General features: G+C 49.6%; 3 protein-coding genes, 1 long non-coding RNA gene and 1 other non-coding gene across 16 annotated transcripts; 3 read left to right on the top strand and 2 right to left on the bottom strand.

Annotated features, from left to right (window-relative positions):
- Window positions 1-22481: 22481 nt before the first annotated feature.
- Window positions 22482-24332, bottom strand: CEBPB (CCAAT enhancer binding protein beta). The gene has a single exon (XM_003732845.5). It carries the CDS (start codon window positions 24129-24131, stop codon window positions 23097-23099), a length of 1035 nt encoding a protein of 344 aa, XP_003732893.2. The 5' UTR covers window positions 24132-24332; the 3' UTR covers window positions 22482-23096.
- Window positions 24333-36415: 12083 nt separating this feature from the next.
- On the bottom strand, window positions 36416-55135 carry LOC118153630 (uncharacterized). The gene is made up of 7 exons (XR_004742985.3): window positions 54601-55135; window positions 54338-54467; window positions 50564-53153; window positions 39342-39910; window positions 38707-38800; window positions 38416-38515; window positions 36416-36860 (listed from the first exon to the last, which is right to left on the bottom strand). It is a non-coding gene; the product is annotated as an uncharacterized LOC118153630 (long non-coding RNA).
- A 73-nt stretch (window positions 55136-55208) lies between these two features.
- On the top strand, window positions 55209-85013 carry PEDS1 (plasmanylethanolamine desaturase 1). Of its 2 annotated transcripts, none has more exon segments than NM_001205088.2 (6): window positions 55209-55486; window positions 65983-66102; window positions 78282-78373; window positions 79527-79671; window positions 80960-81175; window positions 83575-85013. In NM_001205088.2, coding segments are annotated over 6 exon segments (816 nt in total). In that variant the 5' UTR covers window positions 55209-55365; the 3' UTR covers window positions 83697-85013.
- On the top strand, window positions 83617-125772 carry UBE2V1 (ubiquitin conjugating enzyme E2 V1). Of its 11 annotated transcripts, none has more exons than XM_078370933.1 (5): window positions 83617-85297; window positions 92501-92636; window positions 110246-110394; window positions 122925-123050; window positions 124232-125772. In XM_078370933.1, exons 2-5 carry the CDS (start codon window positions 92591-92593, stop codon window positions 124376-124378), a joined length of 468 nt encoding a protein of 155 aa, XP_078227059.1. In that variant the 5' UTR covers window positions 83617-85297; window positions 92501-92590; the 3' UTR covers window positions 124379-125772.
- A 9467-nt stretch (window positions 125773-135239) lies between these two features.
- LOC118154262 (U6 spliceosomal RNA) lies at window positions 135240-135345 on the top strand. The gene has a single exon (XR_004744145.1). It is a non-coding gene; the product is annotated as a U6 spliceosomal RNA (small nuclear RNA).
- The last annotated feature ends 6687 nt before the right edge of the window (window positions 135346-142032 follow it).

Genomic DNA, 142032 nt, shown 5'->3' with positions numbered 1-142032 from the left:
ATGGGTTCCCATCCCAGGAATTCAACACCAAAGGGAGAGACAGACCATAGATTGTAATCACACACAAACAGAGCCCAAATGGGGGTCCTGCCTGTGAACCATGCACAGGGATTCGGGGGAGCTTTGGGGGAGTCCAGAAAGACCTGCCCTCCCAGTTGGGACACTGTGTCCCTGTCCCCAACCAGTTCCTCCTCCCTCTCACCTGCCCACCCTGCCCCACTGCAGGGGGCCTCCACCTCCCCAACTCCAGCCTATCTGGGGTCACTGAGCCCTTCACTGGGGGGGGTTTCATGTAAACAGATCCCCTCAGGTATCACCCAACCTACCAGGATCCCCATTAGAACTTAGCAGGCCACTCCAGCCAGGTGTGGTGGCTCCTACCTATAACCCCAGCACTTTCGGAGGCTGAGGCAGGAGGATCACTTGAGCCCAGGAGGTAGAGGCCTCAATGCACTATGATTGTGCCTCTGCACTCCAGCCTAAGCAAGAGAGCAAGACCCTGTCTAAAAGAAAAAAAGCTTAGCAGGTCACTTATCCAAAACCCACAAGTACTCTCTGCTGTTCATTGAGTGCCTACTGTGTACCAGACCACAGGCAGAGTACTTTCCAGTAACCCTAGGAAGAGGAAGTCAGGTCAGATCCCTGCCCTGCTCAGAACCCACCCACTACTGCTACATACACATACCACTCCCAGCTCCTTTCCTACTTCTCTTGCCATCACTCCCAACAGCCCCTCCCCTACTAGCCTCCTTGAGGTCCCTTGAACATAGATAGTATGGTCCCATCTCAGGTCTGTGAGCTCGCCATGTCATCCCCTCTTTCCCCAGAGACCTCATGGCTCCCCTGCCCAAGAGCACCCTCCCTCAGCCAGGCCTTCCTTGAGCTCTGTGGTTAAATGAAACATCCTTCTCTTTCTCACACTTCCACACTTTCTGACTCTCTCATGCACGCGCGCACGCGCGCGCACACACACACACACACACACTCCTTCTCTCCCCTCCACCCCACTTTTTTTCCTTTTTTTTCAAGGTGGAGTCTGACTTTATCGCTCAGTCTGGAGTACAATGGCGAGATCTCGGCTCACCACAAGCTCTACCTCCCAGGTTCAATCAATTCTCCTGCCTCAGCCTCCCAAGTAGCTGAGATTATAGGTGCCCACCAACACGCCCAGCTAATTTTTGTATTTTTAGTAGAGATGAGGTTTCACCATGTTGGCTGGACTGGTCTTCAACTCCTGACCTCAGGTGATCCACCCACCTTGGCCTCCCAAAGTTCTGGGATTACAGGCATGAGCCGCAGTGCCCGGCTCTCCCTCCCCATCTTTATTTTCCTCCCTAACACTCATCATTGGATCATCTGTATCCCCCACCCCAATAATGGACCCGCCATGAAGATTGGACTTGTATCAGGAAAATATCCAAGGCCTGAGGGGTAGCCGATCCCACTGGCCAGCTAGATCCTCCCTACATTCGTCTAACGACACAGTGTGATTATTCTCCGGAAAGTGCTGGGCTCAGTGCGGATTGCTACCTTACGGTTGACTGTCCACACTTTTACAGGTTTCACAAGCAAACTCCAATTGACCAGAAGTCCCCTCAATGAAACCCCCCAATTAACCAAACTGGGGTTTGTGGGAGGAGTAGTTTTTTTGTTTTTCTTCTCTTCTGCTTCCATTAGTCCATTTACCAGCCATTTATTTACCAGGTACCAAGTGTGTGGATATCATGGAGTCCCCACTTACAGAAAGGACTCAGAGTCAAGGTGAGAGATAGACTGGAAATACGAGGCAGAGGTGAAGTCACAGGAGACATGCTCATCAAGTGGGAAGATTTTGCCACCTTCCAAAGCAGAAAACTAGGAAATGCACCATGTGGACGGCTCTCAAGAACATCATGGCCAAGGCAGACGGATCATGAGGTCAGGAGTTCGAAACCAGCTGGCCAACACAATGAAACCTTGTCTCTACTAAAAATACAAAAATTAGCTGGGTGTGGTGGTGGACACCTGTAATCCCAGTTACTCAGGAGGCTGAGTCAGGAGAATTGCTTGAACCTGGGAAGCACAGGTTGCAGTGAGCCAAGATCATGTCATGGCACTCTAGCCTGGACGACACAGTGAGACTCCATCTCAAAAAAAATAAAAAAGCGAAGCATTATGGAAGGACAGGAACAAGTCCCAGTGAGATGGCTGCTGTGAGTGTGAGATCACCAAGGCGTTAAAAAGAACAGTGGTCCGGAAATGCAGATGAAATCACAGTGAGATATTACTACACACATGCCCAAATAGCTTGTAATCAGAAGACTGACCATTCCAGGCATACTCAAAATCAAGGAGAGAGATGAGGCCAGGCATGGTGGCTCATGCCTATAATCCCAGCACTTTGGGAAGCCAAGGCGGGCAGATTACTTGAGGTCAGGAGTTCGAGACCAGCCTGGCTACCAAGGCAAAACCCCACCTCTACTAAAAATACAAAAAAAAAAAAAAAAATAGCCAGGCATGGTGGCACATATCTGTAGTCCCAGGTACTCAGGATGCTGAGGCAGGAGAATTGCTTGAACCTGGAAGGTGGATGTTGCAGTGAGCTGAGATTCCACCACTGCACTGCAGCCTGGGGAACAGAGTAAGACTCCATCTCAAAAAAAAAAGGAGAGATGGGCCGGAAATATGGAGGACAGGAGTGAAATGCTTTGGAAACTGGAACTATGGGAAAGCTCAACACACATGAATGCTGTGTCCAGTGATGATGCTCCCAGTATAGACTCGACAGAAATGAGAGCTGGCATCCACCAAAAGACACAAACAAGAGCCAGGTGCAGTGGCTCACACCCGCGATCCCAGCTACTCCGGAGGCTGAGACGAGAGGATCACTTGAGCCCAGGAGTTCAAGGCTGCATTGAGCTGTGATAGCAACACTGCACTCTCGCCTGGGCAACAAAGCAGGACCCCATCTGGTAAAAAGAAAAAGAAAAAAGACACACACAAGAATGTCCATGACAGCTTTATTCACAACAACCAAAACCTTGAAACAACCCACTGTCCACCAACAGTAGACTGGACTGCGGTATATTCACACAGCGGAACACAACACAGTGGTAAGAATGCAGCTGTGCAGTACAGCACAAAGGAACCTCAAACATTTAGCTGAGCAAAAGAAGCCAGGCATAAAAGCAGGTGCTCTGAATGATTCCATTGATAGGAACTTGTAGAGCAGGCAAAACAATCTAATCTGTTAGAAGTCAGGAGAGCAGTTGTCCTAGACAGAAAGATTTTTCGGTGATTAGAAATGTTCTGTTTCAGGCTGGGCATGGTGGCTCACACCTATAATCCCAACACTTTGGGAGGCTAAGGCGGGTGGATCATCTGAAGTCAGGAGTTCAAGACCAGCCTGACCAACATGATGAAACCCCGTCTCTCCTGAAAATACGAAAATTAGCCAGGTGGTAGTGCTGCAAATCCCAGCTACTCAGGAGGCTGAGGCAGGAGAATTGATTGAGCCTTTGAGGCAGAGGTAGCGGTGCTGAGATCGCACCACTGCACTCCAGTCTGCGGTGACAGAATGAGACCCTGACTCAAAAAAAGAAAAAAACGTGTTCTGTTTCTTGATCCAAATGCTGCTCATGCTGGTATGTTTGAGTGATGAATATGTATCTTCTGTACCCCGCCCATACTTCTGCAAAAAGTTCACATTTTAAAAGGTATAACAGAAAGAAAGGAAGGAAGGAAAAGCCACATTCACACAGAGATGAAAGAAATGGATGCACAAAGATCTGGAAGTTCAAACCCCAAAATTACAAAACCATCCTGACAGGGTGAAAGGAGCCGGCGCCGGGCGGGCGGTCCAGAACAGACTTCAGCTTGATTGGAAATGTTATCATGTCTTAAGAGAATGGATGCCTGTATGACTATTATCAATTTAAATCAAAATTTCGTAGTGAAAATGCAAAAAGACCGCCAGCTACAGTGGTTCACACCTGTAATCCCAGCACTTTGAGATCAAACAGGAAGATCACTTGAACCCAGGAGTCTGAGGCTGCAAAGATCTATGATTATACCACTGTACTCCATCCTGGGCAACGTAAAAGACTGTGTCTCCTTATTTATTTATTTTGTAAGTTCCAGGGTACACGTGCAGGACGTGCAGGACTGTTACATAGGTAAACTTGTGCCACGGTGGTTTGCTGCACCTATCAACCCATCATCTAGGTATTAAGCCCAGCATGCATTATTAGCTCTTTTCCCTAATGCTCTGTCTCCCTGTCCCTTAAAAAAAATTAATAATAATTTAAAAAGTGGCCGGGCATGATGTCTCACTTTGGAATCCCAGCACTTTGAAAAGTCAAGGCAGGTGGGTCATGAGGTCAAGAGTTCAAGACCAGCCTGGCCAACACGGTGAAACCCAGTCTCCACTAAAAATACAAAAATTAGCTGGGCGTCTTGGTACATGTCTGTAATCCCAGCTACTCAGGAGGCTGAGGCAGGAGAATTGCTTGAATCCAGGAGGCAGAGGTTGCAGGGAGCTGAGATTGAGATCGAACCACTGCACTCCAGCCTGGGCGACAAAGCAAGACTACCTCTCAAAAAAAAAAAAAAAAATTAAGGCAAAAAGAGGCCAGCCAGGGAATCAAAGAGCAAGTTGTATCTATTGATAACCTACTGTGTGCTCCAGGGGCACATACCTAGGCACGCCAAGCCCTTATTTGCCCAAGTTTCCCACTAATAGAATCTGAGAGCCAGAAGATCAATGCTCAACCCTTGTTTCTCTGTGGCCTGGCGCAATGCACTTCCTCCCATTTCCCAGGTGAGGAAACTGAGGTCAGTGAGGTTAGCGATGGGGATTCCTGAACATTCAGGAGACAACTCAGGTGAAAGTGCTGGGTGACCATGCCAAACGCAACAGTCCTGCCCCGGACTGGCCACATCAAGAGGCAGGGCCCTCGTTCTCAAATCATTAAGAATTTCAAGGCCAGCTGTGGCAGCTCATGCCTGTACTACTAACACTGTGGGACAGCAAGGCAGGAGGATTGTTTGAGCCCAAGAGTTTGAGACCAGCCTGCACAACACTAGTGCGACCCCCCCAACTCTACAAAAATAAAATTTTAAAAATTGCCAGAGCCAGGCACAATGGCTTATCCCTCTAATCCTAGCACTTTGGGAGGCCAAGGTGGGTGGATTGCCTGAGGTGAGGAGTTTGAGACCAGCCTGGCCAACATGGTGAAACCCCATCTCTAATAAAATCACAAAAAATTAGCCAGGTGTGGTGGCAGGCACATGTACATAATCTCAGCTACTTGGGAGGCTGAGGCAGGAGAATCGCTTGAACCTGGGAGGCGGAGGTTGCAGTGAGCCGAGACCCTGTGTCATTGCACTCCAGCCTGGGCAAGAAGAACAAAACTCTGTCTCTAAATAAATAAATAAAAATAAAAATTGCCGGGCACAGTGGCTCATGCCTGTAATTCCAGCACTTTGGGAGGCCGAGGTGTATGGATCATTTGAGGTCAGGAGTTCAAGACCAAGCCTGGCCAAGCTGGTGAAACCCCATCCATACTAAAAATATAAAAATTAAGCTGGATGCGGTGGTTGGCGCCTGTAATCCCAGTTACTTGGGAGGATGAGGCAAGAGAATCACTTGAGCCCAGGAGGCAGAGGTTGCAGTGAGCAGAGATCATCCCACTGCACTCCAGCCTGGGCGACAGAGCAAGATTCCATCTCAAAATAAATAAATTAATTAAAGTAATTAAAAATTATCTGGGCATGGTGGCATGTGCATGCAATCCTAGATAATCAAGAGGCTGAGACAGGAGGATCACTTGAGCTTGGGAGGTTGAGGCTGTAGTTAGCCATGATCGCACCACTGCACTCCAGCCTGGACAGCAGAGCAAGACCCTATCTCAAAACAACGACAAAAACTGAATTTCAAGATGACAACAGCAGACCAATAAACCGAGTGGGGGCCCTTCTGAACAAGGAGCTCAATGAAATTGCCCAGATGGTACTCCCATGAGGCCACCCTCATTCTACCCTAGCTTACCAAGAGCTTTCACAAAAACCAGCAAAGAAAGGAAGTTTTCTTTTTTTTTTTTTTTGAGATGGAGTTTCGCTCTTGTTGCCCGGGCTGGAGTGTAATAGCATGATCTCAGCTCACCGCAACCTCCGCCTCCCAGGTTCAAGTGATTCTTCTGCCTCCAGCCTACAGAGTAGCTAGTATTACAGGCACCTGCCACCATGCCCGGCTAATTTTTGTATTTTTAGTAAAGATGTGGTTTCTCCATGTTGGTCAAGGTGGTCTTGAACTCCTGACCTCAGGTGATCCACCCGCCTCGGCCTCCTAAAGTGCTGGGATTACAGGCAGGAGCCACCACGCCTGGCCCGAAAGTAAGTTTTCTGATAACCTTCAGATAGACATAAAGCACCTTTCTCTAGAACTTTCCACTTCATGCCAGCTGTTTTCACATGCTGGTGTTTGTCAGGCCTTAGGGCAACAGGGGCTCCCCTCTCCCAAGTAGCAATAACATCAAGGACAGCAACAGCAGCTGCCATTATTGGACAATCAGGACATACAGGCATGGGTGTTGAGTTCTGCACACACTTGACTCCTCAGTTCTGCTCACTAGTGCTATTAGGTAAGTGCTGTCAGAGGCAGGCTCTGGAAATGGAAACTGAGGTATAAAGTGGGCCACTTGCCCCAGGTTGCAGAGCCAGAAAGAAGCAGAACTGGGATTCACACCCAACCCTGCAGGGCTCCAGAGCCTACACACTGGCCCAGGAAGGAAGGCAAAGGCTGGCGGGAGGTGAACGGAGGGTGGCAGAGCCACCCCAGGCAGGGAGGAAAGCTCCAGGGATGGGAGCCACCCTTTGCTCCACTGACTCCCCTCCCAACTTGGAGCTGTGAGCTCTGGGCTGCAATGGTGTCTGCCAAGCAGTGGTTTCGTCATCCCCTGCCAGGCCCTAGGGAGCCTCTGGGAGCATAGCAGAGCTGTCCAGCCTGGAGAGTCCAGGCCAGAGCACTGGGTAACGAGCACACACTGCGGTTCCTCAGACCCAGGTTCAAATCCTGCCTCTGCCACCCACCAGCTGTGTGACCTCAGGCAAGGTACACTCCCCCTCTATACTCTTGGGTATTTTTTGACTTTTCTTTTTGAGCCTCAGGTGTCCAGGGTGAAGTTATCCAATGCCTCAGTTCACAATATGTTCTCATGATTGCCCACACAGGCTGCCCTCTGGCTGTATTGATTTATTCCCTCTCACCTCACTCCCTGCCCACCTGACTCTCCTACGTTCAATGTATAGCTTCAGTTCATTGATTTTAGGTTTCTGCTTTGACGCTGACGTTTAACGTATGTACAGTAAAGTCCATAAATACACAACTCAATGGACTCTTTGCTGTTGTTGCAGAGACAGGGTCTCACTCCGCCACCAAGGCTGGAGTGCAGCAGCACAACCATGGCTCACTGCAGCCTCGACTTCTTGGGTTCAAGCGATTCTCCCACCTCAGCCTCCCGAGTAACTGGGTACTACAGGCCTACACTATCATATCTAGCTAATATTTTTTATTCTTTGTAGAGACTGTGTCTTCCTACATTGCCCAGGCTGGTCTGGAACTCCTGGGCTCAAGTAATCCTCCCACCTTGGCCTCCCAAAGTGCTGGGGTTACAGGTGTGAGGCACTATGCCCGGCCTGAATTCTTATATGTGAATAAATTTGTGGAACTACCACCGGGGCAAGACATAGGAATTTTGCAGAGCCCAGAATTCTTCTTCATGCCCCACTGCAGGTAATGGAGGAGGCAATGACTTCTCTACCCCACAGAAGGAACCACTGCTGCGCCTTCTAGATTCATCTTGCCTCTTCTTGAACTTTGTATCAGAGGAATCTCAAAGAGAGTCATCTTTTGTGTCTGGCTTCTTTCTCTCAACATAATGCTTTCAACATTAACCTACAGCGTGCATGGGTTGGGCGCAGTGGCTCCCGCCTGGAGGGTTTAGGGATAGAGTGACATCACACTACAGCTAGCTGCCTCTCAAATGATTCAGACAAAAGAAAAAAATATAAATGAGGGGAATGACAAAGTGGGGCAAAATATAAACAAGATATCCTGACGTTTCTTTTTCTTTTTCTTTTTCTTTTTCTTTTTTGAGACAGAGTCTTGCTCTGTTGCCCAGGTTGAAGTTCAATGGTGCGATCTTGGCTCATGCAACCTCTGCCTCCTGAGTTCAAGTGAGTCTTCTACCTCAGCCTTCTGAGTAGCACAGGCATGTGCCATCTCACCCAGCTAATTTTTGTAGAGACAGGGTTTCACCATGTTGGCCAGGCTGGTCTTGAACTCCTGACCTCCAGTGATCCACCCACCTCAGCCTCCCAAAGTGCTGGGATTGCAGGTATGAGCCACCATGCCTGGTCCAGCTGCCAGTTTTTACCAGGGTCTAACAGGCTGCAAAGAAAAGGCAGACTCAGAATCTGGGCATCACCCAGGACTTGAGGAAGGGAGTCCACATTGCACAAATGGGGTTTGGCCACCCAAGTCTTGTTTATTTCTGAGTTCACAAGGGTTCAAATCAGTGCCATTGAAGAGGGTTTGAGGCTGTCACAACATCTGAGGAACTGAGGTGTGGGCACTCACAGGGGTGTCAGGAGGCCTTGTTCTCGACTTGTAGGGGACGTGGGATCTTAAACCATCAATGGCAGCCAGATTGCTGGTCAGGGTAGTGACACCCCATGATCCTGTCATCTTTGCTAGGCTCTGATTTTATGGAATCTAAAGTTTCCTGTGGTTCTAGTTCTAGATGGAGAATGACAACTAACCCTGGCAAGTTGCAGATTTGCAGTAAGTGATTTGTTGAAGAAACTCCTTGTGATGATAATTGATACTTATTAAGCATTTACTATCTGCCAGGCACTATTCTAAGCACTTTGCACACATCATCTCCTTTACACCTCTCCACACGCTATGAGATAGGTACTATTATTACCATCTTTATTTTGTAAAAGGGAAACTGTAGAACCGAGAAATGAAGCCACATGCCCAAAGTTACAAGCTGTTAAGAGGAACATGAATGGATGGATGGATGGATGGATGGATGGATGGATGGATGGCAGTCCCCATCTAGATTAGCACTTTTCTTTTAAACATCGCTGAAGCAAAAGTCCAGTTGCAATTCTTCTTGGGGAATAACAATCCCAGCCCAGCTCCCTGTTCTCTCCGAGTCAGCCTGTCTCCTCATTGCTTAAGGGGAACTGTCCCCAGTCCTGGGCCTTAGGTAGCCCAAGCTCCAGCCTTAGGAACACAAAGACCCGGGGACCCTCATGTGATGGGGACCCTATCATGTCCCAAGATCGCATGTAGCTTCCTTCAGTTGTATATAGGCTCTTTCACCCTGAAACAGTTCCTTCCTCAGTCTTTCCTTGACCCCCATGACCTTGACATATTCAAGGATCCAGGCCTGCTATTTTATAGCGTGTTCCTCACTTTAGATCTCCCGGGTGTTTCCCATGATTAGATCCAGGCTCTATGTCTGATATATCTTTACTGGGACAGAGCAGAAGTGACGCTGTATTCCTGGTACATGGTTTCTCATGTATTGAGGGCTTACTCTCCACCAAGACCCACAATGCACAAAAGGCAAGGGTGTGACAAGATCTGTTGCATAGATGAGGAAACTGAGACTCAGAAAGAAGAGCTTACTAACTCCAGGTCGAACATCTAAGTGACAAAGCTGAGATGTGGACTCACATCCATCCCACTCATGAGCCCTGTAGGGAGATCATGAAGGCAGGAGGGACAATGAGAAGGAATTGTCTGGGATAGGTCAGGGGCCTTAGGGAGTCAGCCTCAGTTCACCCCTTCATCCCTATCTCACTACCTCAAAAATGCAGATCTCTGATCCTTGTGGGGTGGCTGAGACCCAGGATATCTGGCTCTATCAGTGATATTAAGACCCTGCAATCCCGCTCCTGGGTGAACACCCCAGAGGCACTCTGAGAAGACCATTAGGGGGCTGATAAACACAAAGACATGCCACCTAGGTCTCCTTTGGGGAGACCCAGATGCAGGGTGTATGATGAGGTGATGGCCTCCAGCCACCAACAGCTGCCCCAGCTGCAAAGAGCCATCTCGCCCCAGCCATCCTTCCCAGGGCAGCCTGAAAGACCAACGCAGGGCATAACCTGTGGTCTAACACAGGGCACCCCAACAGGCAAGTCCCTCTCCATTGCTCCCAAGACTGCTCCAGGCTCTGCAGGCCTGCATCACTGCTGGGTGACTTCATCTGCCCAGCCCTGCTTGCACTCCTCCCTTTCTCAGATGTTGACCCCCAACAAACATCTTGCACCCCAAACTTTGTTTCAGTATATAAACAACCTACCCTGTGACAGAGGTACACTTAACAATGTTTGCCAGAACAGTGTTTACGGCTGTGAGGGACTTAGAGCCAACATCTGTGTCCACCACAAGGGCAGTGTTTCCTTAAAATGTGGCGGATACATACAGAGGAATGTTATGCGTCTGCATAAAAAAACAATGAATTAGAGGGACACACAGCAACCTGGAGGCATCTCTAAAGCATATTCTTCCAGAAATATATGCTGCACTCATGTAAAATGTGACCTGATTTTTTATTTGATTGCCAAATTTGATACGATTGTCTATTGCAGCATTGTGTGAAATAGAAAAAGACTAGAAACAACCTAAATGTCCATCAGAAAGAGACTGGTTAAATAATTATGGTACATCCATGCAATGGAATATTACACAGCCATTAAAAGGAATGTGGCAGCTCTATAGTACTGATATGAACAAGTTCCAAGATACATTGTTGAGTGAGAAGAGTAAAGCATAGGCCAGTGTGAAAAATGTGCTATAGTGTGCATAAATATCATGTGTGTGTGTTTGTGTGCACTCACATAGACCATTTGAAACAAGAGAAAGCTGCTGGAAACTTCTGTGACCTTTGGGAGAGGGACCTGGGAATGTGGGGACAGGAGCCAGAGGGAGACAGACTTTTCATTACAAATCCATTCACATCTTTTGAATTTTGAACAAGGAGCACATATTATGTATTCAAATTAAAAGAAAAAATTTATAGAGGCCATGGTGGAGTTGATCTGAGGTCATACATAAGAAGGGTGGCATAGGGCTGGGCAAGGTGGCTTACGCCTGTAATCCCAGCACTTTGGGAGGCCGAGGGGGGCAGATCACAATGTCAAGAGATGGAGACCATCCTGGCCAACATGGTGAAACCCCATCTCTACTAAAAATATAAAAATTAGCCAGGCGTGGTGGCACACACCTGTAGTCCCAGCTACTCGGGAGGCTGAGGCAGAAGAATCACTTGAACCTGGAAGGGGGAGATTGCAGTGAGCCAAGATGGCACCACTGTACTCCAGCCTAGTGACAGAGTGAGGCTCTGTCACAAAAAAAAAAAAAAGGAGGAAGAAAAACTGGGTATAGTGTGGGAAGACAGGGTGAGGAGGGTGACCAATCATGGAACAGGGAGTGGGCAGTGACAGCAAACTGGTTACATACAGGGGTTGGGTCAAATAAGCAAATATATTAAGAATAGTGGAAGCCAATTTTCTCAATAATGGACAAGAGAGTTTTAAATATGGAAAGAGAGAAAATTAGAATAAACTCTGTGATGCTGAATGGGAATTGAAGCTATCAGTGTAAACTAATATTTTTTCTAAATAGATAATAGATGATAGATAGATAGATAATAGATACAGAAATAACACAGATGTAAATATGTGTCTCTATATATACACATATATAGTCCTTAACTCTGCCCACAGTGTGAATTGGGGAGTAGAGATACCCCAGCAGCAATGAGCACTTTGTCCTGAAATTTTGGCTTCTAAATACCATTCTCTACTAAAAGGAACCCGGGCTCCTTGGAGAAGTGGCTGATTCCAGAGCTGGAGCAGGAAAAATACCAGATAAGCTGACAGTACCTCACTGTGCCAGAAAGTAAGGAAATGCTCAAAGAATGACAGTGACATAGAAGGTAGTTGAAAGTGGCTCCCAGGAGCCAAATCTGGGACAATTTAAGCATGTAAATAAATTAACAACAGTAATGTTGATCATGATACACCACAATCCACTCAATTGAAAGTTTGATGACATTCAAGATATTTACACAGTTTTGAGGTGCCTCCCCTCAAACACTTATTAATGACAAAGAGCAGGGAAAGTAACTCTACAGATGTGAAATCTAGCAGATATCTTCTCAATCAAGTGGTCAAAGAGTGCACCCTCAGCAGCAGGACAAGGAGAAGAACACAACATCACTTCTTTGATTTTTCTGCCAGAGTTGCAGAACCTGAATCTCACCACAGTGAAGCATCGGACAAACCCACAGGGACAGACATGCTGTAATGCTGTACGACAGCTGGCCTGTGTCCTCAAAAATGTCAAGGTCATGAAGGTCAAGGAAAGACTAAGGAACTGTTGTACCTTAAAGGCACCTAAAGATATATGGCAACTAAACACAGCATGTAGGTGGGGCGCAGTGGTTCATGCCTATAATCCCAACACTTTGGGAAACCAAGGTGGGAGAATGGCTTGAACCCAGGAGTTCAAGACCAGCCTGAGCAACATAGTGAAACCCTATCTTTACAAAAATTACAAAAATTTGCCAGGCAGGGTGACACATCCCTGTAGCCCTAGCTACTCGAGAGGCTGAGGTGCAAGGATCACCTGAGCCCAGGAGGTTGAGTCTGCAGTGAGCTGCAATCACACCACTGTTTTCCAGCCTTGGTGGCAGAGTGAGACCCTATCTCAAAATAAAATTCAATTAAAAATAAACACAAAGTGTGATCCCAAACTGGATTCCCTTACTGAACTTTATCAGGGCAACTGGTGAAACCTGACTGGGTCTTGGTAGACATTCATAGTGTATCCTGTTAATTTCCCGATTATAATGGTTATATTGTGGCTATTTAGGAAAATTCCCCGGTATGTAGAAACTATGTATCAAAACATTAAGGGACGATATGGCAATGGTCGGCAATTTATTCTCAAATAATTCAACAGAAAATGTTCTTTGTACTGTATTTATAACCTACCAATTTTAGATATTTCTCAAACTAAAAAGTTTTTAAAACATTCACAGTAAAAAGGTAAAAAGCAGAATGAGAGGTAAGTTTGAATACCATTAACAGGAATTAAAACACACACTTTTAGGATTTCTGATGGCTTAGCAAGTCACTCCTAAGTGAAATATGTGAATATGTTCATCAGAAGACATGTCCCCTTGCTGGGCGTGGTAGCTCACACCTGCAATCCCAGCAGTTTGGAAGGCCAAGGCGGGTGGATCACCTGAAGTCAGGAGTTTGAGACCAGACTGGCAAACGTGGTAAAACCCCATCTCTACTAAAAATACAAAAACTTAGCCAGGTGTGGTGGTGGATGCCTGTAATCCCAGCTACTCAGGAGGCTGAGCACGAGAATCGCTTGAACCCAGGAGGTAGAGGTTGCAGCGAGCCAAGATTGTACCATTGCACTTCAGCTTTTGTGACAGAGAAAAACTCTGTCTCAGAAACAAACAAACAACAAAAAAAAGACATGTCCTGTCAAATATTCATCTCAGTAAGGCAACAACCTGAATGTCCATGAGGGATCGAATGGGTAAATCCATTGCGGTGTGTCCATGGAATGTCATTTTGCTCAGTAATAAAGAGGAATAACTACTGATACACACAATCACTTGAATGAATATTAGTTATAATACTGAATAAAAGAAGCCAGACACAGACAGTGCCTGTTGTGTGATTCCACTTCTATAAAGCATAGAACAGGCAAAGTTAATGCTTGCTTTAGGAATGGATTAGTGGATCATGACTACCCTGAGCTGTGGGGGAGCAGTGGCTAGAAGGGACACAAAGGCCTTCAGGGGTGTTGGAATGATCTCTTCTTGGTCTGAACACTGGTGGGTCAACACCAGGAAAATTCACAGAGTTGTACATCTGTGTTAGCTGCACATTGCTGTGTGTGTGTATATTTCACTAAAAAAGAAAGACAGAAACAACATAACGCGCAGGAAAACAAGCTGAAGCACGGTGCAGGCTTTGCAAGGACTGGTGGCAATCGTGTCCTAAGAACTGGAAAGCATAATTATTCTGCACCTGACCTGCAAGAATAAAAGCGGGAAAGGGTCCCTGGTGTCCCTTTGTCCCTCATCACCTCACAAGAGGGTCAGCCAGGCGAGCTTGATGGCTGGTGCCATGTGCCATGAGACGACCGAGGCCTGGCTGGAGTCATGTGCCCCAGGCTGCCCTGGCGCCCGCCCCAGTCCTCTCTCCGCCACAGCCTGCTGCCTCCCACCCACCAGCTTCTCTGAGGAATCTTCCTCCTCGTTGGCCACCCCGTCCCTGCCAGGGCTCCAGGGCTAGGGCAGGGATCTGGTGACAGCTATAAAAATAAAAGCTCACCCGGGCCGGCTCCCTGGCCTCCAGACTTACCTCGCAGAAATCTCAGCTGGGCTGGCCCCAGGCAGGCTGGCAAAGGTGCCTCCCAGCCCTGGCAGGCCAAGGCCTCGGTGGAGCAGGTGGTGGCGGGCAGCGTGGGTCAGAAGGGTTATTCAGGGTGGCATGGGGCATCTGGTCTCAGCACAGCTGCCAACAGGCTCTGTGAGCTGCAGCAGGGCCTGACCCTCTCTGTTTCCAAACGGAGGGGCCCATTAGTGGATCACATACGCAGGCTGGGGCTACAAAATGTGGAGCTCACTGACGTCAGCAGAGAAATTTCTGTCCATTTCAAGGGCTTGGTTCAAGCCTGAGGCACACTGAAATTTCAGAGTCACAGGCAAGACACCTGAGAACAGGCAGGATATTTTCATGACAGGGTGTCTTTGTGCATTACTTCTGTAATTAAAATGAATAAAAAGAAATCCTTCCATCGCATCTGAGGGACATTATTTTTCCCGAGCAAAGTGTTTGTTTCTGTACTCATGTCCAATAGTGTCAGTAACAAGGAAGCACCGGTGCATCACTGAAAAATGCAGGTTGCAAAACAGCCCGCACAGGTTGATTCCGTTCTGGCAAATCTATCAGTTAGAAATAGATTCAGCTGCCAGTAACAGGAAGCCCATGACACAGAGACCTCAGTAAGCAGAGATTTCTTTTTCTCTCACGTAAACAAGCCCAGAGCAATGCAGGTAAAAATGGGTGCGGCTGTTCCACCGCCATCAGGAACCCCAGCGCCTTTCGTCTTTTGGATTCACCACCCTCAGCATGTGGTTTCCATGCTTCAGAGTTTGCCTCATGATTCAGGATGGCCCCTGGAGCTCTGGCCATCACATCTGAATTCCAGGCAGGAAGTAGAAAGAAGCAGGGGCTAGGGGGTGGCAGAGAAGAAACATAGAAGGGAAGTGCCTCACAGCTGAGTCAATTTAAAGAGGTTTCCCAGAAATCCCACCTACCACTTCTATTTAATCTCACTGGTCATCCCTAGCTGCAAAAGAAGCTGGAAACCATAGTCTCTTAGTGAGTACTTGCTCTTACTTGGGTACTTGCCCCCTAAAAATGAAGGGTTTCATTGGTAAGCAAGGGGTAGTGGAATAAATATTGATTCAGCCACTTTAGCCACAGTGAGGAAAAATACACATGGAATGAAAATTCTGGAAGTTAACAACTACTCACCCTGTGCGAGTTATCCTGTCAAATCTTCGTATCTTCTTATTACAGATGGGGGAACTGAGGCCCAGCAAGACACATTCACTTGCCTCAAACTACCAAGCTAGAAAATAGTGGATTCGATCTGGGTGCAGTGGCTCATGCCTGTAATTCCAGCACTTTGGGAGGCTGACACAGACAGACATGAGGTCAGGAGTTCAAGACCAGCCTGGCCAACATGGTGAAACCCCCATCTCTACTAAAAATACAAAAATTAGCGAGCATGGTGGTGGGCACCTGTTATCTCAGCTACTCGGGAGGCTGAGGCAGGAGAATTGCTCGAACCCGGGAGGCAGAGGTTGCAGCGAGCCAAGATCACACCACTGCCCTCCAGCCTGGCTGACAGAGCAAGATTCCATCTCAGAAAAAATAAAATGAAAATGGTGGATTCAGAACTAGTACACCAGTATCCTAACTCTAGCATCTAAGCTCCTAACCCACCAAAATGCTAATGAAGCTGTTAATGATGATGGCGGCTATACCTACTGTGTGCTGGCACTGCTCTAAATTTGTGTGTGAATTATTTCACTTAAGCTTCACCACAACCTTATGAGGCAGGTACTATTTATTATCTCATTTAACAAACAAGAAAACAGAGGCACAGAGAGGTGAAGTAACTTGCCCAAAGCCACACAGCAAGCGTTAACAGGTTTCTTTCTGAGTAGTCCTTTTTATTTCCTTCTCTATTGATACTGCAGTCTCTGATCCTCCTGTCACAATTGTGCATTACTTGGGAAATCAAATAACAAGCAAACACCCAGCAGAGGTCCTGTCTCCTGCCTGCCCCCACTCCCTCACCAATCCCGCCCGAAGACCCCTCTGTCTCCAGCCTCGCCTCTCTCCCAGCACGGGTTGGTGCCCTCTCCCCTGCAGTCAGGCCTTCCCGGAGAACTCTCCCTCTCTTGGATCCCAGCCCTGGCTCCTCCGGCTCCCCTCCTGGTGAGCCCTCCCCTCATTCCTGCACAATGAGCAGCTCCCCGTGGCTCCAGGCCCTGGGTCACGGGCTCTTCGCCTACGAGGTCTCCTGGGCCCGGGCAGGCCTCCCTGTGCCCTTCACCCACTGCACTTTACCTCGTCCTGAGGGCCCAGGGGCCTATTTCATTCCCTCCACTGGCTTGTCAAGTCCTTTCTGGGTGCCAGACCCGCTCACTCATCCTCAAAGCCACCTCCCGGCCCACCCGGCCTCCAATGCCCTGCATGAAAGATGTGGCCTACCCCGCCCCCTTCCTCATCCTTCTCTCCCCGACTCCCCCCTGCATGAGGGAGCCTTCGCACCTGTAGTCCCAGCTACTTGAGAGGCTGAAGCAAGAAAATTGCTTGAACCCGGGAAGCAGAGCTTGCAGTGAGCTGGGATCATGCTGCTGACTCCAGCCCAGCTGACAGAGCAAGACTCCTCTCAAAAAAAAAAAAAAAAAAAAAGTAGCACCCACATGGTTGGTTTTTTAAGGATAAAGCACGCAGGACAGCAGCTGGTACGGAGTGAGCACCTGGTAAACCAAAGCCCACCCTACCCCTGACTCCCCAGGCTCAGGGCTCTCTGCTCAGGTGCCACTTGCATCCTCCTCTACCTGACTCCACCCCTGCATGAGGAAGTCTGTGCCCCCATCCTCCCCTCCCCCACTCCCCCTGTATGAGGGAGACTGCCAACCCCCCATCTTCCTCTCCCCCACTTCCCCCCGTATGAGGGAGCCTGTGCCCCCCATCCTCTCTCCCCCATTCCCCCCTGCATGAGGGAACCTGTGCCCCCCATCCTCCTCTCCCCCATTCTCCCCTGCATGAGGGAACCTGTGCCCCCCATCCTCCTCTCCCCCACTCCTCCCCTTGCTGCCTCCGCTCCCGCCATGCTGCCTCCTGGCTCTTCCCCTCACAGGCGGAGCTGCGTCCTGCCTCCGGGCCCTTGCATGTGCTGTCCCCCCGGGCCTGGAAGGCTCTCTAGGTGTTCCCTGCCAGTCACCCTCCTCCACTTCCCCCACTTTATTTTCTTCAGGGCCTTGATCACAATCTGCGATGAGCTTGCCAATTTGCTAGCTGCACATTGCCTGTCTCCATCAGAATGACAGCTCCAGGGGCAAGGACCATCTTGGGCTCACAGTGGGCGCTCCTTCGACACTGGTTGACACATGTAATCCGTGCCACAGGTGAAGACGCTCAGGTTCAGCAAGGCCAAGCGCCTCACCTGAGGTTACCCTGCAAGCAAAGGACGAAGCCCAGAGCCTTCCTACTCAACCGTCCTACCCCTCAGAGGTGTGGAAGTGTGCTCTGCCCGCCTCTTGGCCCCAGAGCAGTCAAGCTGACAGAAAAGTGGCTGAGCTTAGGGCTTGTGCAGGCCTGGATTCAAATCCCAACCTTGCAGCTCTGGGGACAGGAGCTGTCCCTTCGTGAAGCCTCAGGTCTCCTCTCTGTAAAATGGAACTCTTTCCTTTCTGTCTCAGAAGACACCTGGGAGGGGCTCACACCACCAGCCCAGAAAGCCCCTGGCTTCCCCAGCCCACTCTGGCGTCCCCATCCGCCCAGCCCAGGCCTCCCTCACTACCCTGGCCGGCCAATGCACAGTCAAAAATCCCACAAGAAGCGAGGACTTCTGGGACACCATGACGGGCCCCCCAGGAGACTGGCCAAGCTGAGAAAGAACTCTGGTGGGGGTGTGAAGCAGGACAGGAAAACAGCAAAGGAGAGGCTCGGGGCCATGGGGGGAAAGAGGCAGAGAAGGCCTCTCAGATTCAAATGCAAGGCGAGAATTCACAACTCACATCGTCCACTCACCAGCTCTTGGGCCAGTGACTTCACCACTCTATGCCTCAGTTTCCCCATTTGGGGAAGGAGAATAATAAGCAGCACCCATGGCCAGGTGTGGTGGCTCACGCCTGTAAATCCTAGTACTTTGGGAGGCCGGAGTGGGCAGATCACTTGAGGTCAGGAGTTCAAGACCAGCCTGGCTAACATGGTGAAACCCCATCTCTATAAAAAATACAAAAATTAGCCAGGCATGGTGGTGCACACCTGTAGTCCCAGCTACTCAGGAGGCTGAAGCAAGTGATTGCTTGAACCCAGGAAGCAGAGCTTGCAGTGAGCTGGGATCATGCCGCTGACTCCAGCCCAAGTGACAGAGCAAGACTCCTCTCAAAAAAAAAAAAAAAAAAAGTAGCACCCACATGGTTGGGATTTTAAGGATAAAGCATGCAGGACAGCAGCTGGTATGGAGCAAGCACCTGGCAAACCGCAGCCCACCCTACCCCTGACTCCCCGGGCTCAGGGCTCTCTGCTCAGATGCCACTTGCTAGGAGGCGCCTCACAGGATGGATCCCACTCACCTCTGCCCCTTTCCTTCCTGCAGCACCTTGTCTCCACATGCCATTACCTTGTTCCAGTCACTAGGTACTTAGCATCTGTGTCTCCCTGAAAATTATCACCTCCATCTTGGCCACCACAGGATGTCCTCAACACCCAGTAAGGGGCCTGGCACACAGCAAGTGCTCAATAAATGTTTGTCAAATAAATGAAAAATATAACTGGGCAATAAAACAACTGGGAAACTAGGACAAAACAGTCTCAGAGAGGTCTGGACAGGACTTGGAAGGCAGGGGAATATTCTTGGTTTTTTGTTTTTTTTGAGACAGAGGCACTCTCTGTCGCTGAGGCTGAAGTGCACTGGTGCGATCTCGGCTCACTGCAACCTCTGCCTCTGTGATTCAAGCAATTCTCAAGTCTTGGCCTCCCGAGTAGCTGGGACTACAGGCGCCCACCACCACACCCTAATTTTTGTATTTTTTTAGTAGAGACAGGGTGTCACCATTTTGACCAGGCTGGTCTCAAACTCTTGACTTCAAATGATCTGCTCTCCTCAGCCTCCCAAAGTGCTGGGATTACCGGCATGAGCTGCCGCGCCCAGCCAGCAGGGGAATATTCTTCAGGTGTTCAGAAGGAGCAGTTCTCCTTCTCACTCCTACTCCAACTTCTGCCATCCTTGGCTGTGCAACCTTAGACAGGTCAGTTCACCTCTCTGAGCTGGTATGTTCGGCAGGAAAATGCTGGTAACAAAAGCCACAGCCTCCAAAAGACTGATGAGCTGATTTAACCAAGGAGTACAGTGTCAGCACCCAGCACTAGTTGGGGTTCCAGGCTCCCACCTCCCAGCTAGCCTCAGTGGTCAAACCCACTAAGTGGGTCTGTGGTTAACATGACCAGCTTTCTCCCGAATGTCTAAGGATCCAGCAACTCCACCTGTGCCAAGGGCTTGGCATGGTGCTTTGCACATCTATATGCTCGTCTCACACCCGTATTATGGTGATTCCTCCAGGCTCGTCCCTGGCAGCCTGGGCCCCCCTCACCCCATCCCACTCACCTGTTTCTGGACGTCTGAATGGACTGGATCCTCCCTGCAAGCCCTTCGCCCTTGCAGCTTGGTGAACCATGGAATGGATGTCGCCCCAACTATGACGCCTCCCCAAGTCCTCTGGGCACAGTTCCATCCACAGTGCTCCCACACCAGGCCACCCAGACCACTGTCAAAGCCCTCAGCCTGTGAACTCCTTTTCCCAGCCCTCTTTAGAGGCAGCCCGAGGGCTCAGGTTCAAATTCACTTTCTGTTGCTTCCAAACTGTGAAACTGATGTTTGCAGTTCTGGGGCTTGGGGTGCCTGAACTTGAGGCCAGGCAAGGAGCCCTCCAAGAAGGGCCTGGGATTTGAAAGAGGAACTGGGATCACTAGCCAGGCTCCCAGCCCCAAACTTTCCCCACAGACTTCAGGGTCAAATAGTTTTGTAACCTGCTCCGCGCTGCCCACCTTGAGCACAAAACTCACTTCCGTGGACCTCAATTTGCACTTTTCAAAATGGGTGTAATACCTCATATGGGGCGCTTATGTAGATGAAAGCAAGATGTGTGTGAAGAACTGGCTGTCTGCTGCTTGCAAGACAGCGCTCGGGAAACAAGCCACGGGGCACACAGATTGAAGGGGATGACTCTTTGGCCACGCTGCTTCCTTCTCACCTCATTTGGGTGAGCAGCAGCCACCAGCCAACTCTCGGTGACAAAGGAGGGAGCAGGGATTTCAGAGTTGTTCCTAAGTTTCAACTGTCCCCACGGCCCTCCTTCCCTAGGTCCAGCCCCACAGCCTCTGCCTTCACAAGTAAATCCTAGAGGTTGAGCCAATGTGCCAGTCACTGGTACTGACAGAAACCATTGAGACAGTGGGGCTTGGGACTGGACTGACTTCGAGGCTCTGAAGGCGTGCCTGGCCAGGCGTCCAGTTGCGCAGGGCTGGGAGGAGACGTGGTCAGGGCCACACTGCAGGCCCCAGGTTGAAGTGAGGTTATCTGTGTCCAGCAATCTGCATAGCCCTCGAGCCACCATCAGGAGACACTGGCCTTAGGGAGGTGGAGCTTGCCAGAATCCTCAGCGCTGCGATGGTGGGGGCTGAGTGTTGCTGTCTGTTCCCCATGCCCTGGGCTCCCACAGTAAAGCACAACCAGCCCCTCAAAGGGAAAAGGAGGGGCAACACATTTCCCATTCTCAAACCAGGAACCACCGTATCAGCAGCTGCTCCTGAGATCCCAGACTGCCCCAGGCCTTTGGCAGGCCAGTCTACAACCCCTGCTGCCCCTGAATTCCTCAGAGCAGGGCAACCCCCAACCTTGTCTTGCCCATAGGGATCGGACAGCCCAAAGCTGCTCCCCACCTCTAGAAACAGGCATCATAACAGTCCCCACCTCCCCAAAGGTTGTTGTGAGGTCTAAATGGGATGGGGCAGGTCCAGTGTTTACCAGATGCCGGCCCCTGGCAAGTAGTGGCCACACTGGCGCTGCACTGGAGACTGGGGTGCCAAATGCCAGCAGCTTCCCAGCGAAAAATAATAACAAGAGCAAGCGCTTATATAACACCTCTTGCATGCCAGGCACTGTGGGACGCTGTACATGCATCCACTCACATCCATCTACATCCTCAACTCTCAGGAATGCCATCCGGGGCTGCATGGGGGTGGGGGTGCAGGGAGAAGCTGGAAGGGTCAGAGGGATCAGGGGGCAGGGAAGAGGAACCTGTCCCAGGGAATAAGGGCTAGCAGCCCCAGGTTCGTGCCTGGACTCAGCCACCTTGAGCAAGCAGGTATGGTGGGCTCAGTGTCCATGTTTGGGCAAAAAAGGGCAAGTGATGAGCCCCCCCATCCCAAGGAAAGGGAATCAAAGTGTGAGAACCCCTTCCCCACCTCCCTCCACCTGGCCTGGCTTCTCCCCTCCTGCTGGCCAGGGACACACAAACACAGACTTGCCCACATACCCAGGCTCCCCTCTTTAAAATACACACGTATACACAAACTGTGTTTTAAACAACCCACCCTACTACACTTACCACAGGCATCTGCCCTGACTCGGACCAAGACCTGAACCCTCTCCTCTTACAGTCACAGGCGTGCCTACGATCCCCAAACACAGGACAGGGGTCACAGACGTCCCAGCCCTTCCAAACCCAAGCCTGACACTCCGGACCAGCCAGAGGCCCTGGACTCCCTTCTCAAGCAGGGTTCCCAGCCACCCGTCCCAGCGCCCAGGGACTCTGAGTCAGCCTGAAAGCCTGAGCCATCACTGTTCTCCCCTTTTCCCCAGAGCTGGAACCCCATCTCCAAGCAGACCCTGTGGGTGGGGGGAGGAGTAGCAGAGGCAGAAAAACCAGCTGCAACACCCCCACCCAACCACCAAAACCTCCAAAAATAACAGCAGCTTCCCCACACACAACCCCCTACACACCAGAAACGCAAAAACAAAATCCAACAAATCCAAAATAAAGAAAAAAAAAAACAAAAGCCAATTACTGCCCCCAAAAGGCTTTGTAACCATTCTCAAAAAAAAGTTTATTAAAAGTGTTCTTACTTAATGCTTGAAACGGAAAAGATTCCCAAAATATACAGACGCCTTTCTCATAGAAATAGATTATTTTTATAATACAAAAAAAAAAAAAAAGACCAAAAAACAAAACAAAACAAAACATCAACAGCAACAAGCCCGTAGGAACATCTTTAAGCGATTACTCAGGGCCCGGCTGACAGTTACACGTGGGTTGCGTCAGTCCCATGTACACACGCGTTCGGCCATGTTTAAACCGATTGCATCAACTTCGAAACCGGCCCGCCCGCCGGCGCCTGGAGAGGGGCAGAGGGAGAGGCAGAGAGTCATTCATCTGTACACATAGACGTTTCTTCTTTAAATAACACCACGGGCGGGCGCCCCATCTGCATGTGCGGTTGATTTGGACAAAAATATAGATATATATATATATATAATAAAATATTAAAATTACCGACGGGCTCCCCGCGCTGCCAAGTGCCCCAGTGCCAAAGTTTTGCCGGCGCCGCCGGGGGCGGGGGCGGGGGCGCGGGCGCGGGTGCGGGCGCTCCCCGGAGTCTCGGCCCCGGCCGGCAGGGGGACGCGCGCGGGGGCCGCGTTAGCAGTGGCCGGAGGAGGCGAGCAAGGGCTCGGGAAGCTGCTTGAACAAGTTCCGCAGGGTGCTGAGCTCGCGCGACAGTTGTTCCACCTTCTTCTGCAGCCGCTCGTTCTCGGCCGTGAGCTCCAGGACCTTGTGTTGCGTCTCCAGGTTGCGCATCTTGGCCTTGTCGCGGCTCTTGCGCACGGCGATGTTGTTGCGCTCGCGCCGGATCTTGTACTCGTCGCTGTGCTTGTCCACGGTCTTCTTGGCCTTGCTCTTGACCTGCGAGGGCGCCGGCGCGGCCCCAGCGTAGCAGGCGGCCGGGGGCGCCTTGGCGTCGGCGGGGCTCGGCGTGCCGGGCGGGCTGGACGACGAGGACGTGGAGAGGCTCCCGCTGCTGCCGCTCGGCACAGCCTGGTAGCCGAGGTAAGCGCGCAGCGCGTACGGGAAGCCCGCCGCCATGCCTGCGCCGCCGCCCGGCGCCCCGGCCTCCTCCTTCCGCTTGCAGTCCGCGGGCTCGAAGCCCGGCTCCGCCTTGAGCTCGGCGGGCGGCGGCGGCGGCGGGGGCGGCGGGTGCAGGGGCGCGAAGCAGCCGGGGTGCAGCGCGCCCTTGGCGGCCCCCAGGCGCCCCAGGCTCACGTAGCCGTACTCGGCCGGCTTCTTGCAGTTCTTGCCCCCGTAGTCGTCGGAGAAGAGGTCGGAAAGGAAGTCGTGGTGCTGCCCGGAGGAGGCGGGCGCGGGGGCGGGCGCAGGCGGAGCCGCCTCGAAGGTGTCCGTGGCCGTGGCGGGCGCCGGGGCCTGCGGCGCGCCCAGCGGCTCCAGGTACGGGCTGAAGTCGATGGCGCGCTCGTGGTCGCCGATGCTGCCCAGCTCGCCGGCGGGGGGGCGCGGCCCGGGTCTGGCCGCGGGGGGCGCCGCGGGGGCCGCCTTGCCGCCGTACGCAGCAGCCAAGCAGTCCGCCTCGTAGTAGAAGTTGGCCACTTCCATGGATTTAAAGGCAGGCGGCGGCGGCAGGGGGAGACATGCTGGGTCCCAGGCCACCAGGCGTTGCATGAACGCGGGTGCCCGGGGAGGGGGCCTGGGGCTGCCCGCTCCGGCCGGCCCGCAGGTGGCGCGGCCTCCCTGCTGTGAGCTGTCGCCGCTGCGTCGCTGCTGCTGCCGCGGCTGCCGGGGTGGCCGCTATTAGTGCGGGGGCTGGTGGCTGGACCCTCGGGTGGGTCCCCTTCCCAGTCCCGTGCGCGGCTCTGACTCGCTAAAGTTTCTCCTGAGCCCGGTTATTTATAAGGGCGGCCCGTAGCAACCGTGCGTCACGCCGGCCCCTCCCGCCGCCGCCACCGGGACGCGGAGGACACGGCCGCGGACGCCCGAGACCCCCGGGAGGCCGGTGGCGGGGCGCAGCGGAGGGACCGGGCACCCGGAGCGCGTTTTCCGGGGGTCCCCGGGCCGCGGGGGGAGCGGCATCGCGCCCCCTGCCCACCCGCGCTCGGCCGCCCCGGGATTGGGAGCGAGAGGGGGCGGTGCGACCCCGCCCCCGGACCGCCCCTCTGGGCTGGAGGCTGCCCTGAAAGGCGGGGGAATCCGAGGAGGGGGCGACCTGAGCGCCTTCCCCCCGGAGACGCGGCCGCGGCCCGCCCCCTGCTGGAGGAGGCGGAGGTTTCAGGAGGGCCGAGCCGAGCCCGGACTGCCGACCGGGGGCCGCTCCCCGGGCCGATCCCTGGAGACCCCAGGCCGCAGCTCTAGCTCCTGGAGAAGCGACCCATCCCCGTGGCCCTTCCTCTCCTAAACTCCCACCCCTTCCCCAGGTCCCTGGCTCTAGAAAGGAGACTCCAGGCCTGTGACGACTCCCTCTTAAGCCACCAATATGAGGATCCCGGGGGTCGGGGAGGGGACAGGGCAGGAGCGCGCTCCGCTGGGGGCTGGACCCTGGTGGACGGCGCCCCGCCCACCTCACCTGCCGCCTGCTCGCGGCTTCAACACCTGGGTCTTCTCCCACCCCGCACCGCACCACCCGACCTGGGCCCTGCGATGGGGATGGAGTTGGGGGGCGCTCGGCCCTGCCACACTGTGTGACCTTGGGTGAGTCCCTTCACTTCTCCCAGCTGCAGTCCATGAAGGGTGTCCCTACTGTCAGCAGTGGTGGCATTGTTCCTACAGACTCCCCAACCTGAGGTTTACCTTATAGGCAGCACATCGGAGAAAAAGGGACCCCCACGGATTGTGCCACTGGAGGCCCAGAGGGGGCATAGCATGGCATACCAAGGTCACAGCCTAGTGTCCCGCCCACATTCATCCCACACGAAATGCCTGCCCTCTCTGGGCCCTAAGACCTATTGCCAGCCCCAGAGACCAAAAAGCTTCTGTTTCTGAAGCTGCCGTGAGCGGCTTAAGCCAGGCCTCACGGGAGAGGGGGTGGCATTCAGGAAAGAGAAGAGACACCCCTGTTTTTACCAAGTCCCTGCCCTGTGCTCGGGGTGGGCCTGGACCCCAAGGTTCAACTTTTTTCACCCCACCAGGAAGATGCTTCTGCTGCTGCCTTTTCACAGACGGGAAAGTGACAAGCACCAGTCTGGACTTGAGCACAGGCCAGAGGTCCTCTGACCACTGCCCGCCTCTGCTGGGTAGGCTCAGGTCAGAGGGCCCTTTGCCCTCCGGGACCCACTCCTAGGCCACTGGGGCAGCTCCCTGGGCCCACCTCTCTGCCACTCCTAGCCCAGGCTGCCCAGGCAGGAGCTCCCAGCCTGCCAGGGGCTGACCCCCGGCCCACTGACCCCAGCCCTGGCCCCAGCAGGCAGGCGGGCATTGCTCAACCTTCGATGTTATCTGCTGAGCTGGGGTGACCTCTGCCCCCAAGAGCTGGAGAAATAACATTTCTGGGCACCCTTGGTGGGTAGGAGGCAGGGAGGGAGGGGATAGAACACTGGCCGAGCCTGCTGGCTTTCTGGGCCTTCCCAGCAGCCTCTGAGCTGGGGAGGGATCAAGGCCCAGAGGGGTGCAGCAGTTTCCCCAGGGCCACCCGGCCAGGCCTTCCTCACTGGAAAATGGGACACTCGGGGCTGAGCTAGAGGCCACGGCTTCAGAGCAGCCCTCTCTGTCCCCCCTGCTGGCGAATTTCCTTCCCTATCACCAGCCTCCATTCTCCTAGTGGTCTATCTCAGTCTCCCTGCAGACTGCCGCTCAGGGAGGGCTGGCCCACGAGGAATTCCTGGGTGCAGCACACTCAACATGGACCCGTGAATGAATGCATTTGCTGTTCCCTATGCACCAAGAACACTGTCACCCCACCTCTGCCCAAGGCAGCTCCTCAGTTCTCAGCCCAAAGGCTGCCTCCTCCAGGAAACCGCCCCCTGTCCAATCTCCCCATGGGAAGTCCAGCCCCTCAGTCGATCCTCTCACACCCCCCTGCTGTCACAATTCTTACTATGATCGGAATTATCTCACCTGCCCATCTTGCTGTCTGTCCCCATGGCCTTCACCACTGTGTCCCCGGTGCCTAGAACAGAGCCTGGTACACAGAAGGTGCTCAATGAATGAACAATGGAGGAGGCTGAGAAGAAGGAGAGGTTCCTCGTTTGCCTTAGGCAAAATGGCTTCCCTCTCTGAGCCACAGCACTCGTCCACATCCCCCTTCTGGATTCTAAAGAGACGAAATGAGATTTGGGAGACTGAAGGATTGGAGGATTTGCTGTGTGTCCTCAGGCCAATCTTCCACCCTCTCTGAACCACATTCCAAGCTCTTTGCATGTATTAATTCATTTAATCTTCTTGATAATTTGAGGAGGCAGGTCTGTTTTTTTTCTTTTTCTATATTTTTTGAAGTTTTGTGGAGATGGGTGTCTCACTATGTTGCCCAGGCTTTTCTCAAATTCTTGGCCTCAAGTGGTGCTCAGCTTCCAAAGTGCTGAAATTATGGGTGTGAGCCATTGCGCCAGGCCAGAGTCTTACCATCATCTCCACTTTACAGATGAGGACACTGAGGCCCAGAAGAACTGAGTGTGTGTGCCCCAGGTCACACGGAAGGATGAGAAGGAACGAAATCTGCCCAGCCCGACTTTCCCCCTCGGGTTTGTCACAACAGGCCTGGCAATGTGAGTCCCAGCTTCTGGAGAGGAAAACTGAGGCCCAGAGAAGAGTAGCCCAGAGGGTCTCACGCTCTGGGTTAAGTGTTACTTGGACCCTGAGGGCCAGCCCCCAAAGACCAGGCTCGGCCCCGCAGGGGTCCAGGCCCTATGGCCTCCAGAGTGGAGCATGCTTGCCACCCTTCCCCACCCTCCACCCCCTGCCGGGGATGACCCATTCGTTCTCAGGGCAGGTCCCACCCCGGTGCCACCCCAGGTGTCCTGCAGGGAAGCTGCAAGCTAGGATGACGTAAGCCCTTGTTTTTACAAGGCTCTTGCTCAACAGGCCCCGCCTGCTGCTTCCCTACCCCCACCCCAGTCCTGTTCAGCCTTTCCCCAAGGAGGAGAATGGTGGGAACTTGAACCACGACGGCCCGGAGGCCCAGAGCATGTGAGTGGCTGTGTGGGCCCAGGAAGCCAGGATCCCCCTGGTGCTACCTCTCCCAGTCACCTGCCCTCAGAACCTAGAGCCAGAAAGTATCTCAAACTGGCAGCCAGTAGCCCAATCAAGACCAGGGATGGGTTCAGTATGACCCCGGAGTGTTTTGTTTGATGTGTGTGTGTTTAAGTTAATTTACTGCCAACATTTAAAAATCAGGAGATTTCACATCAAAATTCAGATTTCCAGCGCCTCTTCTAAAATCTGAAGATGTGGGCTGGGCCCACGTGGCCACATGGTGGTGGGCAGAAGCAAGGCGGGGGCAGGGAAGGAAGAGGCACTTTCCTACCTGGGATGCACGTCCTCCTCTGCCCCCAAACTGCTTCTCAGAATTCCTCCTCCCTATCCCTGCAGCTTTTCTCTAGCCCATTTTCAAGAGGGGAAAACTGAGGCAATTGGCCAAGGGGAGACCCACGGTGGCTGCTTTGATGGAGAGTGCTTTGCTGAAGGGCTTAGAAACCAGACAGCAGTAGCCGGGCACGGTGTCTCACGCCTGTAATCCCAACACTTTGGGAGTCCTGACGTCAGGAGTTTGAGACCAGCCTGGCCAACATGGTGAAACCCCATCTCTACTAAGAATAAAAAAAAAAAAATTAGCTGAGTGTGGTGGCGGGCACCTGTAATCCCAGCTACTCGGGGGGCTGAGGCAGAAGAATCGCTTAAACCCAAGAGGCAGAGGTTGCAGTGAGCCAAGATCATGCCACTGCACTCCAGCAAGGGCAACAGAGCAAGACTCTGTCTCAGAAAAAATAATAATAATTAAAAAAAAAGAAACCAGCCAGCAGGTCTGAAAATAAGGCAGAAAGGCGAACCATCAGACCATGAATGGGGGTGTCTCCAGTGGTCGTGGGGCAGGGAGTGGCAGGGGGTGGCAGAGCTTGGCCTTTCATTCTACCTGGGCCGTCCATGCTGTGGCTCTCTAGCCGTGTCTGGTGTTCCCTTGGGCTTCAGTCCCTGGTCAATAAAATGGGGTGATAACATTATCTGGGGTTCTGGGCCTGCTGTTCCCCCTCACTGCTGGCCTTCCCCAACACATAGGAGTGACTCAGATGTCCCTTTCATTCCACAAAGCAGGCAGATGGGGAAACTGAGGCCCAAAGAGGGTTAGGACTTCCCACTTCCCCCTCCAATTTCCCCTTGTGCCCTTGTGAATGGGGACAAGAGCCAGACTTAGCCAGATTCCCTGAGTCCAGTGTTTGAGATTTTCTGCATTATGCCTCCTCTCTGAGGCTTCAATTTCCCCATCTGCCAAATGGGGCTGGCAGAGGTAGATCCCTGAGGGCTGCCAGGCTCTGAGGTTCTGGGATCTAGGATTTTGGAGGCAGGAGGTGCCAGGCCAGGTGGTGAAACTTGCCTGAGTATATGCTACCACCAGGTGACAGGCTCTGGGACTGCAGGAACAATTCACATGCTTGAAGACCTGCTGGGCACCCTTGCTCTGGGTGCGGGGAAGCCAGTGCCATGGATGTGATAGAGGCACACAGGGCATCAGCAGGCCACTGAGAGGAACGAAAGCATCCAACGAACAGAAAACAGTGCTTAATCTTCGCATAGTCTTTCATCAAATGTTCCTTGGCATGTGCTGTAAATCTGGCCCTAGAGACACATTCATGGACAAGACAAGCAATTCCTGTCCTCACAGAGCTGAAATTCTCCTGCGGGGGAAACAGCACTAAACAAGATCAATGATTATATAGATTGTAAGGCCAGGCTCGGTGGCTCATGCCTGTAATCCCAGCGCTTTGGGAAGCCGAGGCAGGCAGATCACAAAGTCAGGAGTTCAAGACCAGCCTGGACAACATGGTAAAACCCTGTCTCTACTAAAAATACAGAAATTAGCTGGGCATGGTAGCAGGTATCTGTAGTCCCAGCTACTCAGGAGGCTGAGGCAGGAGAATCGCTTGAACCCAGGAGGTGGAAGTTGCAGTGAGCCAAGATCGTGCCATTGCACTCCAGCCTGGGTAACAGAGTGAGAGTGAGAGGCAGCTGAACAGCACAACCAAGGTGTAGAAGCAGCAAGGGCAACATTCTGGACCCAACCAATCATAAGGTAATACATGTGAACATTATTTTTCTTTTAAGAGACAGGATCTTGCTCTGTCACCCAGGCTGGAGTGCAGTGCCACAATCATGGCTCACCGAAGCCTTGACCTCTCAGGCTCAAGAGGTCCTCCTGCCTCAATCTCCTAAATATCTGGGACTACAGATGCCTGCCACCATGCCCAGTTAATTTAAAAAAAAAAAAAAAAAAAAAGACTTAAACCCAACACTGTCACATTAGATTGATCGGCCCGATCCAAAGGGAAGGGAGCGCACAATCCCGTGCACATCAGAGGCTGGTCACGGGCACTGCTAAGGAGGCTACCACAGGAGAGAGGGGGCAAGGCAAAGGTTCACTGACTAAGAGCTATACCCTTTTTTAACTTTAAAATGTTTATCACAGGGCTGGGTGTGGTGGCTCAAGCCTGTAATCCCAGCACTTTGGAAGGCTGAGGCAGGTGGATTGCTTGAGGTCAGGAGTTCAAGACCAGCCTGGCCAACATGGTGAAATCCATCTCTATTAGAAATGCAAAAATTAGCTGGACGTGTTGGCACAGCCTGTAGTCCAGCTACTGAGGAGGCTGAGGCACAAAAATCGGTTGAGCCCAGGAAGTGGAGACTGCAGAGAGCTGAGATAGCACTACCTCACTCCAGCCTGGGCGACAGAATGAGACCCTGTCTCAAAAAAAAAAAAAAAAAAACAGTTCACCATGGGGCCGACCATGGTGGCTCACACCTATAATCCCAACACTTTGGGAGGCTGAAGCAGGAGGATCACTTGAGGCCAGGAGGTCAAGACCAGCCACTCAACATAGCGAGACCCTGTCTATATGAAAAAAATCAAAAATTAGCCAGGCACAGTGGTACGCACCTGTAGTCCCAGATATTTAGGAGATTGAGGCAGGAGGACCTCTTGAGCCTGAGAGGTCAAGGCTTCGGTGAGCCATGATTGTGGCACTGCACTCCAGCCTGGGTGACAGAGCAAGATCCTGTCTCTTAAAAGAAAAATAATGTTCACATGTATTACCTTATGATTGGTTGGGTCCAGAATGCTGCCCTTGCTGCTTCTACACCTTGGTTGTGCTGTTCGCCTGCCTCTCACACCCTTCCTTCCACCCCCAGCTGTAGAGATGCCCAGAGAAGCGTTCCCTGAATGCCCAAGTCCATTACTCTCTCCTCCAGGCTCCAGCTGGACTTCAGGCCTCTGGACCTCTGCTCCATCCACCCTACGGGACTTAGTGTTGAGTAATCTTCCTCTCCTGGGAACCTCTGAAGGCCTGCACAATCTAGGTCATCTCTGTCCACACATACAATGGGATCATGCAGGTGCTGAGTAGGTGCTCGGTGACTTCAGGGCCCAACCCAGGAAAATACACACTGGAGGGCCGGGTGTGCTGACTCACGCCTGTAATCCCAGCACCTTGGGAGGCTGAGGTGGGCAGATCACAAGGCCAGGAGTTCAAGATCAGCCTGACCAATATGGTGAAACCCCATCTCTACTAAAAATACAAAAATTAGCCAGGTGTGGTGGTGCTTACCTGTACTCCCAGCTATTCAGGAGGCTGAAGCAGAAGAATCGCTTAAACCCAGGAAGCAGATGTTGCAGTGAGCCAAGATTGCACCATTGTACTCCAGCCTGGGTGACAGAATGAGACTCTGACTCAAAAAATAAATAAATAAATAATAAAAGTAAAAAAGATTAATGAATAAACAGAGGGAGAGCCCCACCAATGCCACTTTGAGAATCTACCCTGAGGAGCTCAGCATGGAAATAACTCAAGCCTGCTCCACACCACACTTTATTTAGGCGGTTTTTAGGTAGGCTGTCTGCAGCCCAGGCTCCAGTGCATTTGCACTATCACAGCTCACTGCAGCCTCGACCCCCTCAAACTCAGGTGATCCTCTCTCCTCTGCCTCCTGAGTAGCTGAGACCCCAGGCACATGTCACCATGCCAGGGTTATTTTGTTTTGGTTTGGTTTTTGACACAGGGTCTTGTCACTCTGTCACCCAGGCTAGAGTGGCACAGTCACGGCTCACTGCAACCACAGCCTCAAGTAATCCTCCCATCTCAGCCTCCCAAGTAGCTGGGGCTACCGGCATACGCCATCACAACTGGCTATTTTTTTGTGTATTTTGCAGATACAGGATTTTGCCATGTTTTCCAAGCTGGAGCTGGTCTCAACTCCTGGGCTCTAGCGATCCCCCTACCTCGGCCTCCCAAAGTGTTCAGATTACAGGCCTGAGCCACCATGCCCAGCCTAAATTTTTTTTTTTTTTTTTTAGAGAAATGTGATCTCACTGTGTTGCACAGGCTGGTGTCAAACTCCTGGGCTCAAGTGATCCTCTCACCTCAGCCTCCCTAAGTGCTGGGATTACAAACCTGAGCCACCATGCCTGGCCTAGTCATTTAAACATTTGAATGATGAAAACTATGGAAACCAACTTAAGTGTTCAGCATTGCCGCAACGGAGCACCTGGGGACTCAGCCTGAGGCTGTGGGAGGCATCCGCTGTGGAAGTCTCTGAAATGAAGGGAAAGGTTGCACGTGGTTGCATTTGCTTTATTACTGGAAGAATTGTTCCAGCCTTCATCCAGTTCTCAGGGCCGGGCCAGTGACCCCCACAGAGGTGAAGGCCCCTGGTCAGCTGGGTGCCCACCGAGTGCTGACCTGACTACTCAGGCCCCTCAAGAGGAAAGGGTGAGGCTAGTGGCTCACGCCTGTAATCCCAGCACTTTTGGAGGCCAAGGTGGGTGGATCACGAGATCAGGGGTTCGAGACCAACCTGGCCAATATGGTGAAACCGTCTCTACTAAAAATACAAAAATTAGTTGGGCATGGTGGTACATGCCTGTAGTCCCAGCTACTCAGGAGGCTGAGGCAGAAAAATCGCTTGAACCTGGAAGGCAGAGGTTGCAGTGAGCTGAGATCCTGCCACTACACTGCAGCCTGGTGACAGAGTGAGACTCCGTCTCAAACAAACAAACAAAAAAAAAAATGGAAAGAGTGGCCTCCTTCACCAGGAAGCCAGCACTGGTCCCAGCCCTGCTGCCTGGAGCATGAGCAGCTGAGCCTCTGTTGCCTGGGCACTCACGCTGTGCCAGGCACTGCCCAAGGGAATCATTTTTCTTCGTGTATTTATTCCCTTCTCTTCCGGTACCTGCTATCCACCTCTTCTCACCCCCACTCAAAGGCAGACATTCTGTCACTTTGTGTCTTTTTGCTGGAATGTGTCCCTGCAAAACACTTGTGGCTACTTTGTGGCATAAACACGTGTGTGAAAGGTTTTGTGGCTGTGACTCATCCATGATCCTTTTTGTGTGTAGCCCCAGTCTCAGCCACCCAGTCCCTGGGGCATACACCCAAGTGACCCCCACCTTCCTCCACCCACAGATAAGGTGAGCTGCCGCCCTTGCACCCTCCAGGGCTGGCACGAGGATGTCTTTGGGACTTTGGCTTGGGAGTGGGTTGTAGAAGATGAGGGGACTAATTTGACTGAGTACCAGGTGCTCTACAGAAAGGCTGTCCCATCTCCACTGCCACCAGCTGTGCCCAAGGGTTTTGTATCCCATATCCTCCACCACCCCTTTCTACTATTCACTTTTTTTTAGACAGAGTCTTGCTCTGTCACCCAGGCTGGAGTGCAATGGCACAATCTCGGCTCACTGCAGCCTCCACCTCCTAGGTCAAGCAATTCTCGTGTCTCAACCTCCCGAGTAGCTGGGATCACCATACCCCACTAATTTTTGTATTTTTAGTAGACACAGGGTTTCTCCACATTGGCCAGGCTGGTCTTGAACTCCTGACCTCAGGTGATCCACCTGCTTCCACCTCCCAAAGTGCTGGGATTACAGGTGTGCACCACCACCCCCAACCCTATTCACCTTTTAAATGATTTTTTTTTTTAATTTTGAAATACTTTCAGACTTAGAGAAAAGTTACAAATACTTCAAATATTTCCCAAATGTTTTCATTTTACTACATTTGATGTATCATATTCTCATTCTCTCTCTTTCTCTCTCTCTACACAGACACACATGCACACGCTCACACACACATGCACACATATGGTGTTTTGTTTGTTTTTTTGAGACGGGGTCTCTGTCACGCAGGCTGGAGTGCAGTGGCACAATCACAGCTCACTGCAACCCTGACCTACTGAACTCAAGCGATCCTCCCACCTCAGCCTCCTGAGTCCACCACCCAGCTAATTTTTTAATTATTTGTAGAGACAGAGATCTCCCTGTGTTGCCCAGGTCTTAAACTCCTGTGCTCAGGCAGTCCTCCTGCCATAGCCCCACAAAGTGCTAGGATTACAGGTATTTCTTTTTGGTTTTGGGTTGGTTTTTTTAAGAGATGAGGTCTTGCTGTGTTGTCCGGGCTGGTCTGGAACTCTAGGCCTCGAGCCATCCTCCAGCCTAGGCCTCCCAAATTGCTAGGATTACAGGCATGAGCCACCATGCCCAGCCTACAATTTTTTAAAACCATTCTAGGATAAGTTGCAGACATCATGCACCTTTATCCCCAAATACCTTGGGGTAGATTTTCTTTTCTTTTTTCTTGAGACAGAGTTTCACTATTCTTGTCCAGATTGGAGTGCAATGGCACAATCTCTGCCTCCCAGGTTCAAGGGATTGTCCTGCCACAGCCTCCTGAGTAGCTGGGATTACAGGCATGCGTCACCATGCCCAGCTTATGTTTGTGTTTTTAGTAGAGATGGGGTTTCTCCATGTTGGTCAGGCTGGTCTCGAACTCCCGATCTCAGGTGATCCTCTCACCTCAGCCTCCCAAAGTGCTGGGATTACAGGTATGACCCACCAATCCCAGCCCCTTGGGGTATATTTTCTAAGAATAAGGACATTCTTTTTTTTCCCCTCTTGAGATGGAGTCTTGCTCTGTTGCCCCGGCTGGAGTGCAGTGGCGCTATCTCAACTCACTACAACCTCCGCCTCCCGGGTTCAAGTGATTCTTCTGCCTCCCCATCTCTACTAAAAATATAAAAATTAACTGAGCATGGTGGTGCACACCTGAAATCCCAGCTACTTGGGAGGCTGAGACAGGGGAATCACTTGAACCCAGGAGGCAGAGGTTGCAAGGAGCCAAGATCACACCACTACACTCCAACCTGGGCAACAGAGCAAGACTCTGTCTAAAAAGAAAAAGAAAAGAAAAAGATGTCAGCTGGGACTACAGCTATCTGAAGGATCAACTGGGCTTAGAGTAGTGTTGTCCAAGAGAAATATAATATGAGCTGTATGCCAGATGCAGTGGCCAGACGAGGGCAGATCACGTGAGGTCAGGAGTTGGAGACCAGCCTGGCAAACATGGTGAAACCCCACCTCTACTAAAAATACAAAAAATTACATGATGGTGCACATCTGTAATGGCAGTTACTCAGGAGGCTGAGACACCAGAATCGCTTGAACCAAAAAGGCTAGGGTTGCAGTGAGCCAAGGTCACACCACTGTGCTCCAGCCTGGGCAACAGAGTGAGACTCTGTCTCGATCAATCAATCAATAATGTGAGCTATAAATGTGAGTTACATATTTAATTTAAAATTTTCTAGACTAACCAGCCTGTGCAACATAGTGAGGTCCCATGTCTACAAACAATTTTAAAAATTAACTGGACATAGTGGTGCTTGCCTGTAGTCTCAGATACTTGGGAGGCTGAGGCAGGAGGATTGCTTGAGCCTGGGAGTTCAAGGCTCCAGTGAGCTATGATTGCACCACTGCACTCCAGCCTGGGCTGCAGAGCAAGACCTTGTCTTTAAAAATAAAAAAAAATTATTTTTAAAGGAAAAAATATGATTTTAACAAATTTTTTCTTGGCCAGGCACAGTGGCTCATGCCTACAATCTCAGCATTCGAGCCCAGGAGTTTGAGACCAGCCTGGGCAACGAATGAGACCACCTTCTCTTCAAATAAAAATAACCAAGTATGGTGGTGTGCACCTGTAATCTTAGCTACTTGGGAGCCTGAGAGGGAAGGATTGTTTGGGCCCAAGAGGTCAAGGTGGCAGTAGGCTATGATGGTGCCACTGCACTTAAGCCTGGACAAACAGGGCAAGATCTGCTCTCAAAAAATAAAAGTAAGGGTGGCGTGGTGGCTCACACCTGTAATCCCAGCATTTTGGGAGGCTTAGGCAGATGGATCACCTGAGGTCAAGACTTCAAAACCAGCATGGCCAAAAAGGTGAAACCCTGTCTCTATTAAAAATATAAAATTTGGCCATGAGCGGTAGCTCACACCTATAATCCCAACACTTTGGGAGGTCAAGGTGGGTGGATCATGAGGTCAGGAGTTCAAGACCAGCCTGGCCAAAATGGCAAAACCCCATCTCTACTAAAAATACAAAAATTAGCTGGGTGTGGTGGCACTCGCCTGTAGTCCCAGCTACTTGGGAGGCTGAGGCAGAAGAATTGCTTGAACCCGGGAGGCAGAGGTTGCAGTGAGCTGAGATCACACCACTGCACTCCAGCCTGAGTGACAAAGTGAGATTTTGTCTCAAAAAAAAAAAAAAAAAAAGAATATAAAATTTAGCCGGGCATGATGATGGGCACCTGTAATCCCAGCTACTCAGGAGGCTGAGGCAAGAGAATCACTTGAACCCGGAGACAGAGGTTGCAGTGAGCTGAAAATATCGACACTGCAAGCCCGCCTGGGTGACAGAGTGAAACTCTGTCTCAAAATTAAAAATGAAACTTTCTAGTAGTCACATTTTAAAAAGAAAAAGTGAGGAAATTCATTTAATAGTACATTTTTATTTAACCCACTTCAACTTGCTATCAATATTCAAAAATATTAGATACTTGACATTCTTTTTGTTATGCTGTCTTTAAAACCCGGTGTGTACATTCCAGCTGGGACCAGCCGCGCTGCAAATGCTCAAAAGCCACGTGTGCTTAGTGGCTACTGGATTGGCAGGTCTAAGCTGAAGGATCTACCGCAAGATGGCGCACTCCTGCGGCTACTGGCGGGAGGCCTCAGCTACTCACTACGTGAACGTCTTCACAGGGCTGCTGAGGGTCCTCGCGACATGGAAGCTGTCTTCCCCCAGAGAGAGAGCAAGGAGAAAGCAAAGTGCCTTTGTGACGTCTTCAGACGCACCATCACTTCTACCACGTTCTGTTCTTTAGAATCAAGTCATAAGCCCAGCCCCTTCACAAGGGGAAATGAATGCGCCTCACCTGTTGAAAGGAAGAACGTCAGGCTGGGTGCCATGATTCATGCCTGTAATCCCAGCACTTTGGGAGGCCGAGGCAGGTGGATCATGAGGTCAAGAGTTCAAGACCAGCCTGGCCAAGATGGTGAAACCCTGTCTCTACTAAAAATACAAAAATTAGCCGGGCATGGTGGTGGGCACCTGTAATCCCAGCTACTCATGAGGCTGAGGCAGAGAATTGCTAGAGCCTGGGAGTTGAAGGTTGCAGTAACCTGAGATCATGCCATCACACTCCAGCCTGGGCAACAGAGCGAGACTCCATCTCAAAAAAAAAAAAAAAAGGAAAGGAAAAACGTCAAAGAATCTGCAGACTTTTTTTTGTTTTGTTTTGTTTTTTGTTTTTTGAGACCAGATCTGGCTCTGTTGCCCAGGCTGGAGTACAGTGGTGCCGTCATGGCTCACTGCAGCTTCGAACTCCTGGGCTCAAGTGATCCTTCCACCTTAGCCTCCTGAGTACCTGGGACTATAGGTGTGCACCACAATGTGTGGCTAATTTTTATATTTTTTGTAGACATGGGATCTCTCTATATTGCTCAATCTGGTCTCAAACCCCTGACCTCAAGCAGTCCTCCTGCCTCAGCCTCCCAAAGTGCTGCAATTACAGTTGTGAGCCACCACACCTGGCCTTTGTGGACATATTTTAAAATCACACTTCCATTAATGTGTGTACTTGTTTATATCAGTATGGACTCAAGGATTCTACTTTATCCCATGATTTATAAATCCATAACTACCAGTATTTATGTTGATGCTCAAATTGACCCAGTTTTGGCCCGTATGGACCCCTTGGGCTGACTCCTGGGTCCTTTCAGTGTGTCCCCAGCATTCTTTTTTTTTTTTTTGGTTTTGTTTTTTGAGACAGAGTCACACTCTGCCACCCAGGCTGGAGTACAGTGGGGTGATCTCAGCTCACTGCAACCTCTGTCTCCCAGGTTCTCAACTACAGACATGCACCACAAGGCCCAGGTAATTTTTTTTTTTTTTTTGAGATGGAGTCTTGCTGTCACCAGGCCAGAGTGTGCAGTGGTGTGTTCTCAGCTCACTGCAACCTCCGACTCCCTGGTTCAAGCGATTCTCCTGCCTTAGCCTCCAGAGTAGCTGGGATTACAGGCATGTGCCACCACGCCCAGCTAATTTTTATATTTTTAGTAGAGATGAGGTTTCACTATGTTGGCCAGGATGGTCTCGATCCCTTGACCTCGTGATCTGCCCGCCTCGGCCTCCCAAAGTGCTGGGATTACAGGCGTGAGCCACCACGCATGGCCAAGGGGTTTTTTTTAATTGTGGTAAAATATTTAACAGAATATTTATCATTGTTGCCATTATTAAGTGTACAATTCAGTGACATTAAATACATTCATGCCAAGCACAGTGGCTCGCACCTGAAATCCCAGCATTTTGGGAGGCCAAGGCACAAGAATTCCTTGAGCCAAGGTGTTCAAGACCAGCCTGCGTAACAGTTATACCCCCATCACTACCAAAAAAATACCAAAAAATCAGCCAGGCATGGTGGCACGCACCTGTAGTCCCAACTACTTGGGAGGCCGAGGTGGATAAGGAATTGCTAGAATCCGGAAGTCGAAGCTGTAGCAAGCTTGGATTGTACCACTGCAGTCCAACCTGGGCAAACACAGTAAGATTTTGTCACCAAAAAAAAAAAATTTTTTTAATCACAATACTCGTCATCCCTCTCCCTATCCAAAACTTTTCCATCATCCCCAGCATAAACTTCATCCTCATTAAACAATTCCCCCCTCTCTCCAGGTAACCTCTGTTCTCCTCTCCATCTCTGAATCTGCCCTCCCACATACCTCTTACAACATTTCCTTCTGTGTGGGGCTTCTTTCACTTAGCACAGTGTTTTCAAGGTCCATCCGCGTTGTGGTCTGCGTCAGAATTTTCTTCCTGGGACAAAACAAGGCCTGTCTGAGTCCAGGGCTGCCCCCGGAACCCCACGTCCACCTGCCCCTCCCCTCCGCAGGCCTCCGTGACAACAGTGGAGCCGAGGCCGAACGGGTTGGGGAGGACGCTCCAAGAAAGACATGGCAGCCGCAGAGAGCCACTGCCACTTCTAAGCCAGAGGGGCTGGTGAGGTTGCAGTAGCCCAGGGCCTGCGCCACTCAGCAAAGCTAGAGGCCTAGGAGCCTGTCAGGGCGCTGGACCATGGAGGAGCCACCACTGGGGCCTCCCGTTGGCCAATAGGAACTCATCGGATGAGAGCCTGGGACCGGCAGCTGCGGGTCCGCTCTGTGATACCCGGAGCAGAGCTGCAGAGGGCGGGAGGCAAAGAGCCCATGCCCCACCCGACTGGCCCTCCCTCCCTGGTCAGCTCCCTACCAGGCAGCCCCCACTGTGGCCCCAGCCCTGGCTTCTGAGACCCAGCAGTCCTGCAGCTTCCTTCTGTCCTGCTGGCCTAGGGTGGAGCCCCTCCAGCTGTGGCCAATACCTTGGCTTTTCTGCATCTGGGCTCATCCATCCTCTGTGGAAGTGATGCTCTGTATCCCGTCCCTTCTGTTGAAATGCCTGGAGTGGTTTCTCTCTTCCAGACTGGACCCCAGTGAGACACCAGCGGTGCTGTCATTTACAGAGTGGCCACAGTGCTACCACGGGAGGTTTGTGGATGGCCGAGTCATGAACCAGGAAGGAGGGCAGAAGTGAAGTGAGATGGGGGCCCAAGGCAGGGCCACTCTGTGGTAAGTGCAGGATCTCAGGGCAGACCCTGAGCTCTGCAGAGACGTTGAGTGGCCACGATCAGACCCCCAGCTCAGCCAGTGGATGAGCTCCATGTGACACTGGGCTGAAGAAACCAGCCTCCACTGAGGGCCTTCTGTGTGCCCACTGTACTCTCATGTCACCCCCATGTCAGCTTTCGGGGCTCACAGTAACAGAGTACTGCAGACTCCGTGGCTTAAACAACAGAGATTGTTGTATCAGTGGGGCTGGTTTCTCCCGCAGCCGCTCTCCACAGCTTGTAGATGGCCGCACCTTCTCTATTTGTGTCCAAATTTCCTCTTCCTGTGAAGACAATAATTATATTGGATTAGGGTCCCTAATGACCTCATTTTTACTTAATTACCTCTTTTTCTTTTTTTTTTTTTTTTTTTTGAGAGGAAGCTTCACTCTGTGGCCCAGGCTGGAGAGCAGCGGCACAATCTCAGTTCACTGCAACCTCCACCTCCTAGGTTCCAGCAATTCTCCTGCCTCAACTTCCCCAGTAGCTGGAATTATAGGTGTGCACCACTATGCCCAACTAATTTTTGTATTTTTCATAGAGATGGGGTTTCACTGTGTTGGCCGGGCTGGTCTCTACTAACCTCAAGTAATCTGCCCACCTCAGCCTCCCAAAGACCTGGGATTACAGGCGTGAGCCACTGTGCCTGGCCACTTAATTACCTCTTTAAAGCCCTTATTTCCAAATACAGTAACATTCTGAGGTACCAGGGGTTAGAATCTCAACATAATGATTAGGAAGGGGTCATCATTCAGCCTGTGACATCCCCCAGTTTCACAAAGTGGGCATTATTGACCCTGTTTTCCAAATGAGGAAACTGAGGCCCAGACAGTGGCTCACCCAAGACCACCCAGAGCTGCATCTCCCCTGGATCAGGGCTTCCCACGTCCCATGCCATGAGCAGCACTGCTGCTCCACCTGCCAGCCCAGGGAACCTTCTGTCACCCTTTGTGACTGCCACAGACCCTGGGAAATGGATTCCAATCCCTCCCTTCCTTTCGCTCCCCCCATGTGTGTAATAAGATGATCATCCACCATTTATTGACCCTTTCCTATGTGTGAGACTCTTCCGCTAGCATTTCACATGCATTCCACATGCACATAGGACACGGCTCGTCTGGGCTCTGCTGAAGCCTCCTCAGAGCTGCCCTCCTGACGTTCTCCACTTGTAACAATGCCTCCACCCACACCAACACACCTCCGGCTTTATTTTCCTTTATAGTGCCCTCAATACCTGAAATTAGGCTGGGCACGGTGGCTCACACCTGTAATCCCAGCACTTTGGGAGGCCGAAGTGGGCAGGAGTTAAAGACTGGCCTGGGCAATGTGGCAAAACCCCATCTCTACTAAAAATATAAAAATTAGTCGGTGTGGTGGTATGTACCTGTAGTCCCAGCCCACTTGGGGGGCGGAAGCAAGAGAATCGCTGGAACCCAGGAGACAAAGGCTGCAGTGAGCTGAGATGGTGCCACTGCACTCCAGCCTGGGCGACAGAGCAAGACTCTGTTTCTAAACAAATAAATAACTGTAATACCCAAAATTGGCCGGGCGCATTGGCACACGCGTTATCCCAGCACTTTGGGAGGCTGAGGCAGGCAGATCACAAGGTCAGGATATCGAGATCATCCTGGCCAATATGGTGAAAACCCATTTCTATTAAAAATACAAAAAATAGCTGGAGGCGGTGGCTCAAGCCTGTAATCCCAGCACTTTGGGAGGCCGAGGCGGGTGGATCACGAGGTCAAGAGATCGAGACCACCCTGGTCAACATGGTGAAACCCCGTCTCTACTAAAAATACAAAAAATTAGCTGGGCATGGTGGCGCGTGCCTGTAGTCCCAGCTACTCGGGAGGCTGAGGCAGGAGAATTGCCTGAACCCAGGAGGCGAAGGTTGCGGTGAGCCGAGATGGCGCCACTGCACTCCAGCCTGGGTAACAAGAGCGAAACTCCGTCTCAAAAAAAAAAAAATAGCTGGGTGTGGTGGCGTGCGCCTGTGTTCCCTACTATTCAGGAGACTGAGGCAGGAGAATTGCTTAAACCCGGGAGGCGCAGGTTGCAGTGAGCCAAGATCATGCCACTACACTCCAGCCTAGCAATACAGTCAGACTCTGTCTCTCAAATGATAATACTAATAACACCTGAAATTATCTCATGTGCATACTTATTGGTTATTGTGTTCTCCACACTAGACTGTAAACTCTAGGAGGGCAGGGCCCAGGCCTCATCCCCTGCTGTATCCTTGGCACCTAGGTCACTGACATCTTAGGTGCACAATGTTGTTTCAATAAGTGATTAAATGAATTCTTTCACCCAGCCCTCACCAATCATCTGTAACACGGGCCTTAGGATCTTTTTTTCTTTTTTTTTTTTTTTTGAGATGGAGTTTCGCTCTTCATGCCCAGGCTAGCGTGCAATGGTGCGCTCTCAGCTCACCACAACCTCCACCTCCCGGATTCAAACAATTCTTCTGCCTCAGCCTCCCAAGTAGCTGGGATTACAGGTATGTGCCACCACACCTGGCTAATTTTGTATTTTTAGTGGAGACGGTTTCTCCATGTTGGTCAGGCTGGTCTTGAACTCCTGACCTAATGTGATCTCCCCACCTTGGCCTCCCAACGTGCTGGGATTATAGGCATGAGCCACAGCACCTAGCCGGGATCCTTATTTTATAGAAGAAGAAAGGCCCAGAGAAAGTCCCAAATCCACCCAGGCTCACCCAGCTAGTAAATAGTGAAGCTGGAATTCGAACCCAAGTCTATGCTTGAGGCTACCACACCCAGGCCACCTCCTTGCCTTGACCTTCCTTCCAAATCTGTGCTTTCCCAAACCCTCACACAATTGCCCTGAACCTCTCTTATTCTAGAAATTCACCTGGAAGTAATTCCCATGGAAGGCCAAGGTGGGCAAATCACTTGAGCCCAAGAGTTTGAGACAAGCCTGGTATAGTGAAACCTTGTCTCTACAAAAGATACAGAAAAATAATCAGCCAGGCATGGTGGCACATGCCTGTAATCCCAGCACTTTTGGAGACCAAGGTGGGCAGATTACTTGAGTCCTGGAGTTTGAGACCAGTCTGGGCAACATGGTGAAACCTCATCTCTAGAAAAAAAAACTAACCAGGTGTGGTGGCAGGTGCCTATAGTCCCAGCTACTTGGGAGACTGGGTGGGAGGAACACTTGAACCCAGGAGGCGGATGTTGCAGTGAGCTGAGATTGCATCATTACACTCCATAAAAAATACCAAAGTGTGTGTGTGTGTGTGTGTGAGAGAGAGAGAGAGAGAGAGGCGGATGTTGCAGTGAGCTGAGATTGCACCATTACACTCCAGCCTGGGTGACAAAGTGACTCTGTTGACTTCTAGTCCACGTAATACTGGTAGTTCTAACCAGAGCAATTAGGAATGAAAAAGAAATCAAAAATATTCAAATTGAAAGGAAGAAGTAAAATAATCTCTGCTCTCCAATAATATGATTTTTCTTTTTTTTTTTTTGAGATGGAGACTTACTCTGTTGCCCAGGCTGGAGTGCAGTGGTGCAATCTCGGCTCACCACAACCCTCTATATCCCAGGTTCAAGTGATTCTCCTGCTTCAGCCTCTTGAGTAGCTGGGATTACAGGTGCGCACCACCACACCTGGCTCATTTTTGTATTTTTAGTAGAGACGGGGTTTCATCATGTTGGTCATGCTGGTCTCAAACTGCTGACCTCATGATCTGCCCGCCTCAGCCTCCCAAAGTGCTGGGATTACAGGCATGAGCCACCATGCCCGGCCAATGATATGATCTTATATGTAGAAACCCTAAAGATTTCACAAACTAAGAACTGTTAGGATTAATAAATGAATTCAGCAAAATAGCAAGATCAACGTCAGCACACAAAAATCAGTTACATTTCTCTCAACTAACACTGAGTGATTTGTTTTCTTTTCTTTTCTTTTTTTTTGAGACGGAGTTTCACTCTTGTTACCCAGGCTGGAGTGCAATGGCGCGATCTCGGCTCACCGCAACCTCCGCCTCCTGGGTTCAGGCAATTCTCCTGCCTCAGCCTCCTGAGTAGCTGGGATTACAGGCATGTGCCACCATGCCCAGCTAATTTTTTGTATCTTTAGTAGAGACAGGGTTTCACCATTTTGACCAGGATGGTCTCGATCTCATGACCTCGTGATCCACCCGCCTCGGCCTCCCAAAGTGCTGGGATTACAGGCTTGAGCCACCGCGCCCAGCCAACAGTGAGTGATTTGAAACAAAACTTATAAAAACAATTTCATTTACAATAGCATCAGAAAGAAGAAAATCCTTAGGAATTACTCCAAAAAGTGAAAAACTTGTACAATGAGAACTGCAAAGCAGGCCAGCCTCCGTGGCTCGTGCCTCTAATCCCAGTACTTTGGTAGGCCAAGGCGGGCAGATCACCTGAGGTCAGGAGTTCAAGACCAGCCTGGCCAACAAAGTGAAACCTTGCCTCTACTAAAAATACAAAAAATTAGCCAGGTGTGGCAGCACACACCTGCAGTCCCAGCTACTCAGGAGGCTGAGGCAGGAGAATGGCTTGAACCTGGGAGGTGGAGGTTGCAGTGAACAGAGATAGTGCTGCTGCCCTCCAGCCTGGGTGACAGAGGGAAACTCCATCTCCAGATAATAATAATAATAATAACAACAACAACAACAACAAGTTTTGGTGAGGATGTAGAGAAATTGGAACCCTTGTGTGCTGTTGGAGTATAAAATGGAATAGCCAGGCCGGGCGCAGTGGCTCATGCCTGTAATTCCAGCATTTTGGGAGGCCGAGATAGGTGGATCACTTGAGGTCAAGAGCTCAAAACCAGCCTGACCAACATGATGAAACCCTGTCTCTACTGAAAATACAAAAATTAGCCAGGCATGGTAGCACACACCTGTAATCCCAGCTATTCAGGTGGCTGAGGCAGGAGAATGGCTTGAACCTGGGTGGTGGAGGTTGCAGTGAGCTAAGATCGCACCACTGCACTCCAGCCCGGGTGACAGCAAGTCTCAAAAATAAATAAATTAATTAAATTTAAAAATGGAACAGCCAGTGTGGAAAACAGCATGGTGGTTCCTCAAAAAATTAAACATAGAAATTACCATGTGATCCAACAGTTCCACTTCTGGGTATATACCCAAAAGAACTGAAAGCAAGATCTTGAAGGAATCTTTGTACAGCCATGTTCATTAGCACATTAGCAACGGTATTTATGAGAGCTAGAAACGGGAAGCAACCCAAGTGTCCATCATCATCGCATGAACAAACAAGCAAAATGTGGTCCTCCGGCCTTAAAAAGGAAGGAAGTTCTGACTCATGCTGTAATGTCCATGAAACTTGAGGATTTTATGCTAAGTGAATAGGTCAGTCACAAGAAGACAGATGCTACACAATTCTCTTTTAGAGGATACCTGAATGGTCAAGTTAGTAGGTACAGAAAGTAAAATGGTTGTCAGGGCACGGGGCCTTGTGCCTGTAATCCCAGTACTTTAGAAGGCTAAAGCAGACAGATCACTTGAGCTCAGGAGTTTTTTGTTTTCTGTTTTTGAGATGAAGTCTCTCTATCACGCAGGCTGGAGTGCAGCGGTGCAATCTTGGCTCACTGAAACCTCCACCTCCCAGGTTCAACCCATTCTCCTGCCTCAGCCTCCCAAGTAGCTGGGATTACAGGTGTGTGCCACCACACTCGGACAATTTTTGTAGTTTTAGTAGAGACAGGGTTTCACCATGTTGGCTAGGCTGGTATCGAACTCCTAAGCTCAGGTGATCCACCCTTGGATCAAAGGCCTTTGAGAGGCCTTGGCCTCTCAAAGTGTTGGGATTACAGGTGTGAGTCATCTTCTCAGGAATTTGAGAACAGCCTGGCAACACAGCAAGACCTTGTCTCTACAAAAAAAAAAAAAAAAAAAAATGGCGGTCAGGGCTGCACTGAGCCATGGCTGTGCCACTGCACTCCAGCCTGGGTGACAGAGCGAGACCCTATGCCCCCCACAAAAAAAAAGAAAAAGAAAAGTAGTATGGTGGTCGTCAGGGGCTGGGGGAAGGGAATGATGAGTTACTGTTTAATGGAGACAAAGTGTTAGTTTTTCTAGACGAAAAGGGTTCTGGAGATAGATGGTGGGGATGGTTGAACACTGTGAATATATTTTATACCACTGAAGTGTACACTTAAAAATGGCGAAGATGGTAAGTTTTGTGTTGCGTATTTTCCCAAGTTTTTTTTTTTTTTTTTTTTCTTAAAAGCCAGTCAAATTTAGCAGTGGGGGGTTGTATACCAACTTTAGTGACACTAATGTTAATAAGTTCTGATAACCCACTACCATCGGACCAGCCTTCCCAAGTTTAAAAAAAAAAGAAAAAGAAAAAAGGTGGGTACAGTAGCTCACACTTGTAATCCCAGAACTTTGGGAGGCCAAGGCAGGTGGATCACTTGAGGTCAGGAGTTTGAGACCAGCCTGGTCAACATGGTAAAACTCTGTCTCTACTAAAAATACAAAAAAATTAGCCAGGAGTGGTGGTGTGTGCCTATAGTCCCAGCTACTAAAGAGGCTTAGGTGAGAGAATTGCTTGAACCTGTGAGGCGGAGGTTGCGGCGAGATTGTGCGGAGATTGTGCCACTGCACCACTCCAGCCTGGGGGAGAGAGTGAGATTCTGTCCCCCCCCCTTCCAAAAAGAAAGAAATGGCAGCTGCTTTTAAAATGAGTTGACCCTGAGCCAGGCTTCTAGGAGCTAGAGGTGACTCAGCAGAGGCCACACCCTCGATTCGAAAAGGGAGACATTCCAGGACAGCCTCCTGCTGACGTACCTTGGCACAAAATCACAAAGAGCAAATCACACGTGAGTCAGAAGCAGTTATGTCCCTAAGTCATAAAGCAGCAGCTGGGCCCAAGATTCCTGGCAGCCTTCCAATCCCACTTCTCCTGCCCTATTTACCTAGGAGCAAAAGAAGCGGAGGGAAGCGACATAGCATAGCCTGACTCGGTTCTTTATCTGTCTCCTCCCAATGAGCATGCAGGTCTGTTCTGGTTTCCAGTGATCCTAAACATGCTTGGCTGGACCTCCCTGTGCCTACAGAGATGGGATTTTGCAACACAGGTGGGAAGAAATGGAATTGCTAGGGTGAATTGTAGATCCAGGGGAGCTCCACTGCAACAAAAAAAAAGGCCTGTCTCTTGGCTGGGGGCAGTGGCTCAAGCCTGTAATCCCAGCACTTTGGGAGGCCGAGGCGGGTGGATCACGAGGTCAAGAGATCGAGACCATCCTGGTCAACATGGTGAAACCCCGTCTCTACTAAAAATACAAAAAATTAGCTGAGCCTGGTGGCATGTGCCTGTAATCCGAGCTCCTCGGGAGGCTGAGGCAGGAGAATTGCCTGAACCCAGAAGGCAGAGATCGCGCCATTGCACTCCAGCCTGGGTAACAAAAGCAAAACTCCGTCTCAAAAAAAAAAAAAAAAGGACTGTCTCTTTTAATTTACTTATAGGTCAGGATTTCTAACCTTGACCCCATTGGCATCCTGGACTGGGTCATTATTTGTTGTGGGGGGAGGCAGGGGGAGACCATCCTCTGCAATGTAGGATGTTTACCAGCATCCATGGCTTCTACCCACTAGATGGCAGTAAATCACCACCGCCAGTTGTGACCACCAAAAATTTCTTCAGACATTGCCAAATACCCCTGGGAGTCAAAATCGCCCCCAACTGAGAATCACTGCTGTAACTGTATAGAGTTGATGAGTAGGATTTCTAACCACAGATTCTTTAAGCAGATTTTATGTGTTATTGAGTTTCTTCTCTTTGGGCAGAAGAGTATTTTGCCTCCTTAAAAGTGGTGCAATGACATTGGTAGTCACTAGTTTAAGAATAAGAGATGTCCTTTGCAAGCAGACTCAGAGGGAAAAAAAGTCTTAGGTCCTAATTGGGATAACGAGATTTGAATCTGGACCACAGAAATTAAATTATAGGCCAGGCGTGGTGGCTCATGCCTATAATCCTAGCACTTTAGGAGACTGAGGCAAGTGGATCACCTGAGGTCGGGAGTTCTAGACCAGCCTGTAATCCCAGCACTTTGAGTGGCTGAGGTGGGCAGATCACCTGAGGTCTGGAGTTCGAGACTAGCCTGACCAACATGGAGAAACCCGGTCTCTACTAAAAATACAAAATTAGCTGGGCCTGGTGACACATGCCTGTAATCCCAGCTACTCGGGAGGCTGAGGCAGGAGAATCACTTGAACCTGGGAGGTGGAGATTTCCATAAGCCAAGATTGTACCATTGCACTCCAGCCTGGCAACAAGAGCGAAACTCCGTCTCAGAAAACTAACAAAAAAAGAAATTAAATTATAACATTGTATCAATATGAAATTTTCTGATTTTAAAAACTGTACAGAGTTCCCGTAGGAGAATGTCCTTGTTCTTAAGAATTACACACTGAAAAATTTAGGGTAAAAAGGCATTATGTCTGAAACTGACTCAAATGGTTCTGAAAAATGGCACACACAGAGAGAAAGAAGGATAAACAACATGTAGCAAAATGTTGACAATTAGGGCATCTGTGTGAAAGGGATGCGAGTTTATTGTACTATTCTTACAACTTTTCTGTACATTTGAAAAAACTTGAATTATTATTATTATTATTTGAGACAGTCTTGCTCTGTCACCCAGGCTGGAGTGCAGTGGTGTAATCTCAGCTCACTGCAGCCTCTGCTCCTGGGTTCCATCAGTTCTCCTGCCTCAGCCTCCCAAGTAGCTGGGCTTACAGGCTCATGCCACCGTGCCCAGCTAATTTTTGTATTTTTAGTAGAGACGGGGTTTCACCATGTTGGCCAGCTGGTCTCGAATTCCTGACCTCAGGTGATTCACTCGCCTTGGCCTCCCAAAGTGCTGGGATTACAGGCATAAGCCACCATGCCCAGCCAAATTATTATTTTTTAAAAGGCTTTTTTATTTTTTTAAAGAAATTCACCTATATTTTATTCTAGTTTTGAAAGCATAGTTTTAATCTGTCATTCCCACCTGCTCCCAGAAAAAGGAAGAAAATCATTGTATGATTGTTTCCAGGATCTGGGCATAATTAGGGCACAGTCCCAAGAGGCTTCCAGAAAAGGGTTCTCAGGGTAAGTGTGGCAGTCAGGAAGATCCCTTGCGTCTGTTTGTTAAATGCCTGGAAAGAAATTCCACCAAACATTAACAGTGGGCAGTGATGGTCCTGTTGTCTATTGTCTGCCCTGTAACCATGCTTTCCCTGCACTTGACCCTCCCCAGTTTTGTTCAAACGTCCACCCCTTCCCCAGGCAGCTCAGGTGCCTCAGGGAAGTGACCCCGTCCTCCGCCCCACCTTCTAGGGCCAGATGAGTCAAAAGGTAATCTTATCCCTGTGCTAATGAGTACAAATGAAGTCTGTGGGCCAATAGCGAGCAAAGAGCAGTTTCCCGGAAGAAGCCCTGGGCTGGCATTTGACTTGCTTTGAGATAGAGCAAATGGGAGAATGTGACTTTACAGGACATCTGGGCCTAGGGCTCCTGCATGCTGCGCTGAAAACACCATGTACAGAAGCCAGTCTAATTTTCTGGATGATAAGAGCCCAGATGCTGCACCGAGATGCCCCAGCCAACAATCGGCTGCTATCTGAATCCCATCTGAACCCCGTGTCACCATGAATGAGGCCACCTTGGCCCGGCCAGCACAGCTGAAAGCCAGAAGCAGCTGCATGCTAGAGCCCAGGTGAAGCCCACAGAGGAACCACCAGCCAACGCACAGACTCACCAGAAGTAACAACTCTGTTTTTAAGCAACTAGGATTAAGAAACAATTTTAAAATGAGTCAGGACCTGAGCCAGGCATCCAGAGGATGCCTAGGGATGAATGTGAAGGTTCAGTAAGGTTATAACCTGGCCTGGCATGCAGTAAGTGCTCAATAAATGCTCACCATTGTTATTGATCATGCATATCTGCTCTCGTCCCCTATGCCATTCACTATGAGGGCTCATCATGACAGGCAATAAACTAGTAATTTACTAGGGAAATAACTGGGGAACTCGCAGGAACACCAGGACAGCTAGAGAGCCTAGGAAAGCAGTTGAGACACTGGAGGCCAAAAAGAAGGACTCGTGTCTGCCATGTGCGTGTCAGAGGCTTCTGAGTATCAGCTATTAGTAATACTGGTTTTTGTTCTTATTGTTAATAGAACCTCAGCTTTTTAGTTTGTCTCCACGGAGGATAACTACATTCTCCAGCCTCCTGCATAGCAGAGAGTGCCATATGACCAAGACCAAGTTCTAACCAGTGGGATCAAAGCAGGGAAGTGTTGTCTTCTTTGCCCCTTCCTGATGACTGGAATATGCCAGGCACTCTTCTGACAACTATATAACTATATATGTATTAATTTGTTTATCTTCGTAACAATCTATGAAGCAGGCACTCTGCTAGAATCCCCCCCCTTTTTTTTGGAGACAGTCTTGCTCTGTCGCTCAGGCTGGAGTATAGTGGTGCAATCTTGGCTTGCTGCAACCTCCTTCTCCAGGGTTCAAGAGATTCTTCTGCCTCAGCCTCCTGAGTAGCTGGGATTACAGTTGGGTGCCATCATGCCTGGCTAATTTTTGTGTTTTTAGAAGGGATGGGGTTTCAATATGCTAGCCAGGCTTGTCTTGACCCCATGATCTGCCCACCTCAGCCTCCCAAGGAGCTGGGATTACAGGCGTGAGCCACTGTGCCCGTCAGGATCCCTATTTTTACAGGAGGAAACTGACATCCTGAGAGAATAAATAATTTGCCCATGGTCACACAGCACACAAGTGTTGTAGCTGAGACTTAACCTCAGTCTGTGACTGGAAAGGTATAGGTCTGCTTTCAGGTGAAGCTTGATCCAACCGTTCAAAGGTCTTAGCAAGGACCTGGTTTCTCTTGGTATCTCCTTTTTGCTTCCTCTAACGTTGAACTCACCCTGAGGATCATGTCCTCATGGCTGCCAGCAGATTCTGATGAGACTTGCTTCCTTATTCACATCCCAATTTCATACCAGGATCCTGAAGTCCACTATGATTGGATCATCTGAAGTCACATCCTCATCTCTGAACCAATCTTTGCATTCCGGGGGACTGGACAATGTTGCTAGGCTTGTGCTAAATTCAGGGGCTGAGAATGGGCAGCAAGAGAGAGTCCTCCAAAAATTCAGGGTAGTATTTCTATGAAGGAGGGGGAATGGATGTGGGCAGCCAGAAACAGATATCCACATGCCTGTAACTTACAGGTACAACCAAATGTTTCAAAATGAACATTGTGGGGAAAAGAGGAAGTTTGGTTTGGGGACAGCTGTGCCATAGCCCAGACATGCAACATCTGGTTCTGGTCAGCCCCTCCGGGACACACTCCACCCCAGGGAAGGAAGCCTTCCTGTACACACCTTCCGAAACAGGGCCAGAGCACTGCCCGGGGCACTTCCTGCTGGGTAGGAGGCCCTGCTGGGGGTGAGGAGTTGTGCTCAGTGACCAGCTCAGGTTGCAGGTGGCTCTCCTGGGCACACACAGCCTCTCAGGAGCCCCCAACATCCTCCCCACATGGCCATCCCTGCTGCCTCTGAGGCTCTTCTCACAGCCTGGTATACTCTCTGAGGCCCCCTGGTCCTACTACCAGGCTATGGCCTGGGTTTTTTTAAATTTCCGTGGGCTCCTAGCCCACTACTTAGCAGCCCACATATTCAGTCTGATTAAAATGCATCTGCAACAGAGGATTTTTTTTTTTTTTTTTGAAACAGAGTCTCCCTCTGTCACCAGGCTGGAGTGCAGTGGTGCGATCTTGGCTCACTGCAACCTCTGCCTCCCAGGTTCAAGTGATCCTCCTGCCTCAGCCTCCCGAGTAGCTGGGACTACAGGTGCCCACCACAACACCCGGCTAATTTTTGTATTTTTGGTAGAGATGGGGTTTCACCACGTTGGCCAGGATGGTCTCAATCTCTTGACCTTGTGATCTGCCTGCCTCAGCCTCCCCAAGTGCTGGGATTATAGACCTGAGCCACCGCACCCGGCTGCAACAGAGGATTTTTAGGGCAGTGAAACTACTCTGTCTGATAGCTACAACGGTGGATCCATGTCATTGCACGGTTCCCCAAGCCTGCAGAATATACACCAAGACTGAACCCTAATGCAAATTATGAACTTTCAGTGATAATGGAGTGTCAGTGTAGGTTTGTCAGTTAACAAATGTACCACTCGGAGGCCAGGCGCAGTGTCTCACACCTGTAATCCCAGCACTTTGGGAAGCTGGGGAGGTTCACTTGAGCCCAGGAGTTCAAGACCAGCCTGGGCAACATAGTGAGACCCCATCTCTACAAAAAATAAATTAACCAGGCATGGTGCTGTGTCCCTGTAATCTGAGCTACTTGGGAGTAGCTCTCTCTATTTGTCTTTCTGGCTGAAATACAGTGGCATAATCATGACTCACTGTAGTGACTCACTTAGGCTCAAGTGATCCTCCTGCCTCAGTGACACTGCAGCCTAGGCAACCAGAGCAAAACTTCATCTCAAAAAAAAAAAAAAAGAGTTATAAGACATCCAATAGAATGAGAGAAAATATGTTATAAATTCTATATCTGATAAAGGATTAATATCCATAATATATGAACTCTTACAATTCAAGAAAAATACCAATAACTGAATTTGAAAAAGGGCAAGGGATTTGTTTGTTTGGGGAACAAACAAACAGGGGCTGAGGAAAGAGGGAAGTAGGGAGTAATTGATCATGAACATGGGATTTCTTTTGGGGGTACTGAAAATGTTCTGGAGCTAGATAGTCATGATGATCACACAACTTTGTGGATATACTAAAAACCAGAGAATTTGCTTTAATAGGGTTTACTTTAAAAGGTATGAAATTTTTATCTCATAAAACAAAGGACATAGGCTGCGCACAGTGGCTCATGACTATAATCCCAGCACCCTGGGAGGCCGAGGTGGGCGGATCACAAGGTCAAGTGATCAAGACCATCCTGGACAACATGTCAAAACCCCGTCTCTACTAAAAATACAAAAATTAGCTGGGCATGGTGGTGTTCCTGTAGTCCCAGCTACTTGGGAGGCTGAGGCAGGAGGATGGCTTGAACCCAGGAGGCAGAGGTTGCAGTGAGTCAAGATCATGCCACTGCACTCCAGCATGGTGACAGAGCAAGACTCCATCTCAAAAAAAAAAAACTAAGTCAGATCATGTCATTCCTCTACTCAAATCCCCACAAGGAAAGGACTGCCCAGCTGATTTCAAGTTAGCGGCTCTCCCATGTTTTTTAGGTCTTGGATCCAATGTCATTTTCTTGAACAGGACTTCCCTAACCTCCACCCCCACCTCCCAAAACAGCAAGGATTCTGTCATGTTCATGTTCCCTGCTGTTTTCCTGGGTCAGATTGGTGTTTAATACACGTGTTCAGTGAATAAATGAAGGAATGAGTTATCTCAGGCAGTCTGTCCATCAGCCATCTGGTGCTGGCCACTGAGAGGGTCTCCGGATACCAGCAGTAACCAGCCACCCTATCCCGTTTGGAGGCTGTGAGACACAAGCAGAGAGTTTTAGAAGGTGTTTACCTGAAATCTGACATCCAGCGCCCACCAAAGCCACCACCCCCCCCTGCCTTAAGCTCCTGGGTTAAAAACTCCCAACTGTTGAATTAACTGAGCTGTTAATAAATGATGCAAGATAGCCAGGCTCAGTGGCTCATGCCTATAATCCCAGCACTTTGGGAGGCTGAGACGGGAGGATCACCTGAGATCAGGAGTGTAAAACCAGCCTGGCCAACATGGTGAAACTCTGTGTCTACTAAAAATACAAAAATTAGCCGCGTGCAGTTGTGGGCGCCCGTAATCCCAGCTACTCTGGAGGCCGAGGCCAAGAATTGCTTGAACCTGGGAGGCGGACATTGCAGTGAATCAAGATCGCACCATGGCACTCCAGTCTGGGCAACACAGCAAGACTCCATCTCAATAATAATAACAAATAAATAAATCATGCAAGACCAGACAGCTTCACCATAATTCACCAGGACGGGGGCTGCAACCTGTACCTGCCACTGGAAAGTGGCTTTTCCTTCCTGGGAGGAAGTGTGGGAAAGAAACGGAGGGAGCATAGCATAAGAAACGCAGGCCCTGATTGGCTGTGGCTGTCCAGGGGGAGAATCTGGATTCTGGAAGGGGATTTTACCTCCCCTCTCTGCTCCTCACAGCACCTCTCAGGACCTTCCACAGCCTCTAGGGTGGCTCCTATATGATCACACTGTATGGATTTTTCTTTTTCTTTTTTCTTTCTTTTTTTTTTTTTTTTTTTTTTGACAGTTTTGCTCTCGTCGCCCAGGCTGGAGTGCAATGGTGCAATCTCAGCTCACCGTAACCTTCACCTCCCGGGTTCAAACGATTCTCCTGCCTCAGTCTCCCGAGTAGCTGGGATTACAGCATGCGCTGCGACACCCGGTTAATTTTTGTATTTTTAGTAGAGACAGGGTTTCACCATGTTGGCCAGGCTGATCATAACCTCAGGTGATCCGCCAGCCTCGGCCTCCCAAAGTGCTGGGATTACAGGTTTGAGCCACCGCGCCGGGCCTGTATGGAATTTCTATGCGCAATTATTGTGTACTTTGTTGTCGGTTAGACCTGGGGTAAAAATCCCTGCTGCTGTCATTTATCTGCTGAAGTATGGAAGACATCTGGCTGAGCCTTCATCATTCAACAAGCACTTACTGAGCTCCACCATGTCCCAGTCCCGATCCTGGCACAGGGCTCAGCTGTCGGCAAAGCTGTTCTCTGCTCTCAGGAGCTTGCTCTCTGATGTGAGAGACAGGGACTGCAAGCTCATTGCCCACCACAAGCGCTGTGAAGAGAAAACAGGGTGATGTCACAGTGACTGGAGGAGGGGGCACCTTTGAGCAGTGTGGTGATGGGGGTGCTCTCTGAGCAGGCAATACCATTGATGTTTAAGGGTCAAAAAACTGTTGCTCGTCTACCTCTTGGACAGATATTAAGCGCTCAGCACATCTCATAGTGACCCCAGCTGTCATTTTCACTAGTGTACCGTCCTCTTCGTCGGGAGAACGTGAACTGGGTGGAAATGCGGGGCAGGCTCGAGGTTTCTTTGGGCGCACAGCACAGAGATGGCACACAGTCGATGAACACACACCGAAACCTCTGCACACAGTAGGGCTTGATAAACCAGCCCACGGTCCACCGGCCCTCCCTAGAGAGCGACGTACAAAGCGCGGGCCAAACACTCCCTGGCCTCGGCCCCCGCCCTGGGCCGGCGCCCTTCCCTCGCGTTCCTTGTACACAGTGGGCGCTTAACGCTGAGGGCTCAAGAAATGCCCATTTCTGGGCCCAGCTTCGGCCCATTGCATGGGCCCGTGAACCGAGGCCGAGGTGGGCGGCAACACGCTGCGAGCTCCCGGCGGGGGGCGCTGGACCCGGTAGCCCGGCCGGGGCGGAGTGGGACAGGCGGGCACACGCCTCGGCCCCACGCTCCCGCGCCCAGCTGCATCCAGCTGCAGCCCAGCCCCCGGCTCGCCGCGGTTGGTTGCGGCTCAGCGGCATCCGATTGGCCAGCGCGGCTCGGGCGCGGGCTCCGATTGGCTGTGACGCGCGGCCCAGCGAGGACCCCACCCGCGTCGCCGCCGCGCCAGGCGCTGGGCGGTCATTGGGCGGCGTGATCTCGCCGCGGTTCCGCGGCCCTGCCGCCGCCGCCAGCAGAGCGCACCGGGCGGGTCGGGCGGGTGGCCATGGCGGGCGCCGAGGACGGGCCGGGCCAGCAGCTGGAGCTGGACGAGGACGAGGCGGCCTGTTGTCGCTGGGGCGCGCAGCACGCCGGGGCCCGCGAGCTGGCTGCGCTATACTCGCCAGGTAAGACCTCCAAGCCCCCCTCCAGGCCTGCGGTCACCAGCCCGGCTTGCGGACAGCGACCCCAGATCAGAGCCCCAACCTCGGGCCCAGATGCCGAACTCCAGCCCGGGCTTCTAACTTGCAAATAGCGCCCCTAAGTCCGGGGACCCCACCCCAGCGTCCCTTCCAAACCCAAGCCAGAACCTTGGCCCCGGCGATTCCTGACTGCAAAGAGACTCCCCAGATCAAGAAGCTACCTTGAGCTCCCTGGGCGACAAACGGAACTCCCTTCGGACCCGCAGATGCGGAATCCTAGCCCCGGGGCATTCTCGATTGCGAAGAGTGCTCCTAGACTTAGAACCCCACCTCCCATCCCCCCAGGACCCAGTCCAAGCTCAAAGCTGCCCTTCAGCTATAAGCACTGCCCTCGGGCCCCTAAAAGTGACACCTCATCCCGGGTTTCTCAGATCTGGAATCTACACCCTAGTGTCTCCTCTGTGCCCTAGCCCAGGCCCTCGCTGCAAACAGTGACCTCATCTCCCTCACCTGGGAATGTCAGCCCCTGTGCCCAGGGAACCCTACCTCAGGGGCTCTCAGCTGCAGAGTGCCCCCTACACCCTTCCCCCAAAACTCCATCCTAGTGATAGCTTCAGTCGCTACAGATGGAGATCCTTTCCCCAACCCTCAGTGGGGAGCATCAGCCCTTACCCCATATTCCTGGATCCCAGGCAGTGAGGGGACTGAACATCACCCCGTATAAGCTCTCCTGTATATAAGCCCCAATTCCAGTTCTTGCCCCTCCCACGCATCCATATATTAGCCCCTTCCTTAGGACTCGGGACTGGAACCCCCATATTCCCCATACCAGATCATAAGTTGAAGTTCACCTCTCCCTCTCTGCCCCTTTCCTTCAGGCCATGGTTTCTCCCCGGCTTCTTCCTGCTTTGTTCACTGTATATGCTCCAGCAGGCACTCCCCACCCCCGTCTTCTCTGACTCCTCTGTGAGCCCTAGCCCAGGGTTAAGGAAGTGCCTTTGAGATCCCCAGATTCCGGTGACTGGGAGGCCCCTCTGCCCGGGTATCGCCATCGCTTCAAGCTTTGTTTGTCAAACATTCTGGCATCCTTCCTTTTGCTGTGGGGCAGCCACCAAGCACCACACACAGCCTTGCCTGGGGTGGGCCTGGGGTCACTAGCACCTTAGCTTCCTGCCCTCACTGGCTTGGGTTCCGTGCTGTCCCTTCCTTAAGAAGCAGCATAACCATGGGCCATTTGGGTTTCCTCTTTGGGTCCTAGACCACTCCATTCTCTGTATGTGATACTTCACACCTGACTTGGGCACCTGGTCCATACCACCATGGTTTCTTCAGGCCTATACCCAAGACACCCAGTCTGTGGACTTAAAACCTCCTCCTCTCCTGGGGTAGGCCAGGGTTAACATCCTGACTCTATTACTTATGTGACCTGGTCCAAGCCACTTTCCATCTCTGTTTTCCCTTGGTTTCCTTGCAAGTTGAAGTTTACCTGCCCCTTAGTGTCAGGAAGTGGAAGTGAGATGACCCACTGTGGTGCAGCATCTGGCATTCAGTAGGCACTCCCTGTTGTTAACACAGTCATCTGACCTTTGCTGTGGAAGATCCGCCTCACCTCTCTGGTCCTCAAACTTCCCACCTGGGAATTGAGAGTAAGAATGCAAGGGCCTCCCTCTTCAGTGTCCAGCTCTGCCTGCTCCTGTGAACCCCACCTACTTTCAGATAGCCCAAATCATTCCCAGGCATTCCGAGCCTCCCCAGGGACTGCCGTCTCCCCACTCCACCACGATCCATTGCATATCTGTCCATTTCTGGTTTCCCCGAGTACCCTTCACTCTCTGAAGAACAGCCATGCCTGAATCAGAGTCTGCAGACAGCCTGATGCCCCAAATCTGCAGTCAAAGTCCTTTATCTCTTCTAGACCTGGAGGTGGAGGAGGAAACTTGCCAAACTAGTTTCTCCAAATTTCTTTTCACTGGGCTCTCTGCCTCTGTCCCCTCACTGTGTGATCTTGGGGAAGTACTTAACCCCTCTGGGCCTGATAAAATGAGAGACTAGGTTAAATGTTTATTGAACACCTATGTTCTAGGCTCTGGGGGCAGAGTGGTGAACAAGACAGAAAAAAATGGAGCTGGTCAGGTGCGGTGGCTTACTACTGTAATCCCAGCACTTTGGGAGGCCAATGCGGGCAGATCACTTTAGGTCAGGAGTTTGAGACCAGCCTGGGCAAACCCCATCTCTACTAAAAATACAGAAATTAGCTGGATGTGGTGGCAGGTGCCCGTAATCCCAGCTACTTGTGAGGCTGAGGCAGGAGACTCACTTGAACCTAGGAGATGGAGTTCGCAGTGAGCAGAGACCACGCCACAGCACTGCAGCCTGGATGACAGAGGGAGAGGGACTCTGTCTCAAAAAAAAGAAAAAGAAAAAAACGGAGCTGGCAGTTTAGTAGAGAGCCAGGCAATAAACTCAGCAGATAACGATCTCACATCTGCAGTGGTGGCAGGCGCCATGGAACAAATGTATAGCTGGAGAGAGGGACCTGAAATGTTTGGGAAGGGCTGACATTTTAGAGAAGGGGTAGTGAAGGCCTTCCTGAGCAGGTGATATTGGGATGAAGGACTGAAGGTAGGAAGGCAGGAGGGAGGGGGCTCTGAAGATAGTTGAGGAAAGGTTGGTCCAGACCAGGGAAACAGCAAATGCAAAAGCCCTGAGGCAGGAACTTGCTGGGCACGTTTAGGGAACTTGGAGGAACTTGGAGGACACGTGTAGGCTGGTGGGAGTGGGAGAAGTTCCTGGGTTCTAGGAGCGGAATGTTTGAGATTACTGGGGCTGGAGGTGGTTTGGCACTATGACAGCTGACACCCTTAATCATGGCAATCAACACAGCCAAGTTTGACTGGGCCCTCACTGTGCTGGGCCTTTTCCTCACCTGCTCTCAGTGCATCCTGTCTATAACTGTGAGAGCGGTACCCTGATATTAACCCCATCCACAGAGGAGGAGGCTGCAGCCCTCCCAACCCCCACCCCATACATGCTCTCCCTAAAGCTCGCCCTGATCGGAGTTAGGCCTGTGTCTGCCCTTGCCTGATGGGAAGGCCAGCAGGACAGGGACTGAACCTATTTGGTTTGTTTGAAGTGCTTGGCTGCTCATGAGCACCCAGTCCACCTTTGCACCCAGTTTGAACATTTCATGAGGCTTAGAAAATGGGAGGGGCTGCCTGAGGTCACAGAGCGGGGCAGCAGCAGGGCTAGGCCTGGAACCCTGGAGCTGGGGACGGGGATGGGGTGGGGTGGGGGTGTACTAGGTTCTGTGTTGTTATGCCTCACTATCAAAGTCAGCGAGCCCGGGGAGAGTGTTCAGGAGTCAGTGGGGGCAGGTATTCCAGGCCACGAGAACAGCATGTGTGCGGTGCAGGAGGCGGAGAATGGGCCTACTATGTATAGGGAGCTGTGAGTCGTTGGAAGAGCAACATGGGGCAGAGGGAATGGTGACAGGTATAGCAGGGAAGCGGCCTTTGCCTGATTCCACAGGCCCCAGGCGTCTGGCCCAGCCGTTGAGGCATGGTCCTGTGGGACCCCAGAGCCATAAGGGTTCTGTTCTGGGCTTGAGTTTCCCAGCAGCAGCCCACCTCATGCCAGATGCCAGGGTTTGTGAAGGGCCTGGCCAGTTTGGCAGACCAGAGGGTGAGGCAGATATCCAGCTTCCCAGGAGGTCCCAGCTGAAATCTGGCCATGTGTGTGCCACTTCTCAGGTACCCCAGGCTTCAAGGGTGCAGCTTGGGGGTCCTTGATCCACCTGTCTCCCATCCAAGCCAACTGGGGGTGCCCCCTGCCCTGGGGGTTTCAGAGGGTCTTGGCACAGTGGGAGGGAAAGGTGGAGGGTGTCAGGAGTGCTGGGTGAGAGTCCTGGCCTGTATTCCCAAAGCTGAGCCTAGGGGTTCAATCCCCCAAATGGGCCTTCTGGCTGTTTTTTGTTCCTTTTGTCTCTATTTCTCATCTTTGTTGCTTTTTTTGTTTTGTTTTGTTTTGTTTTTGTTTTTGAGACAAGGTTTTGCTCTGTTACCCAGGCTAGAGTGCGGTGGAGCGATTTTAGCTCATTGCAGCCTGAAACTTGTGAGTTCAAGTGATCCTCCTGCCTCAGCCTCCCAAAGTGCTGAAATTACAGGTGTGAGCCACCACGCCCAGCCAATTTTTAATTTGTTTTTGTAGAGACAAGGTCTGGTTATGTTGCCCAGGCTGGTCTCCAACTCCTGGCCTCAAACGATCCTCCTACCTTTGCCTCCTAAAGTTCTGGGATTACAGACATGAGCTGCAGTGCTCAGCCTGTTTCTCATCTTCACATAACTCTGATTCCTTATTTGTCTCTCATCTCCTATTTGTCCCTCTGTCCATCTGTCTGTCACTCATTCCTGCCTTCTCTCTAGCTCTTGTCCCCTACTCCCTGAGGCTGAGGGTCTGCTGGTGGCCAGGGGCCCTCAAAAGTCCAGCTTCTTTGGGGCTTGTCTCTACCCGCAACCACAAGAGTTGGGCATTCCAAGCCTTTGACTGCAGCCTGCCCCTGGAAAGCAAGATGACGAAGGCATGACCCAGACCTCTTCCTAGCCCTCCATCCTACCACACAAGGCCAGCCCTTCCTCAGGCCGACAGGTGGCCACTACTGTTGGCTCAGATCTGTAATCCCTGCCAAGCCAGTGGCTGGCTCAGAAAGCAGGACCTCAGCACACAGCCAGAGGACAGCCAGGCCTCTTGTGTCCTGAGCAGTTCCCGTCCCCGCCTCCGCCTCAGTCTGCCCGTCTGTAAAGTGATGCAGTTTAGGCCAGCTGACCCCACAGGCCCTGCCAGGCTGATGGTCCGTGCTGTGACTTTGGTGACCCTCAAATGACTTTGGACAAGCGCCTTCACCTCTCCAGGCCTAGCTTCTCTCTCTAAAGAATGGGACAGAGGGTCCCTAGCTGCAGCAGGTGGTGAGGGTTGCTGAGGTCATCTTAGCCCTGGGTACCTGGCATGTTCTAGGTGCTCAGTGAAGGCTACTTATGTTGTGTATGTTTTTTATCCCCCCCAAGACGGAGCCTTGCTCTGTCGTCCAGGCTGGAGTGCAGTGGCATGATTTCAGCTCACTGCAACCTCTGCCTCCCGGGTTCAAGTGATTGTCCTGGCTCAGCCTCCCAAGTAGCTGGGATTACAGGCACACACCACCATGCCTGGCTAATTTTTGTATTCTTAGTAGAAACAGAGTTTCACCTGTTGTCCAGTCTGGTCTCGAACTCTTGACCTCCTGATCCGCCCACCTCAACCTCCCAAAGTGCTGGGATTACAGGCATGAGCCACCGACCCCGCCCGTTGTGTATGTATTTTTTATGGATCAGAATTAAGGTATTTGGTCTGCAGAAGGATCCAGTTTCCAGAGGCCAACAGGAGATGGAGTTCAGATGGAAAAATACTCAGATTTGGAGGACTTTCTCCATGGCGTGGGGACAGAGCTGGATCGCCTTTGGTTTCAGGACGCCCCGAATGTCCAGGCTAACATGTCTTATTTATGAGTCTGGGATCCAAACCCAGCTCCGAACCTCAGTTTCCTTCTCTAAGAAATGAGATCACTCAGTTCCTTCCTTGAGGGGCTGAGACTTGAATGAGAGACTGTGCCTTGGGCTCAAAGACTCAGATGACTGCAGGGGCCCAGCCAGGGTCGCCACCAAATCAGGCCACCCAGTGAGAGACCACAGGGAAGGGCGAGGCCGAGGGTGAACCTGGAGCTTGTACCCCATCGGATGGGGGTCGCCGCGACTATTCAGGCCTAGGTGGCCTGTGTTCTTGAGTGAAGCAGGAAATCAGGAATTTTATGTGACTTTTAAATGTAGCTCACTTTTTAGAACTGAAGGCAAAACATGCGAGAGGAGGCCAGTTTGCAACCTCTCCAATATGGGCCACACCCCAGCACGTGACAAGCTTCAGTGGGTATCAGCCATGGTTAGGGTAGCTGTTATTTGATTGTATTGCAGTCAGCTCTGCCCACTTCCTGGCCCTGCGTGCTGTGGGGCAGGCGTGCTGATGGAGAGGGCTTGCCTGTTCTTTCCTTCTCACTGCCTCTCCGTGTCCTCCCACCCCACCCGCTCAGGGCTTTCTGCTTCTGAGCCCTGAGCCTTGGCTACAAACAAAAACCAGAAAGGGGATGGCCTTGCAGGGCTCAATCATGGTGATCCCCAGGCTGGGGCGGCTGCTGGGCAGTGGGGGTGCTACATACCCGAGGGAAATAGCCGTTGCCTGAGAATTGGGAAACTGGGAGAGCTAGGCCCCTGTAACCTCTGCTCTATGACCTCTGTTGAGTTCCTTGCCCTTCCTGGGCTTCAGTGTCCTTTTCTGTACAAAAAGGGCCAAGGGGATGTGACCCTAGTGTGTCCCCTCCCCTTTCTGAGCCTTGGTCTTTTCATGGGCCAGGGGAGGACATCTGTCCTGGTTCTGGTTCAGGGTAGGTCAGGAGCAGCTCACTGTTGTATGACCTTGATAAGACCCTCTCCCTCCCTGAACCTTAGTTTCCCTGTCAGGACAAATGGGAGCCAGTACTTCTTCCCAAGGTGTGTAGGTGAGCAGCACCCAGAGACAAAGCCTTGGAGTTGTCTGGACAAGGCCGTCTCCCTCCCTGAGCCTCAGTTTCCCTATCAGGACAAATGGGGAGCCCAATACTGCCTTTCCAAGGTGTGTCAGTGAGCAGCACCCAGAGACAAAGCCTTGGAGCTGTCCTTTAGGATTGTGGTTGGGAATTTGTTCATTCTGCAAGCATTTATGGAGGCAGGGCCCTGGTGAGTGAGCCACACATGGTTTCTGGGTCTCCCGACTTCACATTTAGGAAGGGAAGACAAACACAGACAAGGCCACAGGTGTGAGCAATGGGCCTCATGTTGAGGGAACATGGAGTCAGAGGAGGCATCATGGATGGCTTCCTGGAGATGGAGGTTTCCAAGGTGAGATCTACAGGAGCAGTGTCAGGTGTATAGGGAGTGGCAGAAAGAGCATGCATAAACCTAGAAAGAAGCAAGGATGGGCCAGGTGCAGTGACTCATGCCTTTAATCCCAGCACTTTGGGAGGCCAAGGCAGGCAAATTACCTGAGGTCAGGAGTTCAAGACCAGCCTGACCAACATGGAGAAACCCTATCTAAAAAAAAAAAATACAAAAATTAGCCAGGCCTGGTGGCACATGCCTGTAATCCCAGCTACTCAGGAGGCTGAGGCAGGAGGATCGCTTGAACCCGGGGGACGGAGGTTGTGGTGAGCCAAGATCGTGTCATTGCACTCCAGCCTGGGCAACAAGAGTGAAACTCCATCTCAAAAAAAAAAAAAAGAAGAAGAAGAAAGAAAGAAAAAGAGAGGACAGAAGCAGGAGGAGTCCTTCCTACCTGCTTTGGCCCTGACCCCTTCACAGGGACCTGTCTGGCCCCCGACCCAGAATGTCGTCAAGGTGATAGGGTGATGGGGAATAGAGGGAGGGATGAGGGGCAGCAGGAACAGGATGGAGCAGGGTGAGAGCAAGCTCTTAGGAGGCAGACCCTCTGGCCGTGAAATTCTGGTCTGTGCTGACTCCTTGGAGTGTCTTTGGGCTGCTTAGACCACGCTGTCAGTTTTCTCATCTGCAAAAGGGCATCACTTCAGCAGGCACCTGGCAAGTAGTAACTGCTCAGTGTATTTTCAACACTCGTGATAAAATTATTGTCATTAAAGGTCTTTTGTGCCTTTTGTAGCATCTGCCTGGGGCATACCCTAGTCACATGTTCTGTGTCACCCACATGGTGTTTTTCTTTCTTTCTTTATTTTTTTGAGATGGAGTCTCTTTCTGTTGCCTAGGCTGGAGTGCAATGACGTGATCTTGGCTCACTGCGACCTCTGCTGATCTTGACTCACTGCAACCTCTGCCTTCCGGTTTCAAATGATTCTCCTGTCTCAGCCTCCCAAGAAGCTGGGACTACAGGTGTGCACCACCATGCTCGGCTAATTTTTTGTATTTTTCGTAGAGACAGGGTTTCACTGTGTTAGCCAGGATGGTCTCCATCTCCTGACCTCGTGACTCACCTGCCTCAGCCTCCCAAAGTGCTGGGATTACAGGTGTGAGCCACTGTGCCTGGCCTTTGTTTCCTTTAATTTTTTTTTTTTTCTTTTTTTGAGAAGGAGTTTTGCTCTTGTCATCCAGGCTGGAGTGCTGTGGCACCATCTTGTCTCACTGCAATATCTGCCTCCCGATATTCCAGGCTACTCAGGAGGCTGAGGCAGGAGGTTCAAGCAATTCTCCTGCCTCAGCCTCCCGAGTAGCTGGGCTTACAGGTGCCTGCCACCACACCTGGCTAGTTTTTGTATTTTTAGTAGAGATGGGATTTTGCCATGTTGGCCAGGCTGCTGTCAAACTCCTGATGACCGCAGGTGATCCACCCAACTCGGCCTCCCTAAATGCTGGGATTACGGGCAGGAGCCTCTGTGCCCGGCCTTATTTCATTTAATTTTATAAAATTTGTGGGGTTTTTTTTTTTTTTTTTTTTTGAGACAGAGTTTCTCTCTTGTTACCCAGGCTGGAGTACAATGGCGCGATCTCGGCTCACTGCAACCTCCACCTTCTGGGTTCAGGCAATTCTCCTGCCTCAGCCTCCTGAGTAGCCTGGATTACAGGCACGCGCCACCATGCCCAGCTAATTTTTGTATTTTTAGTAGAGACGGGGTTTCACCATGTTGACCAGGATGGTCTCGATCTCTTGACCTTGTGATCCACCCGCCTTGTGTTTTGTTTTAATAGAGACGGGATCTTGCTATGTTGCCCAGGCTGGCCATGAACTCCTGGGCTCACGCAGTCCTCCTGCCTCAGCTTCCCAAAGTGCTTGGACTACAGGAGTGAACCACTGGGCCTAACCCCTTTTATTTTATTTTTACTTTAGTTTTTGTTTTTTGAGATGGAGTTTTTCACTCTGCCGCCCAGGTGGTACCATCTTGGCTCACTGCAACCTCCGCCTCCCGTATTCAAGCAAGTCTCCTGCCTCAGCCTCCTGAATAGCTGGGATTACAGGCACCTGCCACCACACCAGCCTAATTTTTGTTGTTGTTGTGGGTTTTTTTGGTATTTTTAGTAGAGGTGGTGTTTCACCATGTTGGCCAGGCTGGTCTCGAACTCCTGGTCTCAAGTGGTCCTCCTGCCTTGGCCTCCCAAAGTGCTGGGATTACAGATGAGTGAGCCACCAGGAACAGCCCCCTTTTATTTATTTTAATTTACAATTAAAAGAAAAAAATGCAATATGCTAGTACTTTAAAAGGGAATAAGGGAAAAGCCAGTCTTAACTATATAGATTTTTTTTTAACATAAATGGCTGCTATTTGGCACTTTGCTTTTTACACTTGTCAAGATGTCCTGGCCTCTTCTCTATGTCTCCTTATAGATAACTGCCCAGGCATGTTCCCAGCTGTGGATAATGTGGACCGAATTCATTTGGCCAATCCCCAGGCAATGGCCACTTAGGTTATTTCCCAATTTTTGACACCACAAACAAAGCTGCAGCCTGTCTGAGTTCACATACCTATGAAAACTATGTGGCTAGCTGGGGGTGGTGACTCATGACTGTAATCTCAGCACTTTGGGATGCTGAGGTGAGCAAATCACCTAAGGTTAGGAGTTCGACACCAGCCTGACCAACATGGAGAAACCCCATCTCTACAAAAATACAAAATTAGCTGGGTGTGGTGGCGCATGGCTGTAATCCCAGCTACTCGGGTGGCTGAGGCAGGAGAATTGCTTGAACCCGGAGGCAGAGATTGCTGTCAGCCTAGATCATGCCGTTGTACTCCAGCCTGGGCAACAAGAGCAAAACTCCATCTCAAAAACAAACAAACAAAAAAAAAACTATGGCAACACTTAAACAGATTTCACACCCAAAGCCTGACTTCTGGCTCCTCTTAGGAATCAGAAGCTCTGGCTCGCTGGCCCACACGTCAGCCAGATCGTGGCCATCCTTTTAGAAGCCCCACCGTCCCCAGAGCCCTATTTGTCCATGAATTCCTGACTCGTTGTCTGGGGCCTGTTTGAGGGAGGCTGGGCAGGGTGTGAGCCACCGGGATTAAAGATTGTAGCTTCTACCTCCAAATAATTAACCTGCAAAAGGGGACAGGTGAAACCACAAAGATTCTAGTTTAAAAAAAGAAAAAGAAGCTCATTAAAGTTCCCTTAGGTGTCTCCAGAGAGAGCCCAGAGTTCTGGTCCTGTCTGTCAAAGAATTGGTCTCTCAGAGAATTTGGCCCCTCTCTGAAGGGTCCTATTCTTGGTATAATGCATCCAGCCCTGACTGTTTGACCTTGGGCAGGGCCTCAGTGACATAATCTGTGAAATGGGTACAGTCTGTAAGCTCAGCTTGTGGTTGGCACTATAGACGCATTGAACACAGTTGTAAAGCGCCCATGGGGCCTCACTCTGCCTGGCGTTGACCTTCCACCTGTTCCCTGTCGCCTCTACTCCTTGCAGGCAAGCGCTTCCAGGAGTGGTGCTGTGTGGTCCTGTGCTTCAGCCTCATCACCCACAACCTGGTCCACCTCGTGCTTCTGGCCCGCTGGGAGCACACGCCCCTCGTCATACTGGGTGTCGGTGAGTGCCCGAGGCACTGCTGCCTGCCTCAACTTCCCTAGGGCCCAGGGATGTGTGTGTCCGCATGCATGGATGTGTGTGCTCGCGTCCAGTGTGTGCCTTGAGTACCCTGCCTCCCTATCTCAGTCGGCGGCACCTCCCTGCGGCCTGTCCGTTGGGCCCAAAACCTGAACATGATCCTCAGTTCTTCTCTTCCTCTTACGTTCCACATCCAAACCGTCAGCAAACGCTGTTAACTCTACTTCAGACTGCATGAGGAGTCCAGCCATTGCTCCGTATCCTCATGGTCCCCACGCTGGTCCAGCCACCATCCGCTCCTGCCTGGGCTGTTTCAGGAGCCTCCTTCCTGGTCTCCCTGCCTTCCCCTTCGCCCTGCGCTGTGCAGTCTCCACACGGCTAGCGGGAGCCTGCCAGAGCCCCAGGCAGATCATACCACTCCCCAACTCTCATCTGTGGACACCTGCAGCTATATAGAATAGCCAGTCCTCAGTGTACCTGCCCCAGTGTCCTCTCTCCACCCTCATACTAGGTCACCCTGCACCTGTCACACTGGCCTCCTGGCTGTGCCTCCACCACCTATTCTTGGATGCATTCCTACTTCAGGGCTTTTGCATGTGCAGAAGTTTGCTATGCCTAGAACCCTTCCAGCAGACACCTACATGGTTCACTCCAGGTCTCTGCTGAGGTCACCTCCTCAGGGAAGCCCTCCCTGATTGCCCTACAAAAACTAGCAGCCCTGGCTGGGTGTGGTGGCTCGACTGTAATCCCAGCACTTTGGGAGGCAGATCACTTGCTCTGGGCAACAGAGCAAGACTCCTGTCTCAAAATAGCAGCCTTGTCACACACTGTGCCCCTTTTCTGTTGTTACACTGTTTCCACCGTGTCTTTATTTGTTTATCATCTATCTCTCCCAACTAAATTCACTGCCACATCCCTAGCCCGGAGCCCCAGGCCTGGCACACAGCCGGGCTCAGTGTTGTTTGAATCGGTGAGTGATGAATGAGGGAGCTGCTGTTTATTAGGACCTCCTGGGTGTTTTTCCATTGGTCACTCCTTACGCTAAGGTTGTCATCATTTTCCAGATGAGGAAACTGAGGCTCAGAGAAGGGACCAGCCCAGAGTCACACTTCAAGCTAGGGTACAACAGCTTAGTATACTGCTTCCACTCCCAGGCCCTGGATGACTCAGTTTCCTTCCTCTCCATACACCACCCGTTGCCTCCCCATCCCAGGCTTCCAGACTGAAGGGAGTGGCTGTGCCCTTGGTCCTGCCTGGCCCTCCCTAAGGGTTCAACTCCCACAACCTCATTAAAAGCATTCTGGCCGCCTAAGCCAATAGTGCTCAGGCCAGCTAATTGAGCCATCTGGGTCTGGTGGGGTTGGCATATGCTGGGGGTGGGAGCCGGACCAGCTGGAGGGGAGAGAGATTAACCTGTCCATTGCTGAGAAGCCTGGCCTGCAGGAGCCAGCCTGTCCCCTGCCCCCAGGGATGGGAGGGACCTGTACCACCGGCCTCTCTGGCTCAAGCCCCGCATTCAAGGGCAGGAAAATAGACAGCCTGCGCCTTGGAGCCTCATCAAGGGGTGGTTAGGAGCAGGCCTCTGCAGACCTGGGTTCATGTCCCAGCTCCACCACCTCCTGGCTGTGTGGCCTTGGGCAAGTGTCACTGCACCTCTGAGCCTCATTTCCACGGTGTAAAATAAGGCTGCTGTGAGGACAAAATGCAGGTATGCCAAGGTGCTGAGAAAACCAGTGACTAAGCAGGGGTGGGGAGGGGAGAGCACCTGCCAGACCACTGATCAAGCTTGCACCTCAGCCTCACTGGTCAGTTTAGTGATGGGTGTTTTGTGAGCACCTACACTTTTCACTCTTTGTGCAACCCTAGTGAGGAGGTTCCCATCACCATCTGAGAGGCCAGGTAAGTCACATATTGGTCCTCCCCCAGGCAGCAGCAGAGTCAGAGATGCAAATCCGGACCTGCCTGGCTCTCTAATGCAGACCTCCCCCCAGGGCCTGTATAGCCTCCAGTTAACATTGGGAGGCCACACTGTTCATGGCAGCAGGCCCAGCTGGGGCAATGGATGGGCTGGGTCAGAGACCAGGTGTGTGCTATGCAGGCTGGGAGGGGGGATGTCCCAGGCAGGTCACTGTCTCTCTTCCCTGGTTGGGACCTGAGCTTCCAGCCACAGCCCAGGAAATCTCTGGCTTTCGAGCTGCACAGTGCCAGCTTCCCCATCCCACACCTTTCCCTCTGGGCTGATAAGAGCAGACAATCCCCTGATAGTGGTGTTTGCACAGTCCCTAATCGATTTAAATAGCCACCTGATTTGTGTGTTAACATGTAGACAGTAAGGGCACCATGCCAGCCTGCAGAGCGTGCCCCCTGCCCCTCACTATCTCCCCGGAGGTTCCGTTGTCCCAGGCAGGCCCCAGGAATCAAGGAAGGCTGAAGCATGAAAAGGTGTCGAGTTAATAAACACAGATACACGTGATGTAACACTGGCACACAAAATCGAGCTAAGGGAGCAGGCAGGGAAAGCCTCTCTGAAAAGAGACCTGAAGGAGGTGAGGGAGGGGCTGTGCAGAGATCTCGGGTAGGGGCATCCTAGGCACAGGGAAGAGCAAACGCAAAGGCCCCGAGGTTGGCACATGCCTCGTGTGCTTGGGGAATAGAGCAAGGCCATTGCGGCTGGAGGAAACTGATCAAAGGAGAATTGTGGCAGCCCCGAGAGGCATTGGAAGCAGGTGTTGTGGGGCCTTGAGGCGTCAGTCTGGATGTGGGGTCATGAAAAGCCACTGGTGAGTTTCCCACAGGGAGCTGACATCATCAGATACAGAGGGGAAGATGGCTGGGGGTGGGGACAGCCAGGGAGGAGGTGCCTGCCATGGTCCGGCCACGTGAAGATGGCAGTCCAGACCTGAGGGCGGCCCACACCTGGGTGGAACAGGGGAGGTGGTGATGAGTTGTCAAATTCTGGATGAGCTGTGAAAGGTGAGCTGCCACGATATGCTTCCAGCTTGGCTGTGGTGGCAAGAAAGGGAAGAGTTAGCTTGACTCCAAGGTTTCTCTCTTGAGAGATGGAAGGGATGAAGCTGTCATTGTTGGCAGGGCAGGCCTAAGGGAGATGCTTGAGATGGCTGCTGGTAAGCTAAGGAGAGGTGTTGAGCAGCAAACTGGAAATCCAGGTCTGGAGGTAGGGAGAGGTGGCTGGAAATGGCATTCTGGGGGTCTGACCTGGTGCAGTGGTTCACACCTGTCATCCAGCACTTTGGGATGGTAAAACCCTGTCTCCACTAAAAATACAAAAATTAGCTGGGCACAGTGGTGGGCACTTATGATTCCAGCTACCTGGGAGGCTGAGGCAGGGGAATCACTTGAACCCGGGAGGTGGAGGTTGCAGTGAGCCAAGATCGTGCCACTGTACTCCAGCCTAGGAGACAGAGCAAGACTCCATTTGGAAAAAAAAAAAAAAGAGGCCAGGCTCAGTGGCTCACCCCTGTAATCCCAGCACTTTGGGTGGCTGAGGTGGGCAGATCACCTGAGGTCCAGAGTTCGAGACCAGCCTGACCAACATGGAGAAGAAACCCATCTCTACTAAAAATACAAAATTAGCCAAGCATGGTGGCACATACCTATAATCCCAGCTACTCAGGAGGCTGAGGCAAGAGAATCGCTTGAACCTGGGAGGCAGAGGTTGCGGTGAGCCAAGATCGCACCATTACACTCCAGCCTGGGCGACAAGAGGGAAACTCCGTCTCCAAAAAGAATAAAAAAAGAAATCTGGGGGGTCATCTATGTCGAGGTGGACCTCTTCATCTAGGCTGGCTGAGCACCCCCAGGGGCTGAGTCTCCAGGGTTGCCAGGCTGAGGAGGAGGAAGAGCCAGCAATGGAGGCTGGGATGGCACTGCCAGGGCGACCAGGGAGGTTGGGGAAGAACCAGGGAGGGCTTGCAGGGGCCAAGAGGAGAATGTGTTTCCAGGAGTCTTGGGTGTCAACTGGGAACAGCCACCAAGTGGACCAGCAAGGTGGGCAGTAAAGGAACCTTTGAATTTAGCCACGTGGAGGCCATCAGCCACCTTGACAAGCCCCTCATTGTTATGAATGAATGGGTGAACAAGTGAAGGCCATGGGAGCCCTGAGCTTTGGTTCCATGTGGAGGAGGGAAGGAAGAGTGTTTGTGTTGTGAGTCAGCCCTTAAAGAGCAGTCAGAGTCCTCCGTGGACCTTGGGAGAGGGTGTTCTGGGCAGAGGGCACAGTGAGTCCACAGGTCAGAGATGAGGTCAAAGAAGTCAGGAGGCCTCAGGTGGTGGCCCGCCCTGTGGGAGGAAGTGGAGTCTGGATCTGACTGAGTGAAGACAGGACTGGGACCCAGGACCACAGCCCATGGGCTTGTCCTCAGGGCATTCACTTGCGCCCTCAGCCACGCTTTCCATCTCCATGCCAGGCCTTTGAGGTGGGCAGGGAGGGGTGAGGAAGTCCCAGCTGGGTGAACTCTGGGGAAATGGAAGCCCCCAGGTGCCCAGAGTCTGCCTCAAGGTCCCCTGTGAGTCAGAGTAGCCTGGGGTGAGCCATCTCCCATCCCTCTCCTTGTCTCCGTGTTCTGCAGGGAGGGGTGGTAACCAGGCCGAAGCTGTCCCCAGGGGGAGCTGGCTGCCAGCTGCTACCACCCCAGAGCTGGGACAAAGAGGCTTCTGTGTGCCTGTCTGCTACCCCTGCCCCCATTAAAGCAGCCTCAGACAGCAGCCTGGAGTCACTGCCACCAGCAGAGGCCCCAGGATAACAGAACCAGGGGGAGGGCTCCTCAACTCCTAAAATAATTCCTGCCTTCTATCCAAAGCACTCTCCCTTCCCTGCTGGGCAGCCTGCAGGCACCCGGGCCTGGCCATTGGACAGATGGCAAGACTGAGGCTCAGCAGAGAACTCACTGGATCTGTCAGGGTGATGCCTGCTGCGTCACGGAACCCACCGGGCTCTTTACCCAGTCGGTGGCCCATTTTATTAACTTCTCGTAGTGAAGGGAGGTAAATGTCCCCATCCTCCATACCTGGGTGTGAAGGCTCGCCTTCCTCCATTCCTGGGTTCGAAGGCTCCCTAACCCTAACCCTAATGCTAAGGCTGCATCATCCTGAATGACTCTAGCGAGTCTCTGGCTACTCACCAGCAGCCCTGACTTGCCCCTGCCACCATGTGACCTTGGCCAGTCCTTACCCTCCTCTGGAAGGTCAGGTTGGGGTGGGGCCTGTTACTGTGGACATAAAGTGAAATCATGCACTTTTTGAAAAATAGACTTTATTTTTTAGAGCAAGTTTTCAATTTGTAGAAAGATGGGACTGATAGTACAGAGAGTCCCCATATGTCTGGGCACACAGCTTCCTTCATTATTCACATCTGAAATCTTACTTAATGGGGCACATTTGTTACAGTGTGTGCCAGTGTTGATAATTTCCATGCTGGAGTCCATAGCTTATTCAGACTGCCTTCGTTCATTCCTAACATCCTTCTGTCCCTGGATCCCGCCCAGGGTACCACGTGGCATTTAGTGATCATGTCCCTTCAGGCTCCTCTTGTCCATGAGTTTCCAAGACTTTCCTTATTTTCAGTGACCTTGACGGTTTTGAGGAGTGCTAGTCAGATGTAGGCCGCCTCTCTGTTGGTATCTGTTTGATGTTTTTCTCATGATTAGGTTGGGTTTATGGGTTATGAAGAAAGTTCAGAGGAAAAGTGCCATTGTCATCACATCATAGCAAAAGTACAGACTGTCCACATGACTTATCACTGTGATGACTGTGGTCCCTGGCTAAGGTAGCAGACATCAGAGTACTCCACGGTAAAGTTGCTCCTGGCCAGATGCAGTGGCTCACGCCTGGAATCCCAGCACTTTGGGAGGCCCTTTAGCATTTGCAGGTGGTCACGAGCTCAGGAGTTCACTGGTTAGTCTGGACAACATAGTGAGACCCTTGTCACTACAAACAATTTTAAAAATTAGCAGGGTGTGGTGGCACATGCCTGTAGTCCCAGCTATTCAGGAGGCTGAGGTGGGAAGATCACTTGAGCCCGGGAGGTCAAGGCTGCAGTGAGCTGTCATGGCCCCACCACACTCCAGTCTGGGCCACAGTGGGAGACCCTGTCACAATAAAACAAACAAAAAAAGTTACTCTGCTCCCTTTGACCCACCTTTTCTTTTGAGATGAAGTCTTCCTATGTCACCCAGGCTGGAATGCAGTGACTCAGTCACAACTCACTGCAGCCTCAACCTCTCAGGCTCAAGCAGTCTTCCCACATCAGCCTCCAGCTAGGACCACAGGCACCTGCTGCCACACCTGGCTAATTTTGTTATTTTATGTACAGACAGGGTTTCGATATGTCAGTATTGAACTCTGGGACTCAAGCAATCCTCCCACCTTGACCTCCCAAAGTGCTGGGATTATAGGCATGAGCCACTGTGCCCAGCCTTCCAATCCCCTTAGTTTTCTTTTTTCTTTTCTTTTTTTTTTTTTTGTGAGAGTCTCACTCTGCCACCCAGGCTGGAGTGCAGTTGCAGCTCGATCTCGGCTCACTGCAACCTCAACCTCCCGGGTTCAAGGGATTCTCCTGCCTCAGCCTCCCGAATGGCTGGGAGTACAGGCACACACCACCATGCCCAGCTAATTTTTGTGTTTTTAGTAGAGACGGAGTTTCACCATGTTGGCCAGGATGGTCTCAATCTCTTGACCTCATGACTCCCCCCCCGACCTTGGCCTCCCAAAGTGCTGGGATTACAGTTGTGAGCCGCCGCACCTGGCCCCCTCTTTTTTGAGACGGAGTCTCACCCTGTTGCCCAGGCTGGACTGTAGTGGCATGATCTTGGCTCACTGCTATGTCCCCCTCCCAGGTTCAAGCAGTTCTCCTGTCTCAGCCTCCCAAGTAGCTAAGATTACAGGCCTGCGTCACCATGGCCCAGCTAATTTTTGTACTTTTAGTAGAAAGGGGACTTCACCATGTAGGCCAGCTGGTCTAGAACTCTAGACCTCAAGTGACCTGGCCGCCTCAGCCTCCCAAAGTGCTGGGATTCCAGGTATGAGCCACCATGCCCGGCCTCCCTCCTCTGTCATCCTGTGCTCTGTTTGGAAGGAGGTCACCGTACACAGCCCACACTTAAGGAATGGGAAGTTATGCTCCCAGCAGTGCACTTTTTACCACTTGACAAAGCCCCGGTACACAGTGTTAACCCAAGTACTGTTTTCTCATCTGCATCATTGTTATTATCCTCAGCTTTCTCATAATCTGTGAGGATTAAGTGTTTAGGATGATTAAGGAGATAAGACGTGGCCTAGGCCAGGCCTTAGTGCCATTCAGCGATTAAAGGAAATAAAACATTTAAGGCATTGGCACAAGGCCTGGTAGTTATAAGTGCTCAGTAAATATCAGGTTTGTTTTTTTAAAAATAGTTGACATCTTAACCCAAAGGAAATGAGGGTGGAAGTCTACATGTAGAGTTGTACACCAGTATTCACTGCAGCTTGATTCAGAACAGCCCCACACTGGAAACAGCCCCAGTGTCCATCCATGCTAGGTGGATGAATGCATCGTTGTACGTCCAGTTGGTGGGATACTCATCAGCCCTAAAAACGAGGAACCGCTACTGACCACACGACTGCATGGCCCACACCAGAAGCATTACACTAGTAACAGAAGCCAGGCTCCAAAGAGCACCTACCATATGAATCCGTTTACATAAAGTTCTAGGCAAAATCAGTCTCTGCTGATGGGAGGCAGCTCTGTGGCTGCAGGGAACAGGGTTGGAAGGGAGCGTAGGGGAACAGGGGAGCCCGCTGCAGGGCTAGAAATGTTTTCTGTCAGGGTCAGCACATTGTGGCCTGAGGACCAAAAATACTTGTAAACAAGTATTTTGGGAATGCTGTTGATGTCTGCCTTCACACTACAGCTGCAGAGTTGAAGAGCTGCAGTGGAGACTGCCTGGCCTGCCAACCCCGAAATATTTACTGTCTGTCTGTCTGTCTATTTATTTATTTTTAAGATGGAGTCTCAGTCAGTCGCAATAGAGACTGCAGGGCCTGCAAAGCCCAAAATATTTACTGTCCATTTATTTATTTATTTATGAGACGGAGTCTCCATCCATTGACCAGGCTGGAGTACAGTGGCACGAACTCTGCACACTGCAGCCTCCGCCTCCCAGGTTCAAGCTATTCTCCTGCCTCAGCCTCCTGAGTAGCTGGGACTACAGGTACGAACCACGATACCCAGCTAATTTTTTTGTGTTTTTAGTAGAGACGGGGTTTCACCATGTTGGTCAGGCTGGTCTTGAACTCCCGACCTCAGGTGATCCGCCCACCTTGGCCTCCAAAATGCTTGGATTACAGGCGTGAGCCACCACGCCCAGTCTTAGAATCTCTTTCTTAACCTGAGGGGTGGTCAGACAGGTGTGTCTATATGTGTTAAGGCTGTGAGCTGTATAAGGCCTATAGCCTTTACTGTTTGTAAGTTATATTCAATTATAACATAAAACGAGCCAAGGTTTAAGGAGGGGAAGGGGGTTGTCCCCATCTCACCAGGAGCCCAGAATTCAGAGAACAAGGAACATGGACTCTGAATCCCTTGCAAGGCCCCACCCCTATGACATCCAGTCGCTTCTCCTCTATCCAGTAACTATTCCTTTCATGAAGGCAGCATTTTTTGATTAATTTATTTATTTTTGAGACAGAGGTTTGCCCTTGTTGTCCAGGTTGGAGTACAATGATGCAATCTCAGCTCACTGTAACCTCCGACTCCCGTGTTCAACGATTCTTGAACAGGAGTAGCTCAGCCCCAGCCTCCTGCCTCAGCCTCCCGAGTAGCTAGGATTACAGGTGCCTGCCACCACACCTGGCTAATGTTTGTATTTTTAGTAGGGTTTCACCATGTTGTCCAGGCTGGTCTCGAACTTCTGACCTCAGGTGATCTACCCACCTCGGCCTCCCAAAGTGCTGGGATTATAGGTGTGAGCCACCACGCCTAGCCTAAAGGCAGCATTTAGAGATGTCACTGGGGACAGGGCCTTTAGATCCTCGGTTGACCTTGTTAAGCAGGTAAGGATGCTGAGGCCTAGATTAGGCACAGTGTCACACAGCAATATGGTAACTTGATCTAGCTCTGCCATAGCTCTTGGCCACATGGCCTCTTGTCCCTCCTGGTCCCTTTTGTCCCTGCCTCTATGACAGAGGCAGTGCATACACAGCATCCTGAAGTATGCAGTAGGAGCTCTAATAATGCCACAGACCTTCTGCAGTGCAGATTAAAGGCACAAAAGGTTGCTGGTAGACAGGCCCCTTGTCATCCATAGCTGCCACTTGACTGGGAGGCAGTGGTTCAACTTCTCCAGGTCTCTTTGTTCATCCAAGAGGTAGGGATGACAAATGAGGCCATCTCAGGGGATGACATATGCTATGAAAGAAATAAAGCAGGGGGACTGGGCTTGGTGGTTCACACCTGTAATCCCAGCACTTTGGGAGGCTGAGATGGATTATCTGAGGTCAGGAGTTCGAGACCAGCCTGAACAACCTAGAGAAACCCCATCTTTACTAAAAATACAAAAAATCAGCTGGGCATGGTGGCGCATGCCTATAATCCCAGCTACTTGGGAGGCTGAGGCAGGAGAATCACTTGACCCCTGGAGGCGGAGGTTGCAGTAAACTGAGATTGCGCCATTGCCCTTCAGCCTAGGCAACAAGAGTGAAACTCCATCTCAATAATAATAATAAACCAGGGAGATGTGAGCAAGAGCAACTGCCTGGGAGGATGACTTCAGCCAGGAGGGTTGGCTGATCTTCACTCTGAGTGAGAAGGCTGAGGAAGAGCCAGCACAGGGGATCTGGAGTGGGGGTGGTTGCTGGGTAGAGGAACAGCAAATGCAGAAGCCCTTCTCTGGCTTACACCTGCCTTGCCTTCTACACCCCCTCCCCTGTCCCGACCTGTATCCACCCTCCCCATCACCGAGGAGCAGGACTGCCCAGACCAGAGCAGGGCCACTGGGTGCCCAGCCTCTGGGGTCTTGCTGTGCCCAGACCCTTTCCCTCAGCCCAGCCACCATGCAGTGACACACTTCAGCCTGTCCTTAAGCATCTGCATGCTAGGAGCTATAGCTGCCACCTGTGCCCACCTGCCCTCTCACCCTCATCACCAGGAACTTGCAGGTGCTTGTGTGAAAATGTGCTGCCCCAATCCCCGCCACCCCTCCCATGCTTGGCATGTGTGATGGACCCCACAGGGCCTCTGAAAGTCTGTGTCAAGCAGCTGCCCCTCACCCCGCGCTCGGGCATCAGGATTGCCCATCTATAGTGACTGGCATGTCTACTTTTGTCCCTTCAAGTCTCACCCAGGAGGCATCCAGGGGCTTTTCTGCAGTCTCCACAAACTGAGTCTGGGGAGGGGCGGGGAAGAGTTGTCTGAAGCCCCATGAGCCAAGGCTGCATATGTCGTCACTCACAGCTGCCATCGTCCCCTGCTGGGTTTCACAACGTTCCTTCCCCCATAGACATGAACTCAGTGTCTGACATGTTTCTGTCCCTAGAGCTTAGCACACAGTACGTCTTCGTAGAATGTTGCTTAGTTGATTGACTGAATGACAGCAACAGTAATATGTTCTGAGAGCCTACTGTGTGCCAAGCACTGCACTTAGTGCTCTACTGAGGTCCACACAGGTGCCAGGAGCCGGGATACAGCCACAAACAAAAGAGACTAAAGCCCTGGCTGTGGTGGAGCCGACATGCTTGTCAGGGGAGAAAATAAACCAGCAAAGGAGCAGTCAGAGATGCTGAGTGCTTGGAGAACGATGTTCGTAGGAGATCAGAAATGCTGGAAGATGAGGTGATTACAATTTTCCATCGGGTGTCCAGGGAGGACATTTGAGTAAACATCTGAAGGAGGTGAGGGAGTGAGTTGTGTTACATCTTGGGAAAGAATGTTCCAGGCAGAGAGAACAGCAGATGCAAAGACCCGGAGTTGCATAAGGGTGTGTGCAAGGGAAGGGGATAAGCCAGTAGACCTGGGCTGCAGTGAAAGGGGAGAGTGATGGGAGGCGGCATGGGGTGGGAGCCTCAGTTTCCATCTCTACAAAGTGGGAATAAAAATGCTACCAACTTCTAAGAAATGGTGAGAATTCATCAGGATCTAGCCTGTAAAGCCCTTGTGCCTGGCATTGAGAAAATGCTCATAAATGTTAGCATTATTCCCTTTTTTTTTTTTTGGAGACAGAGTCTTGCCGTGTCCGACAGGCTGGAGTACAGTGGCACAATCTTGGCTCACTGTAACCTGCGTCTCCCGGGCTCAAGCAGTTCTCCCGCCTCAGCCTCACAAGCACCTGGGATTACAGGCATGTGCCGCCGTGCCTGGCTAATTCTTATATTTTTAGTAGAGACGAGTTTCACCATGTTGGCCAGGCTGGTCTCAAACTCCTGACCTCACATAACCGCCCCCCGCCTCAGCCTCCGAAAGTGCTGGGATTACAAGCATGAGCCACCACACCCGGCCATATCATTCCCATTTTACAAGACGAAACTGGGCACAGAGAGGCTAAATAACGTGTGCAGTGTCACGGCTAGTGACGATGTCACAGCTAGTGAGTGACAGAACTGGAATTTGAGTCCAAATCTACTGAACCCTCAAGTGAGTGCATGGTGTTGGAGGGAACCCTAATCCAGTTCCGAACAGATTGAGAACAGAAACAAGGAAAAGGCTGCTAGAGACCAAATGATCACGTTTATTACTGATAAAGGGGCTGCGGTGGGGGTGGAGCAGTGAGGCTTCTATCTGCAGGGAAGGTACTTTCTAACACCAAACCTAGAAGGACATTGCTCCAGTTCCAGGCAACACTGGTGCAGAGCAGGCTTCCCCATGTGGGGCAGAGAGAAGGGCACAGCCAGCTCCTAATAGGGAAAGATTGGGCTGATCTGAGCATGCCCAGTTTATGCTCTTCAGACTCTCCAAGCAGATGAGTCTTGGCATCTCCCCTAGGGCACAGCAAGTGACAAGCAGGAGTGTTATGCCTGAGGCTTCATCTTCAGGGAAGATAACATCCCAAGTAGAGAAGGGACACTTTCCCCTCCTAACAGATGAATGAGCAGGCAAATGAGTAAATGAATGAGGGACTGTGACTGGGGGAGGTGCAGGGATGTCCCTTCACTCACCCACTTCTTGTCCACAGTTGCAGGGGCTCTCATTGCTGACTTCTTATCTGGCCTGGTGCACTGGGGTGCTGACACGTGGGGCTCCGTGGAGCTGCCTGTTGTGGGGAAGGTTCGTATGTTGACCCAACCACGTCCTCTAGAAGGAAGTTGGGCTGTGTGGCCTTGGGTAGTCCCCTTTCCTCTCTAAGACTGTTTCCCTATCTGAAAGAAGGCACCTGGCCCTCACCCCCATCCTGCAAGACTAGAACAGAAGTCTGTTGGGATTTTGGAAGCAAAAGCATCAGGCTTGGGATGGTCTAAGAGTTTAGATGTGTGCCTGCCTCACCAGAACCCCTGAATTTTGGGGCCACATCTTGCTTTTCCATTGTCTCCCTGCTGCTCCTTGCTCTTTCAACTGCATTTTATTTTGTATTAGTCAGACTTTTTTGGTTTTGACAGAAAATCTAAACTGGCTTAGGAAAACAAGGGTACTGATTCATGTAACTGAAAGTTTCAGGGTTAGAGCCAAATTAAGGTATGGCTGTGTCCAGCAGGACAGACAGACCACATTCTTTAGGTTCATTCTTCTTCCATCTCTGTCTCTACTTTTACCTCATGAGGTGGCCAGTGTGGCTTCTCACTGCCCAGACATGCATCCTTCCAGCTCCTGGGAAAGAGAACAGACCTCCTCCCAGGAAAACAGCATTTCTCCTTTCCCATCATTTCCACCAACCAAAGTCTCATGGCTCACTCCCATTGGCCCAGATTGGGTCACGTTCTGGGCCTTCAGCCAGTCACTGTGGCTAGAGGGATGAGATGCTGTGATTGGCCAGGCCTGGTCACATGTGCTTTCTCAGCCAGGGTGTTGGGGTCGGCCCAGTCAGAAGCGCTTGGATTAAGGAGGTGAGGCTGTTACCCCAGGAGGTGCACGGGGTCCAGAGGGTCCCACCTGTTAGTTAGAGGGGCCTCCTCAGCTGCCTTGGGGTAGGGAGGAAGGGCAGATGTTGTCTTCAAGCCCCTTCACAGCACAGGTGGGGAGACTGAGGCCCAGAGGCAGATAGTGCCAACCCAAAGTCCCTCCAGGGTCATTTTGCTTATCTCCCCAAAGGCTGGATGAGGTCTCTGTCCAGCAGTGGGCAGGGTGGGGATGTTCAGGCATCCCGGATGGAGGGAACTTAGGAGCAAAGGTGGGAGGCGAGCCCAGGGTGAGCGTGTTTAGGAGTCCATGAGAGCAGCTGACCACTGTGGGGTGACTGCTGGGGCTGTGTCCCCCACAACCCCAGGCTTTCATCCGCCCCTTCCGGGAGCACCACATTGATCCCACAGCTATCACACGGCACGACTTCATCGAGACCAACGGGGACAACTGCCTGGTGACGCTGCTGCCGCTGCTAAACATGGCCTACAAGTTCCGCACCCAGAGCCCTGGTGAGGCGCCCAGCTAGTGGTGGGCCGGGAGGGGGCCGTAGGGGCAGAGGCCCACCCCCAGGAGCTTCCTGGGGCTTGTGTGTTTGGCTCCTTATGGTGTTTTAAAAGGTTTTTCATTCATTGTCTTCATGTAAAATCAGGAAACCTGACATAAAGATCGGGGTTTCCAGCTTCTCTTGCACAATCTGCTCTGGCCCCCCTGGGTCTGTGTTCCCACCTGGCCTCACCGGGTGGGAGCTGAACTGCAGCCACTGCCTTTGACAGGACGAGTCTTTCCGTTTTACTGCCATCCCCACCACTTGCTGCCCTGTACCCGACCCACCTTGTTCATTTGTGTTACCTGCCTGGCAGGGCTTCATCTAGGCTATGAAAATAGGGCCTACCTATTTTTAGAGGGACTTGTCCCAAAGCAAGTGATTTCAGCACTGTGAGTCTCAGTTGCCTTATCTGTCAGGTGGAGGTAAGGTGGGGCCCAGTCCTGTTCTGGCACCGTAACACCCATTGGTTCTTTGGGCAGCCTCCCGTGGGTGGAGGTGCCGAGGATGTGTATGCAGTGGGTGCTGTGGCACGCTACCCACCCCCTTCCCTGGGGGTGTACCGATCCTCTGCTCCTGTGAGTGGTGGCTGCTGACAGCTCCCAGCTTCTCCAGAAATGGAGCAGAGGTCCTGCCTCTCCCCCTGGGATAAGCCTGTAGCCAGTGACTGAACAGCCTCCATGGCCAGTCCCTTTGCCTCTGAGTGGGTCTAATTCTAAAGAGTCATTAACACCTCAGAGCTCCTTGCAGGAACAGCCTGAGACAGGGTGCCACCCACCTTATCTTTGCTCTGCTCTTGCCCTGCCCTGTCTCGCTTCCCTCCCTTTTTTCCTGAAGAGGCTCCCTTGATAAATCACATACACAGGAACCTGTTTCAGGCTCCGCTCCTAGGGAACCTGGGTGAAGGCATTATTCCCATTTTCCTGACGGGGAAATTAAGCCTGTAAGAGGCAGCCACTGACCCTAGCTCATACTGCCAAGAAATGTCGGCAGGGATCGGAACCCAGCTCCAGCTCACTCCTGTCCACGGTCTTAGCCATTATGCTATTGCCATTACGCCTGCTTCCTGAGCAGGAGGAAAGCCTGAGCCCAGGGCAGCACCTGAGCTTGCCTGCAGCCCTGTAGGGGGTGGGAAAGAATCCTGTGTGCTTTCATGGTGCAGGAGCTGCCAGAGGCAGGTGGCGAGGGCCGGTAGGGGTGGGTTCCCTGTCAGAGTGACAGCTGTGCCAGCCCTCCCTCTCCCCCACCTGCAGAAGCCCTGGAGCAGCTGTACTACCCCTGGGAGTGCTTCGTCTTCTGCCTGATCATCTTCGGCACCTTCACCAACCAGATCCACAAGTGGTCGCACACGTACTTTGGGCTGCCGCGCTGGGTCACCCTCTTGCAGGACTGGCATGTCATCCTGCCACGTAAACACCATCGCATCCACCATGTCTCGCCCCACGAGACCTACTTCTGCATTACCACAGGTGCGGCCAGCAGCGGCGTGGAATGGGCTTTCCCCACCCCAGCCACCACACCATCTTCAAGGTCAGGAGAGCAGAGATCACAGCGGGAGGTCACACAGTCCTTGCCCTCTGGAACAGTCTCTCAGAACGTGCATTTATTGAGCACCTACTGTGTGCCAGGCACTCTTCTAGGTGCTGAGGACACAGTAAATAAGACAGACAAAGCTCTCTCCCCCGACTTCATGGCATTGTGATTCCAGCCACCCATTATCCTGTATTTATTGAGCACCTACCGTATACCACGGTGCTCTGGGCTTGGGCTCCTGCAGCAAACAAAATAGCAGGAATCAGCCAGGCGCAGTGGCTCATGCCTGTAATCCCAGCACTTTGGGAGGACGAAGCGGGTGGATCACTTGAGGTCAGGAGTTGGAGACCAGCCTGGCCAACACTCTGAAACCCCGTCTCTACTAAAAACACAAAAAAAATTAGCTAGGCATGGTGATGGCTGCCCATAGTCCCAGCTACTCAGAAGGCTGAGGCAGGAGAATTGCTTGCACTGGGGAGGCAGAGGTTGCAGTGAGCTGAGATCGCACAGCTGCACTCCAGCCTGGGCAACAAGAGTGGATCTGTCACACACACACACACACACACCCTGGATCCTTGCCTTCGTGGCACTCACCATGTAGTGAGGGAGAGGGAACAAATGAATAAAACATGTAGTGTAGCTGATGGTGCTAACTTCCTAACTGCTATGGAGGAAGATAAAGCCGGGGTGGGAGAAGGAAGTGGGGGATTTTGCCTTTTAAATGGGATGGTCAATGAGGTAACACTTGGACAAAGACCCAAGAAGCTGAGGAAGAAAGCTGTGAAGACCTCTGTGGGAGCGGCACTCCAGGCAGCAGGAACAGTAGGTTCAAAGGCCCTGAGGCTGGCCTGTGCCTGCTTGGGATGTTTCCAGCATGGCAAAGAGGCTCGTGACTGGCGTGGAGGGAGTTGGGCGCAGAGCAATGGAAGAGGGAGGAGAGAAGCGCGGGAGGGCCTGGAGATAGATGGTCACAGATGAGAGCAAAGGAAGCAGGAAGCACGCAGGCCAGAGGCAGGAGCGCGCCAGGTGCAACGGAGGGATGAAAAGGAGGCCCACGTGCCAGGCTCAGTTAACAGCCAGTGCGGAAGAGGCAGGGTGAACTGAGCGTTCTCTGGGGCCGGCTGGGCTTCGTTCAAGGTTGAGTGTGTCAGGAGCTGTCAGGTCGGGCCCCTCAGGCCTAACGCAGCTTCTCCATATATGTCTTTAGGAAACTCATGAACCTCCCTGAAGACCACTTTTCTCCTCCACAAAATATGGCTGAAGCCCCCTCCTTCAAATATCACCTTCTCAGGGGGAGTGGCAAATGCAGTGTTTGGCTTATAGTAGGTACTTGATAAATTACAGCTACTTTGTTTTTTCTTTAAGTCTTTCTGGAAACAGAACTGAGAACCACAAAAAATATTCTTTTTCATGTCCTCAACTAGTGCTCCTTGGAGCGAAGGTGGAGGGGTTAGAATTTAGGCTATTTAGGAGATAGGTTAGCTACTTAAGCAGGCCTGGGTTCCAATCCTGGTTTGGCCACCTGCTAACTGGGAAACTCTTCTCTAAGCCTCAGTGTGCTCGTGTGGAAAATGGGACTGATATTAGTGTCGACCTCATGGTGAGCTGGAAGGCTGTCAGACTGTGAGCAGTATTTATGGAGCACCTCCTGTGTGCCTGGCTATATCTAGGTACTGAGGATCAGCAGTGGAAGAACATGGTGTTTTGCATTTTGGGGCTGATATTCTAGTTGGGGATTGGGAGGTAAACTCAGAACAGGAAAATAGAGAATTAACGAAGATGATTACAGGTTATCATAAAGGCTATAAAGAAATGAAAGACGGTGGCCTGTCACAGTGGCTGACGCCTGTAATCCCAGCATTTTAGGAAGCCAAGGTGAGAGGACTGAGCCCAGGAAATCAAGACCAGCCTGTATAAGACAAGACCCCATGAGAAGACCCCCATCTGCATTAAATATAGAAATAAATTAAGGATAATTCGAGAAACCTGGGGTCCTGCTTAAGTGAGTGATCAGGGAAGGCTTCCTGGCAGAGGTAGCATTTGAGTTGAGTGATAAGGCCACTCTAGTGCCTGGTACATAGTAAGTGCTCAAATACAAGTAAGTGCATGGTGTATAGTAAGAAAGTAGATGAATAAGGGGATTGGAGACCTGAGTGGCCCCCAGGCTGATTGGTTGGAGGCCCCCACTTCCAGTTCCTTGGTCAGTCCCTGTGTCCTGTCCTGTACGGACTCACTCCTCATTAGGCCCCTCCAGCCCAGTGAAGGCCAGCTCTCTCCTCGTGTCCCCTTGACTACTGCTCTCCCATTCAACCTCCCGGTGCCATTTCTACTGCAGGCTGGCTCAACTACCCTCTGGAGAAGATAGGCTTCTGGCGACGCCTGGAGGACCTCATCCAGGGCCTGACGGGCGAGAAGCCTCGGGCAGATGACATGAAATGGGCCCAGAAGATCAAATAACCTCTCCGAGCCTGCTACCTGGCTGCCAACCTTCCCTAGCCCCCAAATCGAAGCCATCTGCCAAATGCCAGCCTCTTCGAGCTAGCCCCTCCAGATGGAGAGGACAAATCCTGGGCTGGGCCTGGGTACCCCCAGCCCACCCCTCATGACAGTATACTTGAGCCACTGATTTTTCATTTTCTTTCCTTGACCCCTCCTCAGCCACCTGAGCTGTTCTGTCTGCAAGCCTGACTCTGCAGAAAAGGGAGCCCCCACCCTGCCAGCCTCCCCTGGTAGAGAGGAGGTTTACCCACTCCCTGCACACCTGCCGCCCCTGCCCCGCTGGGCAACCCTTCAGTGTGGCTGGCATTGGGGCCACTGATTTGCCTCTGTCCTTCCCTCCTTGTCTGGCCCCAGTGGTCTGGGGAGTCCCCAGGCACACCTAAGCATCTCGGAGCATTTTTCTGCCACGGCCCTGCATACTGACCCCAGAAGGCTGGGCAGGTGGACAGCCCCAGACTGTCTGCCAAGGATGGCGAAGCTCAGCAGGGGTCTGAGGGCAGCCAGCCAGAAGAGGCTGGAACCTCCTGCCCAAGTCTAGACCCCTACTTCTCCACTGCCCCCACCCTGCCAGAGCTGGTGTTTCCAATACCAGGATGTCTTCACAGGGTACAGCCCCAATGGAGTGTCCTGGTCATTTGGAAGAGGACACAGTATCCCCTCTGGCCAAAGTATGTCCAAGAAGGAAGAGTAGGGCTTTTTTGTTTTGTTTTTTTTTTAAAGGTGCTTGCTTGTTTAATGTAAATAATAGAAAGCCTTAATATCTTTTCTGTAACACGGAGTAATATTTTAATGTCATGTTTTGGATGTACATAATATATTTATAACAAAGCAGCAAGAGTCTACTTAACCTTGGCTGCCTCGTGGTGTTTCCTGGCTGGGTGGGGTGGGGGGTATCAAGGGGCCTGGGGCATGAGGCCCCACTCTCACCCTATTCCCAGCTCCCCCCAACTCTGGCCTCAGGATAGGAGCTGTCACCGGAGACAGTGAATTAATGTTGACATCTGCTCCAAAGACTTTTGGAGGGGGTTGGGTGGGGACAGTGGTCTTTCTTGTTGGTCATGATAAAGTAGTGATGGCTGATCCCTATTTGTGATTTCCTTCAGCAAATATTCACTGGTACCCGGTGTGTGCCAGGCTCTGTCCTGTACACAGGTACAGCAGTCAGAGAACCAACAACGGCCTGCCCTGGTGGAGCTGACGTCCTGGGGAAAGAGACAGTAAACAAATAAATGCATATGGAAATTCAGGTGGTGATTTGTGAAGAAAATCAAACAGGACAGAACCACATCAGAAAAGCAGGGTGGGCACTGCTTTGGCAGAGCAGTCATGGAGGGCCTCTGGACTGAGACCTGGAGGAGGAGATGAGGCCAGCCAGGAAAAAAGTGAGGGAAGAGGCCTCTTGATGGGACAGCAAGGGCACAGTCCCTGAGGCAAGAGCAAGCTTGGGACTTTAAGAGACGGTGAGGCAGCTACTGTGGCTGGACTAGAGTGAGCTAAGGAAAAATGGAAGACGAGGTTGGGAACACATGGACTTGTTATACAGAGACTGACAGGCTGAGGTGAGTGGGGAGCTGCTGGTCATTTCATTTATTTTTATTTATTACTATTTTTTTAGAGACATGGTTATGCTTTGTCACCCAGGCTAAAGTGCAGATGTGTGATAATAACTCACTGCAACCTTGAATTCCTGAACACAAACGGTCCTCCCAAGTGGCTGGGACTAGCATGTACCACCACACCTGGCTTGGCTTTTTTTTTTTTTTTTTTAAAGAAATGAAGTATGTTGTCCAGGTTGGTCTTGAACTCCTAGCCTTAAGTGATCCTGCTGCCTTGGCCTTCCGAAGTGCTGAGATTATAGGTATAGGTATGAGCCACTGCACCTGACCAGGACATTGTCGACAAATTAGTAATTTGTTTATTCATTGTGCAAGTAATTATTAAGGTATCTCCTATGAACTAGGTACTGTGATTCTGTAATGAACACTACGGAGGTAGTCAGTATCTAGTCTAGGCTAGTTTCTACAATATTAGCCAGAAAAAAAGAAAGCCTGTTAGGGACAGGGAAATGCCTAAAGGATTCCAAAGCAATCACAGATGACATTTTTTTGGGATGGAGTTTCACTCTTGTTGCCCAGGCTGGAGTGCAGTGGCACAATCTCAGCTCACTGCAACCTCGGCCTCCCAGGTTCAAGCCAATTTCCTGCCTCAGCCTTCCAAGTAGCTGGGATTACAGGTGCTCACCATCATGCATGGCTAATTTTTTGTATTTTTAGTAGAGATAGGGTTTCAGCATGTTGGCCGGCCTAGTCTCGAACTCCTGACCTCAGGTGATCCACCCACCTCAGCGTCCCAAACTGCTGGGATTACAGGCGTGAGCCACCACTCCCAGCTATGACATTTTTTTTAAATATGACCCATAATGCCATTTTCCTTTGCCTACCACTAGACTTTTGATTTGTGACTATGCCTGAGGGGACCATTCAAGCAAGGGTATTAGAATTCAACAACTCATAAACGACAGAAAACTAAAGCAGAAGTTAACAGCTAAAATAATTATATCAGCTTATAAAACGCTAAAGTCCACAGGTGTTCTGACTTAAGGTTTGGCAGGACCCAGGAGCTCACATGATTCATCAAAACGTGGTCTCTCTAAGCTCTGTTTTTCTGAGTTGAGACTTACTGGACTAGCTCAGCAATCTCAGTGGAAAGTGCATTTCCAGTAGCTGCAGTGGAAGTTCCAGGGCAGGCTCTCATTGGTCTGGACTAGGCCAATCACATTGGCCAATGCGGTGAAATGCTCTGGTTGCCCGGGGCTGAAAAATGTCCACCTGGATTTGCAGGATTGTGGTGACCTCTTCCTAAGCCACAGGAAAGAGGGAGGAGGTTCCTAGATCAAAATTAAGGCATTACCACAAAAAGAAGTCTATAGCGGATGGGACAGGCAGCTAAGTTCTTCAGAGGCCAAGGCTCGCAACTGTGGTGTTGGTTTCCAGGCCCTTCCAATCTGTGACAGTTCCCCTGGAGCCAACAAAAACCCTTAGCCTGAATCCAGAGAGGTTAAGTGACTCCCCACAAGGTCCCACAGGTAGTAAGAGTAGAGCAGGCTTCAGACTCAGACCATTTAACTTCTGAATCCTGGGGGCTGGGGAAAAAAATCCATCTCAAAACCAGAAGAAGGTGTGCATTGAGTCTGAGAGTGTTGGGACCGCTTGTGAGATCAGGGACTTGCAAATAAGTGCCTATGAGGGCCAGACAGGGAAAAATCCTACTTAATATTACTGAGCATTTAACCTTGTGTCAGGCTGTGCAGAGATCTCTCACATGGGTCCTGTCAAGCAGTCCCTGCAGCTCTGAGAAGTGAGTACTCTTTGCACCATCTGCAGATGGGGAAACTGAGGCACAGAGGTCCTGTAACATGCCCAAGGTCACACAGCTGGCAGGTGGCAGAATTAGGATTTGAGCCAAGGTCTGACCCAAAGCCCATGTGCTTTAACGCTCCCATTGTGGAGAGGGAGGTGAGAAGGGGGCAGGTGGGGAATGTGGCCACTATGAGGCCACTGCAGCATGCCTGAGAAAGGGCAGCTGATGCTGGGGACTGGGATGACCCGAAGACATAAGGCCCTAAAGGGCAGCTGCTACTCACAGCATCTGCTTAAGGAGGAGGTGGAAATCTAAACTTTAAAAATGCTGGCTCCATGTTTAAAACGTACTGTGGGCAAAACAAAACGGTTGCATGGGCCAACTGCCTGCAGCCTCCCTCCCAGCTGGTGCAGGATGGGTTGGTTTTAGGTGGGCATGTGCTGCTATCTGGTGGTGGCACAGGGTAGGTGGCATGCAGGGCAAACAGATGGGTTTCCAGCTCCACCAGGGGAGCTGTAGTGAACTTGCATGCCCTGCCGTGCTCACTGTTCTTTAGAGGAGACCTGAGGACACACCTCAGGACACTTGCCCCTGACTTCAACTCCATCACCCCTCCCTTTTTTTTCCCTTGAGACAGGGTCTCACTCTGTCACCCAGGCTGGAGTAGAGTCATGATCCGCACTCACTGCTGCCTCAACCTCCCAGGTTCAAGCAATCCTCCCACTTCAGCTGCTGGGAGCAGCTGGGATGACAGACATGCGCCACCACCCCCAGCTAATTTCATTTTGTATTTTCTGTAGAGACAGGGTTTCACCATGTTGCCCAGGCTGGTCTCAAACTCCTGAGTTCAAGCAATCTGCCCACCTTGGACTTCTTGCATAGGTAAAGAATTAAGAATCTTGTCAGGTACAGTGGCTCATATCAAATAATATAAAAGGGGCTTAGAGCAGGGATTAGCTGACCCTGGCCAGTGGGCCAAATCCAGCCCACCTGCTTTTCTATAGCTCAGAAGCTTTTGTGGGTTATTTTTTTAGAGACAGGGCCTTGCCGTGTTGCCCAGGCTGGAATGCAGTGGCACAATCACAGCTCACTGTAACCTCAAACTCCTGGGCTCAAGTGATCCTCCCACCTCAGCCTACCCAGTAGCTAAGACTACAGATGCACACCACCACACCCAGCTAATTTTTTTTGTAGAGAAGAGGTCCTGCTCTGTTGCCCAGGGTTGTCTCAAACTCTTGGCCTCAAGTGATCCTCCCACCTCAGCCTCCGAAAGCACTGGGATTACAGGTATGAGCCACCATGGCAGCCATGAGCAGTTTTTAAATGGCTGGAGGAGGGGGAACAACATTTCCTAACACAGGAAATTCAAATTCTAGTTTGTAAAGCTGAATCAGGGCACACAGCCCTGTTCCTCATTTACATATTGTCCAAGGCTGTTGCTGCAGTGAACTATGAACAGCAGAGTTCATAGTTGCATCAGAGACCAAATGGTCCACACAGCCTAAAATATTTACTATCCGGCCCTTTCCAGAGAAAAGTTACCAACCCCTCCCTGGTCTAGAATGAAGAGTAAACCGCTCCCATTCATGTTCCCTCAAGTACTTAGTTCCCCTCCTTAGAGGCCATCATTTTGACAAGATATTTGCAGTCCCTTACATAGGCAAAGAGGGATCTGTCTGCCCCATTCCCTTTCACACAATGTGTAGGATATTATGCATACAGTTCTGCACCTGGCCTTTATTCACTTAATATATTTTGGAGACAGTGTTATCATCAATGTTCACAAAATCATTCTTATTATTTTTCTTTCATTGTATTTTTTTTTTTTAAAGATGGGGTTTCACCATGTTGGTCAGGCTGGTCTTGAACTCCCAACCTCAGGTGATCCACCTGTCTTGGCCTCCAAAGTGCTTGGATTACAGGTGTAAGCCACCTTGCCCAGCCCATTCTTATTATTTTTTACAGCCGCTTAGTGTTCCAACTTCAGGATGGAATGGACCTTTCTTTTTTTTTTTTTTTTTTTTTGAGACAAGGTCTTGCTCTGTTGCCTGGGCTAGAGTGCAATGGTTCAATCCCAGCTCACTGCAGCCTCTGCCTCCTGGATTAAGCTATCATCCTCCCTCAGCCCCCCATCCCAGGTATTTGGGACTACAGGTGCATGCCACCATGCTCAGCTAATTTCATTATTATTATTTGTAGAGGTGAGGGTCTTGCTTTGTTGCCCAGGCTGGTCTCAAACTCCTGTGCTCAAGTAGTCCTCCTGCCTCACCCTCCCAAAGTGCTGGGATTACAGGTTTACAGCAGCACACCTGGCTGAGTGTGTTTTACATTTTGATAGTGCATACCAAATTGTCTTCCACAGAAGCCATGCCCATTTAAGTTCACAGTTTTCAGAGTCCCTGTTTCCTCACACCCTTGCCAACACAGCATGTGATCAAATGTTTTGTTCTTTGCCAATCTGATAGGTGGTTTTAATTTGCATTTCTCTTACTGTATTTCACTGAATCTGAGATGTCACTGATTCTAAGATGCATCCTGATTTCAGAGATGTTTAAACGTAAAAATGTGTATCTTAGAATCACTGAAATACAATATGTTGAGTGAGTTTAAAAGGCATTTGCATTTCTTCATCTGTTCATGCCCTTGTCCTTTTTTCTTGGAAGGTGGGGTAGTAGTAGTTAACAGTGTAGGGTTCAAATCCCAGTTCTGCCACTTACAAACTTGTGACTTTGGGCAAGTTACCTAACCATTCTGTGTCTCAGTTTCCTCATCTGTAAAATGGGGATAATAATGGTACCTACCTCATAGGTGTGAAGATTAAATACATTAGTATATGCAGAATACCATGTTCCTAGAATACAGCAAATACTCAATAAATATTTGCTATGACTATCTTTCGAGTTCTTTTCTTTTCTTTTTTTTTTTTTTTGAGACAGAGTCTTGCTCTGTCACCCAGGCTGCAGTGCAGTGGTGCGATCTTGGCTCACTGCAACTTCTGCTTCCCGGGTTCAAGTGATTCTCCTGCCATAGCCTCCCAAGTAGCTGGGAGTACAGGCACGTGCCACCACGACCAGCTAATTTTTGTATTTTTAGTTGAGACAGGGTTTAACCATATTGGCCAGGCTGGTCTTGAACTCCCAACCTCAGGTGATCCGCCCGCCTTGGCCTCCAAAGTGCTAGGATTACAGGTGTGAGTTACTGCGCCCGGCCTCATCACACACCCTGTTAACCACACATCCCTTCCCATGGATTTTCCTCTCTGTCCTCTGCAAGTCCGCAGCCCTTCCTGTCAACAGTTTGTCAGCTTTATTTTCTGTAGCTTGTGTGATAAAAACTGTAGCACAAGGTTGGGGTTTTCCCTTAACTATAAATAGGAAATATTAAGGTTGTGGATAACATTATATAATTTTTTTCACCTTTCGAATATACTTTTTCAAAGTATATTCATACCTTTTACATCCCAGAGATTCCAAACCAGCCCTATTGTTTTCCCACTTGAGAACAGATTTCATAAATGAACACTGCAGAACAGTCAGGTCTATATGTCTCTCAACTGAACCACTGCATCAGCTTCCTGTATCTATTAGGTATGCTTTCTGCGGTAGGTAGCAAAAACCTACCTTTAAGAACAGCTTAAGCCGGGCCTGGTGGCTCAAGCCTGTAATCCCAGCACTTTGGGAGGCCGAAGCGGGTGGATCACGAGGTCAAGAGATCGAGACCATCCTGGTCAACATGGTGAAACGCTGTCTCTACTAAAAATACAAAAAATTAGCTGGGCATGGTGGCGCATGCCTGTAATCCCAGCTACTTGGGAGGCTGAGGCAGGAGAATTGCCTGAACCCAGGAGGCGGAGGTTGCGGTGAGCCGAGATCGCGCCATTGCACTCCAGCCTGGGTAGTAAGAGCGAAACTCCATCTCAAAAACAAAAAGAACAGCTTAAGCAACAGGCACATTATCTCACGTCTTCAGAAGTCTGCAGGTGGGCAGCCCATGATCCCTTCAGCAACTCAACCACACTACCCAGGCAGCCCCAACCATCACAACCTCAGGCGGGGATCAAAAAATAGGCTTTTTCTTCAGCTTGTTTTGTTTTGAGACGAAATCTCGCTTGGTCACCCAGGCTGCAGTGCAGTGGTGCGATCTCGACTCACTACTACCTCTGCCTTCCTGGTTCAAGCGAGTCTCGTGCCTCAGCCTCCCGAGTAGCTGGATTTACAGGTGCCTGCCACCACGCTTGGCTAATTCTTGTATTTTTAGTAGAGACAGGGTTTCTCCATGTTGGCCAGGCTGGTCTCGAACTCCCGACCTGAGGTGATCTGCCTGCCTCGGCCTCCCAAAGCGCTGGGATTACAGGCTTGAGCCAGGAGAGGGAAAGTTTCCAAACACCCACCCTGCAATGTGGGGACATGGTGACTGGACTGGCAGTAAAGAGTACCCAACACACCTCTCTGGGTTCCCTGCCACCAATATTGCTGCTGTTCCGTTGGGTGTCCTCGCCCTGTCTCTTCGTGACAACCAGGATGCACTTGGTAAATACATAAACCTGCCCATATTTTGCTTAAAACTTCCTAAGCTCCGCTTCCCTCATCACAGGGGAGCCAGCAGGTGACACAGGGTAAAAAGAACTGGATTCCAAAACTGATTTTACTCCTTCCTTGTTGTGTGACCTTGGAAAAGCCATCTAGCTCCTCTGTGCCTCAGTTTCCTCATCTCACAAATGGAAATAGTAACAGCTACTTTGCAAGGGTCACTGAGGATTAAGTAGTAATAGCAGCTAATGCTTATATAACATTAGTGTCAAGCCCTCTTCTAAATTCTCTCGTTCTATTAACCATTTTAATCTTCCCCAAAATCCGATAAAACAGGACTCTTATCCCGATCAGCTGAGTTTATCAGCTCAAGCGCAGAGCACATATCAGGCGCAGGCGCCAGGAGAACTCCCGCTCTGGGGACCGGCTGTGACGTCCAGGGACTGGGCGGAACTTCTCCGAGGGAGCGTGTGCGCGGGATATACTACAGCTCCCAGCAGGCATCGCGCCACCGCTAGACTACAATAACCAGAATGCCTCGGACTGTTCCGCTTAACCTCTTCCTGCGATGCGCTCTGCACTGGAATTCTTATTGTCAATTTTACTTGCAAGAAGTTTCCACAAGAGCCAAAGAATTCGTGCGAGTAAACATTTACGGGCATCATGGATAAAAGGCTTGTGTTTTAATCTTCATCCTCCACCTGTTAGCTTTTGTCTACGTTTTCTCATCTCTAAAATGGGGATATTCCTAGGAGTTGCTGCATCAAGTTGTGAGGATTAAAAGCTGGATGTAACAGCTTGATATCAGCTCCTCTTGTGTCCCTTCCTCCTCCCTGTGCCGAGGAGTTTTAGGAAAGCATTTTATCTCCACAGAAATCCCATGAGGCTGATACTACTATCCTCATAGAAGGGGAAACTGATGCCAGGAGAGGTTCAAGCGTCTACCTGAAGTCACAAAGCAAAATGAGTGATGAAGGAAGGCTTGAACCCAGAAAATTTCACGGCAAAGGTGAGTCCACCTTAGGAAACCAAATGCTTCCACTTGCTACCGATGCTTTACAGTGACCTCAAGTCCAGGGCAAGTATTTTCTGTGCTCCACAAAGCAAACTTGTATCACGTGATACCCAAAATGTCAAGTTGCTTCACTTATAGCCAGTGCTGGCAACGAGGAACACCTGGCACTTTAAGAGCTAACTATAGCTGAATTTGATGTGGTTGGAGGAATCAAGGAAGGCTTCCCTGAGGGGGTGGTCTTGGATCTGAGAACTGAAGAGTGGGAACAACACAGGCAAAGCCCCTGAAGTGGGAGAGGGCATGTGTTCAGGGGCCTTGCACTCCCGAACTCCTGACCTCAGGTGATCCACTCGCCTCCACTTCCCAAAGTGCTGGGATTACAGGCCTGAGCCACCATGCCCAGCCCTATGGTGCAGATTTTAAGGAAGCCCTCACCTGCAGGGTTGTGTAAGTGCAGAGTCAGGAGCTGAGTGAAAGCCTCCTTAAATCTGATGGCCCCATCCTAGTCCCAGCCCTGGGTGCAGAGCCCTGTGCACATGCGTCCAGGCATCCTAGTTTGCCCTGGAGAGCTCTGGTTTCCACTTCTCCTGGTGAGATTATAATAGGTCCCCTTTTAATCTGATGAGTCTCCTCATTAGGTGATAATTCTATGGTCGCTCAACTCTCAGAGTTTGTAGTTTATCCAGAGGGAATGGGGAGCCATTGAAGGCTTTAGCTGGAGGGTGTTTTGAGCAGATGTTGGCTGCCATATGGAGAATGGACCATGGAGGAGAGAATAGAGGCTGCTGGGTTCTTCCGGCTTGCCCTGAGTGGAGAAGTGAATGGAGTGGAGAGATGGAGAGTAGGCACTGTTGTCAGAAAAAGGTGATGAACTGGGTGAGCTGGGTGAGGGCTTCCAGCTTCCTTGTCCCTCTATAGTGAGAGTCCTGGTCCTTCTGCCAGTATTTTGCTCTGTGACCTTAAGCCTGTCCCTTCACTTCACTCAGCCTGTGTCTATATCCATATAAGGGCTTCTCAGACAACTTATAATAAAGGAGGAGTAAGTTCTTGGGTTTATCATTTATTTGCAAATACATTTCCTGAGGGCCTTTGCACAAGCTCTTCCCTCTACCAACTCATTGTTAGGGTCTCTGTTGAAATATGAGCACCTTAGGAGGCCCTTCCTGACCATCTTCTGCTGCTCTTTTCTTGGTTTATTCTCTATCAGACTTATGCTTTCCTGTTTGTTTACTTGCTATCTGTCTACGACTAGAATGTAAGCCCCTGAAAGCAGAGATTTGGTTCTTCAGAGATGTCTGTCCATCCCCAGCGCCTAGCACAGTGTCTGGTACATAGCGTTTAATATTTGTGTTTGGTTGGCTGAATGAATGAATGGATTGTGTGTGTAGCTGGTTAGCAAATGCTTTCCCTGCCATCTTAATGCCCCTAAATCATTTAGCTGCACCACTCCAAGCCTTCTCTGGCCAGGGAGCATCAATCTTAGAAGCAAGATCATCTGACCCGAGGGTGGTGATTCAAATTCAAATCCGAACCTGGAGGTTCAAATTCGGTCTGTCTCTACCACTTAACAGCTGGATTTGGATAAATCGCTTAATCTTTCTCGGCTTCATTTTTCACATTAATCCTGAACTTGTGGAGATGTAATGAGGATCTAGATAGGAACTAAATAGGAAAAAAACCCAAGCGAATTCAGCGCTTTTGTTTTGAAGCTATCTTTTCTTTTTCTTTCACAATCGCGCCTTTCCAAGCCTCGTCACCCCTGCCCTTCTCGCTAAGAACGTCAATACCTCCCTCGCAGCCGATCTGGGGGAGCTTGCAGGTTGCTGAGCCCTCGAGCACGCAGATATTTCCCTTCTCTAAAAGGGAAGGAAAAGAGCCTCCCTGGCCACGGGTCGCGCAGGTCCCGGGAGCGGGCGTCAGCGGCGGCGTCTGTGCGTGCCTGCGCGCCTGCGCATCAGGACCAGGGGACGGGTGGGGGGTGAAGAAGGGGCCGGCCTTCAAGCGACAGCGACGCAAGATGGCAGCCACCACGGGCTCGGGTGAGCGGGGGCGCCGGGCTTGGCCGGCCGAGGGGGCACGGGCTTGGACCGGGGCCCGGGGACTCTCAAAGGCTCTTGCAGCGGGGCCAGGATCCCCGCGCCGCCTCTGTCCGCTGGGCTCCGCGGCAGCCACCGGCGCGGCCTGACCGGGGGAGGAGCAGGCGGTGGCCGGAAGCACGGGCGGGCGCCTGAGGGGCCTGTGGGCGGCGCGGCGAGGCCCTGAGGCTCCCCCGGGAGGCGTGAGGGCCCTGCTGCGCTGCCGGGGGGAGCCGGAGTGGGTGAGGAGCGAGCTCCGAGGCACTTCTGAGGATACCGGGGCTGGCGATTCTTTAGAGGCGATAGAGGGGTCCCCTAGAGGGGGAGGCGCCCCACAGCGGATGGAAGTCCCATACTGGGTGCCAGGGGTGCGGCTGAGCGGGGCCTTGGGATGTCTGCCTGGAGGGGACATCAGAGAAGCCCCTCAAGCTGGATGGGAGGAGGAAACGGGATCCTGAGGGGGTGACTTGAGAGGATGCCCTATTGGTTGAGGGGACGGCTCCGGCGTTAGTTTTGATGGGGTTAGTTGAGGAAATACCTATGTTGACTAGAAAGGAGCCTTGGAGCGGCTGCATTTGGGGAGAATTAAGGAGATCTCCGCAGGATAAGTGAGAGGGGAGAAAAGGATTCAGATGCCAAAGGGACCTGATTGGAGTGATGGTGAAATGACCCCATCATTACCAGTCCCCTCCCTGTTCGAGGAGACAAATGGATTGCTCCAAGTGAGGTTTCGGGGGCAAGGTCCAAGTGGGGCATTTGGTGGAAGACTCTGATACTGGATGAGGAAGAACAGGTGAATTGAGAACCCCGAGGGTATCTCTTTGGGAGTGGGGATTCAACTGAATGAAGCCCCTGAAATGAGTGAGTGGAAAGAGGTCGGGTTCCAGAGATGTTTCTTGTAAAGGAGAAAAGTCTCCTCTTCTTGAATTGAGTGAGGGAAGCATACCCTAGAAGTGTCTTTTCTGTGGAGACGCTCACTCTCACCCACTCCTTTGATAATTGGGACAGATACTTGGCTGATGGGAGTAGGGAAATGAACAGATGATATCGGAACTCTTGGGTGAGGCTGCAACCTCAGGTGCCTGGCAGTGAAGTTGGCCAAGGAGGTTCTCTCAAATGGGGTGAAGATGGGTTACCTCTGATGGAGGAAGCAAACAGGGCCACAGTGTTCCCCACTATGGGCCTGCAAGGACACCAGCCTGCAGTTGGACACTGCTGTCTAGTGGAATACAAGAGCACTTGGGGTGGTTTAGATAACATAGAACAGGCTTTGCAGTGCCCGAAAATGGACTTCGCAAAATACTTTTGTCTGTTTATTCAACAGATATTTACTGAGGGCCTATTATGTCCCATCGTGGATAGCAAACACAATGGACACAGTCTCTGTCCTTCAGGAGCTTCCATTCAAGACAGGGAGAAGGCTGTTAAGAAGTAAATAATAAGACAATTTCAGATAGCAGTAAGTGCTCTGGAGGAAATTGCGTGAGATGATAAACAGTGTATGGAGAGCCTGGGTACAGCAATCATTGGGGCATCTTAAGGCCACGGCAGCAGCTTCTCACAGTGTTGGGAAGGAATTGGCGATCCAAGGGAAATAGGGTGAGGGGAATTCTTTACAAATGTTGCTCCTCTGTGGTCTCAAGGAGCCTTACTTGTTGGATGGTTGGGGTGAGAATAAAAGAAATTGGATGTAGGGGATCTAACGAAGTGACCCACCAGAAGCTGCCTTTTGTATTTAAAACAGTGGGGTCTTCCTGCAGCACGGGGGAGACCACATGAATCCTTTAACTCGATTTTGGTTTCAGCTGGAACAGTGCTGAGTCAGTTCATTTACCGTGACACTGCCCCAGGCACTCCCAGAAGAGAGATTCTGAGTCAGGCCAGACTGCTGGGGAAACTTCTCACCAGAATAACACTCCTGCCCAGTGGTAATGAATCAAGAGGCCTGGTGTGCTGGTGGTAACCAGCAATAAGGTGCTGTTGCAGCTCAGCCCTGTTTGCAGTCACTTGGTTGGCTACCTACAACCTGGGTGAATAGCTGCTCAATTCTAACTTCTCGAGACCCTGACAGTTGAAGAGTGAGTGCTTCATAAATGGCTATGGTGATCAGATAAAATGTCAGCTGCTGTCTAGTGGAATACAAGAGCACTTGGGATGGTTTAGATAATGTAGAACAGGCTTTGAGGTGCCCTAAAATGGACTTCCCAAAATTCTTTTGTCCATTTATTCAATAGATATTTACTGAAGGCCTAGTGTGTCCCATCATGGATAGCAAACAGAATGGACATAGTCTCTGTCCTTCAGGAGATTCCATTCAAGTCAGGGAGAAGGCCGTTAAAGAGTAAATAATAGGACAATTTCAGATAGCAGTAAGTGCTACAGAGGAAATTGTGTGAGATGATAAAAAGTGTCTGGAGAGGTGGTGAGGGAAGGCTTCCCTGAGAAAGTGGTATTTCAACTGAGGCAAATAATGGAAAGAGCCAACCCTACAGTGTCATAGGCAGGAGAGAGGGCGGACTGTGAGTGCAAAGGCACTTTGGTGGGACTGAGCTTGGCATGTTGAAAAAACAGAATAAAAGGCCTTAGTGTGCAAGCAAGGCTTGTTAAGGAGATGAGTTGGAGAGACTTGGCTTTGGATTTTACTTGGTGTGAGGGGAAGCCATCAAACAAGTGTCTGGTATGAAGTAAGCACTCAGTAAATATTTGTTGAATGAAAGAATAAGAGTCTTTAAAAGAGGGGTATGACAAGGTCTGACCTTTCTCTAGGCAGTGAAAAGAGTGCCGGGTGCCGAGTGAAGCAGATCTTACTTGGGTTGAACTAAAATGAGTTACAGGCCTCTTCGATTTCTAGCCCTGAGAAGTCTTCCAGGTGTGGTCAGGGGCCCTGAGGCCTTCCTTAGGCAGGTTTAGAGTGAGGCTCTTGATTAATCTGTGCCTCTGGTTGCCAGGAAACAGCTGTGAAGCCTTTGAGTTCCTGTACGGGCTGAACTTAGTTTTTTATGGTCACTGCTTTCAGCTTTTGGCTACACCACCTTCCCACTTCCTTTGGTTCTGCAGTGTGTGATATCTACATATGTCTTAGAGGATGGAACTGTGAAAAGCCCACCACAGATCCTCAGAATGCCCATGTTGTGACAGGTGACTTCCTCCTGCCGTGGCCAGGATCACAGCACATTAAATAGTGGCCCTTGGTTGCCAGGCCCTTCTTCTCGCTCAGCAGCCCAGGGACTTGCCTAACTTTTAATCAAAAAGTAAGTGCCAGAGGGGTAAGCCCTGATGGGGCTTGATTTTAAATTTGCATACACTGAAGTGACCTCATATACACATTCAGCTTATAAAAACTTAACCACGTGGGCAGTGGAGATTAGTCTTCCCTTCTATTCCGGGGTCTTCTCCAGCGAGAGCTGGAAATGAATGAAAACTCGGAGTACTTTCATTGGTCTCGGTTCCCGTGTGTCTCACTGTGTGAGCACATTATGCCAGTTGGAATTAAGTGCCTTTTGTACAACATGGGCTCTACTCTCAAGCTTTACATTGTGCTCAGCCAAAGAAATAGCAGCCTGCCCCAGTGATAGAGAGGAAACTGGCTTTGTTGGAGTAGTGCAGATTATTCTTTTCTTAAGGGATTACCAAGGTTAATTTTGATGATCATAATTTCCCCCTCCACATTCACTTAAGACCACTCTATTTCCCTCACCGTATTCTCTTTTCATATTTCTGTCCCTCCCACCTCCCCCCAAATTGTAGCTTCATAGTAATTTGATAAAAGTTGAATACAAAATATGAAGTCAGGAATCCTCTGCCCACCTCCCCCCAAATTTTAGCTCTGTAGGAATTTGATAAAAGTTGAACACAAAATACGAAATCAGGAATCCTCTGCTTAATTTTGAAGCGCCACAGTGAAGTTTAGAGCAGCACATTTGACGAAGTAAATATTTGAATACTATTACTTTTATATTGTGGATAGTGCTTTACACTGCCCCACAGACTTTGACTTACCTGTGATGTTGTCTCATTTAACTTTCCACAGCCCAGTCACCAGCCAGCGGGCGGTATCCACCCCACAGGATTACTGAGGGAAGAGCCAAAAGCCAGGAAAGACTGGTGATGCTCCGACTGCAGCCTAGGCTTTTTTTTTTTTTTTTGAGATGGAGTTTCACTCTTGTTGCCCAGGGTGGAGTGCAATGGCTCAATCTCAGCCCACCCCAACCTCTGCCTCCCAGGTTCAAGCAATTCTCCTGCCTTAGCCTCCCCAGTAGCTGGGATTATAGGCATGCACCACCATGCCCAGCTAATTTTATATTTTTAGTAGAGATGGGGTTTCTCCATCTCTACTAAAGAGACAGAGGTCAGGCTGGTCTCAAACTCCCGACCTCAGGTGATCTGCTCACCTCAGCCTCCCAACGTGCTGAGATTACAGGCGTGAGCCACCGCACCTGGCCCTCAAGCCCAGGCATTTTTTACTCTGGTTCCCTCCCCAGCCTGCTCCAGTACCTTAGGAAGGAAATAGAAAAAGCATGGATTTAGGGATATGTTCTTCCTAGGTCTTGGAGTGTTTAATCTTGGAGAGAGAAAGGGCTTTAATAAGAAGTGTCAGGAACCCTTTTATGGCATCTCTGGCCACTGTTTGTCCTCTTCTGGGTTATGCTATCCAAGGAAAGTGAGGCCCGTTTTTAAGGAAGCATTTGCTTATATTTTATACTGAATAACTCACGCCTCTTGGGCTTGGAGCCCCATCACATCATGTACAAAGTAGTTCCTCATCCTTATTTACATGCAAGCCATCAGACTTCTTTTCAAGTTGCACTCCTAGGGTTTAGTAAGTTCTAGACACTGTTCTAGAACTTAGTTCTTCACACTACATGATCTCACTTGTCACAGCAACCCATTGAGGCAGGTATCTATCGTGAAGGTGAGGAACAGGCCAGGAGAGAAGTGACTAGCCTGAGGTGCAAAGCCGGGATGCCAAATTGGGACAATGATGCTTCAGGATGGCCTTATGATCGTTCTTTTAGCCCTCATTGCCTATTCTCTGAGGTAGGCATCTCAAGCATCTTCAGCCATTGGGATATCTGTTATTACTTCTGCCTCGGCTGATTAGTTTATTCATGGGTGGATAGCAATGGCCTCTCAAGTAGTAGTCTTTCCTGATCTTCACATCCACCCTGTCACAAGTCCAGTAGGTGCAACCTCAGAATAAATGCCAAATCCTCCTTTCTCCACTCTTGTCATCCTAGTCGTACCAGAACCATCTTTCTCTTGCCTGGAAGATGGAAAAAGCCTCTTTCTTTCAGTCTTGCCCTTTCCATTTTCTATATAGGAGACAGAATGATCTTTCACAGATATAAAACAGAAACTGGCACTCCCCTTCAGAAAGCCCTTCCCACTGCTATTATTATGGAATAATCCATCTTTTTTCCGTGGCCCACAAGGCCCTGCCGCCCTGACTTCACACACCTCTGATATGGCTGCGTCCCCAGATGTTCATGGGCCTAACTGCTGTAATTCAGGTCACAGCTACCCAGGAAGGCCATCCCCGAGCACTCCATTCAATAGTTTTTTAGTCATTTTCACAGCTTGTTTTATTGTCTTTCTCTCAAGCACTTAACCTTATCTAAGGTGTTATTATTTGTTTCATCGCATATTTTCTATGCCTTTTCACTGGGGCAAGATTGTGTCTCATCCTCTGCTGGGTCCCTAGCACCAGCAGTTGTGGATGAAATAATAGGTACTCAATAAATATTTGTCAATGTTGCAGTGAGTTAATTCAGGATCTCTTTGATGTATCCAAATGGATACATTTGACATTGGTAGAGAAACAATGTATCTAATAGGGCAGAGGCAAAATTGGCTATACAGCCTTTCAAAAAACTAAAACTCTTACCCTTATTAGGTGGTATTTATAGAGGTACTTGATCATAGAATTAACTATCCTCCCTTCCCCAGTTGTCCTGACTCATTTCCCACATCTTATTCTTTGTTTTCCCTCTTGTCAAAGAAAATCCGGTGCTTGGCCTTGGTCACTGACCCTAACAGCAGAAGAACAGAGGGTCTTGCATTCTGTCACCAGCTGTTGTCAAGTTGTTGGACTGTAAAGAATGACAGGTTGTAGGCCAGGCGTGGTGGCTCATGCTTGTAATCCCAGCACTTTGGGAGACCAAGGCAGGTGGATCACCTGAGGTCAGGAGTTCAAGACCAGCCTGGCCAACATGGTGAAATCCCCATCTCTACTAAAAATACAAAAATTAGCCAGGCATGGTGTTAGGTGCCTGTAATCCCAGCTACTCAGGAGGCTGAGGCAGGAGAATCACTTGAACCTGGGAGATGGTTGCAGTGAGCCAAGATGGTGCCATTGCACTCCAGCCTGGGCAACAAGAAAGAAACTCCCATCTCAAAAATGAAAAAGAAAGAAAGAATGACAGGTTGCTACTAATTCTTCCCCTACAATTCCCCTAGAGCAATGGGTCTCAAACTAGTGTACTTCAGAGTCACCTGGAGGGCTTGTCAGATTCTCAGGCCCACCCTTGGAGTTTGAGATTCAGGAATTCTGGGGTGAGGGCTGAGAATGTACATTTCCAGTGAGTTCCCAAATGAGGTCCAGGCTGCAGTCTGGGGACTAACTTGGAGAACCATTGCTCTAGAGAAGGAAAGACAAAGATCTCCTGGGAAGCTAACTAGACAGCCAGACTACACTTGGCTGGTTGCTCAGAAATAAAAGTTACCTCCTTTTGACTTTATATCCAGTTTTCAGGGGTGTTGAATCCCGGTGCATCACCTTCCAGACCTCCTCATTTTCTGAAGTGGGAGCAGCATCAGGTTTCTAGCTCAGTTCCCTGTCTTCCCTGACTCGGCAACCAAACCAGTTTTAACTAGCAGCTTTCTTTTCAGGAGAAACCTCTGAGGTTCTACCATTTTAATTCGAGACCTAGGCCAGGGTTTTCCAAGATTGACATGCTGTGGTAGATGCTGCTTGGTGGCCATGATTTTCCCAGAAGATGTTTTAAAGGGCTTCAGAATCCTTTTTGGGCCACAGACATTTTAATATGTTGCTGTGTTTCAGATTATTGCATTAAATGTTTTACTGTGAGATGGTATAAAGCTCTATCAAATATTCATGCTTTTTCAACCTGGTTGCCATATTTTGTTTGTAATATCCTGCAACTGCTGACTTTTCAGTTTATATTTAGTAAGAGAATAACCGGCTGACTTTTGATACTGACACAGATCCAGGAAAAAGCCTTCTGGAAAGAATAATTCTGCAGTTATAGGAACAAAAATTTTCTTCAAAAAGTCTCAGATTATTATGGTATTTTAGCACCTTGGTGAAGTTTTCTTAACATTTTCATGGTTTACCTTTTTTTTTTTTTTTTTTTTTTTTTGAGACAGAGTTTTGCTCTTGTTACCCAGGCTGGAGTGCAATGGCGCGATCTCGGCTCACCACAACCTCCGCCTCCTGGGTTCAGGCAATTCTCCTGCCTCAGCCTCCCGAGTAGCTGGGATTACAGGCACACGCCACCGTGCCCAGCTAATTTTTTGTATTTTTAGTAGAGACGGGGTTTCACCATGTTGACCAGGATAGTCTCGATCTCTTGACCTCGTGATCCACCCGCCTCGGCCTCCCAAAGTGCTGGGATTACAGGCGTGAGCCACCGCGCCCGGCCCAATGGTTTACTTTTTAGTAGTCTATTTTATTATACTTATCATTAGCATAAATTTTTCTAGCTATTATAGAGCCTGTAGGTCTCTTGGTTTTGCAAGAGTATAAGAGCCTTTCCCCCCACCTCCCCGAGTCTCTGTTGCCCAGGCTGAAGTACAGTGGCATGATCTCCGCTCACTGAAACCTCCACCTCCCAGGTTCAAGTGAGTCTTGTGTCTCTGCCTCCCGAGTAGCTGGGTAGCTGGGATTACAGATGTGTGCCACCACAACCGGCTAATTTTTGTATTTTTAGTGGAGACGGGGTTTCTCCATGTTGGCCAGGCTGATCTCAAACTCCTGACCTCGGGTGATCTGCCACCTCGGCCTCCCAAAGTGCTGAGATTGCAGGTATGAGCCATCGAGCCTGGCCTGTAAGAGTTCATTTTTACGTCCTCCGTATACTTAATGCTGTTTCTCCAGCTGCTTTTTTGGTGTCAGATTCACAAAGAAATATTGAGAATCTTAAAATTTATGTTGATTCAATTGATTGAAGTGCCAGAGGATCAAAACATATGTTCAAGTATTCTTGGGTTTTCTCATCTGCTGTACTTCTGTTCTTTGGCATATGTGGGTTTAATTTTTTAATATACTCACTAAAATGTTTTGTTTAATGTATCATGATTTTGAACTTAAACTCTATTTAGGATAGGATGAGCTTCTCACTTGTCACTGATACATCCATATGTCTGCAGGATCTCTGAATTCCAACAATATTTGTACTTCTGTCCCTGGAGTAGACCCTGAAGTTCTATAACTAGAGTGTGGTTAGGCTATTTGAAATTAAATGGTCTCTTGTTTTGTAGAAAATATTGATGTATTAACTTTGTATGCAGTTTTTAAATGGTTTGAAATACTAGTAACTTGCTTTCATGCACATTTTATGAAACAAAGTTCATGAATTCTTTCACTTGCGTGGTTTGGGTGGGAAGCCAGTTTTCCCTCATTTAAAAAAAAAAGGTGTAAGTTTCCCTAAAATTCCCATTTATTACAAATAAAACTAGGCTGGGAGCAGTGGCTCATACCTGTAATCCCAGCACTTTGGGAGGCTGAGGCAGGTGGATCACTTGAGGTCAGGCGTTTGAGACCTGCCTGACCAACATGGAGAAACCCCGTCTCGACTAAAAATATAAAAATCAGCTGGGCATGGGGGCACCCGCCTGTACTCCCAGCTACTCGGGAGGCTAAGGCAGGAGAATTGCTTGAATCCGGGAGGTGGAGGTTGCAGTGAGCCAAGATCGCACCACTGCACTCCAGTCTGGTGACAGAGCAAGACTCTCTCAAAAAATAAATAAAAATAGTTATCAAATTTTACTTATCTCAAAATAAAAACACCTTAGGTATGTCAGTTATATGGTATCAGTGTCTAATAGGAAAGGGAGGAGACTGCCATTTCTTTTTTTTTTTTTTTTTTTTTTCTTTTTGAGATGGAATCTCACTCTGTTGCCAGGCTGGAGTGCAGTGGTGGCTCACTGCAACCTCCACCTCCCAGGTTCAGATGATTCTCCTGCCTCAGCCTTCTGAGTAGCTGGGATTACAGGACCTGCCACCACACCTGGCTACTTTTTGTATTTTTAGTAGAGATGGGGCTTATCATGTTGGCCAGGCTGGTCTCGATCTCCTGACCTTGTGATCCGCCTGCCTAAGCCTCCCAGAGTGCTGGGATTACAGGCGTAAGCCACCTCAACCGGCCCGATACTGCCATTTCTTCAACCAGAAAACATTTATTGATATTGAGTACCATTATATGTCAGACAATATACCAGATTCTGGGGAGGCGGGATTGAATGAGTCACAGCTCTGACTTGAGAAGCTTAGAGTGAGTCAGTCAATAAAAAAGAAAGAAAATGTAAAGAAAAAGTGCAGCACAGACCTGGGTGGAAGTCAAGGTGTATGGGACAGTGGGTTCTGAGAATGCCTCTCCTGAATGCCTGGCTTCTAATTAAGCTTTATAGCTTTTAAATTTATTATAGTTGTCCGGGCGCAGTGGCTCACGCCTGTAATCCCAGCACTTTGGGAGGCTGAGGTGGGTGGATCACAAGACCAGGAGATCAAGCCCATCCTGGTCAATATGCTGAAACCCTGTCTCTACTAAAAATACAAAAAATTAGCAAGGTATGGTGGCACACATCTATAGTCCTAGCTTCTCAGGAGGCTGAGGCAGGAGAATTGCTTGAATCAGGGAGGCAGAGGTTACAGTGAGCCAAGATCACACCACTGCACTCCAGCCTGGGTAACAGAGCGAGACTTCATCTCAAAAAAAAAAAAAAAAAAAAAAAAATTTATAGTCAAGCCAGGCACGATGGCTGATGCCTGTAACCATACCTTGGGAGACTGAGGCAGGTGGATCACTTGAGGCCAGGAGTTCAAGACCACCCTGGCCAACATGGTGAAACCCCGTCTCTACTGAAAATTAGCTGGGTGTGGTGTCAGGCACCTGTAATCCCAGCTATTTGGGTGACTGAAGTGCAAGAAACACTTGAACCCAGGAGACGGAGGCTGCAGTGAGCCAAAAATCACACCACTGCACTCTAGCCTCGGTGAAAGAGTGAGACTCTGCCTCTTAATGTATAATTTTTCTTGGCCTTTAAAATTCATACCAAGCCCCTTTGCTAATCTTATGTTAAACTCCCTGTTAATGGTGCTGTGAATGTTGCCTTCTTGTATTTTCAAAAATAAACCCGAATTAGATTTGTGACATTAAGAGTTGTTCATTCTAAAATACTATTCCTAGCTAATACGTAGCCATCATTCGTTCTCTTTTTTTTTTTTTTTGAGATGGAGTCTTGCTCTTTCACCCAGGCTGGAGTACAGTGGCACAATCCTGGCTCACTGTGACCTCTGCCTCACAATTACAGGCATGTGCCACCACACCAGACCTATTTTAGAGAAAATTCCCTTATCTTTTAGTGGAGGATTAGACCATAGACCTAAGATCAAGTTCTGGCTCCACAACTCTCTGGCAATCTAGCTTTGTGCCTGAGCAAGTCACCTTGAACTTGAGTCAAGCAGGAATCACAGTACGCCTGCCTCCACAGGTGGCAAGGGAGAATACGTGAGGTAAGATCTGGAAAGCACTTTATAGAATACCTGGCACACAGATTCATCTTGCTGCTGAATCATCTCCATCAGCAAATTGCATTATCCATTATAAAACAAAAAAATCCTCACCCTATATCCCCCTCCAGCTACTGTCTAATTTCTTTGTTGCTTGGTAGCAAAAAAAAAAAAAAAAACTTCAAAAACAGCTGTCTAGACCCCTTGTCTGGATTCTTCACCTTACCTGCACCTATTCCAATCAAGCTATTCCACATAGTCACTCAGGGCACTGAGGAGCACCCTCTAAATCCCACAGTCAGTTCCCTGCTCCCAACCTATTACTGGAGCTTTGGGCAGCATCTGATCACTTCTTTATTCTTGCTTCCCTGAGCCTCCGCTTCTCTTCTCACTGGCTGCTCTGCCTCACCTCCTGGACCTCCAGACTCTGGCGGCCAGGCCTCAGGGCACAGTCCACTTTTGAGGTCTTCTGTCTGCTCCATTCTCCAAGCACTTTTTTTTTAAGATGGAGTTTTGCTCTTGTTATCCAGGCTGGAGTGCAATGGCGTGATCTCGGCTCACTGCAACCTCTGCCTCTTGGGTTCAGGCAATTCTCCTGCCTCAGCCTCCTGAGTAGCTGGGATTACAGGCACGTGCCACCATGCCCGGCTAATTTTTTTTTATTTTTAGTAGAGACAGGGTTTCACCATGTTGACTAGGATGGTCTTGATCTCTTGACCTTGTGATCCACCTACCTTGGCCTCCCAAAGTGCTGGGATTATAGGCGTGAGCACCGCGCCCAGCCTAGCAGTTTTACCCAGACCAAGGCTCTGAGTAAGCCAACAACTCTCCAATTTATATTCCTAATCAAGTGCCTCTTAGACATCTCCATTTAGATGCCTAATAGGCCTCTCACATTTAAAACACCTCCAAGACAGAATCCCCTTGCATTCTTCCTCAAAAAACAAAAACTACCCACTCCTCAAGCTCAGTATATGGCACAAATACTGCTCTGGCCAAATCTTGGAGTCATGACAAGTCTTTCCCTTATGCCCCATAGCCAACCCATATCCAAATCTGTCCAACATCTGGGCATTTTTACCATCTCCTCTCAACCACTGCTCCCAGACTCATTCATTCTTTCAATAAGTATTTGAGTGCTTACTCTAGAGGACAAAGCACCTTGAGGCATTGGAGAGTTGGCAGTGAACAAAACAGATGAAGTTTTACTCTCATGGAGCTTAAGTTCAGACAGGATGACAGACAGTAAACAACCAATAAAGTAGAAATGAATATATTTACAATGCCAAGTGGCAGTGAGTGCTATGAAGAAAAATAAAGCAAGATAAGGGGATGGACAGTAAGGGAACCAGTCAGCCATTCACAGCTCTGGGACAAAGAATTCTAGGGTGAGGGACTAGCAAATGCAAAGGCAGGAAGTAGGAATGTCTCCTCAGAAACTTAGAGAAGGACTGGTAGCTGGAGGAGGATAGGGGAGCAAGGCAGAGTGGCACAAAATGGTGTTGGCAAAGCAGGTGGGGCTCTGTTGGCCAGGTGACAAGTTTGGGGGTGCAATGGGAAGCCAAGAGTGGGCTTTAAAATCATCACTGGCCAAGTGCGGTGGCTCTGCCAGGAGGCAGAGGTTTCGGTGACCTGAGATCGCATCACTGCACTCCAGCCTGGGCGATAGAGTGAGACTCTGTCTCAAAAAAAGAAAAAGAAAAAGAAAAAAAAAAAAAAAAAAAAAAAAAAAATATATATATATATATATATATATATAGGAATGCATAGGAATAGAGCATTGCGGTTGGAAAACATGCCATAGTAAACTATGTGCATGTCCAGAGAGATAGAGGAAGACAGAGGCTCTGTATCCTTACCAATTCTAATACATTTCTTAAGATGTCACTTATCATCTGTATGAGTTTGCTAGTGCTGTCATGACAAAATACTATAGACTGGGTGGGGGGCTTAAACAAATTTCTCACAGCTCTGGAAACTAGAAGTCCAGGACAGGATGTCAGCAGGTTTTGTCACATTGTGAGGTACTGGGAATTAGGACTGCAATATATAAATTTGAGGGGGATACAGTTCAGCCCATAACACCATCTATGACAGCCCATAACACCATCAGTCATCAGCCTCCCTAACAATATGATTCTGTGCGCTTGATCTTCCTTTTTATTTAGTGCAGGCTTATAAATTAGCCAGTAGTAATGCACAGGGACTTTTCCCCCCAGCCTCATTAGGATTATTAAATATTTAGATTGAACTCTTTTGAGTAATAATTGTGTTGTCTGGCTTTTTGCCTATAATCCACCACTATCTTTCAGTTTCATGTTTGCTAGAGGAGACTTAATCCAGCATAATTGAATAATCCAGTTGGCTACTCTGCAGATGGAAATGCCAGTATTTTCCAAACAAGCAATTCAAGTATGCTTGCAGGTTTTTGCTGTTTCCTTTCAAATGCCACATGTAGTACTATTTAATATTTTTCTTGCAGTCAACTGACTCTCTTGCTTACATTTATTTTCTTTTTCTTTTTTTGAGACAGAGCCTTGCTCTGTCGCCCAGGCTGGAGTGCAGTGGCATGATCTTGGCTCACTGCAACCTCTGCCTCCCAGGTTCAAGCAATTCTCCTGCCTCAGTCTCCCGAGTAGCTGGAACTACAGATACCTGCCACCAAGCTTGGCTAATTTTTTGTATTTTTGGTAGAGACGGGGTTTCACCTTGTTAGCCAGGATGATCTTGAATTCCTGACCTCCTGATTTGCCCGCCTCAGCCTCCCAAAGTGCTGGGATTACAGGCGCGAGCCACTGCGCCTGGTTGCTTACATTTATTTTAAAAGGAAACTTTTACCATTATTATAAATGGGAAGTTAGTATATTACTTGCCCTAAATAAGTTATTCTTAAACATACATGACTATAAAATGAAGTGTTCACTTACATACCACCTAAAGTTGTCTAATCAACTCTGTCCTTCAGTTGCTGAGACCAAAAACCCGGGAGCTGTAATTGACTCTTCTCTCTTACACCTCACAGGCAACCTGATAGCAGATCTTGACAGCTCAAACCTCTAAAATGCCTAGAATTACGCTGTTCCTCACCCTTTCCTGCTATCACCCTGGTCCAAGCGGTATTATCTTTTGTTGAGTTACTGCAGCAGCCTCTTAGCTGCTTCTGCCCTTGCTCCCTTCACACTTCCTCACACAGCAGTCGGAGGGATCCTATTAAAAGCAAGTCAGATCACGTCACTCAGTAGCAGTTGGCATCCTTAATCTCCTCTTGCTTGCTCATCTTCCTCACTTGATGTGAGCTAAATTGGCCTCCTTGCTGTCCTTTGACACCCTAAGCAAGCTTCTTTCTGTTTTAGGGCCTTTGCACTTGCTATTCACTCTGTCTCAAAGAGTTTCCCCTCAGCTATCCATAAATCATGCCCTCTCACCTTCTTCAGGTCTTTAGTTATGACACCTGATTGCACTTTTTCTTGATCCCTCCATTTAAAAGTACAGTCCCTCCCCTATTACTCCCTGCTCCAGAACACCAGGATCTGTCATACTATATAATTTACATATTGATTTTTGTCCACTATATGTCTCCAACTAGAATATAAGCTGCATGAGGGCAAGCATTTTTGTTTATTTCACTGCTTGTTCTCCAGTGCTTAGAAGAGTATCTGATATATAATAGGTGCTCAAATGTTTATTCCAATGGAATTAATGGCATGTGTCCTACACTTGGGGAAATATGTATAGTGGCAACACCTCCCACAATCTGGGGTCCCTTTAGTGAGCCTCTCTTCACAGTCACATGTTAGTCCTATTTGTCTCTGAGAGTCTGGCCAATTGAGAACTCAGCATTTTAAGGCAGAGAGCTTGAAACTCGACTGGATCCTGAGTTTTTTCTAGAGAAAATAGTGCATATGCTGAGGAAAATGGGGGAGGAAGGAGAGACAGGCAGGATTGGTTGGAAGAGCAACCCTAGGTGAGATGACTTGTTCCCCAAGCACAGGAAGAAAGTTCATCTCTCTCCCCTCCCATACCCCCATCCCTTGTCTGGCCCCAGTACCTAGGTTCTGTTCTGGAAGATGCCTAGAAATGGCTCAAGCCTCAGACTGAACCCGGGACTGTGGCTTGAACCCATGAGATGTTTTCATGCGTTGCTTTTCAAGAGCTACTTGCCAGCCTTTGGGATTTTTGGAAACCAATCAGAGAACCAGCTACTCCCTTTTAGCTTTTTTGTAAGTTAGGAGATAAACTATCACTTAAATAATTGAAAAACAATAGAAAATTTTATCCTTGGTGCCTTCAGTTGATTCTTAGTTGATTAAGAGGATACCATTTTTATTCGCCATATCCGTGGCGACTCTTCCTCCTAAAGGCTGTTTGAGAGGCATGCCAGCAAATAATCATACTCTTAGCCACTTGTCTCGAAGGGGGCTTTTGTTAGCACTGGATGTTGATGGTTTTCATCTCAAACCGGTTGATACCAATTCATCGACATTTAGACATGTAAGCCCCTTATGAGTTTTGTCCAAGGGGTGGGAGTGGGTTTCTAAGTTTGGTTGTCTAGCCCTGGTCACTTCATCTGTCACAGAACCATGTGCTCCTTCCCTCTGGTTGTGCTGGTTAATACTGATAACTTTATAAGTGGCAAGTTAGAGGTGTGATAACTTTCCATGATTTTTTTTTGCATGTTAGCATCTTTATTCCCAGAGAGTGATAATAAGCAGCTAGCTCTGGGCTTACAAGTTCCCCTGGAGTTGCTGGTATCTTGAATTTCTTTCCATTTATTTTAGGAGTAAAAGTCCCTCGCAATTTCCGACTGTTGGAAGAACTCGAAGAAGGCCAGAAAGGAGTAGGAGATGGCACAGTTAGCTGGGGTCTAGAAGATGACGAAGACATGACACTTACAAGATGGACAGGGATGATAATTGGGCCTCCAAGAGTAAGCGTCGAGCTACGGCTATAAATGTCAATGTCTTAAATTCACTGTGCCTCCTTTTAAAAAATATTAGCCTTGTCACGGAAAAAAGCTCACCAATGGTATATTTTCTGAAATGTGGCTATTCTTTTTTGACCAGTTTCAGTTTATATATTTGAACCTCCTCTGATGCTGTTTAACCCCTCTAAATGGTAAGCAAAACCTGTTTAGACTCATAGTGTGAATTTATATGACAATGTAGACAGTGAGATGTGAGGTCATTGCACCCTCAGATGTCATTCAGAATAATCTCTGGGCTAACCAAATAACTAGGTCCTAGGTATAGCCAGTGTTCCTCAAGCCGATCTCCAAATGAACTCTGGAAAGCCTTCCCACGGATGGTTTTTATTTGCTGTCTCCCAGGTCTGCCGGGCACCTGTAGCCTAATTCCTTGGGTCATTCAGCGAAGGCCCATTGCCAGCCTGTCAGCTCCTGGTCTGTTCCAGGCACTGCTAGACCCAGAGGCCTTTGCAAAGAAGACCAAAACAATGAGGATGGGGAAAAGTGACCTCTTTTAGAACTTCCTGATTTCTGAGAGTTCCCAGTCTTCATAATGCCAACTGTTTTTTGAGGACGCATAGTAAACCCCCAACAAGTGTCACTTAATTCTCACAAGACCCTATTGTTAGGTGTTGCTTTTGTGTAATTGCATTCCATTTTACAGATAAGGAGACAGACTCAGAGGAATGAAGTCTCTTGCCCAAAGTCACATAGCTGGTAACCCCAAAACCAGATCTGTCTGACTCCAGAGCTGTGCTCTTAACCACGGTGCCATGGTGTCTCCCTTTTGTTTACATTTTGAGTTTTCATTTGTTACCATTATAGAAGATACTAATCAAGTAGCAACTTGATGTAGGAAGTCAAGAAATTGATTTCCATACTGTGACACACACTTCAGAGAAGCAGCAAGAGCTTCTGCCTGGATGTAGCAAGACCTGTCCTGTGTCTGCTTGTGGTTAAGGATGATGACAACATTCATTCATTCTTTTGATTATGTGCAAGACTCTGCACTAGGACTGTGGGACTAGAAAGACATGTAGGGCGTGGCCCCAGCTGGAACAGGGACGAGTAACTTGTTCATTAAGTGTTAGGACGCTAATGTTCATCTCAGACAGTCATCAACACTCATGGTGAATGATTGACTTTGCCATTTAATATTGCTTCTTGAGTCATTTTGTGACCCTATAGTTTTGTGGAGTTTTAAAAATATATACATTCAATCTGTTTTTACTCACTTCTTTATCCTTTTCTTCCTATGAAAACCAGAATCTCCTGTCTGTTAAATACTGGGGAAAACCTAGTCTAGAAATCCTGTTTCTCCATGGAGATCATTTTCTTTGCTGTCTCTGAAGGTCCATTATATGCTGACTTCTTCGCCGCATGTCTTCTTCCTAAGAATCATCTGGGTTTCTTGAGGATGAGGACTGTGCTTCCCTCCTTACTTCCCAGAATCCCTAGAAATGACTCCAAATGGGGTATTCAATAGATTTGTTAATCAACTTACTGATTTACAGGTTCTAAAATGTTGAGAATCGAACCAATATACCAATTGTGATACACTAAATACTACTGAATTGTACACTTTCAAAAAAACACACAAAATAATGAACCAGTAAGTTCTGTTGAAAATATTCTATCCATCTAAAACAGCTTAGGTTACCCTGAGTTTTAGTTTATCTCTTTCCAAAAGAGGCTTTGGAAGTTGTAATGAGTAGCTATGGTATGCCAGGTGTTTTCCATATATTTATTTTTAGTAACAGCTTTATTGGGATAGAATTCACCTGTTTAAATGTACAATTCAGTGGTCTTATCATATTCAGAGTTGGGCAACCGTCACTAATTTCAGAACATTTTCATCACCTCTAAAAGAATCCCCTGGGCCGAGCACTGTGGCTCACACCTGGAATCCCAGCACTTTGGGAGGCCAAGGTGAGTGGATTATAAGGTCAGGAGTTCGAGACCAGCCTGGCCATTATGGTGAAACCCCATCTCTACTAAAAGTATAGAAATTAGCTGGGCATGGTGGCGGGTGCCTGTAGTCCCAGCTACTTGGGAGGCTGAGGCAGGAGAATTGCTTGAACCTGGTAGGCAGAGGTTGCAGTGAGCCAAGATCGTGCCACTGCACTCCAGCCTAGGCAACAGAGCAAGACTCTGTCTTAAAACAAACAAACAAACAAAAACCTCATACTCGTTGGTAGCACTCCCCCTTCTCCCTCCCTCAACCCTCACTTCCCATCTTTGACAGTCATCAATCTACTTTCTAGCTCAATGAATTTGCCTTTTCTGAATGTTTATTATGAATGGAATACTATAGTATGTGGCCTTTTGTGACTGGCTTCCTTTACTCAGCATGATTTTTTCAAGGTTCAAGAGTATTATAGCATCTATCAATACTTTATTCTTCTTATGGCTGAATAATATTCCATTATACAGATATACCATATTTTGTTTTTCCATTTGTTAGTTGATGAACATTTGGGTTGCTTCTACCTTTTGGCTATTAAATATAATGCTTGCTAGGGACATTTATTTAGAGGTTTGTATGTGAATATATATTTTTGTGTGTGTGTGTGTGTGTGTATGCGTGATGGTCAGGCTGGAGTGCAGTGGTGCGATCTTGGCTCACTGCAACCTCCATCTCCTGGGTTCAAGCAATTCTCCTGCCTCAGCCTCCCCAGTAGCTGGGACTACAGGTGCATGCCACTATGCACAGCTAATTTTTGTATTTTTAGTAGAGACAGGTTTCACCATGTTGGCCAAGATGGTCTCAATCTCTTGACCTTGCAATCCACCCACCTCGGCCTCCAAAGTGCTGGGATTACAGGCGTGAGCCACCGTGCCCGGCCATGTTTTCTTTTTCTTTCTTAGCTACACCTGCTGGAATGGGATGGACATAGTTTTTTGTTTTTGGCTACCTAATTTGTCTTCCTTTGAAGATGGACATATGTTTTTGTTTTTTTGTTTGTTTGTTTAGTGACGGAGTCTCACTCTGTTGTTGCCCAAGCTGGAATGCAGTGGCATGATCTCGGCTTACTGCAACCGCTGCCTCCCAGGTTCAAGCAATTCTCTGCCTCAGCCTCCTGAGTAGCTTGGATTATAGGCACCCGCCACCACGTCCAGCTAATTTTTGCATTTCTAGTAGAGGCGGGGTTTTACCATCTTGGCCAGGCTGGTCTTGAACTCCTGACCTCATGATTCACCCACCTTGGTCTCCTCAAGTACTGGGATAAAAGACATGAGCCACTGCGCCTGGACAGACATACATATTTTCAGTTCTCCTGGGTATATACCTAGGAGTGGAATTGCTAGATCATACGGTAACAGTGCTGAACATTTTGAGGAAATGCCAAACTGTTTCCTAAAGTGACTGCACCATTTTACATTTCTGCTAGCAATGCGTGAGAATTCCTGTTTCTCCACATTCCCACCAACACTTGTTACTATCTTTTTTTTCTTTTCTTTTCTTGTTACTATCTTTTGATCTCTGTAGTTTTTATTATCTTGGTTCCCCAAGGTTAAAAAGTAAGTCATAAAAGGAACTATCTGCTTGTAGATGCTTCCTTTTATGATTAGCATATGAGCTATATGCTGTGTAACTGGAATATCCATAGTTATTAAAGTATCTAAATAGAGCACTTGAGTAACTCATCTCCATATTATATGTTTGTTATTATTTTACTCAAAATTTTCCATCAAAATTTCAAAGGTTTGTACCACATGATCCAGGATTTCTTCTAGGAACTTACTTTGCAGTTTCTCTTGAATGTGTTGCCCAAAGGCAGTGTACAAAATTATTTCCTGCAGCAGAATATTGGAAACAACATTACTGTCTTTGAGTACACCATATTATGTCCTGTTTAGCTGTCGAACAATGAGACAGATGTATGTGTGCTGGAATGGAATGATCTCCATGACATTGTGCAAAAGTAAATTACAAAGCAGTAGACAGCATGCTGCCAGTTGGAGTCGGGGGCAGTGGGCAGAGGAAGAGGTCATCCATACCCTTGTGCTGTGCGCTTAGAATACCTTTGGAGGAACGGTGAAGAAGCTGCTCACAGTGGTTGCCTTCTTCAGAAGGGAGCTGGCTGGTTTAGGGCTGGAGTGGAAAGGAAACTACTTTTTACCATATACCCTTCTGTACCCTTTGAATGTTTTGTGCTGTTTGAATAGTGCCCCCACTTTTTTTTTTTTTTTTTTTTTTTTTTTTTTTTAAGAAAAGCAAGGTTGGGCGTGGCGGCTCACGCCTATAATCCCAGCACTTTGGGAGGCGGAGGTGGGTGGATCACGAGGTCAAGAGATCAAGACCATCCTGGTCAACAAGGTGAAACACCATCTCTACTAAAAATACAAAAATTAGCTGGGCGTGGTGGTGCACGCCTGTAGTCCCAGCTACTCAGGAGGCTGAGGCAGGAGAATTGCTTGAACCCAGGAGGCAGAGGTTGCGGTGAGCCGAGATCGCGCCATTGCACTCCAGTCTGGGTAACAACAGCGAAACTCCGTCTCAAAAAAAAAAAAAAAAAAAGCAAATCCTCTAAGCCTAAAAACAAAGCTCTGATCCAACTACTCCTTGTACAGTTCTGGCAAATGTCTGGCCGTCCACAGCGTTAGACGTGGAGTATTTCTACTTTGACCACAGAAGTCCTAACAACAGTCAAGTTATATAGAGCAGGGTTTCTCAACCTTGGCATATCAGGCTGCCTTTTCTCCTTGTCATGGGGGTGCTGTGCCTGTGCATTGGAGGCTGTTTCGCAGCATCCCTGGCCTCTACTCACTAGATGCCAGCAGTACCCCCTGCCTCCATTGCAACAACCATGAATGTGTCCAGACAATGCTTGATCCTTCCTCTTCCCAGCAGAGGGCCAAAAATTGCCCTGGTTGAGAAGCACTGTTGTGCCTCTGGGGTTCTCCAAAATAGCGTTTTTTCTTTTTTGAGATAGAGTCTTGCTCTGTTGCCTAGGCTGGAGTACAGTGGCCTAAACTGGGTTCACTACAACCTCCATCTCCCAGATTCAAGCCATTCTCCTGCCTCAGCCTTCCGAGTAGCTGGGATTACAGATGTGTGCCACCATGCCTGGCTAATTTTTTGTATTTTTAGTAGAGATGAGGTTTTACCATGTTGGCCAGACTGGTCTCGAACTCCTGACTGCAGGTGATCTGCCCACCTTGGCCTCCCAAAGTGCTGAGATTACAAGCATGAGCTACTGTGCCCGGCCAAAATAGTGTTTTATGTGTGGGTTAGAGCCTGGATGTGTGTTTATTCACTTACTTACCCTGAGTACTGGTACCCATGCTTCAGAGGAACCGAACATAATTACGGGGATGTATGAAGTAAAAGACAAGTGATTCTTTCTTTGATTCATTGTGTTAACCATCGAATGAAAACTGTTAAGTCGGTGTGTGGTGTGTTTCTACCCACTTTTGCTGTGGGTATGCAAATGTAAATCTATTTTTAAGAAAAATGGGATCTTCCTATGCATAATGTTTTACAACTTAATTTTTTTCACTTAATAGATGGTGGACATCTTTCCATATGAGTGCATATTGACCTCTTTTTTTAAAGCTTTTAGTTATATGACTGATTAATGAATATATTCTTGTAAAAATTTTCAGTGACAAAAGGTCAGGTGTGGTGATTCACACCTGTAATCTCAGCACTTTGGGAGACCAAGACAGGTGAATCACTTGAGGTCAGGAGTTCGAGACCAGCCTGGCCAACGTGGTGAAACCCCATCTCTACTAAAAATACAAAAATTAGCTGATTGTCGTGGCACGCTCCTGTAGTCCCACCTACTCGGGAGGCTGAGGAGGGAGAATCGCTTGAACCTGGGAGACAGAGGTTTCAGTGGACTGAGATCATACCACTGCACTCCAGCCTGGGTGACAGAGTCTCAAAAAAAAAAATTTTTTTTTTCAACAATACAGAGTTTGTAGAATAAGAAGTTAACTTAGTGCCACTCTAACTCTTTGTGTCAGTTAGGAAAAGAGAAATCATACCAGGTAATTTTTTTCCCAGCTTTATTGAGGTATAATTGATAAATAAAAACTGTATATATCCAAGGTATACAATGTGATGATTTGATCTGCATATACACTGTATAATGATTACCACAACCAAATTAATCAGTGCATCCGTAACCACACATAGCTACCTTGTGTGTCTGTCTGTGGTAAGGAAACTTAAGATCCACTCTTTTACCAAATTTCAAGTGAACAATCCGGTATTATTAACTATAGTCACCATGCTTTACATTAGATTCCCAGAACTTACTCATAACTGAAAGCTTGTGCCCTTGGAGCAGTGTCTCCCCTTACATGCCAGGCCCTACCAACCACCGTTCTGTTCCCTGCTTCTGTGAGTTCTGCTTTTAGATTCCACATGTAAGTGAGATCATACAGCTTTTGTCTTTCTGTGTCTGGCTTATGTCACTGAGCATAATGTCCTTCAGGCTCATCCATGTTGTCAGGACTGGCAGGATTTATGTTTTATTTTTTTTTATTTATTTATTTTTTGCAATGGAGTCTTGCAGTGTCACCTGGGCTGGAGTGCAGTGGTGCCATCTCAGCTCACTGCAACCTCCGCCTCCCAGTTTCAAGCAATTCTCTGGCAGGATTTCTTCCTTATGGCTGAATAATATTTCGTTGTGTGATTTATGCCATATTTTCTCTAGGACACTTAAGTTGTTTCCGTATATTGGATATTGTGAATAATAATGCAGTGAGCACAGAAGTGCACATTTCTCTTTGAGATACTGATTTCATTTCCTTTGGATCTATATCCAATACTAGGCAACAGAGATAATTTAAAATTAGGAGTTTATCAAATAGACGTTGGTTGGACTGAAAAATCACAAAAGGCACACTGGGAAAACAGAGATACTGCTGCAGAAGCAGTAAGCACTCCTGGGGGTTGGGAGACCAGGAGAGGAAGCTCCGGCTGTCAGAACCTAGCATTTGGGAGAGAGGTGCCCTCATGGGGCAGGGGCAAGGCTGGTTGGGGGAATGTGAAACACTGAAGCTCAGAACCAGCTCTTGCTGCCAAGGTGAGGGGCTCATACTGGGGAGAAGCCTAAAGGAACATCAAGCAAATGTGAAGTAGCACATGCCTCCTTCTCCTTTTTATTAGAATCGTGTGGTTAATTTGACCATTCAATTTGAGTGCCACCCAAATATTCTACAACCTAACTAGAGGAGTGAAAATGTAATATTGCCTAGAGATGAGCCCTGTGCTCACTCAGAAAATACCATGAGTGTTGAGAAGAGGGAGAGTCTCTGTACAAAGGGTAAATGTGTCTCCTCGCTGTGCAGAGAGATGCCTGCTCGTGCTGGTTAGGAAGCTCCAAACCCGCTTCTCTCTGTGCTTTGGATGTCAGGACTGCGACTCTGCACACTACACCTTTCCTTTGTCAGCTGGCTTCCTCTTAAGGTTCCACCAGTCAGGGACACAAGAGAGAGCCTGAAAGGCATGGGGAAGGGAAAGGGGATTTGCTGCATCCTGTTTGCCTGTTTGTTCTGTCTGTACCACCCTGGCATCAGCAGTGGGTTTTAGCCTCCAGCTTTTTGGGGACATTCACAAAACCAGCCTCATTACATCCCCCCAGTTCCCCTCCTTGGAGGTTCTAGCAGCAGCCATGCAAGACTCCTTCCTCAGAGATCTGAGTTCAACTCTGCAGACTTCTCCTTAGCCTCCAAGCCTGGTGATAAACTCCAACTTTTCCCCTTCATTCCCCACCCTTAGGAGTTTCCATCCTGCTTCATTTCATGATAACTTCTGTGTTAGCTTAGATTCCCTTTTTACATTTTCAGTCCACTGATGCCTGTTTAACCAATATCTTATATTAAATTCTGTTATAAAATCTAGTGTGAAGTCTTTTTTCCTGACTTATCCCTAACTGCCATATCCCCACTCTTTGCCCCAACAGTAGCTGTGGTCTGCATTCTAAGGTAGCATGTACCCACATTGTACATTAAATGTAATTTGTGTATAACTCCATAAGATTTGAACTGAGTAGCAGGTGATTAGTTGACCTAATGTTTCCTTTTTGTATGTTTAGATTTTGTAATTTTCTTTGCATATTTTTGTAACTAATACCTTATACTTTTCTCATATCTCATACTTTTTTGTGTGTGTGTAGTGACACAATCACAGCTCACTGCAGCCTTGACTTCCTGGGCTCAAGTAATCCTCCTGCTTCGGCCTCCCAAGTAGCCAAGACCACAGGCGCACCACCACACCTGGCTAATTTTTTTACTTTTTGTAGAGATGAGGTCTCACTTTGTTGCCCAGACTGGTCTCAAACTCCTGGGCTCACACAGTCCTCCTGTCTTGGCCTCCCAGAGTGCTGAGATTATAGGCGTGAGCCACAGTGCCTAGTCTAGATCACACATCTTTAAAACCAATTTTACTTTCTAACGGTAGTACAGGAAATTCCCCATGTACCACACCCCACCACCACTTTCCCTGTCACTAGCATCTTATGTTAGTATGGTCCATTTGTCACAACCAATAAACCAATATCGATACATTATTATTAAGTCCGTACTTTATTCAGCTGTTCTTAGTTTTCACTTAGGTCTGGTTTTTGTTCCAGAATCCCACCCACAATACCATGTTACACTTAGTCATCATATCTCTGGCTCCTTGTGGCAATAACATTCCTCAGGTTTTTCTTGTTTTTGATGCCCTTGACTGTTTTGAGTAGTACTGGTCAGGTATTTTGTAGAATGGCTGTCTATTGGTATTTGTCTTTTTTTTTTTTTTTTTAACGATTAGACTGGGGTTATCTCGTATGTATACATTTGACCTTGGAAAAGTTTGTAATCTCTAGGCTCTGGGCCTGCTGTGCCTAATGGAGGAAATAGCGTGTGTGCACACAAATACACCGAGAATTGGGAGAAAGTGTATGTCTGCTTTTATAGGTTATACATATGCTGCAATGCACTGTCTCTACTGGTGCTGTGTTCTCCAGTCCTTCCCAGTGTCTGTGTGCCTGAGGATCATCCGTTGGCCTTTGAGAAGGCTACAAAGTCTCCGGATTATATGAATATGCCATGTTCAGATAGTCCCTTCCAAATAGATGTTTAGATTTTAGTTATTTTTGTTATTGCAGACAATGCTTCACATTTTGTGCACAAGTTTGTGTCTCTCTGAAGGAAATTGCTAGAAGGGGGCCTGCTGGTCTGAGCATGCCCATTTCACATGTTGATGAGCACTGCCAAATGGCCCCACAAAGCATGAGCCATATCAACAAAGTGGAAAGTGTTTGTTTCATGATCAAATAATGAATCTTAAGAGCAATATTCCTCACAAACACAGAATGTTCCAGCAGTGCTCCTTCAGGCACATTTCCTTTGCTGAAACCTTTTTAGCAGGTCCCTGGAGCACTTATGAACAAAATAAAAGGAAAAAGAAAAAAACAGAAACTCTGTTTTCTATTAAGTCTAGCTTTGGGCTCGTTTTTTTGAGATGAAGTCTCACTCTGTCACCCCAGGCTGGAGTGCAGTGGCACAATCTCGGCTCACTGTAACTTCCACCTCCCAGGTTCAAGCAATTCTCCTGTCTCAGCCTTCCCTGGTAGCTGGGACTATAGGCGTATGCTTCCACACCCAGCTAATTTTTGTATTTTGAGTAGAGACAGGGTTTCACCATGTTGGCCAGGCATATCTCAAACTCCTGACCTCAGGTTATCCACCTGCCTCAGCCTCCCAAAGTGCTGGGATTACAGGTGTGAGCCACCACGTGTGGTCTTAGCTAGGGGCTTTTAAATGACCCTTCAGGTGTGTGTGATCACTTGACTTGAGGCTTTTTTTTTTTACAGTGTTCCAGTGAAATTACCAGATGAACATCAGTGGTGAGAAATTCGATAGTTCTTTTTCTTCTTCTACTTTTAAGAAATTAGTCATGCCATGGAAGTCTTTAAACATCAGCAGTAATGTTAAGACTTAATCTATGTAATAATCAGAATCCTCTTACCAAGCTGCCTACCTACTTAGCCATTTTGACACTTTTTAAAAAAAATTTTTTTTTGAGACAGAGTCTCGCTCTGTCGCCCAGGCTGGAGTGCAGTAGTGCAATCTTGGCTCACTGCAACCTCCGCCTGCCGGATTCAAGCAATTCTGCCTCAGCCTCCTGAGTAGCTGGGATTACAGGCATGTGCCACCACACCGGCCAATTTTTGTATTTTTAGTAGAGACAGGGTTTCACCATGTTGGTCAAGCTGGTCTTGAACTCCTGACCTCCAGCGATCCACCCACCTTGGCCTCCCAAAGTGCTGGAATTAAGGCGTGAGCCACCACGCCCAGCCTGACACTATTATTAATAGATAGAATGATCAGTGAAATCTCATCAGCACTGATAAGCTGTAAAACATGCCAGCAAATGACTGACTTAGTGCATCCCAGCCTCCAGAATGTGTTACAAAGATTTTAAGACTAAGTTTGGTAATTACCATGAGTCCATGCCCCTCAGAAGAGAGTTTTTAATGTAGGAAATTTCATCCTTGAACTGTGTGACAAAACCAGGGAGCACGATTTTGCTCCATTTGGGATCCATTAGTCAACAGATACTTACTGAGTATGTAGTTGATGGAGACTATGATAGGTTCTGTGGATGGATCTCTTATCACATTTTCCATAAATCTGTATATGAGTCATGCCCTTATTTGCTTCCTACTTGTTCTGTTTCTTTCTCTTTTTTTCTTTAAGGAAACACCTTAATTGCAATGAGGTGTTCACTTTATAATATTAAAAATGTGAAGAGAAACATTTATTCAATAAACATTTGAGTATCAATTCAGTTGAGGGTCCCTGTCAAGGCCCCTACCCTCCTTTTTCTGTTCAGTGAGGGGGTCTGAGCCCAGTTGGGAGGGGCTGAGGGGATCGGGAGGACTTCCAATGGGGAGCAGCTGGTGTGAGAGCTCCACGGTGGAGAGAACTTGGCAAGGTTGAAGAGGAATGGCGGGCAGGGGAGGGAGAAGAGCAAAAGGAGAGGAGGTGAGGCTGCCCCGGTCACTCTGGAAACTTCAGCTTCCTCTTCAGGTCACTAGGAGCCATCAGAGGGTTAAGCCAACAGAGACAGCTTCCTGTTTTTAAGAGGTCAGTCTGGCTGCTGTGCCGGAAGCAAGAGAGAAAGAGTCTTGGGGGAGTTCAGAAGAGGTGACGGTGGTGGAGGAAAGTGGAGTGATACCGGGTATCTTTCGGAGGTAGAAGCACTGGGACCTTCTGACCATTGGGAGGTGGTGGAGGGTAAGGGAAAAGGGAATTGCATGCCTGCTAGGTTTTTGCTTTAGTTATCTGGGTAAATGCTGATGTCACTTACTGAGGAAGAAGAGGGCAGATTGAAGGTAGGTGTGGTTTGGTTATAGTTTGGGATCCCTGTGGACAAAAGTTTCTATGGGTATATTATGAATGTCTTCTGAATTAAGCAAGGATTTAAATCACATCCTCTGATTTATTCTCCCCAAAGACCACTAGATGCCGCTGTTTACACAGGTGCAATTACTTGTGCAGCACAAGACTCCTTTACTGAGGAGAGGGTACTGATGGCTGAGAGGAACCACAGGAGGGTAGCCCCTGCCTTTGAGGGGCTACTCCTAACGGGGAGACATCACCCTTCAGTGTGGTCTTCACATATAATAGCAGTGTGACTTCACATCGGACAGAAAGCTAGGGACACTAGGTGGCGTTTGAGCTGGGTCTTCAGGGTTGCAAGGCGTTTCAGGTGGGGCAGGGTACTCCAAGCAGAAGGAACAGCCGGGCAACAGAACACGTCTCACTGCTCATAGGGTAGACGGTACTGCGAGGAGTTTATTGGCATAGGGGGTTGGAATTTTTCAGTGTTTCTCAACAAAGGCACAGATAGCCTTTTAAGAAGGACTGTTTGTTCCCATGCCACCTCACCCACTGAATGCCAGTAATCTCTCAGGTCAGACTACCAAAAAAAAAAGACTGCAGGGAGGGATGGAACACCCCAGTTAAAATCCCTTACACAATGCCTAACCCCAGAGTGATGGAGAAGGGGGAGGCAGCTCTGGGTCTGCACCTCTCCCTCATCTTGTCTTAATTTTGAGGTTCTCTAAAGCAGTGGCCCATTCTGCGCTTTGCACATAGTGGTATTTGATTGGCTGATCCCGGTGAGTGGACATTTAGCATGGCTTCCTAGAATAGAGAATGCCTCTTACCATTCCCCAGAGAAGGACTGCAAGGTAGAGAAATTAACATAGAAACAGGTCCCTCTGATTATTAGACTTAATACTAACTTAAAACTTCATTGGTACTTGCTTAAATGTTCCATCTTCTTTTTATTCCCCCAAGGCCTGGAAGTCATAGGAACTAGTGTAGGAACTGGTGAGGAACTGCTGACCCACCACAGAACAAGCAGACTCCATGCTGGAAGGAGCTGGATCAGTTCTACAGTCAGTGATCATGGGCTTTCACAAGCCCTACCTTTTTGAATTCTGTTTGTAATTGCGTGACATCTCTGTACCCTTTTTTTCCAGACAATTTATGAAAACCGAATATACAGCCTTAAAATAGAATGTGGACCTAAATACCCAGAAGCACCCCCCTTTGTAAGATTTGTAACAAAAATTAATATGAATGGAGTTAATAGTTCTAATGGAGTGGTAAGTTGTTTTTTCTGCCCCTACTTGTTCCTTGGGGTTGACGATTGTTTTGTCCTTTACATCAGAAGCTTTTGGACTGGGCCCAGTTCCATACGTTCTTTGGTTCTTTGATGATAAACTATCGCTGTGCATAGGAGCCCAGATTTGGGGTGGGGCCTGTTTCCCAGTTATATCTGACGATCACTCATACAGCACTTACCCTGGGCTAGCTCTGTGCTAGTTGCTTTGAGATACGAGCTCTTTCAGTCATCACATCACCCTATGAGGTAGAGATGAGGAAACTGAGGCACACGTGAAAGATCTTGCCCAGGACTATACCTTTACCCTCTAGGCCTAATTTTATTTTCCTTTAATGGCCTTGCTTTTTTATTTTTACTATCATAAATGGAAAACCTGTCTCAGTTGTCATAATTGGGCAATAATGACACAGTAAATATTACAAAACCAGAGCAATGTTAATACCTCTTTACTCCATGTGTTGTTTGCCAAAGGCTTTGAGCCTTTGAGGCCTGCTCTCCTGTTCAAAGGGGAGAGCAGGTGTTGAAGGGATCTTCCACATGTTAACATCACACCAGGCCTTCGTCTTTGAGATACTCTGAAGACTGGAAAATTGAAGAGATGAGCCTCATTACAGTCTGTTTGGTGTTTAATCCTGAATCTGAGTTCCACCTGAAGTCCTGAGCCCAGAGCTCAACCCATGCTTTGGGGAACTTATTTTGGGAAACGCTGCCCTAACCTGAGAGATGCTGGCTCTGTGGCAGGCCCTTGTCACTAGAGCATGGGTCCCAGCCACCCTTTGCTTTTGCTTTCCATACTGTCCTGTGTGCACATTTGTCCCCCCGACCTGGGTGCAGTGAAGAGGACAGGCCCTAAGCCCAACAGCAGCCAGCCCAGCAGTGGCCATTGTTGTGGAGCCAAGTAGGGCTGGGTTGGTTCTCATGAAGTGTGGGTACCACTGTTTCCTTATCCCAGATAGTAAGTGTTCTGGGCACAAAAGGGAAACATGGGCTGCCTGGAGGGAGGGACTGCAGGTAGGTATTCCACATGCCAGGTGTTCTGACTAGCAGGAGGTTCAACCTGGAAAGTACATCTTACTCCATTTGAACCTTAGCTTAACCCTGGCATATAGCTATTTTGTTTGAGTGTCTGAGAGTAATTTGCTTTTGTTTGCCTTGTTGTAGGTGGACCCAAGAGCCATATCAGTGCTAGCAAAATGGCAGAATTCATATAGCATCAAAGTTGTCCTGCAAGAGCTTCGGCGCCTAATGATGTCTAAAGAAAACATGAAACTCCCTCAGCCGCCTGAAGGACAGTGTTACAGCAATTAATCAAAAAGAAAAACCACAGGCCCTTCCCTTCCCCCCCATTCGATTTAAGCAGTCTTCATTTCCACAGTAGTAAATTTTCTAGATACGTCTTGTAGACCTCAAAGTACTGGAAAGGAAGCTCCCATTCAAAGGAAATTTATCTTAAGATACTGTAAATGATACTAACTTTTTGTCCATTTGAAATATATAAGTTGTGCTATAACAAATCATCCTGTCAAGTGTAACCACTGTCCACGTAGTTGAACTTCTGGGATCAAGAAAGTCTATTTAAATTGATTCCCATCATAACTGGTGGGGCACATCTAACTCAACTGTGAAAAGACACATCACACAATCACCTTGCTGCTGATTACATGGCCTGGGGTCTCTGCCTTCTCCCCTTACCCTCCTGCCTCCCACCCTCCCTACAACAACAGCCCTCTACCCTGGAGGGCTTGTTAGAGTACATGTGAAGGTTTCAGGTCGCAGCCTGTGTGACTACTGCTGGGTGTGTGGGGTGCTTTGCCTGCACCCCTGGTTTCTTTAAGTCTTAAATGATGCCCCTTCCAAGCCATCCTCCTGTCCCCACGCTCCTCCACTCCTGCCCTTGGCCGAAGCATAGATTGTAACCCCTCTGCTCCCCTCTGAGATTGGCCTTCGGTGAGGAATTCAGGGCTTTCCCCATATCTTCTCTCCCCGACCTTTATCGAGGGTGCTGCTTTTTCTACCCTCCTCCTGAACTTCCTTTTCGCCGCACCCTCACCACCCAGTACCTTCCATGACACTTCCTTGCTGTGGCCAGAAGCCATGAGGTAAGGTTGGAACGAGTCTCTGCCCCCCCTTGTTTAGTTTCAGAATCATACTTTTTCACTCTCCACCAGCCTGGGAAATGAATACTGGGTCCTCAGCCCTGCCACCCTCTGCTGTCATCAGCTGATGCGTTGTTTTTAGCTCAGGTTTTGATAAGGTGAAAAGAATAGTCACCAGGGTTACTCAGACCTGCCAGCTCTCAGAGTCCTTGGTGGTCAAACTCGGAGAAAGACCACATGAAGACACTCGTAAGCACACATGATCCCTCTGAATTGTTTCACTTTCCTGTAATTGCTTTTGCTTTTAAAAATTGAAGAAATTTTAAACAGGGCTTTCATTTGGCCATCCTTGCAATCCATTGGGGTCTAGTTTGGAATCTGACAACTGGAACAAAAAGAACCTGGAATCCGGTGCACGCCTTGGTTTTGGTGCTGCTGCTTCTCAAGATCCTCAGCAGGGATTAAGAAAGAACCCGGTGTGCACAGCAGATCCCCGAAGTTGGCGGGCTTGACCTCGTGGCAAATTGCTGCGTCTTTCCACTTTCTGTTCAGGACCACTAAATGCTGAAACATGGATGCATACCGAAATAAAAGCAATTCATTGTATACTGAAGTTTTTTTTTTAATTTAGTATTTGTGTAAAACCACCTTCTGAAGCAGCAACTCTCAAGTCTGAAAAGCAATTGATGTTTCCATTGATCTTTTTCCGGGGAAAACCTTAGTTCTGAGGATTTAACATCCTGTAAGTGAAGTTTAACATAACAGTATTCCATAAGCAGCCTTTTTATTGTCAGACCATTGCCTGATTTTAATATAATAAAAAAAAAAAAAGTGTGCGTTAATATTTAACAGGCTGTGCTCTTCTTCCTCTTGGCATATCAGGGACAGAATTTAATGTTTTAGATGCTTTGGATTCAAGTTGACATTGTAAAGCAGGGGTCGCCGGCAAACTTTTTCTAAAAGGGCCCAAATTAGTAAATACATAGGCTTTGCAGGCCAAGAGGCAAAATCTCAGGACATTATGTAAGTACTTATATGCTGAGAGAAAACAGATTTCCCCAGATTTTTAGTTGGTGAAATTCAAACTAGAGTTTATTTGTAATGTTACTGGCTCACTAATGTGAGGACTGGTGTTCTGTTAGTAGATAACACTTTGTTTAATTGGAATTCATTAGTGTTCCCTGTCATCAAGTTTCTTGCAAATGTTCATGTGTAAAAAATCATTCTTCATGCGAGAAGCCATACAGAATCAGGTGAGGGGCTAGATTTGGCCCATGGATCATAGTTTGCCAACCCCTGTCCTAAAGATGGTAGGTTTTTGTTGCTGTTTCTTTGTTTTGAGACAGAGTTTCACTCTTGTTGCCCAGGCTAGAGTGCAGTGGTGCAATCTCGGCCCACTGCAACCTCCACCTTGAGAGTTCAAGCAATTCTGCCTCAGCCTCCCGAGTAGCTGCAATTACAGGCGCACTCCACCACACCCAGCTAATTTTGTGTATTTTTAGTAGAGATGAGGGTTTCACTGTGTTGGGCAGGCTGGTCTAGAACCCCTGACCACAGGTACTCCACCCACCTTGGCCTCCCAAAATGCTGGGATTACAAGCATGAGCCACCGTGCCTGGCCCAAGATGGTAGTTAAAAAAAGCGTTCTTCCTTCGGTTTAAGTAGCTTCACAGGTCTTGGGCTATTAAATGTCCACTAGAAGCCCTTTATTGGTTTGACTTAGTAGTCTTTTCAGAGAGAAAAAAATCATAGGATTGTCACATGTATTTCTGATGTTTGAAACAAGAATTTCAATCTGATGATTGCCGATTGTGTATATCTGCCATCTACTGCATAAGCAGTAGGAACGTGTCTCGTTTTTACTTAGAGCTTGAACTTCCTGCTGTGGTCCCAGCTACACACAGGTGCAACCTTGGTGGCAGAAGCAGTCCCTCTGGCTGTTGAGGCCGCTCAGGTGTAAGAAGAGCTGGCTGTGAGCAAAGGGCCAGGTTTTTCCCAACAGGCCACGCTCCAGAAAGCCTTGCCCAGATTTCTGCCAATGGTCTTTGGAGTCCTCTGGAGTGGACCGCTGCCCTTCGGTTCTGAAACCATGCAGGCCAGGGGCAGCTGTGTGTTCTTCATCCTCAGTCAGCTCTCCCGAGGGAGAAGGACAGGAGAGGTTCCAAAATCATTGCAGGTCAGACATGGTGGCCCACGCCTGTAGAAGTGGCAGAATCACTTGAGCCCAGGAGTTTTGAGGCCAGCCTGAGCGACACTGGAAAACCCCTGACGCCAAAAAATGTTTAAATGAGCCAGTATAGTAGTGCATGCCTGTAGTCTCTGCTGCTTAAGAGGCTGAGGTGGGAGGATCACTTAAATCTGGAAGGTCGAGGCTGCAGTGAGCCATTATGGTGCCACTGCATCCAGCCTGGGTTACAGAGGGAAACCCTGTCTCTAAAAAATAAAATTTCAAAATGCTGCTGGAAAACCCCAGAACAAATTCATGGTTAAATCTAAAGGTGGCATCTTCTGTGCTGAGTGACCCCGAGAGGAAAACAAATCCTGTCTGAAATCCTAGGGTGTGCACTTTTTACCTTATTAGCAGGTTGGCTGGACCTGGTTTAAGTCCTGTGAAACTAACACTCCAAATCTCTAAGACAGCCATTCGGATCTGTGATCTTGTGGGCACTGTGTTCCATGTTTGTGTCATTTGCTCTTCCTTGGTGGTGAGTTTACAGATGGTGTGAAGTTTACGGACAGAGTTTAGGCCTGAATTGAGGGCACACAGGAAGTGCTTATGGGAGGTTCAGATGTTGCCTTTTTTTTTTTTTTGACATGGAGTCTTGCTCTGTCACCCAAGTTGGAGTGCAGTGGCGTGATCTTGGCTCACTGTAACCTCCGCCTCCCAGGTTCGAGATTTTCCTGTCACCCAAGTTGGAGTGCAGTGGCGTGATCTTGGCTCACTGTAACCTCCGCCTCCCAGGTTCGAGATTTTCCTGCCTCAGCCTCCTGAGTAGCTGCGACTATATGCACGCGCCACCACACCAAATTAATTTTTTGTATTTTTAGTAGAGACAGGGTTTCTCCATGTTGGCCAGGCTGGTCTTGAACTCCTGGTGATCTGTCTGCCTCGGCCTCCCTAAGTGCTGTGAGCCACCACACCCGACCAGATGTTACCACTTTTGCCAGGTGGCTTCTCTGGGTCACACCTCCGGTCCCGAGCCCGTGCCAGGTTTAGGTACTAGAGGGGATGTGTCCGCTGGTAATTTTTACTGTGCAGGAGCTTGGAGGGTGGGGAGTCATCTGTCACTACCTGGCGAAGTTAGGGGAGGCAGCGGGTATAGAAAGCACCTCTTCTGGTTGACCCACAACAGCAAGCCAGCCATGGGGCTCCGCTCCCCTGGATCTCTGATGGACACTGGTCTTGGTGAGGGGTGAGGGCGAGTTCCTTGGGCTGCCTCTCCACTGGAAAGTTCTCGAGCCCTTTGGGTGAGAGCACTGTTGGCTGCACTGCACCTTTAGTCATGGTGTGGCATAACGATGTGGATGGTGTCACATAAACGGAGCGGCCCCTGCCTCTGTGCCCCTTTCCACCCAGACTGTGGACCTTGGAGAGCCCGGGGACAGTCACATTTCCTCTTTTGGCCTGTCCCTGCTTGATGTCACTCCCACATCAAGGAGCCCCATGACAAAGTTCGATATACAGCACTAGGAATTTCCTTACTCGGCAGAGTAGGAAATTCCTTTAAGAAGAGGCCGCTTAGGCCAGACGCGGTGGCTCGTGCCTGTAATCCCAGCACTTTGGGAGGCCGAGGCGGCCTAATATTGAGAGTTCAAGACCAGCTTGACCAATATGGAGAAACCCTGTCTCTATTAAAAATACAAAAAAAAACACCGGGCGCGGTGGCTCACGCCTGTAATCCTAACACTTTGGGAGGCAGAGGTGGGTGGATCACCTGAGGTCAGGAGTTCAAGACCAGCCTGGCCATCATGATGGTGAAATTCCATCTTTAAAAAAATAAAATAAAATAAAAAAACTAGCCAGGTGTGATGGTGCATGCCTGTAATTCCAACTACTGGGGAGGCTGGGGGGTGCAAATCACTTGAACCTTGAGAACACACTACTGCACTTCTGCCTGGGCAACAATAGCAAAACTCCATCTCAAAAAAAAAAGAGGCAGCTTACGAAAGCTTCATTCTTTCCAGTTTGCAAGAAAACAAGCTGCTGGGGTGGGTGGATTGTACAGAGCTCTGAGCTCCAGATGATAACAGATCAACCTCAAAGACTTCCTTGTAAGACCTGTGCAAGGTCACCTGCTAGATGCAGTCAGCTGTCACACACGGGCCAAGGTGACCTTGGGAGAGGGGAGACCTTAGGCTAGAGCTGCCTCATTGCTGCTCATTTCCCTATCACCATGAGAATAAGGCATGGGCCACATCTTTGGGGTTCTGACATGTGTCTGATGTTACGCAGGTGGGTAGGGACAGGTGATTTTGAAGGTGTTACTAAGTACTGGGCACATGGGCTAAGTGAATGCCAGATCTTTCTTATTTTCCAAGGAAGCTATGAATGCAGATTTTTATGTGAAATTGCCCCACATTTATGTGTCAATTGACAGAGTTGGCCAGGGGCAGTGGCTCCTGCCTGTCATGTTAGCATTTTGGGAGGCCAAGGCTGGCAGGAATGAGTTCAAAACCAGACGGCAACATGGTGAAACCCTGTCTCTACAAAAAGTTTAAAAAATTAGTGGGGCATGGTGGCGCATGCCTGTAATTCCAGCTGCTCAGGAGGCCGAGGTGGGAGGCCACCTGAGTCCAGGAGGTTGAGGCTGCAGTGAGTTGTGATAACGCCACTGCACTCCATCCTGGGTGACAGAGTGAGACCCTGTCTCAAAGAAAAAAAAAACCAACAATAGACAAACCTCTCCTACTCCATGTAGAACATAAATTCATTCACAGCCATGTGCAGCACAGGCCACTAATGAGACTGCTATATACAACCCTTTGTCACCAGCTGCTCCTGGTCCTCCCAAGATGGTCAATATGGTGTCCCTTTGATCTCTAGGAGGCCTGTGGTTCTGGCAGCTCTGCCCAGAGACATGCTTAGAGCCCAGGCAGCAGCATCTGTGTTTATGGGACCCATGGGAACCAGACCCACAGGTAACGTTGGGGTTCCGAACCTGCTGCAAGATGCAGTATTGGTTTATGTACCATCAAGAAAAAAAAATGCTTGGCACAGTGGCTCACTCTGTAATCCCAGCACTTTGGGAAGCCGAGGCGGGTGGATCACTTGAGGTCAGGAGTTTGAGACCAGTCTGGCCAACATGGTGAAATCCCGTCTTTACTAAAAATACAAAGATTAGCCAAGTGTGTTCGTGGACACCTATAATCCTAGCTACTCAGGAGGCTGAGGCAGGAGAGCAATTTGAACCCAGGAAGCGGAGGTTGCAGTGAGCCGAGATTATGCTGCTGCACTCCAGCCTGAACTACAGAGCAAGGCTCCATAAAAAAAAAAAAAAAAAAAAAAAAAACGGAAAAATGCTGCCAATTATAAATGTAAGACACTATAACTGTAAGAAATGTTCCAATTCCAGAAATGTGAAGATGTCCATTTTAGAGTCAGTGGAAGGCAGGGCGGGTTTGTCAGTTGTGACAGGCAATGAGCCATAATGCCGGAGGAGGCTGGAGACCATGTTAAAACCCTGCTAAGAAATGAATCTGCCCCTTACACTAGCAGGGGAAATTCCAAGCTGAAGAGCCCACTTTTATTTGTATTAAATAGCGAATACATGATCCTAGAAAGGATTTCAAACAACAGAAAGGAAATAGAGTGGCCGGGCATGGTGGCTCACACCTGTAATCCCAGCACTTCAGGAGGCCGAGGTTCGTGACCAACCTGACTAATGTGGTGAAACCCCATCTCTACTAAATACAAAAAAAATTAGGTGGGCATGGTGGTGCATGCCTGTAATCCAAGCTACCTGGGAGGCTGAGACAGGAGATTTGCTTATACCTGGGAGGAGGTTGCAATGAGCCAAGATCAAGCCATTGCATTCCAGCCTGATCACCTGAGGTCAGGAGTTTGAGACCACCCTGGCCAACATGGAGAAACGCCATCTCTACTAAAACTATAAAAATTAGCTGGGTGTGGTGGTTCGTACCTGTAATCTTAGCTACGAGGGAGGCCAAGACAGGACAATTGCTTGAACCCAAGAGGTGGAGACTACAGTGAACTGAGATCACACCACTGCACTCCAGCCTGGGCAACAAAAGTAAGACTCTGTCACACACACACACACACACACACACACACACACACAAAAGAAAGAAAGAAAGAGAAAGAAAGAAAGAAAGAAAGAAAAGGAAGGAAGGAAGAGAAAGGGAATAGAGTGCAGAGTAAAGTCTTACCTCTGACCCCATTCTCCCAATGCAAGCCCCAGTGTGTGAGCCTCTGAGAAGGCACAGGCGGCATTCGAGTGCACACAGGTGCGGCCAGTGCTGCTCCGCATTCTTTCCCCTCCCCTCGTGCACCTTCCCCCACTTTTTTACGCAAATGAGAATGTGGTCTCCACTTCGCTCCTCCCCGGGATATTCTTCCCAAAGCCCTGCAGAGCAGCCTCCGGGATCTGCCCCGTAGTTTTGCACAGCTGCAGCACACTCAGGACATGAAGGGCCCCCACCGTGGTGGCTAGGCCTGTGCTGCTGGGCCTGAGGTGGTCTCCGATGCTCTGCTGCCTGCTGGCCTCAGGGCGTGTGTGCGTGTGCATACCTCTGTAGAACACAGTTCTAGGAGCAGATTTCTCCATCCAAGGATATAGACGTTTTATTTTATTATTTTATTTTATTTTTTTGAGACAGAGTCTAACTCTGTCACCCAGGCTGGAATGCAATGGCATGATCCTGGCTCACCCCAACCTCCACCTCCTGGGTTCAAGCGATTCTCCTGCCTCAGCCTCCTGGGTAGCTGGGATTACAGGCGCCCACCACCACATCCAGCTAATTTTTGTATTTTTAGTAGAGACAGGGTTTCACCATGTTGGCCGGGCTGGTCTTGAACTTCTGACCTCGTGATCTGCCTATCTCAGCCTCCCAAAGTGCTAGGATTACAGGTGTGAGCCACCGCGGCCACCGCGCCCAGCCAACATTTTAAATTTTGACATTTTCAAGTTCCCAGCAAAGAAGGGTGGCCATACTCTCCCACCAATGCTGCAGACACGCCTGCTCCCCTCCCTTTCTCGCACATGTTCACGCCTGCCCCTCTTTGCGCTGAACGTCGTACTGCATGATTTTCACACGGACAAGGCTGCGTGTCCTTCCTTGTGGCAAAAAGCCAACTCTGTTCTTCGCTCATCTTTGTTATTTTTCTTTTTTAATTTGAGACGAGGTTTTTACTCTGTCGCTTAGGCTGAGTGCACGATCACGGCTCATTGTGGCCTTGACCTTCCTGGCTCAAGTGATCCTCCCACCTCAGCTTCCTAAGTAGCTGGGATTACAAGAATGCGCCATCACACCCAGCTAATTTTTTTATTTTTTATACTTGATCTTAGCCAAAGGCCAAGAAGCATTCAGTTTTTTTTTTTTTTTTGTAAAGATGGTGGGCTCAGCTCGGCGGTTCGTGCGAGCGGTCGCAGGTGCGACGCTCTCCAGTCAGCCGTGCAGGTGTCAGCCTCGACCTCTGCGCTGGGATGAGCCGTGCTCCCGGTGACAGCAAGGGAGCCCAGCGTAGCGGTGGCCAGCACGGTGGTAGCAGTCGGACTGACCTTTGCAGCCGCAGGATTTGCAGGCCTTCAGTGGTGGCTATTGCAGAAGTGGGTTTGAACCCAAAATGACAAAACGGGAAGCAGCATTAATACTAGGTAAAAGCCCAACTGCCAATAAAGGGAAAATAAGAGATTCTCATCAACAAATTATGCTTTTAACTCATCCTGACAAAGGAGGATCTCCTTATATAGCAGCCCAAATCCATGAAGCTAAAGATTTACTAGAAGGTCAAGTTAAAAAATGAAGTAAAGGTATGATGAATTTTAAGTTCATATTAGTTTATGTATATGAGTACTAAATTTTTATAATAAAATGCCTCAGAGCTACAAAAAGAAAAAAGATGGGGGTCTCACTATATTGCCCAGGCTGGTCTTGAACTCCTAGACTCAAGTGATCCTCCTGCCTCAGCCACCCAAAGTGCTGGGATTACAGGCGTGAGCGACCACATTTGGCCTTTGTAACTTTTTCTCACTCACCTGTGAGGCTGCCTTATGTAAGGAGTTCTCACCGTCTAAGACTGTCATTGAGAGCAGAAATACATGACTGGCGTGGCTTGGCGGAGCTGGCCCACTGGTGGCCACCTTCACAGGCTGCCGAGTGACCGATGGAACAGGCGGGTGGGTGGGTTTGTGCAGTCAGCTTCGAAGCTTCCCTTGTGGTCAGTTGGGAACATTTTCAGTTCCTCCCTCGAAAGGCAGGAAAGTGGTCTCTGCCCATCAGAGTCTCGTGGATGAAGAGACGTTGAAAAGGAAGCCTGGCAGGCTGGCATGGTGGCCACAGCTTGCCCGTGACCAGGGCGTGTCTTCACTGCTTGGCGCATGTTTCTGCTATCTTCAGCCCAGGGCGGTGATTTGAAAGCACAGGCCTCACACCAGCAAGTGGGTGCTCTAGGCTGACACCACAGAAAAGTGCTTCCAGGGCAGGCGCGGTGGCTCCCGCCTGTCATCCCAGCACTTTGGGAGGCTGAGGTGGGTGTATCACTGAGGTCAGGAGTTCAAGACCAGCCTGGCCAACATGGTGAAACCCCAACTCTACTAAAAACACAATAGTTAGCTGGGCGTGGTGGCAGGCAACTATAGTCCCAGCTACTTGGGAGGCTGAGGCAGGAGAATTGCTTGAAACCGGGAGGTTGCAGTGAGACAAGATCGTGCCATTGCACTCCAGCTTGGGCAACAAGAATGAAATTCCATCTCAAAAAAAGAAAAAGAGAAAGAAAACTCCTGCTTCCAAAGCCAGGTCTCAGACTACGGCTGCCTTCAAACCCCCAGTCACTGTCAGGGCTCTGGGCTCTCGGCCACACAGTGGGAGGGATTCTGGAGCCTCACCCCACCCCTGCCTTTGCACTTGCAGTTCTCCCTTCCCATAATGCTCTTCCTGCTCCTCTTGGCCCTCCACGGCTGCATCCCAGCCCCTCCGTGACCACTCCTGTGTCTCCTCCTGAGAGAGGTCCTCCCAGTCCAGTGTCAAGTGGCCACCCCCAGTCCTCTTTTAACCATCTCATTCATTGTGGTAGTTATTCCTTTTTTTCTTTTCCTGAAACAGTCTCACTCTGTCACCCAGGCTGGAGTGCAATGACGTGGTCTCGGCTCACTGCAACCTCCACCTTCTGGGATCAAGCAATTCTCCCGCCTCAGCCTCCTGAGTAGCTGGGACTACAGGCACACACCACCTCACCCGGCTAATTTTTGTATTTTTAGTAGAGATGGGGTTTCCCTATGTTGGCCAGGCTGTCTTGAACTCCTGATCTCAGGTCATCCACCCACCTCGGCCTCCCAAAGTGCTAGGATGACAGGCGTGAGCCACCGCGCCCAGCCTGCAGTAGTTATACCTTTGTCCCTCTTGCGGGTGGGCACCTCATCTGGCTTCTTCACTGCCATGAACCCAGTGTTAAAAACAGCATCTAAGGCAGGCACAGTGGCTCATCATGCCTGTTATCCCAGCACTTTGGGAGGCTGGGGCAGGCAGATCACTTGAGGTCAGGAATTTGAGACCAGCCTGGCCAACATGGTGAAACCCAGTCTTTACCAAAAATACAAAAATTAGCCAGGCGTGGTAGTGCACGCCTGTAATCTCAGCTACTCAGGAGGCTGAGGCAGGAGAATCATTTGAACATGAAAGGCGGAGGTTGCAGTGAGCCAAGATCATGCCATTGCACTCCAGCCTGGGTGACAGAGTGAGACACCATCTCAAAAAATAATAATTATAGACTGTGCTGATGCCTGTAATCCCAGCACTTTGGGAGGATGAGGCAGGTGGATCACCTGAGGTCAGGAGTTCAGCACCAGCCTGGCCAATATGGTGAAACCCCATCTCTACTAAAAATACAAAAAAATGTGCTCGCTGAGGCAGCATATATACTAAATTGGAACGATACGGAGAAGACTAGCACAGCCCCTCTGCAAGGATGACATGTGAATTCATGAAGCGTTCCATATTTAAAAAAGAAAAAGTAAAAAGAATAATACAAAAAATTAGCTGGGCATGGTGACAGGTGCCTGTAATCCCAGCTACTCAAGAGGCTCAGGCAGGAGAATTGCTTGAACACAGGAGGTGGAGGTTGCAGAGAGCCGAGATCGCGCCATTGCACTCCAGCCTGGGTGACACAGTGAAATCTTGTCTCAAAAACAACAACAAAAAACACTGTCTAGCACAAAGTCAGACTGTGTTTACTGAATGATTAACTCCCCAGGGCTGGGTCTGGCCTTCCTCTCTGGGTGGGTCACATGGGCCTCTCAGGCCATTGGTGGTGACAAGAGGCCCCCATGGGGCCGCCTGCTCCCTCCACCCTGCATGCAGAGAAGCTGGGTGGCTGGGTCGAGGGGACAACAGATGGCCTGGCTCAGAAGCCTGGCCTTTTCTGGGCAGGAATTTTGAGAATCAGGTCTGAGCAAGTCGCTCTTAGACCCACTGCTGGCCATGACACGGAGCAGACGGGGTTCCATGATGCAGTGCTGTCCACAGTGGGTAGGGAGCTCAGATGGAGCCACTGCTTTCTGATTGCCCAGAAGGCCGGCACCTCAGGTTCTGCAGGGTCGCCAGCAGAATCCAGAAAAGGCAGGGGTCACAGTGACCGGGAGGAGCCTGGAGAGGCTACCCACCTTCTTCAGAAGCTGATGGTACCTCTGTTCCCGAGGCCTGGCCCTGAGGCTGGCTTCATCTTGGGGTTCCCAGGGGCAGATTCCAGTGCCTCTGCCAGGCCCCAGAGGAACTGAGGTGGCATGCCAAGGACATTAATATAACAGTGATGTCAATACCTCAACCTCAGTCTGGGATGCTGTCTGATAGGCGACAGCTGATGCTGGTTGGCTAGGTGTGGTGATGTGAGCTTTCCTTTTTTTTTTTTTTTTTGAGATGGAGTTTTGCTCTGTGGCCCAGACTGGAGTGCAATGGCACAATCTCGGCTCACTGCAGCCTCTACCTCCCAGGTTCAAGTGATTCTCCCACCTCAGCCTCCTGAGTACTTGGGACTATAGGTTCTCACCATCAGGCCCAGCTAATATTTTCATTTTTAGTAGAGAGAGAGTTTCACCATACCGAGATTCCCTTTTAAAAATACACTTTGGCAGCCAGGCATGATGGTTCACACCTGTAATCCCAGCACTTTGGGAGGCCCAGGCGGGCTGATCACCTGAGGTCAGGAGTTTGAGACCAAGCCTGGCCAACATGGTGAAAACTTGTCTCTACTAAAAACATGAAAATTGGCCTGGCATGGTGGTGCGTGCCTGTAATCCCAGCTACCCGGGAGGCTGAGGCAGAAGAATCACTTGAACCTAGGAGGTAGAGGTTGCAATGAGCCGAGACTGTGCCACTGCATTCCAGCCCAGGCAACAGAGTGAGACTGCATCTCAAAAACCAGAAACCTAACGCTTCGGCCTGACACAGTGGTTCACGCCTCTAATCCCAGCACTCTGGGAAGCCAGCACGGGCAGATCACTTGAGTCCAGGAGTTTGAGACCGGCCTGGGCAACATGACAAAACCCATCTCTATGAAAAATACAAAGATTAGCTGATGATAGTGTTGCGTGCCTGTAGTGCCAGCTACTGGGGAGGCTGAGGTGGGAGGATTGCTTGAGCCCAAGAGGTGGAGGTTGCAGTGAGTCATGATTGCACCACTACACTCCAGGCTGGGCAACAGAGCTAGACTCTGTCTCAATAAATAATAAATAAATAAATAAAGATACACTTACGTAAAAACCAGTTGTCTAGGAGCAAATGTCAAGTAAGTAATAGTGCAGGTAAGGCTCAGATACAGCAAAAAAAATCCTGCTGGGGTGGCTGCCTGAGTAACACCGGGAGTGCATACAGGTTTATCCTTTGGCCTCTGGCCCAACTGTTAATGATATATTTATGTTTATTACCTGCCCCCTCCCCACCCCACTAAAATGTCAGCTTCAAGAGGGCAGGGGCGCGGCTCTCTTGTAGGCCATCTCACACAATGTCTGGCCTACAGTAGGTGCTCAGTGAATACTTGTGAATGGGTGAATAGCTGGAAGGACATGCATGAGTGAGTGAGCGCAGCTGAAACCTTCGCATCTTCTCTCCGCCTCGGTGGGTACCAGTGCAGGCCCGGGAGTCAGGCTTTTCCACTACCAGCTGTGTGACCCAGGCAGGCTCCTTAACCTCTCTGTGCGTTTCCGTAGCCACGTTGCCGGGTTATTCTAAGGATTACGTGTGGTTTTACATGGCGTGGGCTTCTCGCAGTCCTCGGCACAGAGCACCGCCTTCGTAAATGTTAGTTCGCTGTTGTTCTTTCCTTTCCTTCCGGTATATTCTGCTTATGTATTCGCTATTGTTCGCCCCCATCTCACCGACCAGAAGCGTGAAACTCTAGACTCTCCTGGCGCCCGGCTTCCCGGTTCCGGCTCGGGTCTGCGCGCCCGCCCTCGGCCAGCAGAGGGCGCTCGCGCGCTAGGGAATCAACGAGCCGGCTCGCAGGGGCCACGCGTCACCTCCCAGCTGGACGGGCAGGGATCCAGGCATCTGAGTGTGTGCATTTGGCACAGCAGCAAACTGCGGGAGACCCCCAGAGGGGAGTGCGCAAGCTTTTTTTCCCAGTACCTGTGCTTCCAACCCTTTTTCTTTCTTTTTTTTTTTTTTTGAGACAGGGTCTCCCGTCCAGCCTGGAGTGCAGTGATATGATCACAGGTCACTGCAGCCTCCAATTCCTGGGAAGCGATCCTCCAGCCTCAGCCTCCCGGGTAGCCCGGACTACAAGTGGGTGCCACCACGCCCAACTAATTATTTATTCATTTAGAGACAGGGTCTCACTCTGTCACCCAGGCAGGGGGTGCAGTGCCATGATCCAGGATCCCTGCAGCCATGACCTCCTTCATCCTCAAGCGGATCCTCCTGCCCCAGGCTCCTGAGTAGCTGGGACTACAAGCGCCGGCCACTGGCCAATTAAAAAAAATTTTTTTTTAGTAGCGATGGGGTCTCACTGTGTTGCCCAGGCCAGTCTCAAACTCCTGGGCTCAAGTGATGCTCATGCTTTGGCCTCCTAAAGTCCTGGGATTACAGGTGTAAGCCACATGCGTGGCCTCCAAACCATTTTTTGCCAAAAAAACCAGCTGAGGCTCAGAAAGGGTTGTCCAAGGTCACGTAGCAGGTGTGGGTAGTGAGGGCCGGGCTGTGAGTGCACGGCTTTGAAGCTCACCTCCCTCAAGGACCCAATGGAGGCTGTCGTGAACACAGGACCGACCACATTGCCTCGAGAATGCTGGCCCACGTGGCCAAATCTTCCAAGTCTTCCAGAGAGACAGGAACATCAGGATGTAGTAAAATGTCTTGATTTTTTTTTTTTGAAATGGAGTTTCGCTCTTGTTACCCAGGCTGGAGTGCAATGGCGTGATCTCGGCTCACCGCAACCTCTGCTTCCTGGGTTCAGGCAATTCTCCTGCCTCAGCCTCCTGAGTAGCTGGGACTACAGGCGTGCGCCACCATGCCCAGCTAATTTTTTGTATTTTTAGTAGAGACGGGGTTTCACCATGTTGACCAGGATGGTCTCAATCTCTTGACCTTGTGATCCACCCACCTCGGCCTCCCAAAGTGCTGGGATTACAGGCTTGAGCCACCGCGCCCGTCTTGATTTTTATGGTAACAATTAAAGGCTTCATTTGTTTTTGTAGAGCCAGGGTCTCATTATAATGCCCACGCTGGTCTCGAACCCTTGGCCTCGAGCAATCCTCCCGTCTTGGCCTCTCAAAGTGCTGGGATTACAGGCGTGAGCCACCACTCCCAGTGTTTTTTATTTTTATTTTTATTTTATTTATTTATTTTTGAGGCGAGTTTCGCTCTTGTTACCCAGACTGGCGTGCAATGGCATGATCTTGACTCACCGTAACCTCCGCCTTCTGGGTTCAAGCAATTCTCCTGCCTCAGCCTCCCGAGTAGTTGGGACTACAGGCGCACAACACCCTGCCCAGCTAATTTTTGTATTTTTAGTAGAGATGGAGTTTCACCTTGTTGACCCGGATGGTCTCGATCTCTTGACCTCGTGATCCACCCGCCTTGGCCTCCCAAAGTGCTGGGATTATAGGCGTGAGCCACCGCACCTGGCTGTTTTTTATTTTTAATCACCAGTTTATACCTCTGAGCAAAGTTAGAGATAGTTCACCTCTTCCTCCCACAGAGGAAGGTGTTTTGAAACAAAACCCTCTCCCTGGTTTCTTCACCTGCCTGCCTAAGCGTCCTTAGGCTTCAATTTCCCAGTGACCTCCTCCAGGGCACCTTCACCATCTGAGTTAGGAGCCAGGCTCCATCCCTGAGCTTCCCCAGTAGAGTTTCCATTCATTCATTTGTCCATTCATTCATTCAACAAGCACTTAATAAGTATTTACTGTGTGCCAAGCCCTGTGCTAGGGACATGCAGTGATGAAAGAGATAGAACCCTGCCTTAGAGGAGCTGACATTTGAATGGGGGAGTTAGATAAAGGAGGAAATGCATAGTGTTCTTTTCCAGGCTCTCAGCGCATACCCAAGGAAAGGATCAGAGGGCAGGAAGGCAGCAGTGGGCAGGGAACCTCTTGGAGGAGGTGACTTCAAGTGAGGAGGAGCCACCAGGCCTGGAATCCGGTGGGTAGACAGTCCAGGCCAAGGGGACAGCAAGAGCAGGGGCCCTGGGCAGTAAGATGGAAGTCACATTATCACATTACATCTACAGTACAGGGGCCGGGCACACTCACTCATGCCTGTAATCCCAGCACTTTGGAAGGCAAGGGCAGGTGGATCACCTGAGGTCTGGAGTTCAGGACCAGCCTGGCCAATGTGGCGAAACCCCATCTCTACTAAAAATGCAAAAATTAGTCGGGCATGGTGGTCCATGCCCGTAATCCCAGCTACTCAGGAGGCTGAGGAAGGAGAATCTCTTGAACCCAGAAGGTGGAGGCTGCAGTGAGCCGAGATCATGCCACTGCACTCCAGCCTGGGCGATAGAACAAGACTCTGTCTCAAAAAATAAGTCTGCAGCACATGGCACATAGGAGACACTCTGTAAACAGATGGATAAATGGACACGGGGATGAGCTTGTGGCCTCAGCAGCCCCCTCTCTCAGCTTGGTTGCCCACATCTGACCCTGGGGGTGGACCTGGACATCACCTGGCACGAGGACGTGGCTCAGCCAGCTCCGGGGCTCCCTGAGCTGCACCCCAGCCCAGAGTGGAGGTCTCCCTCCCACAGCAGCAGGAGCGTGGACTGGCTTCCATGCCCCAGCCATTCATCATCTGGGGGACACTTCCCCTGATCCTGTCCAAATCCCAGCTCTCCAGGGTCACCCTGACCTACAGACACGACCACTCTGAACCCCAGGCGAGGCCACCATCTGCCCACGCCAGCCCTTCCCCTTTCACATTCTTTCCTGCCTCCCAGTGGTTCAGGCACCCAAGCCATGGGTTCCTTGGAATGTAATTCTTTATCTTCCCAGATAATTCAGGCCGGAAGCCGGGCGGTTCACTTCCAGCCACACTGCCGTTGGTGCCTTCCTGATCCTTTGCTTCATAAACAGCATGGAAGCCAGAGGCCTAAAGCTGGACCCAGCCACCCACTGGCCTCCTCATCATGCCACGGCCCAGCCATCCGCACCCTGTCTTGGGACTATAGACACCAGGACCCTCCACTGCCCATTTCCCACAAACCCCTGCTGGAAACATGCTGACCCAGCTGTGCCGTCCAACGGGCACTGCCCTCTACAGCTTACAGGCTGATTCTAAATCCTAGAGCTCCCGCTTCACCAGAGGCACCTAGGCATCCACACTCCAGAGCTGCCTAGTCCACACATATTTAATGAGCAGCTACTGTGTGCCCAGAACTGCCCTAGGCCCAGCAGACTCAGCAGGGAACCAAAGTAAAAAACTCCGCCCTCATGAAATGGATGTTCCAGGAACGGTGATGGGCAGGGCAAGAGAGTAGGGAGAAACAGTAAAGAGATGAAAAAGTAAATGATGTGGAAGATGAGATCGTGATACATGCCATAGAGGAAAACAAGACAGGGAGAGGGATAGGGGATGAGGTGGGGCAGAGGTGCCATTGAAAATTGGAATGGGGGCAGGTGCCTGATGCTTGAGAAGCTGACATTTGAGCAAAGACCTGGAGGAGCTGAGGGAGTGAGTCATGTGGACATCTGGGGGAGGAATGCCTCCTGCAGAGGAAGCAGCCAGTGCAAATGGCCTGAGGCAGGAGCATGCCTAATTTGTTGGTGAAACAGCCAGGAGGCCAGTGCAGCTGGAGCAGCTTCCAGGGTCGGGGAGGGAGAAGGAGACCCAGGAGACGGGGCAGGGGAGGGTTGGTGGTGGGCAGGGGAGGGGTGGGGGGGGGGCAGAGGCAGATCCTACAGGGCCTTTCAAAGATCCATCTTTTTCTCCAAGGGAGATGGGAACCATTGCAGAGGAGGGATGAATGTGCCCCAGGTTTTTACCCCTAGCTTCCCTCGAGCTTCCTGCAGAGAACAGACCGTTGAGGCATTGCTGGAAGCAAGGAGGTGACTGCAATAGCCCAGAGGGGCAGAGGATGGCGCTGGACCTGGTGTTCCAGAAGAGGTAAGAAATGATCAGTGGCCTGCACAGTGGCTCATGCCTGTAATGCCAGCACTTTGGGAGGCCAAAGTGAGAGGATCACTTGAAGCCAGGAGTTCA

The sequence above is a fragment of the Callithrix jacchus genome, chromosome 5, assembly GCF_049354715.1.
Source record: "Callithrix jacchus isolate 240 chromosome 5, calJac240_pri, whole genome shotgun sequence".
NCBI classification, from domain to species: domain Eukaryota; kingdom Metazoa; phylum Chordata; class Mammalia; order Primates; family Cebidae; genus Callithrix; species Callithrix jacchus.
Note: the sequence above shows the minus strand (reverse complement) of the source record. Positions and strands in the feature narration are given on the sequence as shown.

Coding starts and splice junctions, on each gene's coding strand:
- PEDS1 (XM_078370930.1), top strand. CDS start 55,366: ATGGCGGGCGCCGAGGACGGGCCGGGCCAGCAGCTGGAGCTGGACGAG. Junction 55,487..65,982: donor GGCTGCGCTATACTCGCCAG/GTAAGACCTCCA, acceptor TACTCCTTGCAG/GCAAGCGCTTCCAGGAGTGG. Junction 78,374..79,526: donor AGCTGCCTGTTGTGGGGAAG/GTTCGTATGTTG, acceptor CCACAACCCCAG/GCTTTCATCCGCCCCTTCCG.
- CEBPB (XM_003732845.5), bottom strand. CDS start 24,131: ATGCAACGCCTGGTGGCCTGGGACCCAGCATGTCTCCCCCTGCCGCCG.
- UBE2V1 (XM_035297863.3), top strand. CDS start 96,088: ATGGACACAGTCTCTGTCCTTCAGGAGCTTCCATTCAAGACAGGGAGA. Junction 96,149..110,245: donor AGGGAGAAGGCTGTTAAGAA/GTAAATAATAAG, acceptor CATTTATTTTAG/GAGTAAAAGTCCCTCGCAAT. Junction 123,051..124,231: donor TTAATAGTTCTAATGGAGTG/GTAAGTTGTTTT, acceptor GCCTTGTTGTAG/GTGGACCCAAGAGCCATATC.